This window comes from Electrona antarctica (genome assembly GCF_951216825.1).
Source record: "Electrona antarctica genome assembly, chromosome: 5".
In the NCBI taxonomy this organism is placed as follows: Eukaryota; Metazoa; Chordata; class Actinopteri; order Myctophiformes; family Myctophidae; genus Electrona; species Electrona antarctica.
The window spans coordinates 11,207,428-11,329,323 of NC_136810.1; the positions used below are offsets into that span (position 1 = coordinate 11,207,428).

A 121,896-nucleotide genomic window follows, 5' to 3' on the forward strand; every position below is an offset into this window, starting at 1 on the left:
CACAAAGCTGGAGAACCGGTTCAAGTTCCTGCCCACCATGCTTCCCTTCCTGGAGCTGGAGATGCTGTCCTGCCGCTCCATGAAGGGCTTGCCCCTGTAGTGCACATTGGGGTTGGTGGAGATGGGGCTGCTCTGGGGATGGGCATGCCCGTTGGCTCCCCCGCCGTTACCGTTCCCCCTCCTGTGGTCCTCATCCTCCACCACCGTGGAGCTGTCATCCCAGTCGTCCCAATCGTCATCCTCGTCGTCATAGTAACCTCCACCATGGTGGTAGGGCGTGTTGGGCGCCGACGGGAAGTACGAGGACGACGGGGAGTCGTTTCCCAGAGAGCCGGCGGGGCTTATGGAGCAGTCGGTGAGGTTGGAGTTGGAGCGGGGGCGGATGATCTCCACATAGGATGCCGGGAAGAGACCCCGCTGGCCGCGGCTGTTCTCGCCCTGCAGCCAGCCGTCCACCGAGTGCTCGTCAATGATCACCAGCTCCTCGTTCTCCTGGATGCTGATCTCCTCTTTGTTTTCGCTTTGGAATGTGTAGAGGGCTTTGGCTTTGACCGACATCTTGATTAATTAATAACGCTGTTAATGCTCTCTAATTTCCCCCAAAGCAGCCCTCGCCCTCCCCCCAAAAAAACAATTCTACAACCTATTGTGCGACGCTGTTGTATCTTGATACATTTTGTATCTGTTCATCTCTACCGCTGTCTCTCATTACATGACAGCTGTTTTTTGGGTTCGAGATGGCGTGACAGAGTATTCAAAATTAATGATATGGTAATTATCTGACACAGGAGACAATTAAGAGTCAAATGACAAAAGCAAACTGCCCAAATGCATCAACTATACGTGCAACAGTGACTATATCTCTCAGCCCATTTGGTCTAAAAAAACGCTTACCTTTTCACGCGTATTTTGTTTAAAAGCGTAACGATAACTTTATAGCGGCGTCATAGCGCATGACAATGTGATATTTCCCGTCCTCCGCTCCGTGCACATCCCCAAAAACACACCGCAGGTTAAGAAACAAAAGCCAAGCCTGAGTGATTAAAACAATCCAATGGTCGGTGGTGTAATCCTGGCCCTGGTGATTTGTTTTGCGACCTTGCGCGGTTTCATTCCTCAATCATCGGCTTAGTTTTCACATCGCCGCAGATGGCTAGAAGTGACTCCTTGACGCACATATTCCCAGGACAAAGCGGTCCGTTTTTGCAGCAATAGATGGGTATAATGGTATCCTGTGCTGCTCCACATTCCCTCACAGACAAACTTGTCCTGTTTTTTCTCTTGCAAACAGGTTCTTGCGCATCTTCCCTCGCGGGCCCTTGGCGTGTAAAATATGGAATTTACTTGCCAGATGGTGATGTACGATTCCAAAACATCAACACGCCACCACACAGACCTGTGTTATTTTCTCACAACGTATCCATCATGCGCTCGCTCCGCAACAAAGTAACTCTTTCCATGACGTGAGGCTTCTTGGACACAATTGAAGCAAGTTCCCCCTCTTTTCATCTCCTCCTCATTCTTTGAAAGCAGGGGGGAAACCGTCTCCACACTGCCCCCTATGGGACAAACCGATTGTTGTGCAAATACTACTACTGAATGTATTGATTTATTTAGTAGAGTTTTACTGTGTAGATCCAACCAAATCAATCACAAATAGCCTATTATAATTCATTATCATTATGTGAAGATAATTCTGAACAACTACAGCAGTGAGCAGAAACTCTGGCTGCAGCTGGATGATTGATTCAATTTGGTTGGTTGGTTGGTTGATTGATTGATTGATTGATTGATTGATTGATTGGTTGGTTGGTTGGTTGGTTGGTTGGTTGATTGATTGAATAGGCCTATACTTTATTAAGAGTTTGCATGGACAAGCACAGGAAAGTACAGTCGCCTATAATACAAGGTCTGCTAAAATGATGGAGCCAAGAAAACCTATTGGCTTGTATGCTTGTTTCCATTGGGGTCCAGATTGATTGATTGATTTAAATATGAATTAACAGTTTGCAGAATTACAGTACATTTCGAGCACAAATTCAATACAGTATACATGTACAGTTAATTGAATGTACAGGATAGGACAGGATAGGAAACAAGCCCTTGTGGCTTTTTGTGTTGTCCTTTTTAGCATCATTGTATAATTGTAGCACTGTACTATTTGCAAACTGTTAAAAAGTATTCTATTAATCAATACAAAAAGCGTCATGCATGTCTATGTGAGAGTGACAGCGAAGTCAGTGGACTGACAGTCCCACAGCCACCATAATAACATGTGCCAGTCAGTCAGTGACTTTGATTGATTGATTGAAGAATTTATTAACAGTTTGCAGAATTACAGTACATTTCAAGCACAAACTCAATACAAAGGCTGTTAACTGTGAGTGGACGACCCAATTAAGCATTACACTTGTTTCCAACAGGGTCCACCATGTTCAAATCATCAAAACATTTAGAGACGTACAAATAGACACTTCTATAGACAGAACAGGAATTCATCAAAAAATAATTCATCAAAAAGGAGGTAAAAAGGGAAAAGAAATATATACAGTGAGGGGGAAAAAGGGGGGGGCGGGGGGGGGGATTCAGATTTTACGGGGGCCAGTTTCGAATTGCAGCCATCCGTAGGTGCCCTTTGAGAGCGGTTTTGAAGGAGTCAAGGGATTCGCATGTCTTAATGACTGACTGGCACATGTTATTGTGGTGGTGTGTAGTGGACCGATTATTATGCATGATGATGAAAATAGCACGAGAAGCATGGTTATTATTCAAGATGGAATTATATTAGTCTAATACACACTCCGAGGCAGAAGGTGGCGGTAAAGCACCATAATGTTGGCCGCAAACCTACAGATAAGTGTAAAGCATGATTGAATACACAGGAAAACCACCACAATGGAAATAAATAATAAGTCCTCACTGGACCTCAGGGCTTTTTGTGTTATCCTTTGTGTTATCCTAGCACCATAATCACTGTACTATTTGCAATCTGTTAATTCTGTTAATAAAGTATTCCGTGAATCAAAACGAAAGCCCTGAGCAATGCATGCAACAGCCAGGCAGCAGGGCTGCTGCAGCAGCTGCAAAACCCCGGGTTAACTTCTGTCGCTTTTTATCGGCCAACTAAAAAAGAAAGAACAGTGGTGGGAAATATGACTGCAGCCTGACGTCACTGCGCGCTAGTCTCTGCTCAAACAACGCAAGGTAGCGAACATTAAACTGGATCATAAACTGCTGTTTATCTGAAGATTTAACGAAGGTTTCTGTTTTATACACGCCGGTGCATGTGCATGTAAAAACTAAACATCTAAAATGACCACGTCGTCTGGTCGACTCGAAACGTGGATTTATCTTTTATTCTCTGCACTACTACCTTAGCATTGTGCTAACATCATGTTAGCCACATAAGCAGAGATGTAGCAAAGTGTGCAATAATGTGCATCCAACTCTTCTTGACTAGTAACTAATTTATGTCGCTTGCTGTTTCATGAAGAATAATATAAAGTAATATGGTTGTTAAAGGACAAACTACCGTATCTTATGTAAAAACCCTCAGAACCCTAGTTCAGATTTAGACTATGTATTTGATCGATTCTGATTTTCAATCGATAAAATACATGACAATAATAATAATAATAATAATAGTTATGAGTAGTGAAAAGTAGCCAAGTAATGAAAGTTCAAAGTAATATCACATGATCAGTGTGTTTATAATTTCTGGAAATTACATGGATTAATTATATTGTCCATGGGCATAGATTTGAGTATACAAATGAAATGAAATGAAATGAAATCTATATTTACCCAGGGTATCTGGGCTAAGCTCAAGAACTTGTTTCCAGCCAGGCCCTGCTCATAGAACACATTTCATCGTAGTGGTTCAATGCCTTGTTCAAGGGCACTTCAACGGTGGTAATTTTAACGTGTCGGACGGCTGATTCGAACTAGGAACCTTCCGGTATCAAGACCGCGCCGCTATCCGTTCGGCCACCGCTGCCACAAACAAGAGTACTTTGTTAGTAGTAGTTTCACAGTTCACCTCATCTCTATTAATCTGCTGTGTTGTCCTGCAGACTCCCCCATGGATGAGCTGACCAAGACCCTGTCGGCCAGCTTCGCTGTGTCCAGGGAGCCCAACAGTACGTCTTGTGCCCACCCTCGTCTGGCCCAGTACAAGACCAAGTACAGCGTTCTGGAGCAGAGCGAGAGGCGCCGCCGCTTCCTTGACCTGCAGAAAACGTCAGCAGCACACTTTACACTACCAGTTCTGGACTCACGTCCATCTCTGTTACAATTAGGGATGGGACATTACACAATATGAAAATTACAATGGTCAAGAGCTGCACGCACATCCACAAACTGCAACGGGTGCAGGACCCAAAAAAATAACCAAGAACGGAGAGATCCACACACCGCCCAAAAAGCTCCAGAGGCCAAAACCCAAAACGTTGTATTTTTTTGTCCGTTCTGTCGGTGGATTATTTTGGGAGCTTTTAGGGTGGTGTGCGGATCTCCTCTCCTTTTTTACAATATGAAAATTACACATCACGATTAGTGGCAAAAATAATTGCGATTAACAATATTATCCATCCATCTTAACCGCTTATCCGGAGTCGGGTCACGGGGGCAACAGCTCCAACAGAGAGCTTCAGAGCAACACTAGTAACTTCATCCTGGGGGATCCCAAGGCGTTCCAAGGCCAGTTTGGAGATAATACTCCCATCTGGTCCTTGGTCTGCCCCGGGGTCTCCTTCCAGTGGGACGTGCAGGGAGGCATCCTTACTAGATGCCCGAACAACCTATTGCTGGCTCCTTTCCAAGCGAAGAAGCAGCAGGTCTACTCAGAATCTCTGCACCAAATGCACTCTTTCCAAGTCTGTTTTATCTACTATATACTAGAGGGTTTAAGCCAAGAGGTACTCAATTTCACAAAGGACAATTTCATGATAATTATAAATCTCTAAAATATGATTATTGTGAGTGTTTTTTTCACATGATTATCGTCCCATCCCTAGATTAACATAACATGCCATTCATTGCTGCGGGCAGGGTAATCAAATCAAACTTTATTTATACAGCACATTTACAACAACCGAAATTGACCAAAGTGCTGTACATGGAAGGCAACAGAAAAGGCCTGTGCAACAACATAGTGATTAGTGACCGGTCAAAGCAAACTATAAAAACATGAAACCGAGGTAAACTAAAAAGATTCAATTTCAAACAACATTAAAAGCCTGAGAAAATAAATTATTCTCGAGGAGAGATAGCCCCAATAGACTCAGCACTTCTAGCCTGGGCACCATTTCATTTCGGTATATGATCCGGGCGGGAGCGGATGATATCGTTACGTCATGTTGTAGTATTGTTTTGTACTAGTCGACAGGCAGGAACAACAAACCCGAACTTCCTTTTCCCTCAAACCGATTTTTCTCAATAAAAGCTGCAGGCTACGAGAGCTTTTATTGTTATTCTTCCGGTTTGAGGGAAAAGGAAGTTCGTGTTTGTTGTTCCTGTCTGTCGACTACAAAACAATACTACAACATGACGTAACGATATCATCCGCTCCCGAGCGGATCATATACCGAAATGAAACAGAGACCAGGCTTTCCTCCGAGGTGGTGGAAAGCCTGGTGGGCGAGGTTACAGCACTTCTAATGGCCGAGGGGTAGGCTGTTCCAGACCGTGGGGGCAGCAGCAGCAAAGGCACGGTCACCCCTGTTTTTTTAGTCTCATAATAACGATGATGATGATAATGAATTATCCTTCATTAAGTTTGTTGAAAAATGTCACTCATTCTCTGTAAATGTCAGGAAGCGGTTGAACTATGTGAACCATGCGCGGCACCTGGCTGATGGGGACTGGACAGGAGCAGACAGCGATGGGGAGGATGAAGGGATGGACAAGAAGGAGCAGGGGGAGGAGAAGAACAAGGAGAAGAAGAAGAACGACGAGGAGGAGGATGATGAAGGGATGGATGTTGAGAAGAGGAAGCTGCCAAAGCATTATGCCAACCAGGTGAGGGTTGTATTATTATTATTCTTCCAAATACGTTTTATTAACCCATTTAGGCCTTGAAGCTGATTCTAAAAATGTCTTCTAAAACCTAACCTAAGGTTTTCCCGAAAACCTTCAAATTTGTATTAAAAAAATAAGAAATAAAATTATGTTGCTATATGAGATACAGAGGTAGCTCCCGCCATGAAAGGTATAACAACGTATAGATTACACCAGGTCTAAATGGATAAGAACAGATTGTATATATATTTTTTCATGTAAAACAAAAAACTACAACTACAAAAACTACAAATAAGGCTGACAAAAGGAAACAAGTTCAGTGACATTACATAAAATAGAGTAGTAAGTTTAAATGTTGCCATGGAAAACAAAAATAACAACCATTTCAAGTAAAGTGAGTGTTATGTACATCCACTGCATAATATACGAATAAAGTTCACAGTTTATCTAGTGCTATACCAAAACTTCATAAAGTCATACATTAAGTAGGTTGCGTTGGTGCCTTGTATATTTGCCTCCACTGTAGGCTGTCAGTTATGTGCAAAGGTACATCATTTTACTAGTAGAAGCAAGCAACAGTGTGTCATTGTGGCATTGCTCAGTGTGACGCACTGACCAATGCCGGTCCCGGGGAAAAAACGTTGTTGCTTCTTTTCGTTTCACACTAAACCCAAGCGTTTAGGTTCTAAACACTTATTTGTAACACTTTTTAAATGTGTCACAGTGTTTAGATTATAAACAGAAGAGCATGTTTAAATGCCATGATTGCAGGCTAGTCCTGTCCGCCTCTGCAGGTTCTGTAGAACTGTCGCTGGGATGGTGGAAGGTTTCAACGGCAGGCTGGCATCGCTGTTGCCAGCCACGGTGTTCTTGCTGGTGGTGGTTTCATATTGTGAACAAGTAGCCTAAGCAGAGTACAGTACTGTATGCATGCATATCCATACCTGGCAGGTGAAAACAAGAACCCAGATTAGCATTTCAATGCCTGATCTGCATGTGTACAAGGGACAGGCAACACGGTCCACCCCCCACCACCCACCGCCCTGGACGGTGAGGAAAAAAGAGGTGTTAAGGTGCCAGACTTGGATGGTTAGAGCGGCGTGATTACATACGAAGTCAATGCAAGACGAGAATTGCGCGAACGGGTGCGGCACGACCTGGTGCGGTACAAACGGGACGAACCGAGGCGAATATATATATATATATATATATATATATATATATATTCAGGTCCAATTCCTCATGGGGGCCGAGATCCCTGGTCCAATTCCTCATGGGGGCCCTGGTCCCCCGGCCCCCACAGACTCTACGTCACTGGTGTGATGTGTATCAAAGTGAATTTGAGTGGTTGGAAGACAAAAAAATAATAATTTATATATATGTAGTCAATTTAATTGTCAACGTGTGCTCATAGAACAATAAGCTTCAGACATTTGGCAAAATTGCTAATTTCGCTATATAAACCTAATTGATCCAATGATGGTTTATTGAGTGTGCGTGTTGAACTTGTTTTTCCAACATCATTCAGACATCCGTGTAAGGAGTCTATGATAATTACTAGTTTGGTCATTTTTGGTGGAAGCAATAATTACGCTTGTTTCAGGTACCGGTATGTTTTCTTTACCTAGTGTATGTCTATGAAGGTTCTCTATAGATGTACTTGAATTTGCTGATCAATCAGCACAGTGCATTAAGCTGTGTTGTTGGCTGTTTCAATTGTCTGTCTTGTCCACAAGAGGGCACACGTGTCTTTAGGATGATAGTGTGCTTTTTTTCCTTTTTTTGTCCCTACATTATGTTTGTTTGCGCTGTGAAACTGAATCACAACACAGATTGCCTTGCTCTCATTGCCTTGCTCTCTACAGCGGTGACCTTTTGGGCACTGGCCTACTTGGACCGATGCAAGGCATTGCAAGTTGGAAATGAATGCCCCACCCAGATATTATGTCTGTGTCACTTTTATGCCCATATATGGAGTCCCTTTTTGGGGAGGTCTATGAAGTGATGTCAGCTGTGTCCCCTTTTATGCCCATATATGGAGTTCTTTGTTAGGCATGCCCAATATGGAGTCTGGCCTGGGCAGAGGCCTTTTGTGGTGGTGGTGGGTGGTGGGTGGGTGGGTGGGTGGGTGTGTGTGTGTGTGTGTGTGTGTGTGTGTGTGTGTGTGTGTGTGTGTGTGTGTGTGTGTGTGTGTGTGTGTGTGTGTGTGTGTGTGTGTGTGTGTGTGTGTGAAACCATTCTCCAGAGTTTATTTTACCTTTTTATTATTCATATTATAATAACATTATTGATTTATTCTATGCAATTCTAATTAGCAGCCTATAATAAGATGTAATGTAACTCATTTATCACATCATTAAAACAAACACGTTACTTAGTGCAGCTTTAACATATTAAAACATTGTCATATTTGTTTGTTTTTTTCTCCAGCTGATGTTGTCAGAGTGGTTGGTAGATGTTCCATCAGACCTGAGTTCTGATTGGATGCTGGTGGTCTGTCCTGTCGGGAAACGATCCCTCATTGTCGCCTCCAAGGTATATGGCCAACACTCTCCTGGACCACCTTTTCATGACAAATTAATGTCCCAAATGAATATGTATTTGGACCCCCATCAGAACATATTTTGTGCCTGGGACTCCCATACAATATTTATGTTGTTGTTAAAATGTTTTAAAAAATGTATATCGTAATGACGGTCCTGACATGTATTGAAGGACAAATCACCATCACAATATTTTGAGGAAATATTGCAATATGAATTGTTGTCAGAGCTGTGACAACATTTATAAAAGTAATAGGTCGCATTCAGTGTGGCGCTACCAACGAAGGCTGGATAACTGAAACGTTTGTTCATTTTAGAGACATAGGGAAGCACCGATATATCGGTATTGGCCAAAAAATATAGATATTTTTTGCTGGTTAAAGTTATAGTAGTTTTTACTCTATGGTGTTTCCATCCATCTTCAACCGCTTATCCGTAGTCGGGTCGCGGGGGCAACAGCTCCACCAGAGAGCTCCAGACTTCCCTCTCCAGAGCAACATTAGTAACTTCCTCCTGGGGGATCCCGAGGCGTTCCTAGGCCAGTGAGTCGATGTGATTCCTCCAACTGTGCCTTGGTCTGCCCCGGGGTCTCCTCCCAGTGGGACGTGCCTTAAGGACCTCCCTAGGGAGGAGCCAGAGAAGCATCCCAACCAGATGCCCGAACCACCTAAGCTGGCTCTTTTCCAAGCGAAGAAGCAGCGACTCCACTCCGAGTCTCTCTCGCGTGACTGAACTTCTTACCCTATCTCTAAGGGAGATGCCAGCCACCCGTAGAAGAAAACTCATTTTGTCCGCTTGTATTCGCGACCTTATTCTTTCGGTCATGACCCACACTTCATGACCATAGGTCAGAGTAGGAACGAAGATTGCTCGGTAGACATAGAGCTTTGCCTTCTGGCTCAGCTCTCTTTTCGTCACAACAGATATGATATGATATGAAATGTAAGTTTATCATAATCACAGTAAACATCATGTCATATTCAAGACCGGTTTTATACTAACTCGTCACAACAACTGAGGTGTGTGTGTCACTGACCAGCTGACGCTCGTTGACATTCAGAACAGTTGTTGATGTTACTTGCATCAAGGATTAAGTTTCCCTGGCATAAAAGGGGGAAATAAGAACACCAAAAATTAAATAAACAAATATCTGTATCAGATAATAAGGCTAAATTCTTATTTTAAATAATTGCGAGCCATTACTTTTATAAATATTGTTGATCTAAACAAGGATATTACACCAGAGAAAAAAGTGTATTTATCAGAGCTGTGACAAACCTTCAGAATGGCATGCCAGTGTGAGTGTGCATCATCTTAGCAGATGACAGATGACGCAGTCTGTAATTTAGTCACAAATGTGGCTGCAGTTTTACAAAAGCAGCAAAGATCTCAACCCTGTTGTACGGAATTCCTCAACCACTGAACGCTGACTGAACTCTGGATGAACCCTTGTGACCGACACCTGTGTTTGTGTGTGTGTGTATGTGTGTGTGTGCGTGCGAGTGTGTGTGTGCGCGCGCGTGATGCAGTCATTTCCTGTTTCATAACTCCACAGGGAGTGGAATTCCAAGTTACGGGGCAGACATCTTTCCTGCTTTCGCAAAACTGTAACCACACTGATTGAATTACTATGTGTATTAACTAAACCACTTCCAAACTGACATCCCTATTTTGCGAATGTCATTATAGGTGATAATGTCCCCTCAAAAAAAGACAAATCCATAAAAAAAAATGTTGACCAAAAACAGCTCTTTTCGGCTATTTGCACTATTGGTTGTATGGCAAAGCATAATAGGGATTGCGTTTTTAATGATGACTAGACGGTGGTGAATATCAAGTAGACCTCACTGGCCTGGTAGTCTTTTTAAAATGTCAGCTGTCATATTGATTTGTGGGTCACAGTATCCTGTGTGTCCCTGTGGTCCGTTCATCCCTGTTATGTGGTCCTCCTGTTGTCCAGGGCTCAACGGCAGTGTACACTAAGGGTGGGTACTGTATGAACCGCTTCCCATCTCTGCTTCCTGGAGGAAACCGACACAACTCAGCCATGGGGAAAGGTAGGCGGGGCCACATGAACATGATAACGGACACGGCCATTGACTCGGGGTGTTAAGATTTATAGTAAAGGTGATATGAAGTATATTCTAAGTACATAATTGTAAGTAAGTAAGAATTACTTTAATTGCACCAGTAGTCATGAAATAACATTACATTCGGTTCACATCTCTTAAAGTCTCATATCTTGGTGATAATGAGCTTTCATCACAAACAAGAAAAGAGAATAACACCTACAAATAAAAGCAACAAACGGGAATGAGTGGGATGAGCAAAAAATATATTAAAAGAAACCGACAATATATAAAATCCTATCCTAATAAAAAGAATACTTTATTATTATTAATAATTAATTATATTCTGCTGTTGTATTTATTGTTTTCTAATAGAATGATGTTGTCCTGTGTGTCCCATCTGTACAGACTATACCATCCTGGACTGTATCTTCAGTGAGATGGACAGAACATATTACATTCTGGACGTCATGTGTTGGAGAGGACACCCTGTGTATGACTGCCCTGTAAGACTCACTGGACTGGACACAATTCACTTTATGAAGCTTATATTTCAGTTAACAATACATAATATAATAATACGTAGAATATTTCTTAATGTTGCAACGTATAGTCAAAGGCAAATGTCGCCTTTAAGCATGTTTAGTGTAAAGGCACTTTACTAAGGGGCTGTACAAACCAAGCTACTACCAGTAGATCACAAAGGCTGTGCAGGTAGACCACATGACATGCCCCTAAAAATATATCATTTAAATATAAAAAAGGCATTTTTGGCATCTGCCACTTGAATTTAGGTGACTTGATTGATTGACATCAAAAAGGGCCTTTCAGCTCAAACCCACAATGCAATACTTTAGTTTTCAAGAGTCTTGCGCACATTGCAAGTTATATACAAACAAGAAATTATCACATGGTGATATTTGTCAGGTGAAAGAAGCACTGTCTCCGTTGTCTCCCCCCCCATATTAGTGTATGATTATTATTTTATGTTTGTGTGTAAAACAACCTTGCGTCGTTATTTGCGGCGCTGTCTCCGTTGTGTTCTTTTCTCCGATGAAAAACTAGACCTATATTTAATTGTTTATAGGATCAATACAAGTACATTGATACATGATAACCCTTCCACAGTAGTAGCTTTTTCATATTTTCTATTTTGCATATTTTCCTACATAATGCCTCATTTGCATATTTAAATTTGTAATACAATAAATCATTGTCTTCGTGTAAGTAATCAATTGGGTAAGTGTCATGGTGATAACAATCTAATATAGGTATGGCTGTGCACACTCAATTCATAATTAATTTTGGAGCTCTGGCTCATGGACTAAGAACCAAAAAGAACTGAACCAGTTCCCATTGGGAACCAACCGGTGGAAAAGGGTCCTTTTGAGAACGACTATGGCATCTAACTACTTATAGAGTACATACAACTTACTATGGTAATGGTTGTAACTGTTTTATATAGCATCATTCTTAAAGAACTTCAGTAATATATTAATTATCTATGCCAGGCCAGACCGATTTTTCATATTCCATTCCAGTTGGCTATGATTGACTTCCAAAATGTGGGTAGCCAACCTGGCCTGGTTGTGCTCCAAGTAGCACACATTTCTAATTAAATAATGTTTTGAAATGGAAGGGAATAAATCTATCCTCCTGGAATCTTTTATCTAATTTGGTAGCAACTAGTGGTGTCTGGAGCACATATGTGCCTGTTTATTGCCTTGTTTTCATGGTCTGTAGCTCATGTTGATATTTTCACATCAACAGACAGAGTTCCGGTTCTACTGGCTCCAGTCAAAAGTCGAGGAGGCAGAGGGCCTGACGGAGATAGCCAAACGCAACCCTGTAAGTGTGTGTGTGTGTGTGTGTGTGTGTGTGTGTGTGTGTGTGTGTGTGTGTGTGTGTGTGTGTGTGTGTGTGTGTGTGTGTGTGTGTGTGTGTGTGTGTTGTGCGCGTGCGTGCGTGCGTGCGTGCGTGCGTGTGTGTGTGTGTAATGCCTATCTGTTCTACTGATAACTTGTTTTGTTTTGGACAGTTCCGCTTTGTCAGTCTCCAGAGTTCTGACTGCACCACAGAATCCATCCAGAAAGCCTTGAGCACAGACTACAGCTTCAACGTAAGAAAAGCATGCCACTTTCTCTACCATTCATATCATCACTTAAATGTCAGCTTGAACAGTTCAATCGGAAACGGAATATGTGCCTTGTTTTCATAGGCCACTGTCAGGTATGTTGTCTTATTGGAGCAAACAGCCAAGAGGGAGACAGTGTAGGAGACACAGACCGTATGTAAGCTGAGAGGGAGACACAGACAGTATGTAAGCTGAGAGGGAGACAGTGTAGGAGACACAGACAGTATGTAAACTGAGAGGGAGACACAGACAGTATGTAAGCTGAGAGGGAGACAGTGTAGGAGACACAGACAGTATGTAAGCTGAGAGGGAGACACGGACAGTATGTAAGCTGAGAGGGAGACACAGACATTATGTAAGCTGAGAGGGAGACACAGACAGTATGTAAGCTGAGAGGGAGACACAGACAGTATGTAAGCTGAGAGGGAGACACAGACAGTATGTAAGCTGAGAGGGAGACACAGACAGTATGTAAGCTGAGAGGGAGACAGTGTAGGAGACACAGACAGTATGTAAGCTGAGAGGGAAACACGGACAGTATGTAAGCTGAGAGGGAGACACAGACAGTATGTAAGCTGAGAGGGAGACACAGACAGTATGTAAGCTGAGAGGGAGACACAGACAGTATGTAAGCTGAGGGAGACACAGACAGTATGTAAGCTGAGAGGGAGACAGTGTAGGAGACACAGACAGTATGTAAGCTGAGGGAGACACAGACAGTATGTAAGCTGAGAGGGAGACACAGACAGTATGTAAGCTGAGAGGGAGACACAGACAGTATGTAAGCTGAGAGGGAGACAGTGTAGGAGACACAGACAGTATGTAAACTGAGAGGGAGACACAGACAGTATGTAAGCTGAGAGGGAGACAGTGTAGGAGACAGACAGTATGTAAGCTGAGAGGGAGACACGGACAGTATGTAAGCTGAGAGGGAGACACAGACATTATGTAAGCTGAGAGGGAGACACAGACAGTATGTAAGCTGAGAGGGAGACACAGACAGTATGTAAGCTGAGAGGGAGACACAGACAGTATGTAAGCTGAGAGGGAGACACAGACAGTATGTAAGCTGAGAGGGAGACAGTGTAGGAGACACAGACAGTATGTAAGCTGAGAGGGAAACACGGACAGTATGTAAGCTGAGAGGGAGACACAGACAGTATGTAAGATGAGAGGGAGACACAGACAGTATGTAAGCTGAGAGGGAGACACAGACAGTATGTAAGCTGAGGGAGACACAGACAGTATGTAAGCTGAGAGGGAGACAGTGTAGGAGACACAGACAGTATGTAAGCTGAGGGAGACACACACAGTATGTAAGCTGAGAGGGAGACACAGACAGTATGTAAGCTGAGAGGGAGACACAGACAGTATGTAAGCTGAGAGGGAGACAGTGTAGGAGACACAGACAGTATGTAAGCTGAGAGGGAGACACAGACAGTAGGTAAGCTGAGAGGGAGACACAGAGTCACAGACAGTAGGTAAGATGAGAGGGAGACATTGTAGGAGACAGACAGTAGGTAAACTGAGAGGGAGACACAGACAGTATGTAAGCTGAGAGGTAGACACAGACAGTAGGTAAGCTGAGAGGGAGACAGTGTAGGAGACACAGACAGTAGGTAAGCTGAGAGGGAGACAGTGTAGGAGACACAGACAGTATGTAAGCTGAGAGGCAGATAGTGTAGGAGACACAGACAGTATTTAAGCTGAGAGGGAGACCGTGTAGGAGACACAGACAGTAGGTAAGCTGAGAGGGAGACAGTGTAGGAGACACAGACAGTAGGTAAGCTGAGAGGGAGACAGTGTAGGAGACACAGACAGTATGTAAGCTGAGAGGCAGATAGTGTAGGAGACACAGACAGTATTTAAGCTGAGAGGGAGACCGTGTAGGAGACACAGACAGCATGTAAGCTGAGAGGGAGACACAGACAGTAGGTAAGCTGAGAGGGAGACAGACAGTAGGTAAGCTGAGAGGGAGACACAGACAGTAGGTAAGCTGAGAGGGAGACAGTGTAGGAGACACAGACGGTATGTAAGCTGAGAGGGAGACAGTGTAGGAGACACAGACAGTAGGTAAGCTGAGAGGGAGACAGTGTAGGAGACACAGACGGTATGTAAGCTGAGAGGGAGACACAGACAGTAGGTAAGCTGAGAGGGAGACAGTGTAGGAGACACAGACGGTATGTAAGCTGAGAGGGAGACACAGACAGTAGGTAAGCTGAGAGGGAGACAGTGTAGGAGACACAGACGGTATGTAAGCTGAGAGGGAGACACAGACAGTAGGTACGCTGAGAGGGAGACAGTGTAGGAGAGACAGACAGTAGGAAAGCTGACATGGAGGCATTGTACTGTAGGAGAGACAGACGGTAGGAAAGCTTGATTGATTGATCGATCAATGAACATTTTATTCACAGAATGTAGAATGGGTACATTTCAAATGAAAGCACAAGTCAATACAAAATTGCTACAAGGATGAAACCAGGAAAGGCACTAGGACTTGTTTACATCAGGGTCCTCCCATTTTCAATGCATCAGAACATTTAAAGACGTACAAATATATACTTCTATGAACAGGAAATCATCATATATGCAGTTAAAGAAAGTAAAAAGGGAAAAACATGTACAGCTCTTTGAGAGTGGTTTTGAAGGAGTCTAGGGATTCACATGTCTTAATGGTTTCTTAATAGCTGACAGGGAGACAGTTTAGGAGAGACAGAAAGCCAATCTGAGAACCCATCTGCAAATTCAAAGGAGGAACAGAAGTCAACAGTCTGTCTCGAGAGACAGTTCAATTGGAAACAGAATATGTGCCACTGTCAGGTGTATGTTGTCTTAATGGGGAAAACAGCCAAGAGAGAGATAATGTAGGAGACACAGACAGTAGGTAAGAGACAGACAGTGTAGGAGAGACAGACGTTAGGAAAGCTGACAGGGAGACGGTGTAGGAGAGACAGAAAGCTGACAGGGAGACAATGTGGGAGAGAGAGACAGGACAACTGACAGTGAAGGAGTGACAGGCGGTAGGAAAGCTAAGGTATTAGAAAGACAGTAGGAGAGCTGAGGGGGAAACCGACACTACCAGTTCATAGGCCCTCATTTATCAACCGTGCGTACGCCAAAATATGGGTGTACGCCGAAATTACCGCAATTTTCGGCATTTACCATTTGCGCCAACGTTTGATTTTGAACTTGAGCCAAGACAAAAACCACGTCTGGTCGGGAGCTGTCGTACGCTTTGTCCTCACCTGTTTTTCTGTCGTAGAACAGCGGAGCAGCATTGTTTGACCAGCTGAGAGGCTGTCACAGGCATCGAAACATATGTATTCACTCCTAAAATGTTTATATAGAACTGTATGTATATGGGCTAAATGTAAAAAAGAAAAAAAAGTTAAGGAATACATCAACGATGTGTCTTTGTGTCATATGAAATTAGTAGGAGATTTCCAACTTTACAAGCAAGCAATTAAAATCGCGCATTTAAAAACAATGTTGCAAGTTAGATGCGTAAGCCATTTAAACAGTGTTTTGCATGATGAGCGCATACATGCGAGGATTTGGGCTGAGGATATTTCCATGACGGGACGTTGGAGAGTAGGCTATAGTGCAGCGCTGCAGCTGCGGAGAGTCCCAACATGGGTAGCCTACTGTAGCCGAATCTACAGCAGGCCGATGTCTTTCTGGAGTTACAGTAGCCTATGTGCAATCTCCTCCTCGTTTAATATACCCGACGCGTCGCTCGAATGCCAAAATGTGCCGTGCCGGCGTGCCAGCGCAAAATTGGGGACCGCTGACCGCATCGGAGTTAGGTATAGGCTAAACCACCCAGCCAGGCTGCCAGCCCACCAGTGCCAGTGTGCCACATGAGGCTGGTTTAGGCTGCACATTTATATAATTGTCAGTTGACTACTGCGACTAGCGAGGTAATCTAAATAGATTGTCATGAACGTGCATGGTCGCGGTGTCATGAACGGACCACAGTGATAGAGACAGACAGGACAGGAGAGGAGGAAAACAGCAGCGTGTGTGTGCGCCTATTTGTTATTTAATTCATTGTTCACATGCAGGTTCAGATTTTCGTTCAGTAATATATTGTTGTAGGCTATATTAAATGAATAAATACTTTAATAATTTAATATAGGCTACAACTAACAACACACGGCAGGCGCGTAGCGCGGATCAAATGATTGACTGGGCAAATTAGCATGGGGGGGGGGGGGGGGCGCATCCACGGCCGATAGAGAAGTGTGAACTGTGAACGGTTTGGGGAACCATTTTAAAACAAAGGCGGCTTGCATGCTGTGGTTTACTAACCAGAAAGTTGCATGCACAAGGCTCAGTTGGGCCAGCTCTAAACTGACTGGGCCACGGCCCGTATGTGCGTGTGTGTGTGTGTGTGTGTGTGTGTGGGGGGGGGGGGGGGGGGGCAGCAAGGCAAGCGAGGCGAGAGGAGAAACAGACAGGGTACTTTACAGCTACAGCTTTATTTAATTCATACAGGTGTTCGTTCTTTATTTATTTAAGATAGGCGACAACAAACCAGTTGGACTTGCAAGTTGCGTGTGCGTGCGTGCGTCTGTGTGTGTTGGTGTGTGTATGAGAGTGGGGGTGACTTTTTTATTGACTTTTTTCGTCATGTAACTATGGTTTCCAAGGTCGTACTGCAGTTGTTCATGTCGCAAAAACGAGGGCGAGGCTTGATTTCATAGGGCGTGCCAGATAGATTTCAGCCGTCACATTTATAAACGTCCGAACGAAATTAAGGAAGAAACAGCTGTCTGCGATCACTTTGTAAATGCCGACCCGACGTGGGTGTACTACGAATCCTACACTCGAATTTGGGCCAGATTTTACACTCGATTGATAAATGAGGGCCATAGTGTCTTTGCATGTAGCATATAACATGCATATTGTACCATAAACACATTGTTACCTGACTTTATGTTTATGTTTATTTATTTGATATGGACATAACAATTGCATTGCTCATTGCACAGTTGTACAAATTGTAGATGCATCATTTACAGTGTCTTAGCACATGTGCTAATTTTCACCACTTGTCCACAGGAGACTTTTCTAAAAAATACAATTTAGTTTAAAAAAACACCCAATCAAATACAAAAAATATATACATTCTAATAATATTTACAGCAAAATTACAGTACCTATTACATAATCTCAAATACACAAGTAAACATAATCACTCTAGTACCTCAAGCTACAAGCTGAGGTACTGTTCACAAGCTGTGCTATGTGAACACAGTTGATTTGATTTCAACCATAGTTTGAGTCCTCTGTGGAACACGTTACCATCCGTCTCTAGTTTTAGAACCGTAGGCAAAGAGTTCCATAGGTTTGCTCCCTTTACTGAGAAGGCAGACTGTCCGAATGAGTTGTTACACCTGGGAACAATACAGTTACCACTTGTTGAGGCTCGTGTGGTTGCTCTACCAGAGCTCGGAAGTCTAACTACCAGTCCAGAGAACAAAGGTGAAACATGACCATGTAAACATTTAAAAACCAATTTGATATTAGAAAAAAACACAACATTTTCAAACGTAAAAAGGTTGTGTTTTTCTAAGATACCACAGAGGTGCCATCTCATCGGTTTTTGATCCATGATTTTTATAGCCTGTTTGTATATTGATGTTATTGGTTTTAAGACAGTTCGAGAGGATTGTGACCATGTTGTAATGCTGTATGCTAGGTGTGAGAAAATCATAGCATGCATGTACAGCTTTGCAGTTTTAGCTGATAAGTCCCTTCTAATATGACGAAAACAATTTAGATTTGGTTTAACCTTCTTGCATATATGCTTTACCTGTTTTTCAAATTTTAAGTTTTTATCCAAGATTATTCCTAAGTATTTTACTTCACTTTGACTACAATCTTCTTCTTGTAGTAATGAAGATGTTGAGAAATCTTGACAAACCGTCTCTTAAAGGTGTCCTTGACAAGTGGCGTGAAGCCCATGTTATAACAGACTTATTTCCTCCTTTGTTGTTGTGGTGTTTTTTCCATCAGGTGGATGGCGTTCTCTTCTACCATCGGCAGACCCACTACACCCCCGGCAGCACCCCCCTGGTGGGTTGGCTGCGACCCTACATGGTGGCTGACATCCTAGGTATGGATGTCCCCGTGGGGCCCCTCACCGCCAAGCCAGCCTATGCAGGCCACCAGATCCAGCAGATCCGCGAACACAAGAAACCCTCCAGCGAGGTTCGACCGGGCGACCTGAACGGACGCTACGAGCTGGAGTACTTGTCCACGCCTAGCCAGGACAGCGGAGATGGGGGGCCTACATTCGTACTGCCCCAGAAGCCCATAAAGGAGGCTCAGATGGAGAACTGAACGGAGAAGAGACGGTCAGAGGTGAAAGATACCGGTAGGGTTAACCACTTAAACCCTCTAGAGTTGAGTTGGCTATCTACTTGGACCTCTTTTTTTCCCCATCTACACCAAAACAAGACTATCTACAAGCTTCCAATGCTTGTATATCTGCTATTTTTGGCTAATGTTCCCAACTTCCCGCACCAGAATATCGGATGCCGGGGTTCAAGTGGTTATGGGTGATTTATACTTAGTTGCGCGCCGGTGTCTGCACAGAAAATAACAGATCTACAAACTCGGTGTGAGCTTGTAGCTTGGTTATTTTCAACATGGCACATAACCAAGTCTAACTCAGGCTTTAGCAAGCTGCAGGCTGAGAACATGGTATTTCATGGTGTTGGTTTATATTTTAGTGGTTTGGCTGTTGTTGTCCAGCCAGGGTGATGCAGTATGAAGCAAGGAGGTTGGAAGCCTTTGACAAAACACATAGCTGCAGCAGAGATGAGAACCCGAGGCTAGGAACAGCTCTCTGGCACTTGATTGACAATGTTTAGCAATGCAGGGACGACCGATCGACACAAAAGGTTTGACTTACAGTGAACTCATGGGAAATGGACACGGTTTGTTCCTCGTCTGTTGTGGAGAGAAATCTGAGGAGATTCGTATTGTGCCATTAGTTACTTTGTCATGGTTTGTCATTTCACAATGCTTAACGAAATGAGAGGGGCAGGACGTAAAATGAGAGCTGTTAGAAACAGTTGGAAATGTGAGATGCTCAGTCTGTTTCTCATGATCACTTTGTCACCTTGTAACACTTCAAATCACCTTCATTTTTCCCTTGCTCCCTTGGGCTATTTTCAGAAGTGCAGAATTATGCTTAATTAATTATTCTCCATTGTACAACAGCAGTCCTTCAATCTAACTGTGATGCATTGTTAGCTTGAAGATCTGTTCTTTTCAGAATCTCGGAGACAAGAAATCTTTACGTTTTGAATGGCTGTCAATTCCACATCTATATTTCATAACGCTTTCATTTAAACACAACCTAGGAATGTAGGGAGAAACTATAAAAATGTCTCTTGAAGAGAACAGTTTTCATTATTGAAGAATAATTCACTTCAGACTCATAATGTGAGAGGGAGGAGTGAATGTCTCTGCAGTCTCCACAGGAAAATAAATCCAGTCTGCATGTAGTTGTTTCACTGAGGACTACTCGTGACTTGGGAAATGTTCCCAGGTTGAATGAAAAGTCAGTGTTGATATGGTATGGATGTTTTTCTAATCACGTTTGTTTTTCTAATCATGTTTTTAAAATTTGGATGTGTTGATGTTTGACATTGCTGCTTATGTTGAAGTATTCAAGTGTAATGTTTCTGAATAAAGCTTTTTTACTATGCTGTCATTTGTCAACACTGACATAAATTCTATAGCCAAAGAGCAGTAAAACCTTATTTATACTTAATACAACACACAACATATTTTCAACAGTATAACACGAGAGAGATGAACCACTTTAAAGGGGTATTTCACTATCAAAAAAACCTTTTGGTCATTTCATCATCTAGACATCTACTCAGGCTTATGTGAACACCCCAGACAGTTTGTTGCTTGATTCAATATTTTGATATTTGGTGTTCTTTTTAGCTGCCCCGCCCCCTTCCTATACAAACCCATTGTAACTTCAAACCCAATTTTTACTCCATTGTAAGATGAAAATCTACACTATAGCTGAATATAGGAGGGGCTGGCGCCCCTCAAAAATCACACCCGTGTGAAGTGAGGGGTGCTCTACTGCTCTTATCATACATCATCTCATTCTGGCCACTCACAATTTGCGTCCTCACCTTCGTCTTCAATGTTTGCGTTTACTCAATGTTTGTGTTTACACAAACACTCAAAGCTAGCCATTCATTGTCAATGGCATTATTTAACCTGCCATTACCAACAACGCACTCTGATAGCTTGAGGGGGTGGGGGACAACCGAGTCGCTGGCTTTGTGGCAGACATGTGCCTACCATTTTAACCAGGCACTAACCACTAACCTATCTGTCACAAGTTCATTACCAACACCCATGATAGATTCTGAGAAAGGAGAGAAGAGGATAGAAAGTGAGGGGAGATAAAGAGGAGTAGACAAGAAGAGTGGAGAAGGAACAGTACAAAAGAAAGAAACGGCTGAAAAGAAGAAAAGAGAACAGAGTGAACGGAACAAAGCAAGGTAAAGATAACATATGTGAGAAAAGATAGGAAGGACCTGACAAAGCGATCAGAGACACTCGTGTTTGTGGTAATGACTCGAACCACACACCAATCACTTTCCAGGAACCCGTCTGACAAACTGGACGTGGCTTTCGGCAATGCGCTCGGCGTGCATACATCACATCACCCACAGACGACCACATCCACATGTACAGACAATTTATTCAGGTCTGTCCTAGTTCAAAGGAAATGTTTTAGCACAAGACTTCTAAGAAAGCAGCTCTCGGTCTCGTCTGCAACGTGGCATGTCTGAAATGCATGACACATGATCCACACATCTGAAATTTACCACACTGCTGGATGTAACTAATTCTGTGATAGGTTGGATGTTCACTAATGCAGGGGTTCTCAACCTGTTGGTCGTGACCCCTTTGGGGGTCGCCAAATTAATTTGGGGGGTCCTCAAATTATAAAAATGAAAAATGAATGGCTGGGAAATGGAAATGAAGAGTTTACATAGTACACATAGTACATGCATAAACTTTCCTTATTAATGATTAGATCTGGTTTCAGTATTAATTTATGATATATTTTCTCTATTAAGGGACCAAGAAGTCACAAAGTGACTTTGGTCACTTATTGTTTTTGTGTTTTATTTTTCTTCTTCTCCTCCGTCCGCCAAAAATAGCTGTTCTGGCTGAACCATGCAGTTGGTTTTCGCGAAATGTGGCAACATGGTAGAGGGCCATGCCAAGCGGTGACTATGCGAAGCCCATGACCATTGGCCAAAGGGTGGCGCTATAGCACTGAATTAAAAATGCAAACTTTGAACGTGCATAGCTCATGAACCGTTTGACCGTTGGCAATGACACTGATACACATATGTTTCCTCATGCCGAACAACTTTCGTGTTCTGACTTTTGACCTCTGACCTTTAAATCACCCGCCATTTTGAATGATATGAAAAACAGTTAAAATGTATCTCCTCCCAGGATCTTTGATCAAAATGCACAAAATCGTCTACATGTGAACTTTGGACCTATATACGACAAAAAAAATCGTAGTACTTTAGTAATAAATAAGTTTTTATGAGCCAATGAAAATTGCTGGTTTGTGAAAATTGTTCTTCTGCCTATAATACATACATGCAGTGTCATATGCTTATGTCACTTTACAGTATAGTAGAGGGTCATGCCAAATAGTACTGAAAGCAGTCTTACTCTAATTGGCCAAAGGGGGAGCTATAGCAATTTTTTGAAAATGATACCTTTGAACAGTCATAACTCATGCTTTGTTTGGCCACATGTTCCTTGACTCATCTTGTCACTTTGACAAGTAAGCTCCGCCCTCTTTTTGCCATTTTGAGCAGTTTGAAAAAAGCTTATACCTGATTTTCTGCCTGGATTTTTGAGCAATTTGCGTGAAATGTCCTACACACAATCTATGGACCATTACATGAAATCCCGGTTGAAGAGAAGTTTGTACATGAAAACATGAACATCGAACACACTGTAGAAATGGATAATGACATGCCCAAAATGAGGACACACATACTTGTTACCAAAACACTGAATGATGTAACGAAACAACTGACTGTGTCCAGATTAGCCTGGCTAATAAGCCAGACTAATATCACACAACACTGTCGCGGTATATTAGTCTGGGCTGGCTCCACTTGGATTTAATTTCCCGGGGGGCGGGTTCAAACATTTTCTCTTTGACGCAATTGGTCAGAGCTACTGTCAGTCAAAAGTCTCAAGCATTGAACGTCACTGTACCAAAGCCCGCCCATATTGCATACCGTGTCCCGATTGGTCCGACCTGTTCTCGGTTGTAGGAAAGAGGCGTGCTACTGAGCCTCGCCAGACCGTAATCCGCTGGTAGGCAATTTTTTTTTGCCAACGGCTGATTCGGTCTGGTTTATTAACCAGGCTATGTCCAGATAGCTCAGTTGGTTGAGCTCTTGCCTTCGGACCACAAGGTTGTGTGTTCAAATCCGAGTACTGACAACTTATTTGTGCATATGGTTCTTATTGCGCATTGTCTTCTTTCTTGGTCCCGCCTTATCGCTGCTTGCAGCTATATTTAAGGTTATTTTTTATTATGTTATGTTATGTTTGTATTGGGGGTGGGGGAGGGGGGCAGGGCAGGGGTCACGAAACATGGCCAAAGCATTTCCGGGGGTCCCCAACCAATAATGTAGAGAACCCCTGCACTTAAGTACTGGTATTACTGTATGCTTGTAAATGTAAACATTCACTTATTTTCATTTTAATGTATTATTTATTTATTAAGTTTTCATCCTTGTTGATAGCTAGTATATGTACAATTGTACATGTCATGTGGGCAGCATCACAGTCAATGTTGGCAAGAAGCAACAGACCACCTTGTACAAGCATGAAATCATGCTCTGACACACACAAACGCACGTACACTCTCCCCCTTTCTCTCTCTCTCCCCCTTTCTTTCTTTCTCTCTCTCTCTCTCTCTCTCTCTCTCTCTCTCTCTCTCTCACACACACACACGCACACGCACGTAGACACACACATGTGACTTCTTAGTAACAAGCTCGATGAGGGACTAATTCCATCGCCTCTTCTTAATTCTTCAATTTCCCCTTTACAGCATCAATTACAAAACAATTGTCTAGTCAAGAACTTAATGTAGCAACATCTGTCTCACACACACACACACACACACACTCACACTCACACTCAAACTCACACTCACACTCACTCACGGTATGTCGGAAAAGCGTGCGCACCCCGTCTCTCCTCTCCCTCCCTCTCCCTCCCTCTCTCCAACAGCAGTTTAGTGAGTCAGTGCTTTTCGAGTGGGAGGAGCTTCCCAAGTGACATGACGTCAGCTGTAGAACAGGAAGTCTATTGTTGTTTGCTCCCTCCGGTTTGGTTTGCGAGATTCTTTTTCTGCTTCCACCCCGGACTTCTCACGGCTTGCTCACAAGTTCACAACTCTGCTCAGCTGCACAAACGTTTAATAAGACCTGTTTATTTATTCTGTCACATGCACAATGGTGGCGTTTATAACTTCTGACCATGTTTAGAACAAAAAAACATTGCCTAGGCTGCTGAGCCAACCTGACAGCGTGCCGCGGGTTCGACTCCCGATCCCGACGGCCTTTGCCGTGTGTCTTCCCCTCCCATCTCTCTCCCCATTTCCTGTCAGATTACTTTCAACCTATCAATAAAGGCAGAAAAAGCCATCCAGGGTTCCGAGCCGCCCCGCGTCCGAAACGGTATAGAAATGACAGAGTTACCATGTGGGGGTCCCCGGAACATCCGGCCCAGGGGGCCGGGCCGGTTCTGGCGTACCGCCTCGCGTCCGAAACGGTTGAGAAATGACAGAGTTACCGTGTGGGGGTCCCTCTACTGTACCCTCTACTGTACTGTACTGTCACTGTACTGGCACACCCGAAATCATCATCATATACAGTTAATATGTGCGTGTGTGTTTGTGTGTGTGAAAAACAACCATGCTGTTTTCATGCTCAGACCCAGCCAGCCACCCACCCACACAGTACACACAGAGCTCCGTAAGGGAGTGGTTGCACCACTCAAAAACAAGGAATGATGACATAGTCATATTATTACCAGCTGCTTTTATATTTGCGGTGGTGGTGGTCCACAGTAAAAAATAGCAGATCTGCAAGCTCCCAACATATGAATATGATGCTTTGTGAGCTTGTAGATAGGCTATTTTAACTATTTTATTTATTTATTATTATATATTTAGTAAAGGAATGGTTTTGGTTATACAAGGTTTCCACCTGATAGCAATATATTGTTCTGTATCAGTATCAGTCAGTTTGATCAGATTCCATTCAAATGAGTTACTATGACTGCCTATGAATTCCACAGGCCTGGGTATACAACCTGGCCTGGCGGGGATATGCGGCCCGGGCCGCTCAGCGCTCACAGCAAGTGAGTTGTCTCTGTTGCGCACCGAAAACGGCTTGAACAATGTCAAACTGTCGTGATTCTGTTATGATTGTATACAGCAGAAAACTTCCCAGTTGGATCAATGTTTAAACAAGGATAGGATGATGAAGTTGTACTTGGTAGTAGACTGCTGCTGCTATATTATTATCACGACATGATGTCGATGTAAATGGCGTTATATGAACAAGGATAGGATGATAAACATGAAGCCCTGTCCGTCCATTGTGCATTTGTGACCCCCCCACCCCCCCTATTGTAAATAGCAGACCTAACAAGCCTAACATGTATGATAATGTAATAGACGAACAACACGCATTTGTGTGACCACGTGACAGACTATATCAAATATGAAGAACTGACTATCGTAAACGATACAGACTACAGAGACACCTCCCCAACGTGAGTGACTAATTCTCGTGCCAGTTGCCGTGAGCTGTCCCGCGCCTCCCCGCTCCTCTGGCCTCAGACTGTATCAAATATGGCTGACTGACTATCGTAAACGATACAGACAACACCTCCCAGACAATATTGCCGAGACAGTTTGTTTATTTTTGGACCACAATTGTTATATGAGACTATTTAAGATGACCTCATGTTATTCTCCATAGAGGAAAAACTGACGTGAACTCAACATCATACCCCTCACTCAGGTGACCCAGCCGGGGTGATCAAGTCCCGACTTACGTCCAGAGGCGTATCTACAATAAGGCGAGGGCAGGCGTCCGCCTGTCCAAATCCATTTCTGGCCTGGCCAAAATCCATACAATGAGAAAAAAATAAGACAAAAACAAGACCTGAGAACTATTAATGGACAGCTGATTGGCCGTTGCGGTAGAGCGTGACCCTCAATCACCCATTGGAATGTAAATGCATGCCTTTCAGCCTTTGTATCCTACTCGTCTGGAAGTTATATCTCTTTGAAAACCTTTAGTGCTACGATTGTGCACGGGCAGACGACAATTAACACATGATCTTGCCTGCCCAAAACGTAATTCCTGGATACGCCACTGCTTACGTCCCAGAAGCTACCCTCGATCAGTCCCATTAGGGAAAGACCAGGGCCACACAATCCGTTGCTCCGGAACTTTCAACAGCTTCTTAAAAAGGAAAACAATATCCAAATGCACTCCCATAAGCTGATAAGATGTATGATCTTATCGTGCTGCAGGCTCTGCTTGCGGCTTGAATAGCCCTCCTAAAGGCCTCACGACGCGTGGGTTTGTTGGGCTTCCTCCTCACGGAAGACACAGGCCTGTGCGCCATACTGCTCCCGGGTGCCGTCTACATTCCGGCTGTCACCCGTCTCCGGTGGTCACCAGACTTTATTTGTGCAGCCTTTTTTTCAATCAGTCAGAAATATACATATATATATACAGTATATGTATATAAAAAAGATTAAGAACCACTGGTCTGTTCCTTTGCCATGGTTGCCCTTATTCTGTGCTCTTAACCTTCCATACAGCAGACACATGCGATTGCATGATTATATGGGCATGTTTGATAATAATGGTGACTCAACCAGTCAATCCGCGGTAGGCCTGCACTTTCCCTTGAAATTCCCTTTTCTGTAGAAGTTATTGATATCTGACTTAATTACAACATTGATGCGTCATCGTCATACATCACCAGGTCATTTTGTGCACCAATATAGTGGTCGATAAAAAGAAATCTTCAAATCTTTCCTTACATTAAATGCATGGTCAGAGACCACATGCAATAGAAAACCACTGTTCTATTTGATTGATTGAATACTTAATATGACAAAATCGTGCTGATGGAGCGGAATGCACCGCTCAATAAGCACAGGGAATTTAAGTACAGTTCATTGAGTTCAAGGTCCACTAAGGAAGAAAACCATGGCTTGTTTCCATTGGGACCAACCGGGCTCCATATGTAGCCTACTCAATTCATCAAATTCATGTTGCCTGGCTGCAACCTTGTATGTGTTTTAATAAATAGGCTAAAGTAGAAGATATTCAAATGTCAATATAATAAATACAATATAGCCTACAGGTTTGTTACTGCCTACACTGACTTTTTTTTAAAGGTGAGACTCAAAATGGAGTTTTCCCCTCTGCTGTTTTTATGAATGAAGGAGTAGGCGGGGAGAGGGAGGGGGAGTGGCGAGAGAGAGAGAGAGAGAGAGAGAGAGAGAGCGAGAGAGAGAGTGAGAGAGTGTGTTCTCAAGAGGAACCGACAGGGGGCATAGCAACATTCTGAACCAACCACCTCGGAAATGTTTATGTATGTAGTATAATAGCTTCACTTCACTATAAAGGCGACGACCGCTTGTATTTAAAACTATAGGCATTATTGACGCCAGACAGATGCAACAGTGGAACCCCGAGTGTCGTTACGAAATGTGTTGAGATGAGTTGAGCCATGACGGCTGAAATCCAGGAGGAATTATTCTCGTCCCGTCGTAAAGAGACGTAGAAAACCTCGTCTACACGCACACACACACACACACACACACGATCAACGATTTTCTTTTTGCACTTTTTGTTGGATGGATGTGTGGAAGATCGGGCATTTCATCTCATCTTCAATAAATCTGAAGAATCGTCCGAGCTGTGTTCCGGAAACGTTATTTTTTTCTCTCGCCCCCAAATGCCAGCAGAAACCTGAAAAGACAGATTGAACCCCGTTACGAGCAGTTTTTACACGAAGCGAGAGAGAGGGGGATACAGACATTTTTCTGCATCGTCTTTTCTTTTCAGCAGGAGGATAGGATACATCTGGCTGATAAAGGTGATCTAACAAACTGAACCAAACATGGAAGCAGCCAGTTTATCTGCAGAGGAAGAACAGGTAAAAAGCCCTATATTAGCGTTCATTTGTCTAATTCCTAATTTGAACACAATTTCGCGTGTTTTTTTGCAGTGATGTAAAGTAACTAAGTACATTTACTCAAAACACAGTACTTGAGTACAATTTTGATGGGTTTTTTTTAAACTTTACTGCAGTATTTCCAAATTTATTAAAGTTCTTTTACATCTCACTTCTCACTGTCTCAGAGGCAAATATTACACTTTTACTCCAGGACAATAATTGGACAACTTTAGTTACTTAATTAATTTTGATTGTAAAACATCCATTATCCACTTCGGCTATTTATTTTGAAACTAGCAGATCTACTAGCCCCTCTCGGTACCCCCGTAAAGGTTTCTGACATTTGGATGTTTACATAAACAGCCAAATGTCAGAAACCTTTACGGGGTCCCGAGAGGGGCTACAGATCTACAAGCTCACAACCGTGACTGCGTGAGCTTTTAGATCTGCTATTTTCAAATTAATTCGTACATTTTGAAAATATGAAATGGATGTGTCACTTAAATACATTTGATGCCAAATTGCCAATACTTTTTCTCAAGTAAATTCAGAATACCAGACCTGTACTTAGTATTGATACTTTACTTTTACTTAAGTTTTTAAAAAAAAGAAATCCACTTTTTTTAAACTTTTTTTTTCTTCTTTGATCTGCGAATAAAATCATCTGCAGGTGAGACAAATTAAAAAAATGTAATGGTCATATATAGGCCTCAGTTTGTTTATGCTTGATTTATACTCCTTCGCACGACGGTGTTGTGTCCGTCTCCGAAAACTATGATCGGGCTTAATTTAACCATAGACGAATTTAACGGAGAGCGGAAATGTATCGATTTGTTCCTTTTTTTGGTGTCTTTTTTAATGCACGACTGTAATGCTGCTGCTCTTCCTGCGAAGTTCTTTCCTTGTGCTTGTGTTACGCCGAAATTCGTAACCCATCGAAGTCTGTGACACCCAAATCCCAATGTCACAGACGAGACTTCAATTTCACAATCTGAGAACCCACAGTCAAAAAAATAAGGAATAACAGTCTGTCTCGAGAGACTACAGAGTTCACAACAGTAGTTTTCGCGGCACCATTACATACTAGAAAAGTGTTTTAATTGGTTTGTGTGTTGTTTTTTACTGTCAAGAGGATGCATAAATTCATAATGGCCGATGCTTCCCTCTTCCTTGCCTTAGAAAAAAATCACACCCGTGTGAACTGAGTGGTGTAAGGTCTTATATAGACTGATCAGCTGTGGTCTGACGTAATGTCTGACGTAATGAAATCACACCTGTGTGAACTGGGTGACCATAGCAACCATGCTCATTTTTGAGTGGTGTAAACCACTCCTACAACTGGCTTTTGTGTGCAGAAAAAAATGAGCATGGTTGCTATGTTCAAAATAATTTCTGACGTAATTAAATCACACCCGGGTGAACTGGATGACCGTAGCAACCATGGTCATTTTCTCTGCACAAAAAAAGCCAGTTGTGAAATCACATCCGGGTGTGATTTCATTACGTCAGACATTACGTCAGACCACAGCTGATCATGCTATATAAAACCTTACACCACTCAGTTCACACGGGTGTGATTTTTTTGGTACGGACAGACACGTAAACTAACAAAGCCAGTTGTAGGAGTGGTTTACACCACTCAAAAAAACGTAAACATTTACCACAGCATTTATAATGTGTGTGCGATCAATGCTCATCTAAAATAAGAACCAGGACTGAATAGCCTAGAGAATAGACTAGAGGGTTTTTTTCAGCACAAAAAGATGAACTAAAGTAGAGTTACAACATAGCTCTGGGGTTACAGAATTCACCAGGTCACTATTTTCCGTGTAGTAGAGCGAGGCCAGTTTACCTATCCTCATCCAACCCTGGAATGTTAATTGGATTCTTAATTGGCCTCACACCTAGTCCCACAGAGGGACACCTTATTGGGGAGTGGGGACATCAATGAGTCCCTAGACAAATGTGTCGGTGGCAAAAAAAAAAAATCTTTTACCATGTCCATGACTCCATATACATCTTTGATTAAAAATGTAACAAAATAAAGTTTTTTCCCCCATTGGGGTGACTGTACTGATAAGACCCAATTATTGAAATCCCAAACACGGAATAGAATTGGACCATGGTTTCTGATCCGGTCGGAGCGGAAATAACTTTACGTCGTCAGGCGACCGTAACTTCCGGTGCCATGCATTTCCAAAATTATTCCCCTAGTTTAAAATGTGTTTAGTTTGGTATAATAATTTTGTTTCTCTTATTCTAACTCGTAGCACGACTAGTGAGGCTAAACTAATTGAGTTGCATCATGTGGGGAATCGTCTCACGTTGCCAGACAGTTGCCTCTCGCAATTTTCAAATGCTTCCGTGACGTCATACAGTCTGTAGTAAGCTCTATCATGAGTAAGTGCTGCGTTACTACTTGCCTATTGGGCCATGGCTCTTTAGTCGACTGGTAACATACTGTGCCTTTGGAATGGGGAACCCGGGTTAGCCTCCCGTCCGAGGCTACATTGGTGGCAGCGGTGTGTATGGGTAACCTCTACAAGTATGTTCCTGGGCAGCACAGACCTTAACCTAGGTAGTCGACAGCTCCGTAAGTCTCCCTGGGACGGAGGTCCCCCCAGTCAGTCGAGCCTAGCGCCTGGCTGGACGCGCTTCCAGGTGGGGGACGACGACTGTAGGCTAATCAGTGCTGCGTTACTACTTGCCTATCGGGCCATGGCTCTTTAGTCGACTGGTAATGTACTGTGCCTTTGGAATGGGGAACCCGGGTTCGCCTCCCGGCTGAGGCTACAATATTTCCGTGAACAGAAATGGCAGCTTCCTTACTCTGATTTCGGTGTAGTTCCAGACTACCGGTATATACAGTAGCATTCGAAGATTGTGGAATAGTTGACTGGCTACGTGTAACTATGTGGGGAACAAAAACAATGCCACGCCAACCGAAACCCACCACCGGAACACGATTCTTTTTTCTGAACCCGATCAATTCAATTCAATTCAATTCAAATGAGCTTTATTGGCATAAGAAAACGTTTACATTGCCAAAGCAAGTATCACAATATAATAAAAACGTCATACTTTCCTCTGCAGTGGAAAGGCTCGTGTTTTTGTTTACGTTTTTTTTATATTGGTCTAAAGCAGTGGTTCTCAAACGTTATTTTTTAAATTATTATTTCAAGGACCCCACCTGTAAGGGTCCATTTGGAAGGAACCTTGGCTGACCATCTAAAGAACCACTTGCTATATTAATCCCAGAGAACATTGGATTTGTGGATATAACATAATTATTAATTTGCAGGAGTTTTGAGTAAACCATTTCCCAGTCTGTACTCTTCTCTCTCTCTCTCTCTTTCTCTCTCTCTCTCTCGAAAATACATTTAGGAATGCCAATGAATTTAACTACCGGTATTTACATTTTGTTGTGTGATTTCCCTCACAAAATAGGGATGCAAGGTTGAAACTAAGTGTTTCAACCTATAAAAGTTATATATCTTCATTTCCTGTGTCGGGTTCGTCTTCAGCCCTGTTAGGATACTGGACACACTTATAACCCCCCACCCCCCTTCCATGTTGGGGGTGAGGATGTTAGAATCATTGTGTGTGTGTGTGCGCGTGTGCGTGTGTGCGCGCACATAGTAGTTCTAGCTGGGCACGAGGCACTTATTACATTGTGTGTGTGTGTGTGTGTGTGTGTGTGTGCGCGCATGTGCACGCGCTGCTCTCCTGGGAGCCCCCAACAGCATGGTAGAACTTCATTCTAAAAGCAGCTGTTAAAAGCATTCCCACTAAACTGGGGGAGGGGTGTGCGTGCAAGAGATTGCACACTTTTGTGTGTGTGTGTGTGTGTGTGTGTGTGTGTGTGTGTGTGTGTGTGTGTGTGTGTGTGTGTGTGTGTGTGTGTGTGTGTGTGTGTGTGTGTGTGTGTGTGTGTGTGTGTGTGTGTGTGTGTGTGTGTGTGGGGTACACGCGTGTGCATGCATGCTTGCAGCTCTGAGCTCTCCTGTTTTGTCTACTCCCAGGAAGTGAGTGCGAGCGAAAGTGGGGGAAGAGGCAGGCAAAGAGGTGTGTGTGAGGGGGGGGGGGGGGCTGTATAGAGTGACGTTATGAACTTCCTGTTTTGCTATTGACTGGTGCCAAATAGGACTGAGTGAACTGAGCTCCACTTCAAAGCTGTTTGGCAACAGCAGAGCTATTGTAGTCTATGAAGCAGCATGGCATTGATAATCAAATTGATACACCATAGGCACTAGCAGACCACAGTACAGGGGTGAAATCATTAGACAAATAATTGATTCGTCGATCGTCATCATTCTTCAACTAATAATAATAATTAGTTGTGTTGTGAAGTATCATATCATGTACACAAATATGTATACACGTGATTGTTCCATATAAAATCAATATTTTCATGTTTTGTTTTTCTTCTGCTTGATAAGCATATTACATTATTGCAAGTGAGATAGATGAAGCAGGGACCCCCACTACATCATTTCGATTTATGAAACTATATATATGTATATGCAAACCAGAGAAAAAACTTAGGAAAGGAAGGGACCACACACACTCCAAAAAAGATGCTCGTGGACAAGATGCAATGCTTCATTGTGCTGCTTTATTCGCATGACACATTTCGCCATGTAGGCTTCGTCAGGTGCTATATGTGTATATAGCACCTGGCTTCGTCAGGTGCTATATACGTGTACACATATATAGCACCTGAGCACCTGACAAAGCCTACACGGCTATATATATATATATATATATATATATATATATATATATAGCTTCTCACTTGCACATCCAGGTGGGGGAGGTGCTGGTAGGCAAGGTATAAATGCAGGCCAAAGAGAACTTACCCAGGGAAAAGGAAGGGACCGCACACTCCAGAGACTCAGGACAAGATTCAGTTATGCTTCATTTCTTTATTGCATATATATAATGTGTATATATATATATATATATATGGTCTTCAACACTGAAGATAATGAACTACCTGGTAGTAAACTACCAATAGTGTAGCTCCCCTGGACCACATGGAGAACCACTGCTTGGACCTGGTAGGGAGGGTAACAGGAAGGCTCGCCCCATTCATTCCGTGGACCGCTTGCCCCAGTTGGTTCTTGTATTTGTTTTACTGAGGATAATGTTAGAAATACGTTTAGAGTTGGTTATTTTTACTGAGGTTAAGTCAAGTTTACCTGTTTTAGGAATAAGGTTAGGTTTTGGCACTGTTTTACTGAGGTTACGTTTAGGAATACCTGGTGCCGACCAAGGCCCTAGTGAGGCTCTTCAACGTTGAAGCACTGGGCCCTAGTGGTAAGAGGAGGGACTACAGGCGGACCCGTGGATTCATGACCCGGAAACCCCATGCAGCTGGGCTTTAACATTGAGCGCTCGGTTGCACTTCCGCATTTGCCAACCAAAATTTGGTTGGCAAATGCGGAAGTAGACGGTTCTTCCTGGTGCTTCAAAACACCACTGAGCAACTTCCACTGACATGAATAGAGAGTATGCGCATGCTTAAAGTGAATGGCACATCGAGTGGCAAAGCAACAGGCAAAGTGAGTTTAACATCGTTTAATGTTGTTTAATGCAATCAGATATGACTTTTCTGTGTGGATGTATGGGCTGTCAAGGCCAGAAAGTAGTTTTTTGCCACTCAGTAGGCGTTCCTGCATAACTTCCTGATTTGCTGATGATGTCACGCGCATACCCTCTATAGCGGGGGGTGGGGGGGGGGGGGGGGGGGGGGGAGCTTCGCGCCAGTTCAGTCTCTATCCTTCTTTATACTCTATGGTGCCGACTGGCGAGTGTTCTGGTATTCGTGCTTTCATATGGAGGACTAATGAGTGTAATCAGCTGTTCACCAGATGGGTGTACCAAACTGTATGTTCTGTTTGAAAATCCACAGAAGGTGTTTCTGTAGCTTGCACCACGTGTCTGAGAGCCTGCCCGTTACTCATTTCTGGGCATCAGTGGTGGGCATTACCGTAGGGGCATCATTACTCAGTGTTCTTTTGTTTTGCATTACCGTAACTGACCTAATCAATGCATCAATGAGCCACCGTCGACTCAACAACCATCTAGTAATAATGCCAGGAAACGACTGCAGAATATGATATCGCTGCTGTCGGGAAGAAACCACCCAACTCCAAAATGTTCATTTTTCAGGAAATAAATAATAAAAAATCCTTATGTTTTGAAAACAAAGCAATAGTGCCTCACCAAAGTTGGTGTTGTGAACTTGTGACTTTATATATTGTCAATTACTTGCATGAGATGGGGAGAGGTGGTGGAGTTGGTTGCTTTAGCAGACATTTTGAGGGTCCAATGGAGTTAAGAGGTTTTGTCCAAAGCACTTTTACTACTTTTCTATTTGTGTGTTATTTTTTAAATAACACACAAAGACATAAAAGGTGTTCAATAGCACTGATTTATGCAAAAAAAATCTAAAGCCTCAAAAATGGAGTTAGGAGGTTTCCTCCCCGACAGCAACGATATGTAATTAACTTCAGTGAGTGCATGAGGTGATATCAGTAAGCAAGCGAAGGCAATCTGGAAGGAACACATTAAAGAGTAAAAGAGCCCATCGGCAGTGTCCACAAACTGACTCATCGTTAATTTACAAGAACTTGGGAGTTGCAGTTAGTGAGCATAGTATAGTGGCTGAACGACTTACTGTCTGTAAGACAGGACACATTGACTCACTGTCGCTGAGATTCATCCTGAAAATTGTTGGAAGATCTTTGTAAACACAAACTGTGCACTGCCTATATTTCGGACAGAATCATTTGTTTTTATTGATTGATTGTTAGTGTATGATGGCAGTGGCACAACTTCATGCTTTTAGCACTATGCTTTGCAGAGATTAAAATAGGGTAAATGGTAAATGGTGCATTTATATAGCGCCTTTATCCAAGGCGCTTTACATAGATTGTGCATTACATTCACCCATTCACACACACATTCATACACCGATTGCAGCGGAAGCCATGCAAGGTACCAACCAGCACATCGGGAACAATTTGGGGTTCAGTGTCTTGCCCAAGGACACTTCGACATGTAGACAGGAGGAGCCGGGATTCGAACCGCCGACCCATGGATCATTGGACGACCTGCTCTACCTCCTGAGCACAGCCGCCACAGGGTGCATTTTGCATCCCAAAACGCAGTTTATAGTTAAGGGACGCAATAAAACAACGACCTGTACTACTGTACTGTTCTAGTTTATTTTGCTAGCTTTAGTTATAATAATCATTTCTTCATCTGTTTTCTACATGAATATAACAACATTATAACCATATAAAATTAAATGGGAGTGAAATGCTGCAATTTGTAAAAATGGCAAAATATGACTCCTAACGTCGTTGAAGTGGGACTCATAAAATGTCCCTGGACTCATCTAAAAGACCATCCCTGCATCCCGGGACTCATTACATTGAAAACCTGTAATACATCACTGGCTTTGTTAATCATTCTGCTCGAAACAATGGTTGGAGCTATTGGTTGGTTGATGGCATACTTTATTAACAAGTTCATAAACAGTACAGTGCAGTCAAAAAAGCTATGCTAACAGGATAATCCAAAAAGCCTTGAGGGGCTTGTTTCCAACCATTGTGTTCTATTGTACACAATTCTGCTGCCCAGTATCGCTCTTATGCCACCAAAATGTGGAACGCCCTACCAACGGTCATTAAGACATGCAAATCCCTTGACTCCTTCAAAACCACTCTCAAAGGGCACCTACGGATGGCTGCAATTCGAAACTGGCCCCCTGGCCTGAATCCCCCAGACCCCCACCCACCCCCTTTTCCCCTCACTGTATACGTTTTCTTTTCCCTTTTACCTCCTTTATGATGATGATTTCCTGTTTTTTGGCTATATAGAAGTGTATATTTGTATGTCTCTAAATGTTATGATGAATTGAACAAGGTGGACCCTCTTGTAAACAAGTGTAGTGCTTTATTGGGTCGTCCACTCACAGTTAACAGTTCTTTGTATTTAGTTGTGCTTGAAATGTACTGTAATTCTGCAAACTACATATTTCAATCAATCAATATAGAATATGTACGCTGCCCAATATAGAATATGTACGCTGCCCAGTACAATCCCAGTCTTCTACGGTTGGTTACTAGGAGCTGCCCTGTACAACCCCAGTCTTCTACGGTTCCCACTATCAGTTGGAGTTTACTGCAAGTGCCTTGCTCATGGGGAACGGAAAGTGGCAAAAAATGGCCTCGGCGGTGTGTTCTTGCTAGAGAAAACAGTCAGTATTGAGTCGTGACTCAATCCACGCTTGAATTCCGCCGGGCGGATATCAACCCCACAGAGAAACCAAACAAGACTCAGCCCCTCCAGGAACACAGGGTCATTGGCCGGCACCCATGAGCACTCCTTACAAGGCCCACACACACACACAGTCACGCACGCACACATGCACGCACGCACACGCAGAGAGAGCAGCTGTCATAAGGAGAAAGATCTTGGAAACCCAAGAGTACCTGAAAACACTGTGATGGGAAGTTTTCTTTGGCGATATTGGCAGAGGAATAGGATATGCTCTTCTGTTATGCAAACAAAAACGAGGAACACATTTTGTGTCTTTAAAGTTCACAGGTCATGGCAACTAGAGTTTGGAAGTGATGTCAACAGCAGTTGCACCCATGATGACTGACTGCTAAATTATGTACTTTGTACTTTTGTGCTAATAATGAATGTGGCCATACAGGAAATACACTTTTCTCATTTTCAGCACTCATGCGTTCAATTACTGCATTTACTGCTGGCCTTGTAGGACAGCATGCTGTAGCTAAATGGCTATAACTGCCAGGGTTAAAGGTTCTACGTAGCCCAAGCACAAACACCATTCCTTCTAGTGCCAAAGATGCTAAATCTGCATAACTCATGGTACTGTAGGGCAGTGACTGTGATTCTCAACCTTTTTAATTTCAAGGGCCCTCAGTTTCATGTGTATTATTAGGCCACTGGCCCCCATTTGGTAGAGTGGTAGACCCCAATCTACATTGTAAAATGCTCCGTGTTAGTAAGTGTACAAATGGACCCTCCATTTGTTCACTTGCTCTTCCAGACACATGAAGGGTCCATTTGGTTCCTGCCGGCTATCAATCATCAGTTTTGGACTGGTCTATTTATTTTCCATTAAAGGGAGAGTAAAAACTATTATATTACCAAGATTTGAGAATGCTAATATGGCAATGTGGAGAACCCCACATGACAATGACAATTTAAGGGCTTTTAAGACATTTTTAATACAAAAGAAAAAGTCAGGTTGGGGGGGGGGGGGGTCCCCAGTTCAAATATGTTTATTTTTGGTGGGTCACATTTAGCTGGCAGCCACTAATGCTACCAGCCAGGGTGAGTTTAACAATGTGCACTGCTTTCACCATGATAATCAGCCATAAAATAATGCCGTAATTAATCATTAATTAGCATTTGGGTCAGATTTGAAGGAAGCGGCTTGTCGACCAGAAATCAAAGTCAAATCTCATCAAAAATAAACCAGAAATCTCAACCACAAATGGTAGTGATCTAACCCACATGGCTGCTATAGGCAACCTCATGGTAGTGATCTAACCCTAACCCCTAACCTCTAAATGGTAGTGATCTAACCCACAGGGCTGCTATAGGCAACCTCATGTCAGCCCCTGGTAGTGATCTAACCCACAGGGCTGCTATAGGCAACCTCATGTCAGTGATCTAACCCACAGGGCTGCTATAGGCAACCTCATGTCAGCCCCTGCATGGTAGTGATCTAACCCACAGGGCTGCTATAGGCAACCTCATGTCAGCCCCTATCTAACCCACAGGGCTGCTATAGGCAACCTCATGTCAGCCCCTGATCTAACCCACAGGGCTGCTATAGGCAACCTCATATCAGCCCCTATCTAACCCACAGGGCTGCTATAGGCAACCTCATGTCAGCCCCTGATCTAACCCACAGGGCTGCTATAGGCAACCTCATATCAGCCCCTATCTAACCCACAGGGCTGCTATAGGCAACCTCATGTCAGCCCCTGATCTAACCCACAGGGCTGCTATAGGCAACCTCATGTCAGCCCCTGATCTAACCCACAGGGCTGCTATAGGCAACCTCATGTCAGCCCCTGATCTAACCCACAGGGCTGCTATAGGCAACCTCATGTCAGCCCCTATCTAACCCACAGGGCTGCTATAGGCAACCTCATGTCAGCCCCTATCTAACCCACAGGGCTGCTATAGGCAACCTCATGTCAGCCCCTGATCTAACCCACAGGGCTGCTATAGGCAACCTCATGTCAGCCCCTGATCTAACCCACAGGGCTGCTATAGGCAACCTCATGTCAGCCCCTATCTAACCCACAGGGCTGCTATAGGCAACCTCATGTCAGCCCCTATCTAACCCACAGGGCTGCTATAGGCAACCTCATGTCAGCCCCTGATCTAACCCACAGGGCTGCTATAGGCAACCTCATGTCAGCCCCTGCATGGTAGTGATCTAACCCACAGGGCTGCTATAGGCAACCTCATGTCAGCCCCTGCATGTTAAATCATCTGAAAAGAAACTGCAGCGATAGGAGGACAAATCCCTGCTGTGTTGAACGCTCTCTCTCTCCTGAACCGCAGACACTGACATCCTGTCTTTCAAGCTCGGCTTCATCATCAGCGATCGTTTTAGTATTCCTCAGGAGTCGCGGACTCCCAGTGGCTGACTGACTTCTTCCTGTCTTCCCATGCAGACGCTGCCACTGCTTTTGAAAGCTAATCAATTCTACCACCTCCTCCTCTCAGCGCCGGTGCCTTGTTTGTTCAAGACAGACACCATATCTGCAGTCATATTGTCAGGGTAGTAGGTGGCCACTAGTTGCATGAACTTGAACCATCTATATATACGAATGGTAAAAACAGGCGATCTACAAGCTTGTTTCGATTGAATGATTGGATATTTTATACAGTTTGCAAAAAGTATAGTGGTACGATTATACAATGATGCTAAGAAGATAACGCAAAGAGGCTTGTTTCCATTGTGGTCCAGGTCCTATCGATTCAATTCATCATATCAAGACGAGTTGTGATCTTGTGATCTTAGATATGCAATTATTTGCTATTTCAGACTGTTGCCTATAATAACACATCCACATCTAACATGTTTGTTTTAGTTCAAGTTGAAGTTTATTGTTAAACCCCTCTATATTCTGCTAGTAATATGCTATAGAGTTTACTCAGTAACCATGTCTCTTCATGTGGGTTACAAATTAACTTCCATCAGGAAGAGGAATCCCCCGCCCCCCCAAAACGAGATTGGTATCTCAACCTGAAAATGTATATACTGTTTAAAGAGGTCAGATATATATAGTATCTTTTTTGTTATCATTTATTTTGAGGGTTTTCTGACCGACACAAGGACAACACTAGACAGATAACCTGATAACCTAATCATACAGATAAGATGCTAACAAAATATATAAAAATGAAAATGAAAAACAACGAAAGAAGATAATAATTTCCAAGTGGTAAGGGTTTGTGAAATGTGTGTGCAAGTGAGGGTGGGCTGCTGGACAGATCTATAGTATCTAGATTTAAATGCTGATGTTCCAGTCCAATTGCAATTGCTCTTCATTTTTTGCTGGTGAATGTAATTCGATATTTCTGATGCCCCGTTCAGATATACGAAATGGTGCAGGCAATGTGCTGGTGTATTTGAGACTGTACCACTGACTGCACAGCTGAACTTAATTTTATTTAATTAAAGGACTGTTTAAGAAAAGAACAACCTAGTGGAAATGAGGAGATTTTAGGGTGCAGGAAAAGCAGCACGTCCAGTCGTCTCTGTTAACCCACGCATCCCTGTGATAATGAATGATGTCTGTAAATGGTAGCTTTCATAACTGTTTCCGCAGCAGAAGACCATTCGATCTCATCTTTTTTTTATGTCAACAGATTAAGCTACAGCCGTCTACTATATTGATAATTCTCAGCACCAAATGCCTATAGTCTTGCTTGCTACAGTCATGTCTCACGTGAGTAGCAAGTAGTAGTAGTCTACTTAAGCGATATTACACGAGAGGGTGTTCTTTATCGTCATTAATGCACGCCTGCGGTGCCGTAGGAACTTGCCCGCAGGTCGAGTTCCGAAAGGTATCGCAGAAGTGTAATATTCTAATTAGAGATGTCCCGATACTGTATCGGTATCGGGAAAAGTATCGGATCGGCCCTTATTTGTCATATCGGTATCGGGGTTGACACTATGGCAGGTAAATAAAATGTTGGGACATGTGGAATTTGCTTTGGAGTTGCCCAAACTGCAAGTGCACATTTGAGTGAGGAGTCTGCTATAAACACAACACGAGATATATAGCTAGATAGCTATAAACACAACATGAAATCACGACACTGGTATCGCTATTCGGTATCGGTATCGGCTAACACAGACATTGAGGTATCGGGATCGGATCGGAAGCGAAAAAAGTGTATCGGGACATTCCTAATTCTAATGTATAATATTATAATATAATTGTAATATTGCAATTATACAACAGTTACAACAGCCCTTAAAACTATGATAATCGCCCAATTCTTTAATGACAGATGTAGTCACTACGACCACAAATGTCCCAAGAAACTAGCCTAACCACCGAGTCTGCTGGGCTCTGGGAGAAAAACACAGCTGAAATCTTTGTTTTGAGTAGGTGTTCCTTTGCGCTGGTTTAAGGAACGTCTAGAAGCTGTTTCAACCAATCAGATTGCTTCCTCGAAACGACCTGTTGTATAATAATGGATTAAAGTTCTCAGTCTCCACGACTGATTTCAGTCTTTTGGATTACATACCTGTATAGTACTCACTGTAGGAGCCAGCATGTCTTCTATGGAAGCATGTTGCGCAGCAAAAATAGCCTAGATTTAGCCTAGATCTAGAGCTTGTATTTCTTCACCTGATTGGCAGTATGTAGAACAGGAACAATATTACTAAAACATAATTTTACATATTGTGTTAATAGTTTAGGAAACTGCGCTAGTGTGGGTAGGGCTACTTTCACACTGTTTCACAAATCGCATAATAGGACTTGGCCTTAGATATTTTTTCAGTCATTTTATTTTGCCTTAATCCATGAGCCTACTGTACTTGTCTTGACTATTTCAATAGCTTTAAGTGGCTCAAAGTTGAGGAAAGATCGAGTCACTCAAATTAAAATGTGTATGGTACAGGATTAAACAATGCTGCACTTAAATATCGTCAAGTTTACTTTTCCAAAGTGGATGATCTGCTATTTTGGAAATATTTGAAAATGTATTCATTTATCAGCAGATGAATTTATACAGATATACAAATGATATTGACAATTATGCTAAAATAATTGCGATCAGGTGGTTATGGCAGGCCTAGCCCCTCCACTTTAGCTTGTGTATCGCTCCTATTTCATGTCTCAGCGCTCCTGTGATCCATGATAGAACAATAGCTCTTTGTATGTTCCCACACAGATAGTGGCAGAGAGTAGAGTAAATCCCCCCTCCCCCTCTCCCAGCACCATAATTACATCCTGCGTGGGCAGAGCGGCGACGGTGTGTTGTGTCTGTTGTGTGACTGTGGGTCCATCGACTAGGATACATCTTTAGTTTATTAGGGACCGGACCCTTAGTTTGCATGGTGATAACTCACAGTCAGGTCGACATAAAAACCAGACAAAATAAATGAAAAAAAACTAAGACAGTGGGAATGTGTACAAAAATAATAATCACAACAATGTTCTATGCATTTAGCCTGCCAGTCTGGGATCAGATCCCAGCAAAACCTTCTATCTTGCGGCTCCCATACAGTCTCTCTCAGCTTAATTTCCTTCTGTCTGTTTGAATGAAAATACTGACCCCTCTATCTCTCTCTCTCTCTCCCTCTCTCTCTCTCCCTCTCTCTGTGTGTGTGTGTGTGTGTGTGTCTCTCTTTCAATTCAATGGGTCTTTGGGTATTGGCAATTGGCATGGGAATCATATTACATTGCCAAAGTGGGAAATAAAACAATCAATACTAAGAATTGTATATACAATTAAGATAGAATTAAATCATGTAAATGGAGTTGTATCCCATTGCAACTTTGCAATCAAATATTTGAACTAACTTGGAAACAAAGTATTTTTTGCTGGTGAAAGGAAAATATTACAAGTAATAATTAAAGAGTGCTATATGTACTGAGATCATTACTGTGCAGAGGAATACACACATGATTAGTAGTCTTTAAGGTGGTTGTACAGGTCACAATAATGCTGCTATGTTTGAACATTGCTGTATTCCCTCACTGCAGAGTTTTCAAACTCTTTAGTTGTTTAAATTGTAATCTGTGGAAGTATGTGTTTCTGATGTCTTGGAACAGATGGGAGGTTTAGAAGTGCAGCTCATTTTCCACCTCATCTTGTGTTGTGTGCAGTGGGTGCACATTCTGCAAGTTTTCTCTTCGGACCCAGATCTGTCTGTGGCAGCTTTCTCCATCGCAACACTAAGCTCACAGTCTGTACATATCAAAGTTTTTGGTCGTGTTGGATAAGTTACAGTGCTCACATATTCTGCCACTGTGTATTCCTTATCTAGGGCTAAATAGAATTCCAATTGGCTCTGGTTTTGGGTTGATTCTTTCCTGTGTCATTGTTTTCTTATAATTTGGTTTAGTCCAGTGAGGTTTGGGTCACTCTGCTTGTGTCTGTTTGTTAGTCCCAGAACCAGCTGGCTGAGAGGGCATATCTCTAGAGTTTATATTTATCTGGCTTTTTTCTTTGTTTCTTTCAGGTGTGTATATAAAATGTAAACGCTCTCTTTAGAATGTGTTTATTATTTGATAATAAGTTGGTCAGAAAGGTGGTGGTGATGTGCTTTAATCACATGATATCATGGGGAGAAGTACATTTGACGCACAGATTGGTTCGGTGGTAAAGTAGTTATGCCATGAACACAGAGATTGGATCAGACCATAATATACTCATTACTCACAGGGGCGGGAGTGGCCTTGAGATTGGCTGGCTGGATGGGAACCGTGTGGTTCCCAGTTCGATCCCGGGCTCCCCTCAGAGTTAGTGTCAAAGTGTCCTTGGGCAATGAGCAAGATGCTGAACCCCTAATTGCTCCCAATGTGCAGGTTGGTGCCTTGCATGGTTTCCCTCTGTCTTCCATCTGTGTATGAATGTGTGTGTGAATGGGTGAATGTAATGCACAATCTCTGTAAAGCGTTTTGGATAAAAGCGCTATATAAATGCACCATTGACCACAATGAGAGAAGCTGCATGGGTCATAACCATGCTGTACCCAAACAATTGATAGCAGGCCACGTAAGGCAAACATATGGCAAACGTGAAGGCAAGGGGGGTGGGTGGGGAGATACTAGACAACTCACCCCGGTGCTTGCCTGTTTTTCCTCCCAGAATTTTCCCCAGCTGTTTGTATTATTTTTGGAAAAATATAAAAATATACTCCTATGGAAAGGCCATATAATTTTACTTATATTAACCCTATAAACAATTTAGTATAATTAATTAGTATATGTAAGGTTTTGCCCAATCAAATGGTACCTCATCAGATAATCCCCACATAGCCTACAACAACTTCCGTGAACCGACTTCACTGTAACTTTACATAAATTATATTTGTACTTAGGCTGTCTGCTGTCGTGAAAGTTTATAGTTAGAGAAATTCAAAGTCCAGCTGTCTGCCGTCCAGCCTCTCCCACCCCTCACTGGGGACAATTCCGGGAGGAAACGGAAAAAGGGTGAGTTGTCCTGTTACCTGTGTGTGTGTGTGTGTGTGTGTGTGTGTGTGTGTGTGTGTGTGTGTGTGTGTGTGTGTGTGTGTGTGTGTGTGTGTGTGTGTGTGTGTGTGTGTGTGTGTGTGTGTGTGTGTGTGTGTGTGTGTGTGTGTGTGTGTGTGTTTCGCCATCTCTCTCACTCTCTCACTCACACACCATATGGATAGGGATGTGTATGCTCAGCTCACTGAATGGTGTTTGTCATGGATGTTAAACACACACACACACACACACACACACAGAGGCATGTAGGTCATCCGGTCCCGTGAACACATGAGTGTCAGCTATCGGCAGGTCTTATGTGGCACTTCCTGTCAGGATGGATTGAATTTTGAAGCTGGTTTCACTTCCTCCCTGCCTCCAATGGCCTCATGGGAATACAGTGTGTGTTTGTTTGTATGTTCTTGTGAGTCTGCAACTACACTAGTGTTGTCGTACAATGGTTCCCTAGTTCCCAAACACTGGGTCGGGAGACTCTGGACCCATTTTGATGTGTCACTTTATTTTTTGTTTTCCGGCATCGTGTTTTTAATATTATTTCAAAACATTTTCAAAAAACATTCCCAAAAAAGCAAACATTTTCATGAGAGATTCTATGTTTTCTTCAATTGCTGGCTCTGAGAAAAAGTTTTACAAGACCTGGGGCCCGTTTATGACATTCTACCACAACACACAAACTGCATAGTGTGCCGTGCCTATGCCTCGGCCAACGCCAAACCACAACAGAAACAAAATCTGCTCTGCTATGAAAAATCTGCATTTTATTTTATTATATTTTTATTTTTTGTAATTATGTATGCATGTATTTTTGTGTATGTGTATATAGATATATTTATTTTATTTCCTCCAGACTGTTTTTCCGACTATCCTTGGGATTGTGGGTGGGGGGAGGGTGGGATAGGGGATTGAGTTTTATTTTTATATTTTATATGTCTGTTTAATACTTGCCCCTGGGCTACTGTTACAAAAACCGGAATAAAAAGATTTTGAAAAGAAAGAAATTCTATGTTTTCTTTCTTTTTTCTTCTGTACTTTCATGAAGAAATAAAAGAAAAATCTAAGAAACTGGAAAACAAATGTTTGAGAAGTAGTGTAAATGGCTGATCTCAATGTGGTGCATCCCGGGGTGCATTACCCCGGTATGCACCCCAATGTGGTGCATCCCGGGGTGCATTACCCCGGTATGCACCCCAATGTGGTGCATCCCGGGGTGCACCGGGGTATGAGCTAAAAGTTTGAGAACCACTGGCATATTGTGTATGACACTGCACACTGTGTATATGGTACTAGAGAATGTGTGTTTGTCAGTGTATGTATACAGAGTGGGAGTATAGAGTGTGTTTACTGTACGTAAGGACAACATACTGTGTGTGTGTGTGTGTGTGTGTGTGTGTGTGTGTGTGTGTGTGTGTGTGTGTGTGTGTGTGTGTGTGTGTGTGTGTGTGTGTGTGTGTGTGTGTGTGTGTGTGTGTGTGTGTGTGTGTGTTATTAACCAGGCGTTCCTATTTTGGGCACGTTGTTATAGGTAAAGAAACGTTTAAAAAACGCTTTCAAACACTTTCATATATATATTTTTATTTTCAGAAAAAAGCAGATCTATAAGCTGATGTGGTGCAGTGTAAGCTTTTAAAAACAAAATGGGACTTGTTGCTGGTTAAGTTGAGTACCTAATGTTCTGTCTGTCTGTCTGTCTGTCTGTCTGTCTCAGGCCACAAAACAGTTCCTGGAGGAGATCAACAAGTGGACCAGTCAGCATGGAGTCTCTCCTCTGTCCTGGGATCTCGCTGTCAAGTTCCTCATGGCTCGCAAATTCGATGTCCTGCGAGCCATTGAGCTCTTCCACAGCTACAGGGTACTGTGTGTGTGTGTGTGTGTGTGTGTGTGTGTGTGTGTGTGTGTGTGTGTGTGTGTGTGTGTGTGTGTGTGTGTGTGTGTGTGTGTGTGTGTGTGTGTGTGTGTGTGTGTGTGTGTGTGTGTGTGTGTGTGTGTGTGTGTGTGTGTGCGTGTGTAAGATATCCGTCTTTGTAAATCAAATTTGAGTTCAGGGAAGTAATGAGTAAATAGATAAACCAGGAACAGACAAGGCTCTTACAGGTATCCCAGCATGCATCTCTTTCTCTATCTATCAGTTGGAGAGAAGCCGGTCCAGTTACAGATGACCAAAGCAGATGTAGCACGCACGCACGCACGCACGCAAGCATGCACGGTCCACACACACACACACACACACACACACACACACACACACACACACACACACACTGTGACACACACACACACACACACACTGCCTCAGGCTAATCTCATTGCCATTACTTCACTGAGCCCTATTTAACACTACATGGAATAATTGTCCTGAGTACAGGCCATGTTCACCCTTTTAGTTATACAGTATGTGAGATTGCGTGAGAAGTGATTTCATGTGCGTGAGAAGTGATTTCATGTGAAATGTCCCTTTCTTAAAGGAGCATTCAGTGATTTGGGTGATTTGGAAAAAACCCCGGTCCACCCCGGTAACGAGATGTGCACATGCACGCACTACAGTGGGGGGGACACGCAACAGGCCAACAGAACGCACACCAAGGCCCGCCCCAGCTTGATCATGATTGGCGGAAGGCCCCTCTCTATCCTGATTGGATGAAGGCTGGGCCACCTAGCCAAAAACGAAACCTACGGTTTTTTGACCCCCATGGGTTAACTGGGGACAGGGAGGAACTCCTTATATGGTCAGCACACTCTATAGTAGGGCGGATTATCACAACAAAACAAAAAAAGAAGTGATATTTGAATTAAGTGAAATCACTGAATATACCTTTAACATGGTATTTCTTGATTCAACTTCAATTAAAACTCACAAAGTCAAGCTGAGTTAATTGGTGTAAAACTGTCAATCTAGTATGAACAGACCTTACCTTTCTCTCCGACACTGTTTCCCTTTCAGCTTTCCTAATGTCTGTCTCCTATACACGGGTTTCCAGTGTCCCATGAGGCCTTGCGTAAATTCTGGGCATCACTTCCTGTTCTCAGTCATCCGTGTCAGTCAATAATACTGTGGGAACACAACCTGACATGAATCCAAAAGGGTCATCAGTCTCATCACATTAGTCTGCCTACTTACCCTAAAATATTTCCCTCCTCACAGCCGATTCAAATGAATGATCAATGGCTCTTGAGACTTGCTCTTTAGCAGTAGCCTAACTCCTGACTCCATTCAGTTGAGTCAGCTGTGTGAAGGGATATCTTGTACTGGTAGGCTAGGGTAAGTAGGCAGACTAATATGAATATGATTTTTTTCCTGTCAGGTTGTGTTCCCACATTATTGTTGACTCAAATGAATTGAATGACATCATCATTTTAGTGCACTCGAGATCTGCCACACAAGCCGCTTGTGTCTCTGTAGCTCATTGCCTTGTGTCTCTGTAGCTCATTGCCTTGTGTCTCTGTAGCTCATTGCTTGTGTCTCTGTAGCTCATTGCCTTGTGTCTCTGTAGCTCATTGCCACACAAGTCTATTCACAGTCAGTCCTGTATCCCTACTTGGAACATCTGGAAATGTGAGTGGTCTGCTTCCTCTTGATGGGCAGGGCAGTCTCCACAGAAGAATATCCAAAATGACCTGGTCATTTATTTTGTCCTGCAAAGCATAGTCAGAATTTGTCAGAATCTTCTTTGTGCCACAACAACTGAGATGGAAGGGATGCCACCATAAATCTGAGCTTTAGTGGGATGGTTCCTCCATGAAAGGTTCTGGACAAGCATGAGAAGTCTTGTGTATGTTCCGTCAAGACAATCCCGAATGACAACAGGAAGGGATGCCCATAATTCACACATCGCCTTTTCCCCAGTAAGATCCTTAGGAAACTTGTGCCAGGCCCATCTCTTTCCAGCTGTCTGTTTCCCCTGGCCTACAACACAGTGTCTCAGCCTTCCTACTGGCTGTCTCTCCTACACTGTATCCTGATCAATTGCCCCTGAAAATAAATAACTTGTTGCTGTTATTTTCGCGGAATATTAACAATTGCAATGCAGACACAAATGCAAAGCAGATACGCAATACATTTGTGTAGGTCGCTTTTACAGTGGTTTTTTTTTTCAGTCTTCAGACATTTTTCAAAAGTGAAGGCTGAACATGCACCTCTGGCAACATGTTTGTGACATTATTATTATTTTGAATTTTTTTAAATGTTTTTTTTTTGTGGCTTTCGCCTTTATATTTTTTTAATGGAGGGACAAGACAGTAGGCTGACAGGAAATGGGGAGAGAGATGGGGGGGAGACATGCAGTAAAGGCCGTCGGGATCGGGAGTCGAACCCGCGGCACACTGCCAGACTGGATTGCCAGCCAAGGTGCCTGGACCACTGAGCCATGGCCCAGGCCATTATTATTATTATTTCTGGAACATAGACAGCTGGAACTGGTGAGCTGCATGGGACACGATGCATAACGTACAGGCTGCATTGTTGTGGGTTCAAATCCAGTTCACAACACTGGATACAATGATTCCTCTGTCGTTCTCTCATACTTAATCTCTCTCCCTTGCGCTCCCCTCACTTTCACTCTCTCGTCTTTCCTGTTTTTTACCCTACTTGACCTGCTATCTTGTAAAGGCAAAATGCCACAAGTGTCTTCTTAAATAAGCAACTAGAACAAAGGATCTGGGTTAATTAAAAAAAAAGGAGCCATGAAAATGCAACCATAGCTACATGCGGTATATTATTATCATCTTAACACTATCCTGGAACTGAACATTTAACTTCATATTACCTTTTAGTTAAATCTTAATTCTTAAATAAAAATGTGGACCTTGGGATACTTATGGAAACTGCGTGGCTTCAATGTAGATCTTGGACTTCAAGCAGACTTTCTGGGAGGTCCGAATTCTATGACAGATACTGTATGACCGATATGATATGACTTCGAATTTGGGCAATGTTTCAGCCCCTGTCCCTGAAGTCCCTGAAGACTTCCATTTTGAAATTAAAGTTAAATATTTAAAAAATGATAAATCATATGTGAAAAACATTAGAGGTATTCTGTGGCCTACTGGCACTGATCAGTCCAGCTGTTTGAGAGATTAGCTCCAGACAGACAGAGCAACCTTCTTATAGACAGCTAGCCTCTTTCAGAGCGACACCATAAGAATCTGTGTGTGTGTGTGTGTGTGTGTGTGTGTGTGTGTGTGTGTGTGTGTGTGTGTGTGTGTGTGTGTGTGTGTGTGTGTGTGTGTGTGTGTGTGTGTGTGTGTGTGTGTGTGTGTGTGTGTTCTTTTTTTCAGGAGACTCGTCTAAAGGAGGGCATCGTCAGACTAGAACCACAGGAAGAACCTCTACGATCAGAACTGCTCAGCGGAAAATTTACTGTACTGGTAAGTGCGAGTGTGTTTGAGCGCATCCGCCTTTGTTCTTCTATAACTGTGAAGAACGGAATGCTTATAGAAAGATGAGCAATCTTCTGAGTGGAGACATTTTGCTGGAAGTCTCTTTCAAGAGGGTTAATGACTATTTTTAAGATGAGGGTCTAGCATTAGAATTAGGTTTAGGTTATCAAAGGGGTAATGGTCGGGTATTGGGCTATGAAATGAGTCATTGGAAATCAATGAATGTCAGCTCACAATTTTTAAATTCCAATCCTATGTTGGTGTGCATGTCGTCTGGTGTTTGCCCTTGGTCGGTTTCCCAAATTCCTGTCCTTAGTGGATCATATGAGAAGTCACGAAGTCACGAACCCACTGGTTATCAACCAGTGGGTTCCAGGGACCACCATTGGGTTCCAGGGACCACCAGTGGTCCTTGAGGGGGTTCCAGGTGGTCCCCAGCTAAATGATGACCCTTATTTATAGATATTTCACTCTTAAGATTGTAAAATGAAACGTGTTTAATTTTACACACAAGTTCAATTATTGTTTCCTCATTACTTAATTTACAAGAATTCTACACAATTAGAGAATGTAGAATAATTGTTATTTTGATCAATGTTTGCCTGTTATCTTTCCTATGGTACCACATCAATACACCATGGAATTGTGGCGAAAATATTATCCAACAATAACAAAATAGTCTTGGGTCAGAGAGGTTAAATGTCATCAAATGGTGGACCGTGGCTCAAATGGCAAATAAATAATGGACTGAAAAGGGTTGAAGAGTGGTTTACCTGCATGCTGGTGCTTCCTCTGGCAATGGCATGTTCACACACCTGCAGCAGAATGACACACCGTGGTACCAGTTCTCCTGAATCTCTGCAGTAATCAGTACCTGGTTACCTGGATGGATCATGTTGCAGAGACAATGCCACTTAACCCATTTTGACATGAGATCAGATTCTAAAAATGTCTTCTACATCCTGACAGTTTTCTGAAAAAGCTATGTTTCTATGTCAGTCTTTGATTTTTCAAAAATAGCAGACCTACAAGCGCGCCACGAGCTTGTAGATCTGCTATTATAACACCAAAAGGGGTTCCCGCCCAAAATGGGTTAACCACTTAAACCCTTTATACTTAATTGACCGGAGTCCCCCAGGGGTCTGTACTAGTAGGCCCTCTCCTTTATTCCCTTTACGCCAAATAGCATGCTCACAATGCCTGTTGTGAAGCATTTAGATCTGTCATTGATGAATTGAATGTTCGCCCCATAATAGGGACGCTAGGGTTCATGTGGTTAAACCTTTAAGTGGAATATACGGAACCACACATTTTGATAGATCCATGGAACCTAGTGCTCATTTAAATAACTACTCATTTAAAAATAAATACAATTACATCAGCAGCACTATGTAGGAAACGTATTCCTCTGGAACAGTCTAGTTGTGTATGAGTGAGTGAAGAATTGATTGAATGAATGATCAATTAATTTTATTGACGTAAGTCCCTCAAGTCGAGGGTCCTAAGGGTCCTTCCCTCTGCCAGATCAAATTAGTCTTAGTCAGCCACATTGCATCCAAGTTAACGCACGCACGCACGCACGCACGCACGCACGCACGCACGCACGCACGCACGCACGCACGCACACGCACACGCACACGCACACACACACACACACACACAGGACCAGTGTTCCAAAATGAAAACCACACACACTTGTTGTATTATATGTGTAGCACTATATTGTCTATTGTTGTTTTTGAATCAGAACAGAAATCAGAACCCCATGCCCTTATTTGAAAGTCCACTGTATTAGAAAGTCCACTATAGTAACACCAATAATTGTAAATGTATCACAGTTCTGGAAGATGTATTGGCTTATTTAACGTACGCATGCGCGTGTGCACACACACACACACACACACACACACACACACACACACACACACACACACACATGCAAAGCACACACATGTATGCGCTTGCGTGCAAACACACAAACCCATGCGTCACAATAACCTTCACTTTTAAGTAAAAAGCCAAAGTTCAGCTTCTCTCTCCCTCCCCTCTCGGTGTCCTTGGCTGTCAGACCACAGTGTCATGGATAGTGCTTCCTCTGATGTGACGTTGTTCTTCTCAGACCTCAGCAGCAGGCTTCACATCCTGTCTGAAGTATTTTTAGTCCCTGTGCCAGAGAACAGGGAATTATTTGCTTACAAAGGAAGCTTCCGGAATATCCTCTCTTTGAGGCTTGGCTGCACTTGAATAAACAGTGACATAAGTGCTTCTAATATAGACCCTGTTTATTAACTTACAGGATGGCATTGCAACATGCTGACCACTTAAAGAATCCACATTTATACTTTTGTTGTGCTACTGCTTACGTTGGGCAAGGTACTTTTAAACAGCACAGTATTGTGACTGTCTGATTACATTTCCTCCAAATTCGACTTGGTCCAAAATGGTCTCAACCTCAGGTCAAATTCTTGGCTACGGTGTGTAGAACCAGCATTCAAATCCGAGGGGGGTAAAAATGTCTGGCCTTCTTTGGCCCTTGGTCGTGGAACGACCTACAGTCCAGACTAAAATTGGCTTTGAAAGTTCCCTTGAGAAGTTTCAAAAGGATCATTTTAGATGTACAGTCCAACACCTGCACATGTTTGGAATGGATATGTACTAACCTATGTTCATGCCTATATATTTATTATTTCGGTTTATATTGTGTATTTTGCCCTGCTACTAAAAGGTTAGGATTTTGGTGATTTGTTGTATTTATTTCATAGGTACTTTGAGGTGTATTATGGATGTTTTATTTGCTGTTCCAAAATGTGACGATAATTTACGATGTAGTATTGAAGTGTAATTTTATTTCTGCCTCTTGGCCAGTTCCCGCTCGTAAAAGAGACGCAGTCTCAATGTGTTTTTACAGGTTAAATAAAGGTTAAAACAAAAATAAAAAAATAAACTACTTGTATAATGTTATAGCCTAATACTCACCCATAGATTAATACACTTAAAGGAGTAGTTCACCCAAATAACGACATACTGTACGGTATTTTCTATCAACTACGCATTGATTGATTGAAGCTTTGAATTCATGGAGATTCTTTTGTTTTTGTCGCATTCCTAAGCTAATACTTTAATGATAATGACCTATATGACCTTCTATTGACCGATGACCCGGCAATGCAACAAAAACTATACAATCCATGGATTCAAGGCTTCATGGGGTGTGTGATTGATAGAAAAAGAACACACACACACACATGAGATTTTTTTTGGGTGAACCACTCCTTTTAAGAAGAGAAGAATATTGTGAAGAGGAGAGAGACGAGAGAGACACACACATATATATATATATATATATATATATATATATATATATATATATATATATATATATATATATACACACACACACAGACAGACATATTTGATTATTAAGGTACTGAGACTTGTCCAAATCAACTTGCAATGAGTACAACAATAGACTCAACAACTTAACTCAACAACTCCTAGATTAAGAAACATCTGAAAGAGAAATGCTACAGATGCTTTTGTTAATGTAATGTGTATTTTTATGTAAAATATCACTAGTATATATTCATTTGTTTGTACTTAATTAACTAAAGTGTTACCGTATTCCTGTGGACAGGTGTTAAAAACTAGCACTCGTGCTAATACACTGTAGGATAGCACTCATGCTAATACACTGTAAGCAACGCATCTACAAATTGTACAATTGTGCAATGTGATTGTGATGTCCATATCAAATAGATAAAACATTACAGTTGACAGACATGAATACGGGAAAAGAAATGTAATAGCTTTTCAAATGTAGACCGCCTCAAAGCAATTGTTTCGTTGAAGAGGAAGATGTTGTGAGAGAGGACCTGATTCGGGGTGAGAGAAGGGGATGTGGTCTGTCTCGTGTACTGTTTAAATGCCATAAAATCAATAACAAAACGATAACAGATGTAGCCTAGTCTGTGATATCATAATAACCACACAGATGTGGTAAACATCCCTGGTTCTCTGCTGTGTCATGGAGAGAATGAGCTGGGAAACCTGGCTTGTTTCTGACAGATTTTCTCTTCCTGGTAACTTATAGACAGGCAGCGTGCCAGCATCCTGTCTCTGAACTCATTAGCATGAAGTCTGTTATCTCCTCCGTAGCAGTTCCTTGTCAACATTGTTGTATATACGACCAAGAAACACTTAGTGGAGACGAAATATTAAAGCCTCTTTGGGAACAGACTTTGCTGGGCCCTGACTCGTTTATTAAAATAATTCATGAAGAACTGCGCCCCCCTGTGGTAATTTTACTCCCCCAATGTTGGTGCTGACCCCAATTTTCTTCAGATCAACAACAAACTACTAACCAGCCTCAGACTGTTGCAGCTAAAATTGCTCGTCAATCAATCGGTTACAATTCTTTATATGGAACACATTTAATGCCCGACTAAATCTATGTGGTTTATGCTGAAAGCAGACTGACAACAAACAAATGATTCATAAAATGGAAAAAGTTAACATTATTAGTATTAGACAAGAATAATATGTTGTCTTTGACCACCAGGCTGCTTTCCTGTCCCAAATCTAAACCACTACACATGAACTACCAACTGATACTGAGGGGTTGATCGAATCCAGCACTCTCACAGATCAATAATGTGTTGGTTCACTACACACAGCAACTGACCGAGGAATCCATTTGTCTCCATTAGAGCGAAGGCTGACTGCCTTCTATGTGTTGTAGAACAAAGACAAAACAATGCTTCTTCCGCTAATTTCAACATGTTAAAGAGGTCCCATGTGACTCATTATGTTTGTAACCTATGAATCTTTCTGCATTCACTTCCATTTGGTTTCTGTGGTTCTACTGACTTTAGTAGCTAGCGTGTGATGTGTTTTTGGGCTGCAACTAATGCTTGTTTTTAATCATTTCTCATTTGTAATGAGAAAACTTTAACTTTTCATTTTACATTATATATTTATATAATATGTATTCGTTGTAGCTAAGCAAAATCAAACCGATTCGATCAGTAAAATGTTATGTGGTTATTTTTACGTCAATTAATAGACCAGTGTTTTTTGCTCCTTGAGGGGGTTCCAGGTGGTCCCCAGCTAAATGAGGGGAGAGTTGGTTACCAAATGGACCCTTATTAGATCTTTAAGTCTTGAGAGGGTAAAATGAGACGGGTCCATTTGGTTTCATTTTTGTAAAATTATTGCACATCTGCATTACCGGAAGACTACACAATTAGAGAATGCAGAAGAATTGTTATTTTGATCAACGTTTTCCTGTTATAATACAGCATGGAATTGTGGACACAATCTCATCCAACAATATCAAAATATTCTTTTAGTTTTGGGTCTGAGAGGCTAAATCTCATCAAATTGTGGTCCGTGGCTCAAATGCCGAATAAATATTGAATGAAAAGGGTTGAAAAGTAAACATATTAACCAATGTGTTCATCTCTAATGTGTTGTGTTGCAGGGTGTGAGGGACCCATCGGGGGCTTCCATTGCCCTGTACACAGCAAAGCTCCACCACCCCACCAAGACTGGCAACCACGTGGTCCTCCAGGCTCTCTTCTACCTCCTGGACAGAGCTGTGGAGAGGTGAACAGCACTGGCTGCACTTTTTGGCTATTGATTTTCCAAAACGTGTATAAATATTAGGGATGTCCCGATACACTTTTTTCGTTTTCGTTTACGATCCCGATACCTCAATTTCTGTGTTAGCCGATACCGATACCGATACCAGTGTCGTGATCTCATGTTGTGTTTATAGCTATCTAGCTATATATCTTGTGTTGTGTTTATAGCAGACTCCTCACTCAAATGTGCACTTGCAATTTGGGCAACTCCAAAGCAAACTCCACATGTCCCAACATTTTATTTACCTGCCATAGCTTGTCAACCCCTTACCCCTGTGTTGGATCTGTGGTTCGACTGGCATATTCACCGATACTGATATGACCCGATATGACAAATAAGGGCTGATCCAATACTTTTCCCGATACAGTATCGGGACATCTCTAATAAATATTACACTAAATATGTAATGTGTGAGTTTTTCGGCGAACGGGCTGTGGGATTGCAGCCTAACGTGTACCAGTCCAGACATGACAAAAAATAACAGATCTACAAGCTCTCAACGTGCTGCAGCCTGATCCTGTGCCCAGGGATAGGTGTTGTAGCAAAACATTTTGAATAGAATTATACCATTCTATATTCTATGCTTTATTGTTGCTACACCTGTCTTTGGGCATTGCCCATAGGAGTAAGAGACTCATTATTGCGCTGAATGATTGTTATATAAGCCTAACAATTGGGTTAAATATTCTGGGAGAATAATTGGAAATTCATCGGTAAAAATGTGTGGGCAGACCTTGTATATTGTTTATGTACCGAGCTGTGGGGAGGTGAACAACACTCTCTGAAAACACTTTTATTATGTTGATATCAAGGTTCACTTTATTTGTCATTTCACATGTTTGCACATATAAAACGGAAATCATACTCCGGACCAGCATATATCGTACTCAGGACCAGTGTATATTAAAACCATTAAATATATAGTTTGGTTGACGGGCAGATGTTTGAACCTGCAAGGTATCTCTGCCTGACACATCTTCGCTAGGAGAGGTTTTAAAGGGAAATATGATTCTATCTCATTGCAATTTTTTATCACATGGAGCATTATGGTAGTTCAGACAGGCAGGCAGGCAGGCACAGATTAGATTAAGGGCTCCATTTTCGTCACCGCTAAACCCCTTATCCCTAAACTTCTTTGCCTTTTTTTTTTTTACTATTTTGCAAAACATTTTTTAATAGTTAAAATGGCCAGTCTACAAGCTCACAACATGTCAATGTAGATTGGCTTGAACTATTCAAAAATGTTTTTCAAAATTGTAAAAAGAAAAATGCAAAGAAGTTTAGGGATAAGGGGTTTAGCGGTGACGAAAATGGAGCCCTAAGCCTTTCTTCTTCTTTATATTCCTTTGCATCCGTTAGGAATGTTATGGAAAGAATGTCTTTGTATTAGGCATTTGTTACTATGGAATAAATGTTTTGTCACTCTCTCTTTTACTTGCAGACACTCTTCAGTTGTGTCTTAACCCATTCTGTACGGGAACCCCTTTTGGTGGCATGTTATACTTTAGCTATTGAAAAATAGCAGATCTACAAGCTTGTAGGTCTGCTATTTTTGAAAAAAATGCGGCACAAATCTTTGAAAATATATTCTTTCAGAATACTTAAAAAAATATATTTCGACGTCAGGCCTAAATGGGTTAATAACCACTTGAACCCCAGCATCCATATTCAGGGGAGAACATTAGCCAAAAAATAGAAGATCTACAAGCTCACAACGTGTTACAAGCTTGTAGCTATTTAGCGGTCCAAGTACAGTTACAACTCTTACCCTACCCCCTTAGATAGCATTTCTGTAGACTTAGATATCATTTGATACAGACTTATAGCATGTTATGTAGACAGCACTATAATTGCATTGTATGTAGTCATAGCACATCGAAGTACATATGTATAGCATAGTATAGTATATATGTATAGTTTTATATGTATAGCTTCATCATATAGATATTCCACTGTTACATTCTTAGGTTACGGTACGCATGTTTTATGATAAATGCTTTTTATGTGATGTATTCCCATGCTTTTTTGTTCTTGCTTAATGTAAGTCGCTCTGGATCAAGAGCGTCTGCTAAATGCCTAAATTGTAATTTGTAAATTGTAACTCTATGTTTTACTAAGTAGGCCTATAGAGGGTTTAAGCCAAGGGGTTAAGCCTTGACATCTCTACTCTGTCCTCACAGCTTTGAGACTCAGAGGAATGGCCTGGTGTTCATATACGACATGGCTGGCTCCAACTACACCAACTTTGAGCTGGACCTCAGCAAGAAGATCCTCAACTTACTCAAGGTTCAAAAACCAGGGCAGCATTTCACACGCAAACTGTACACAAAGTACATTAAAACTGCTGGCTTTAGTCCAGGCTCTAATCGGGGGTCTTAATTATCAATTCATCACTTGGAATGGAAACTAGCAGTACACTTCTACACATTATGGGCACATCTTGTATGGTTCAAACGTCAGTAGTTTCAAGGGCATTGTTGTTTATATTCTTAAAAGTATGAGGATCATGATTATGTATAAGAGGATGAACATGCTGAATTAATCTCACTTACCTTTTTATCCCCAGTTGACCATACAAATATTAGATGATCGTCAGTAGTATATCACCAAATACAAAACCATGAAACCAAGTATGAAAACCTGTATGTGTTCTCCGTTTTGTCCACCAGGGGGCGTTCCCAGCCAGGTTGAAGAAGGTTCTGATTGTTGGAGCCCCAGTTTGGTTCAGAGTTCCCTACAACCTCCTCAGTCTGCTGCTCAAAGAGAAACTCAGAGAGCGGGTGAGGAACCGGGTGGGGGGAGGGGGGGGCTAGATGTCTCATGTTTCTATTAACTGCCGTTTCTTATTTCCTGATTGATTGTTTGATTGAATAGTTTATTGGACATGAATGTAAAAACAGCAACAGAGTACAGTCAAACACTTATTCCAAAAGGGATAGCACCAAAAAAAATGACCTTGCGGTCCATTTAGGCCCTATGCAATCAATTCATAGACATGAAAACACTGTACAGAGTGGGAAAAACACATTTAGACCGGGAACCCCTATACGTAACTTAACTAATACCATATATGGCCACATGCAGCCCGACCTTCACTTCGGTTAAGCAAAGCAAAGCAAAGTTACTATATTTACCCAGGGTATCTGGGCTAAGCTCAAGAACTTGTTTCCAGCCAGGCCCTGCTCATAGAACATTTCATGGTAGTGGTTCAATGCCTTGCTCAAGGGCACTTCAGCGGTGGTAATTTTAACGTGTCGGACCGCTGATTCGAACTGGCGACCTTCCAGTATCAAGACCGCTCCGCAATCGGTTCACAGGTTAATATCGAATACTCGTATTTCAGCTGTTACAATTCCAAACATGCAAACATAGCCCGCTTTAATTACTTCAGTCTATATTAGTAGCTTAGCTTTTAATGAATAGTATTAAAATGTTATATATCTTTTTTTATATCCAATGTATTTATATAGTAGTACTTTTGTGTGACATAGAATGACGTATAGTGGCCCTCTCCCTCATTAATGTTCCACACCCCTGAACTATACCGTTCAATCAGGGAACCCGTTTTGGGGTTGTTGTTGCTATGTACAGTATATAGCAACATACCTTTTGAATACATATTTGAAGTTTTTCAAAAAACTTTAGACAGTGTTTTTAGAATCGGCCTCGGGTCTAAATGGGTTAAGCTCAATTATAGGTGGAATTGAGGGAAAAAGAGAGCTCTTCGTCAATATTATACAGTGTGGATTTTACTGCTTCAACTGACTACAGTGACAAACTGTAATGATTGAACATCCATCCATTCTTCTGTAACGTTTTCCTCTCTCTGCCCCTTCCGCTCTCCAGGTCCAGATGGTAAAGACGGCAGACCTGCGTCACCACCTGCCCAGGGACTGTCTCCCCCAACATCTGGGAGGCCTGCTGGTCCTGGACGACCCCGGCAATAGAAACCAGCAGCTCCTGTCCGGGCAGAACGGCCGCACCGTCGACCCCGTGGACGAGTTGGCGGTGGCGCGGGGAATCCCCGCCTCGCTGTCGGATGATGGCACGTCCATACACCCCGCTGGGGGCCCCACGGACGGGGCTTTGAGGCCCCAGGAGATGCTGGCTCAACTGGGCAGGCTCCAGAGGTCCGGGATCCACCAGGAGTATGACGAGATGAGGAGAGAACCTCCGCCGGGAACCTTCCACGCCGCCCTGTGAGTCTCAATGGCAGCACAAACACGGAACACTTCACTGCCATGTTTGGCCTTGTTCTTACCCAGTTATCTTCCTCAGAATTCCCACTGCTCGTTGTAGAGCCACAGAACACTTTAAAAGAAATGTCAAAGCAAAAATAAATAAATAATCTAAAGTGCCACTTGAACACTGTGCCACTTACTATACAGTACATTCAAGACTCACATTAGTGGCACCTTCCATACATAGCATGTCTCTCAGACATTAGAAGCAGCAGCACTTAAGAGACAGGGCCACTGCTGACCATCTGGGTAGGGTACCCTATGCTGCGCATAATATCTTTGTGGTACCCCGAGCGCTGTGTTTCAGCATGCAGATCGGCTACTTTGGCAATTTTATTTGTCCTAATGTTGGTGCTAAATAACACATTAACTCACTGCCAGACCAGGCGGGGAAGAGGGGCCACTTCAGCTCTGTGCAGATCCACATGGGCACGCTTGCAACTCGAGAATGCACGCACGGGCGAAAATTATTATTATTATTATTATGAGGATCGGCTTGGCAGCTTCTGGTGCCCCCTCGGCGTGGTGCCCTACCAGTGGTCATAAGTAACCATGTTAGCTTGTGGTGGAAATTTTTGTGAAAAGTCATTTTTGCCACAGACATTAAAAATGAGCGTACAATACTATTACCAGAAACACCTAAAGAGGTAGCCCTGAATGACCGTAACAGGTCTGTAACTCTGAGAATGTACAGACAGACCTCCCCAACAATATCGCCGAGACGGTTTGTTTATTTGTGGACCATTGTGCGATTTAAGATGACCCCATGTTATGTTGTTCTCCATAGAGAGAAACTTCTGTGAACCAGGGGATGATCGATTGCGTCAGGACTTTGGTGCTTGTTGTGTCGCTTCAGCGTTGCCTGTCGTGCTGCGGATTCATTTTCTTCTCTCTCCGCTCGCAGCTCGCGCTGTCATCCTGTCGAGAACGGGGAGGCGGGTGGGCGCGGGGGAGGGGGCGGGGGCATTGCACAGGAATTAGTCACTCGCGGCCCGGGCCATAAGTGTCATACATATTCTGAAGAAAAAAAAATATCCAAAATTTGCCACGGACACATTTGTAAACAGGAAAAGCAACAATATTAGTTAACAGTGATTATCTGTTAGAAATGTCAATGTTTGCCACACTCTTCTCTGTATCTCAACCTAATAGAATACAACAGAATAGTCTTCATGGTGAGGTCCATTCATCTCAAATCATGTATCATGTCTTAATATTTAACATCATTCACACCAGATGTCAGTTGTGAGTTATAGAGCTGTTCTTCATGCATGATGATGCTGTTCAGACATATTTTTTATAGACCTTCACTGTCTGCTTGTTTGTGTCCAGAGCTGTCTGCAATCAGGATAGGAATCGTTATGGAGACGTACTGTGCCTTGACCAGACAAGGGTTCGCTTGAAAGCCAAAAAGAATGAGGTCAGTTTCCACTTCAAGTCGTTGTATGTACCGTAGGTAGAACTTGAGGTAGGTAGGTAGGTAGAACACACACGTGTGTGTGTGTGTGTGTGTGTGTGTGTGTGTGTGTGTGTGTGTGTGTGTGTGTGTGTGTGTGTGTGTGTGTGTGTGTGTGTGTGTGTGTGTGTGTGTGTGTGTGTGTGTCAAAGATATTAGTGACCTTGTCGCACTAAAGTTACACTTTTGTTGTGGGTAATATAACATGAAAATGGCTATTTCACTTTACCAAAATTAAGTACTAGGAAACGTTTTTAATATGTACAGTATTTTGACAGAATGTGCTTTGTTTTCATTTGTTTATTAGCTAAAAGTGTAATTTGTTTGTTGTTTAATGAGAATGAATAGAACACAGCTCACAGCACAGACCCATGATGAAAGCAGTTTCCCTGAATGTGTTTAGTAAACCAATTTTGATATTCTCGTTGTGTAGAAAACAAAAGAAAAAAAGTGATATTTTATTATTGTTAGTTTGCATGACTCAAGTTCATCTGAATAATGTCTTGCTATGGGCCAACTCTTGCATATCTGCGGGGGGGATTCTGCATAGCGTTCCCTGATTTTGCTAAATTTAGGGAGCATCATTAAGAGCGGAGCCATTTGTTGCAATAAATGGTTAAATGTACTTTGGAATTACTTTGTGAATGGTCCTGACTGAATTACTGTTAAATTGTGTTTACTAGACACATTCAGGGTTGTAATTATTGTTGATTTATATCTTGATGAACAGGTAGCTTTAGAACCAAGGTTCTACCAGTAAAGTTCAACATCACTTTAAAAACACTGAATGTGTTACATAAATATCCTCCATAACACTAAGGACGATGGCTTTTCATTCTGAAGTCCCACATTTCACTCACTAAGGAATACCTGTTCCTTGTGTAGTTCCGACTGCCAGTTCTGCGAAAGCAAGGTGGAACTTGCAGAGTTGAAGGAATGTGGTGTGGTTTCTATCCCAAGATGATCATCTTTCATTGTATTGCACACGCTTTATTGTCGACGAGAAGCAACGTTGAATACCCTGGATGTTAACCCATTTTGGGTGGGAACCCCTTTTGGTGTTAGCATTATGTTATGCTTTAGCTATTGACAAATAGCAGATCTACAAGGTCATAGCGCGCCACCGAGTGGCGCGCTATGAGCTTGTAGGTCTGCTATTTTTGAAAAATCGAAAAACCACTGACATAGAAACATAGCTTTTTCAGAAAACTGTCAGGATGTAAAAGACATTTTTAGAATCTGATCTCAGGTCAAAATGGGTTAAAGCCTTCTCTGTATTTATTATGCAATTGTGTTTTGTTTTTGTGATTTTTCTTTTTTACATTAATCTACTGCTTGCAGTCATTATTGACTAGCCACCCAGCTTTGTGTTTATATAGGTTCTAAATTAAATTGGTATGGAGTCATGCACAGTACTGTATGTGCCATAGACTAGAATTTAGAATATGTAATAGTTCCCTCTAGTGTGCACCTATGGCCGCCTGCTGTAATCGAGTGCATGCAAATGTTTTTTTTAAATTAACGTAACACTGGAAATGAAATGAAATGAAATGATTACTATATTTACCCAGGGTATCTGGGCTAAGCTCAAGAACTTGTTTCCAGCCAGGCCCTGCTCATAGAACATTTCATCGTAGTGGTTCAATGCCTTGTTCAAGGGCACTTCAGCGGTGGTAATTTTAACGTGTCGGACCACTGATTCGAACTGGCGACCTTCCGGTATCAAGACCGCTCCGCAATCCGTTCGGCCACCGCTGCAACACTGGTTAGGCTGGACTTAGTAGCAGCCCCAATAGCTCAACATAATTATGTTGTCATCCACAGAGGTCAGATTATATCAACGCTAGCTTCATGGACGGCTACAAACAGAAGAACGCATACATTGGTACTCAAGGTACGAGATTCAACCTCTACTCTTTCTTTACACTAGGACTGAGAGTAGAGAATTAAATGTAATCACTTTAATCTCAGGTCATCTCAAGAGGACAATAAAATGGATCCTTACAGTATTTTATACATCTTGAAAGAATAGATGACACATAATGGGTAGTTGTACATTATCAGATTAATTGAATATGATGGACCCCAATGGAAACAAGCCATAGGCTTTCTTGGGTTATAAATCCTGTTAATAAAGTATTCAATCACACTTACCACACTTGGGTTTGCAAGAAACCCCTTAAATGCACTAGGACTAGGCAACTCATTTAAAGTAGATTAGATTAGATTAGATGTCTTTATTATCCACAAGGGAAAATTGTTTTGCTCAGGTCAATGCATACATTCAGGACAATACATACAGGACAATAAATAATTATACAAATACAATAAAACACCCAGCAAAGTACTAGTACAATTTTTAAAGCTATTTAAAAGAAAGCAAAGTCTCTCTCCACACCATGAAACACTCATAATGTGTGTGTGTGTGCGTGCGTGCGTGCGTGCGTGCGTGCGTGCGTGCGTGCGTGCGCACGCACGTCCATTATCAGCGATCAGTCCAGTTCATCTGCCTTTGTTTGTGTGTGTGTGTGTGTGTGTGTGTGTGCGTGCGTAACTATTTCCTTCAGGTCCACTGGAGAAGACCTACAATGACTTCTGGCGAATGACCTGGGAACAAAACGTCTTGGTCATTGTCATGACAACCAGGTAAACAGTCTCTGAAAATAAGGACAGTCCCAATTCACTCTTTAGCTCATTACATAATGTAAGTAAAGTAACCACATCAGGTGCTATACAATTCATCCTATACGGTACAAGACAACGGTTACGCCGTTGCTCTGTAGGCCATTCTCTTTCCATGCCGCGTAAATGCGCGTACAACATAGTTGCGTTCTGTGCCCGCCTGCCCCAAAAACGCACTCAAAACGTGACGTGCTGGCATAGAATCCCGATCCGCCATCTTTGAGCCACTCTGGAGCTCCTTCGGTGCTAATAATTATGCTAACCGCAGGGCATCGAAGATTATTCATTGAGGTCCAAATATCGCCTAATTGCCAATCCAGACGTGGGTGGAGAAAAGATTCAGAGAAAAACTGCTAAAGATCGTGGTTATATTAGGAGTGAATGGAGGAGACGTTTTGGATCGCCCACCATTGCGGAATGAAATCGTCTCCTATATGGAAACAACACCCACCTACGGTTAGTGGAAGTGAGGGTCGTCTGTACCCAGAAAATGTAAAAATTGTCAAGACAAGGGCACAAATTGACACTTTGAAAAAGGTTGTCAAAACTGTCATCGGCATGGAAAGAGTGGTTAAATGATGTGAAAACTGCTTAACACTGTGTGTGTGTGTGTGTGTGTGTGTGTGTGTGTGTGTGTGTGTGTGTGTGTGTGTGTGTGTGTGTGTGTGTGTGTGTGTGTGTGTGTGTGTGTGTGTGTGTGTGTGTGTGTGTGTGTTTCAGGACAGATGAAGGTGGCAGAAGGAAGTGTGGTCAGTATTGGCCCCTGGAGGAGGGGGGTCAGGAGGTTTACGGACACATTGCCGTGGTCAACCAGAGGGTAGAGCACCACTCCCATTACAACCACACCAGCCTGGAGCTGCACAACACTGAGGTAGTGTAGCGCTGACCGCCCTGACAATGGATGGATGGGCCACTGTTTGACCGTGAGCATGTGCAACAAGCCGTCCCTAGTTTGATGCTGCAGAACGGTTGAATGGCGAACTTTCATTCATTCAGCTAATCCTAGTCTATACTATACAGTGATTCCCACCAACTTCCCGGCCGGGGGCCTTCTGGTGGGGCGTCGGGCTATTGCAGGTGGACCCCCAAATAATTGCCAAAACAACACATTTTAATTACATTATAGCATCAATATTAAACAATTAATGTAAAAAAGGTTATGGCATTTTTTGTGGGCCCTGATCCAGAAAAGGTTGGGAACCGGCCCAACCGGCTAGAGGCTAGCCCACTGGTTCCCAGAGTGTTAGCCCGCTATTCATTTCAATAGAAGTTGCTCAGTGGCGTTTTGAAGCACCTGGAAGACTGCTGGAAGTACAATTATAACTCGAGCGAGCGGAAGTTTAGCCTAATTTGAGGTCCGGGCTTACGCGCGTGACGTCATGAACGTCCGTCCGTTATAGCACAAACATTCAGACACATTCAGGACACATGGCCTCATTTCCACAGTGCTGTAAGCAATTTGGGAGAGCTGGTTCAAGGAGTTAAAGCTACAATCTGAATAAATCATTATTTTAACATGTATTGTAGAGTGCTGTATTTTAATTATAAGGAGCACATCTATCCTCTCGGTTACTATGCCTCCTGTCTCTTTACCTGTCTGTCAACATGTCTCTCCTTCTCTCTTTTGATCTGTGTGTGCGCGCAGACGTGTGAGCAGAGACAGGTGAGTCACTTCCAGTACCTGAGCTGGCCAGACTACGGCGTTCCATCTTCGGCTATAGCGCTCTTGGACTTCCTTGGAGGCGTTAAGAGACAGCAGAAGAAGGTGGTTAAGAGCCTGGGTCCTCAGTGGACAGGGCACCCCATGGGACCCCCCCTGGTGGTCCACTGCAGCGCAGGAATAGGCAGAACAGGTGAGAGCTTGCTACGGTTAGGAATGGGACTGTTTGTTAACCTATTAAGACCAGAGGCTGATTCTACAAATTTCCGTTCTCTGAATGTTGCTATATCAGTTTTCAAACTTTTGCATGTCCAAAATGCGCCGACCACTATCTTAATCTGTTTTGTTCCAGGGACTTAGAAGAGAAAAATTAGCGCACTCTAAATTATGCAGTTTACCATGACTCACGAAGAATCACTGTAATAGAGAAATAGCCAGCACTCCGAAGTCCTTCTGGGACATTTATTTTATTGTGGAGCATGGACAGACAAATCATGGACGCGTTTCGGTTTCAAGCCTTCCTCAGTGTGTATCAGGTTCCAGGGACTGCCAGAAGCAAAGATTTCAGTTAAAAATGTCTGCTTTACTATATTATATTCAAAGATTCAAAGATTTGCACACATTTTCACGATTTTTCTATAATAGCAGATCTACAAGCTCGTTGTGCAGCACGAAGTGGCGTGCTATAGGCCGGTAAATCTGCTATTTTTCCATATCCATCATATCAAATAATGCTTTTTAGTAAAATCTAAAATGACGCTTTACCAGTCTTTTACTTTACCTAATTCTCTCCCTAATTTTCTCACCAAACCTTGTTTTGTTTTTAAATCTTACAACATACCGCTATCGCAGCCAAGCTGGACTAGGCCGATTCTCATGAAGGTGATGTAAAGTGAAAGTTAAAATGACAGGTTGCTCTCATCACACCTAGAATGGTAAATGTTCTGCATTATTATATAGTGCCTTTATGCAAAGTGCTTCCCAATGTGCGTTAGATTCACCCGCATTCACACACAGATGGCGAAGGCAACATGCATGGGGGTGTCTCCGTCCTCAACCGTTTATCAAGAACAGTTGGGTTTTAGTGTTGCTGTGTCTTGCTCTAAAATCTGAAACAGACAGATGTAATACATTAAACCATTTAAAATCACAACAACTTCTTGTGGGCTTTGATATGGTTAATATATTTCAGAATGTCTGCTGTATGGATGCTGGCTATAACTGATAATCATATTGACAGGAGACCTCTCTATTCATTGTGAGGTCAAACGAATAGCGTAAACATTATTTAATACTTCCACAGACACCTCCGGTGCAGATTTCCATTCATATGAAGAATCTGATGTTTGCACCAAGCCCCTGTTTTGTCTCCTAGGTACCTTCTGTGCGTTGGACATATGTCTGGCCCAGCTGCAGGACAATGGGACACTCAACATATGTCAGACAGTCAGACGCATGCGGACCCAGCGTGCCTTCAGCATCCAGACACCTGACCAGTACTACTTCTGTCATACCGCCATCCTGGAGCACGCCCAGCGGCAGTCACTGCTCGCACCTAATCAGTGAGCTTTTCCACCGCCTCCTGCCATCTTCCTTGGTGAATCCGCGAGCCCTGAAACGTGTTCCCTCATCCCCGTGCCCTCTGTTGTGACCAATCAGCAGTGACCTTTTCCGACCTAGCCAATGCGCGAGTCCAAAGCACAACTTGACCTGTTAACCGTCCCACTCCCAATACAATCCACTCCCCGAGTCCCTTCTGCTATGACCAATCGGCAACGAAACTTGGGAACAGGTGTCGTCGCCTTCTTCAGTCCTCGAGACGGGACACAACAATGAGACAATGCTTCAGAATATTCTGCTCTACAGAGCCTAAGAGAGCAGTCACTTTCTGTACATTTCAACATATGTATGACTTAGGAAACAGAGAGTAGATACGGCTGTTTGCCTTACTAGAGATGTTACACCGTAAAACCTGAGGATGGTACCATGTAGGATACAAAAGTGTCATTCCATTCCATTCTTGTCTGCCAGTGCCAGTGGTGTGAAAGTTCTCCATTTACAGTCTATCTCAGCCAGCCTGTTATTCATGATGGGACAGAGAAGCAGCCTTGATTATTATTTTTTTTTTTTTAAGATTAGGTTATGAATGTAGTGTTCATTAGCTTTTCGTTCAGTACTCTTCTGCTTTCAATTGAGATATTTGGGATCTAAAATGTGTGAATGAGGGAATGTGTTGCTGAGACACCCCCCACCACAACCCACACGCACACTGCAACCATTTTCTGTCATTGGTAATTTGGGACAGAAAATGCCTGATGTTGTCAAGTTAAAGGTTTGTACTTTAATGTGTAGAAAATTAGTAGCTGCATAATTATGGCTGAAAAGGTACACCCGATATGTGGCTGGATAGCATGGTCACAATGACTTTGCTATCATAAGCCTTGAAGTGAAAAGTTCAAATATTGCCAATATGCCAAACTTCTATTGTGAAAAGGTGTCTCATACAGCTCTATTTGAGTAGATGTGCACGCCTATAAAATATTCAGTTTAAAAAGCTGTGCATTTAGCTGTGCTCTAATCTTCGACACTCCAGCACAGATCTCAGACCTGCTTTGAATGCATTAACTGCTCTACGCTCCATCTATAACATTCTGACACAGATCTCAGATCGTATAGATGGAACCTGATCATTTGAAGCTCACAACGATTCCCCTGTCTGTCTTAAGACCTGAAAAGTGCAATAGACTTTATTATGATGATTTCACCCAGTCATGTGTATGCTCTTAGAGACCACCAATCTCACTGTGCTTTTGGGTTTAGTCACCATGGTGAAACTAATGGCATCAAAGCAGTAATTCTTCAGGCCTGTCATGTGATACTGGGATAACTTGTTATCGATTTGTAACACACACAAACACACACCATAGAAAAGTACATAAGTGACAGTTTTGGATTTGAAATTGTGTTTGTTTGAGCAAAGCAGTATGAGTTTGAAGATAAATTAATGTTAATGATAGTGTCTCCACAAGTCTCTTATAATATTCCACCTACTGTATACTAGGCACTTAAAAGTCACAAATAATGTGCAAGGTGTTGTGTTACTTCTATGCTGTACTCTCATCTGTCTCCTATGTATAAAGGGAAGGTTATGTGTGTGTTTGTGTGCGTGCACACGCTCGTGAGTCATTTGTTGTCGCCGGGTGTTCTTTACTACAGAATTCATATTGAATTTTCTAGTGGTGAAGTTTTTTTTTCTTTCTTATTTTTAAGTCTGCCATCCTCTGATTTTATTAGAAATACTGTTTTCAATGACGGACATAAACACAAAAAGTGCCCTATTTTATTTTTCTATTGTATTCAAATTGGCTCTGTTTTCATACTGTTATTATTCAGCCTATACAGCTATCTACATTCATTTTGTAATATTTTGTTCAGTTATAACCTGTTACTTTATCACTAGTAGTTGATTTATTATGATTGAATCAAGCTATACTGAATTAAAGACAAACTTATGTCAATGTATGCGTTTGTAAAGGCTGTAATTTTGTTGACTTATCTGTTTTTGATTTCCAGTTGACTAACATACAGACACAGAAGAGGCAAGGAATTTCTTGTGTACTACAAGTAGTGCAATCCTACACATTACGAATTAGGAAACTATACTGACACAATCCATCTCTCTTAAAGAGTTTGATTTACATTTTACCATAATTGGCAAGAGAGACTGATCTGTTGAGTCTTGTCACATTCAGATAAAAGTGTGATTTATTTAATCTTATTAGAGTTAATTGTTACTCCACATTCAAAATATGAACTGTACAGCATTCTGACTGATGGTGACTAATGCCATTTATTATAATTTAGCAAAAATAATCGCCTCAAAGTTTTCAAACACCTACTCCCCACTAGCAGGTGTATCCCACACAGATACAGTACTATTGACTAACGGTGTTGACTTAGTACAAGAAAGCAGCAAAGAGGGTAACAACATAAGACCCCAGCCAATAAATGAACTGGGGAGGTAGTTCATGCATTCAGTTTCAGTCTCTCTCGTGTGTGTGTTTTAATGTCATATGTCAATGTCGTATACATACATTACATACACTAAGCCTTCTGTTGTCAAGATTCTAACAAAGTTGATGAGCTGCTTCCAAATTCCTCTTGCCAGCCAAATAGATCTTTTTGATAACATGTGGCGTTTCCCCAGCCCTTAGCCTCAATGTAATAGTTGGTTTACCTGCTACAATGGCTGGAGGGGTAGACAGACGTCTAGTCACAGCCAAACAAGAATTCACTGCATGATGTGACCACTCCTGTTTACACGTGTCACTGAAAAGAAAAACTTTTAAAACTGGATCCAAACAGACGTTTTCACTCCTCTTCTTTCAAAGACAGGCTAGAGACAAGTCAAACCCCCTGTTATTTCAAGGGAGACGTATGGACCACAATATAATTCGCTGGTGCAAGCAAATTACTGTTTAGTTACATTGCAACTTCAATTCTGCCACACGCTCATGAAACACAGATACTTTACATAGACTGTGGGACAGACCACCACAGCCTAAATTAATGGTCTTGTGGAGAAAAAAAATGAATACACATTACCACGATCTGAATTGAGCCCACAGTTGGCTGAAACATTGCACCAGTAAAGCTTACTGCAAGACAGTTGGTCTGTTGGCATTCCTTAATGTAGTGCTGCTTGTAACGCAATAGTCAATGCATAAAAGATGACTGATGATGATTATTAAGTTAATTTTGTACTGCAGCCCAGATAAGATAACTCGGACTGTCTTTTGCATATTTAATTATTCAGTTTGATTACATTCATTGGAATTCAAACTTGACCTACCATAGTATTTTTTTTTATTATCATCGGTGTTCACTGTTCAGACAGGATTGACAATAAAATCACAAATCACACACTACAGATGAAAACACCAAACACAATATTATTTAAACTGTACGCTATAATTTCAGTGGGTGAACTGTAACTCATGTATGGGCAGTGTGCACACAATTACATCTAAATAACAGATATTCACCTGAACACAATGTAACAAACACAATAGTACCTCTAATTATTACACCTGCTCACCTGAACACAATGTAACAAACACACACATTACTTCTAAATCCATCTGTACTGAACATGTAATAAACACAAAATGACCTCTATTTTACACCTGTTATATAGGCTATGGCATTCTTGTAGTTTTAAGAGCGAAACACTTGCGAACATTCCAGGGCCAGTGTGTCCTCATGTTGCTTTCTTTAATTGTATTTGACGAACAGGAGGAATGGCTTTTTCTGTTTCTCTCTATCATTTGATGGTGCATTTATTCTGCCATTTTGGCGGCTCATATTTAAAATAAAATGACGTGTATTGTAGTATGCGCCAATGGCAGCGGAGGGGGGCGTCTCCAACTATTTTGTTACAAACGCGAATCCGGTCTGGACTCTGGAGTAATAACGAGTCTTTTTCTTCTTGGGTATGTAACAGCTGCTAAAACAAAACCAATAACTGTATTTCTTAACCACGTTGAGTCACGGGATGCTGGGGGTGAGTTAGGAAGCCTTCAGTTTCCAGTTTAGAGGTTATAATTCCTCAATGGATTTTAGGGGGGGCTTGTTCGTGAAAAGGGAGTAATAGACAAAATAATTCAATAATAACTGGTTAATAGCTATTTAAAAACAAATCTGCATTAACCCAATGTCATTTTTTCCGACTGATTTTTTAAAATAACATGGATATCATATTTGCAGTTAACCCGTTTGTAAAGAAGTAACATTTGCCTGCAGTGTTGCATGTAGGCTTGTTTGCAAATGGATCTTTAAGGGGAGGGAGTTGTGGTGTGTGTGTGTGCGTATGCGTATGTGCAAGGCAGGTTTGGTTAGACATTTTACTCCCGAATTTTGCAAGTAAACAAAGCACATCATGTTGAAAGAACGGGACGGGACTCTCTCTTGTCAAATGTGTGGGTCATGTGTTTTCTATTTTTTAACAAAAACTAAGCCACGGGTTAATGCCGCAAATTGCTGTCTCGTTTGACTTTGGCATTGTTTGGTAAGGGCAACTGGAGGATTATGCTCAGAGAATATGACGAGTTGAATCGTTCTAGGGCAGGCCCATCGATTAATTGCCAAATATTTAAGTGACGAACCAAGAGTTGGCCTTTTAAAACATCGGTGTGTTGTTGTTGTTTGTTTTTAAGCCTAGCGTAGGCTACTGCGAGGAGGACAGCAAGTAGACGGAGAGCAGCCGTACGGGGTTAGTTGGTGCCAGCCTTGAACGACTGCTTCCATAGTATTGTGTCAATCGTCCTACATTCGGTTGCCTCACGTTTTGTTTGCACGAAACTTGGTAGCTACGAGATGGAAAAGGTTGCTCTCTCTCTCTCCATCGCTCGCTGCACTGGGTGGGTGTCGAAGCTGTTCAAAAACAATGCCTCCATTGGTCGCACAATACAAGAGGTGGCGATTAGCCTTCAGTCAATGCGAATGATCCACTGAAAAGAAATGGAATCTTCATGAATTCACTTATGAGGAAAATAGGGAATGTAAAAAATAAAAATACATTTAAAATGCAGCCACGATTTGCAACCGTGTGTGCATTCGCTGCAGCTCCCTGGCTGCTACTGCAGCTTTCGGGGCAGTTTACTGCTGCTTTATTTCTCTTCTCAGCGAGAGAAGGAATCCCGGGTTGTGTTTCTGACCCCGCCTCTCGTGGGCGGGGTCAAATGACTCTACGTCATTACCCCGCCCACTAGTGTCCTCAACCAAGATCGCATGGTTGGGGCGCTGTGATTGTCTACTATACTACTTGGTTGTCAAGGAAACCACGCATCGGCATCAATGACACGTGATTGTCTCTTGCCAGGCCAGGGCCATACTTAACTCTTGTAAAGGTAAACAAAACCAAAAAGAGTTCTTGCAGGATAACCCACTTCGTAGCAACCATGGTAAAAAAAAATATTATATATTATAATAAATTGATGCTCAACCATGTCCCGGGGGGGGGGGGGGGGGGGGGGTACCACAGCAAACCACCTTTACAATTGTGTTAGTTGCCTTAGGTTCAAGATTCATAATTTAACTTTTAATATGCTATTGGCTACACACAGTAACCATAACCGACCAACTAGCCGTAAGCCAATCACAACGGGACCGTACCTCAGGGCTATGGGATGTAAAGTGGGTTATTTTGGAAGTTCCGCCTTTTGTGGAGGCTTAAGAAATCACGAATAGTGATTGGCTGCCACGCAGAGAAAGGGGTGGTACCCTGAGACAGCTCTGGAAGGCAATGTATATAATCTCCACCCACAGGCACGTGTCGCCAAACAAACTCCAGGAAGTCGTTTTTAAAAAGATCATCCATTCCAAACATGTAAAATAATAACAATGGCAAAATCATAATCTACTATCGGGGTAACTAAAATTATAGGGGGGTATGTTTTATAATTTTAGCATAGCTTTTATAACGGTTTGTTTCCAAAACTTGCTATTATTGTATTTAATCAATCACAAGAAAAGTACAGCATCCGAATTATTGTTATTGCAAGGATTGAATGAAAGCCTCGGTGAGGTGAGCTATGTGCAATTTGTGTATTGAACAACAGAAACATCTGACCCAAAATATGAACATAAGCAACAATATCCTTTTATATAATTACATTACCGTATTATTTAATAAACGTGTCTTGTGCCTGTCTGTCAAGCGGTGAATGATCCCTGGGGTTGCTTGTCGCGCTTCAAGTCAAATGGGCGTAGCGGTGTGGCTGCACAGGGCAACATGCCCCTGAATGACATGTGTTAACTTCCAATCAACCCCTGAAAACCCTTCCCATTCGTGGGCGGCGACCAATAGGATTCGACAGAGGGCGGGACAAAGCGGAGTGACCACACCTCCCAACATCCCCTGCTAAACGAACGGAGATTGTTTTCCTCTCGGCGAGATTCTCTAAAGCTTGGATTCTATATATTTTGTTGTAAACAAACAAAAGGGCCATAGACAAGTTAGCGTGGACACATATGGTCTATTTTTAGGCTTCTCCGATTAAGTTTGATCTCTTAAACTACACGAGTGCTTATCAAAAGAATCAACAGCGACAACTTCAGCTGGCCGCTAAAGAAGAGAGTAGAGAGGAGGGGGTGAGTTGAGTCCAGTTGTATTCATTCAGTTTTAAATACCTCGCCAGTTGTTTGCAAACGGTTTTTTGATCATGAACCACAATAAGCGACCAGAGGCAATGCTTCGTTATTTCAGTCATAGCCTAGGATCGCGTTTGCAATCCACGGCGAGTGAAATATAATATTCACATGATCATCGTTGAAAACATAATAAGTCCGTCCGTCCGCTAACGGCTAGCGTAGCTGCTGCATGTCGTGTTGACTCGTGTTGTTTACATTAGCTTTAGATGGCTAACGGGGTTGATTCACTCTTCGTCCGTCCGTGCAACCACTATGGCTCTGCGTGCAACGAGAAAACAAATGGCATTTTCTACACGCACACAAACGACGCGTATAATCTGACAAATCAATCATCAGCAGTGGTGGGGAAAAGATAACTCTCATTTCTTAAAGTAGAAGTATCAATACTGCAATGTAGAAAAATACTCTGTTACAAGTAAAAACTGGAAATACTCAAGTAAAGTAAAAAGAGGGGAAAAAAAGTACGTGATTACTTTTACACCACTGGAAATGGGTCAAAGCGACACCTTTCTTCCTTCGGCTGCAAGAGCGTGCACAGTGCACACACCGTAGCACGAAATGTATTAACTTCTTCGACCGTCACCATATTATGAACAATTGTTTTCAGTTGAAGTTGTGATCATGTATGTTCTCGTGCACACACTCCTTCCTCTCCCACAAAAACAAAAAGTTGTTTTGGGTCACGGCAAGTTTGACGACGGCAAGCGTCTTTGACCGAGTAGGGTTTCTCAGTCAACTAGTAAAAATAGGTTTTAGTTGCTCGTCTGCAGAAATGGATTCTAGTATTTGCTTTTATTTTTTATTTAACTAGAGATCGGGAACGGGGTGCGATTTTCAGGCCACACACTCCCCACTGTCCCCAGCGATCGATGCGTTACATAAAAATCCGCGACCTATCCAATTCTGTGAGCCCGCGGTACTCGGGAGGGTCGATCGACTCGACTGACTGCTAGAGTGGGGTTTTTGTATTGTTTCTTTGATGAACTAGTAGAATTTGTTTTATTTATGCAAACATGCATTTAAAAAAAAGTCAGCGATGTCAAAATGTACAATCCAGTTCGTGTGTCTTTCACAAGTGCCATCATAATAAACACGAAATGATAAATGTGTGATGGGTCACCATTCTCAGTGTAACAGTTATCGTACACTACATGGGGAAAGGCTCTTGTTCGGCTAAAGTTAGCTTGCTAGCAGCAAACCATGATAGCGTGGAAGTGTCGCTCTGCCCTGCAGATATATGCTTTCCACTTTGATTTTGATTTAAAACTGCACGTTGATTTAGTTCACTGCAGATCAGAAAAGGTAAACAAATAAAAAAAGTCAACAAGTAACCAGTACAACAACGTTACCAAGTATACGAGACTTTTACAAATCCATTAACAAATGTGTATTTTGCGTTTTTTGCTCCTTGAAATGTTCAATTTAGTCACTGATGGCTGTTTGGTGTTCACTTGTTTGGCAATACCGTTAACGTGTGTGTGTTTTACAATCAAAATGACAAGAAAGTTACATTATTGGGTGTTTTGGCTAGTAAGTCTGTCATTTGGTGGCTGTTATGTCTTATGATATGATATGAGAACAATGTTTGGCAGCACCCCCATACACTCCATTCATTCCATGGATGTGTAGTGTATTACACTGTAATACTGTACAGGCCTGTAATTACAGCCTTACAGGCACGCTTATCCATGCAAATGGTCCTGGAAATTAAAGCCAGAAAACATACCAGGTGCATGCTTCTTTACAGGCAGGGAAAAGTGTGAATGGCACCTGTTTGTTGCCTCAGTGTGGCTGTGAAGCTTATTTAATTATACAGTGTTTGACCAGTGAGCAACTGACTCCTTTATTTCTTCAAAATAATAGGCTATATTTAGTATAGCTATCAATCTGTATGATAGAATGTTGTTATTATTAACAGCCTGTGTACAGTGTACTTTGTTTTACTGCAACTATGTGTAATATTGTGGATCTCATTCCGTCTCTATTTATAATGGAATCATACCAAATTGGATGGATGTGGATGTTCATTGACATCCTACAATGCTCTCTCAGGTGTCACAGGTCCCGTTGATTATGCGGTCATAATGAAGCGGCGACTGGAGGAACAGGAAACGGTATTTGCGTCCCAGCAGCGGCGTCTCCCCGGCAGCGTAGAGGTGTTCCAGCATCGTATCCTGGCCCCAGCCCTACCCCTTGTCGTGCACGAGGCCGTGTCAGACAACATGCAGCCCACAGCGGGTGTCCAATACTCCGTCCCACAGGGATACCAGGTACATATTACCAATGCCACTATGACTACGATACAATGCTGTTGTACTTCTTGCATCGCAGCACCAGTGCAGAGATCCCAATATACTGGGATGTGAAAGCATCACCATGGATGTGGCGTTCCTTGTGTGGGATTGTCAACAATATTAACTACTAATGACAGCCGACATCCAACGGCAAACAAATAATTACATCCCACTTACATTTTTTTTGTAGGACCACGTAAATTCCATTGGAACGTTTGTGTATCAAATTGGGAACCCTTCAAACACACTGCTAGTAAATATTAACCACCCTCAACCAAGTGGTCAATGAGTTGAAAACTAAGGCAAGTGGAGTCAAGGGACTTGGAAGTTTAGCTTATTTATCTTAGTTGCATACAGCAAGTTGTATCAGCGAGTGTGTACTGTTCATGGTTTGTGAATGTTGTGCAGATTTGACCCATTTGTCTTGTTTCTCACATAAGTCTTTCACAGTGTATAGATCACTCTCAATGAACACGGTGCTTTGCTTTCCTACCTTGAAAAGGTCTCCCGCCTTCTCCTACCAACATCTTCCCAGGTTCCCTTGGTGTCCCAGAACAGTGGAGGTCATGGTCACAGTTCTAGCCCTGCCGTCCATGGAGGGTCACATCACCACGGCCCAGTGGTCCAAGCCCACGGCCCGTCAGTGATGTCTGGACATGGCCACATTGCCGTGCCCCCTGCTCCCTCTCAAGGAACACCACAGTTCCAGAGACTGAAGGTCAGATGATTGTGTTTTTTGACAACTTCTATAAACACTAATAAACACAAATCTTATTCATGAGTGGAATATATATGATGTACTTTAACGTTAATGAATACTGTTTCTGACAAACTTTCTTTCCAAAACAACCTCGGGCATATTCCTTATTAGACAAACGCTAATGAGACAGGGTTTATGACTTGGTGTCACATTAGCTCTGTCTAGAATTACTAGTCCACCTCAAGGCTGGCTAAATCCATTGAGGGAGAAAAATGTGGATATAGTAGGATAATATGTAATTGTACAGCCCCTCTCTAAATAAAGTTACAAAGAGCTTTAGTAAGTAATAAGATGAGAAAATGCATTTAAATGAAACCTTTCTTTGGACCTCCTCTGTGTGAAGGTTGAAGATGCTCTGTCTTACCTGGACCAGGTGAAGCTACAGTTTGGGAATCATCCACAGGTCTACAATGACTTCCTGGACATCATGAAAGAGTTTAAGTCTCAGAGGTAAGACGAGTAATCTCTTAGATGGGTTGCAAATGTAGTCCTACACTTGCCATGTTGAGGACCAAACAGGTGTTGCAAACCAACAGCAAACAAATAATAATATAATAATCCCACGTACATCCCATAGTTGTATGCAAATCAGACTGTTCAGACAAATTGAAACACCTGTGTTGGTCCTCAACATGGCCGGCATAGGACTACATTTGCAACCCATTGATAAATTCCAATCCTTTAGCAAGTAATTGTGTACTCATTTGGTAGCTTCTTTTCCCTTTGCCCCCGCCACGTAATTCTTACATGCACTGTTTATTTGAAACTCCTTGCAAACTGTTCATCTCAGTAGCAGAGCAGTGAGTAAAGAGCTATTGTCTGCTGTTGAAAATTCAAAGTATGTAATCCTTTAAATTGTCAATTTGAACACATTATTTAACATGTCTGCTTAAAGCCCTGTCTAGACAGCAAGCATATCAGATGTCTTTTTTACTCATATCTAAGAGTGCAATCATGATTTCACACTCCAGCATGACGCGTGCACTGCAGCCCTTCTGGCCAATCTCTTCTTTTCTCTACCCTCTCCACTGGAATGTCCCATAAAGCAGAAAGATCTTAAATAAAATAATGATAATTACTTTTACTATTGTTGGGGGAGGGGGGATTATTTAAAACGATGAATGGGCATTGGGCACTCATCTGTGCACAAGTCTTTGCCAGGCCGGGTGGCCTTACACAGTACTGTGTCAGTCATGGGTTGCAGCCAGTAGGACAGGAAATAGTGTTTCCATGACATACCTCCCTGACACTTGTCACATGGCACACAAGACCACTTTATCCCTAATTTCGTGGGAAACCCTATGGGTTTAAGTGAAATCAATGTTGTCTCTGTGTTGTTGATTGATCAGAACGGCGATGTTCTGTCCTAATTTCTGACTTTATCGTGCATCTCGTTTAGAACATTAACGCTTCTAAAGATATCAGACTTATTAGTGCGAGGTAATAATGGAAGATTTCACCTCCCGGTTTTGGGGGGAAATGGAAGGAAGGGGCTTTTCTAAAGTGTCTTCCTGGGCCTACTGGTGGTGTGCACGCAAAGTTTCACGCTGATTGGTCGGCCGGTGTCTAAGATTAGCTATACATGCCGGCCGCACAGACAGGAGCCTCATGGCCTGTTGAAAATAATAATTATTACTGGGCTGGATAGATGTCTAGCTATAAGTTAAATGAATACCTGGGCCTTAGATAATGGTCATGTCTCGCAATAGAAACCATGGGTGGTGTTGTGTCTACATGTAGATAGATCCCTATTATGAATTACCACTCTGTTGTCAGTTGTTTTGAGTTTTGTATTCCAACAGAATACAAAACTCAGCCAGATCGTTCTGGCCAGTAATATTATACAATGGTCACTGGAAATATCCGTTCTACAAGCTCACAATGTGTTGCATTGTTGTGCCGTGTGTTTTTTTGTTTTACGTAAAACAACACTTTAAACTGTACTTAAGTCATTACATCTCAACTACACATCTCTTTCCTGTTTTTCACCAGTTAGAAGGTTCTTTGAAGCTTTCTTGGAAGTTGTAAGCAGAACCATTGTACCGGTAACCAAGGTTCCACAATGGAGGGCATTGATGCCTGAACATTCAGTCATCAATGGCAGTTATAGTTTCCTGAAATAAACAATCAATCAACAAACAATCGATATGTAACAAATATCTAATGTGGATATGAGGCTGATTTGTGTGTTCGAGATACTCTCAGATGGATGTTCATTGTTCAATCGTTTCTATCGTCCTCTCCTTCCAGCATCGACACCCCAGGTGTGATCAGCAGAGTGTCTCAACTCTTCAAAGGCCACCCTGACCTCATCATGGGCTTCAACACCTTTCTGCCTCCGGGCTACAAGATTGAGGTTCAACACGCTGACCTAGTGAATGTGACCACACCGGGCCAGATTCACCACATCACACCACACGGCATCTCCGTGTCCATTCTGCCCTTGCCCTCCCAGCAACAAACCCAGCCACCAGCCTCTGCAGCCCCCACTGCTGCTGCGGCCATCACCACCACAGCCACCACCACCAGTGCACCACCGACTGTTCTCACCCAGCCAACGCCTGCCAAGATAAGCAAGGTGAGGAGGAAAGTGTTAGTTGGTGTTGTATTGGGTTGGATGTCATTGTGTTCCATCTCAGACAAAGAAACGCAAGATGAGGTATTGATTGATTGACTTCTTTATTGACATATTCGCATATGAAAAAAAACATTTGCATACAATGGTCAAAAGGAAGAAACTTATTTCCATTAAGGTCCTTTCAAAGATGGTTCAATACACGACAGTAATATATCAAAGTGATACATCTAGATGATGCTTCAAAAAGGGCATAGTTATGAAAAAGTCCTGTTATCATTCAGCCATCTTTTGTGTGCAGATTAAAAATTGTCCTTTGAGACCATGGATTTAAGACTTTTAGGAAGCCCATTCCACATGACCGCTGTCTTGCCATTACAACTGGTAAATGTTCATGGTACAAAGTGTGTAGAGCTCCCTCTGCTGACATTCACAAAATACTTGGGTACCTCACTGTGCACAATCCTGTGAACCATACACATTTATTTTCATGTGAGATACTCTCTCCTCGACTTGAAGACACTTTAGGCTAAGAAATGGGCAGGAAGAAAATGGAGGATACGGCAGAAAATGAAAAATGTAATATTAATCTGTAAAACTGATTTAAAAAATAATCAGTTTTATTTGAGGAGCTGGGGTTGGAGAAGTCGATGTCTGACCAGAAGGTTGCCAATTTGAATCCCTGGAGCACTGACTGTTGTCACACAGCCAAAAATAGTTAATTTAATTCATGACCCTGTCCAGTGACCAGCAGTAGAAGACTCTGATAATAAGAATCCATTCCCAGCAGTGCTCATTTTGATTTAGTTTTAGTCATAGTGTTTTGGATAAAATTCCATTTAGTTTCCAAGCATTAGTTCTACTGGATCTCGTCTACCTTAGTACTTGTCAGACATGTCTTTATTTGTTGACGAACTGTGTCAGTATACTTAGTCTTAGTCATCATAGCTTCGTTTGTATTTCGTTTTCATCAGTGAAAAAATGGTAGTTAACGAACATTTTTCGTCATAGTTTTAGTCCACAAAATTAACCCAGATTCCCAGTGTGTATTTGTGTGAATTTGAAGGTGAATGTTGCTCAGATCAATTCTCAGTCAAACTTGTCCCTGGGAAAACAAATCTCCCTTTGTTTCCCCTCCTCGTTGCTCTCTTTCAATGTACCCCACTCTCTCCTCAGCCCCTCCAGTCTCCGGCCCTGACCCCCATCAGCCAGAGTAATCCATCCATCCCATCGTACACCTCTCCGCGCTCTCCACCCCTCCAGCTCCACCCCCCGCTGAGCTCCACCCCGGTGTCGACAGGACCGCCCCTCCAGAACAACCAGCCAGTGGAGTTCAACCATGCCATCAACTACGTCAACAAGATAAAGAACCGCTTCCAGGGACAGCCAGACATCTACAAAGCCTTCCTGGAAATTCTGCATACATACCAGGTATGGGCTGAGGCAGTTATCATATCAATATAATGTGTTCTCTCTAAAGGTAGTGTACCTTTAAACAGACAGTAGGTGGGTTTACAAGAGCAAAGATTCGGTTATACCATTACATTTTCTTATTTACTTACAGGAGTAGTTCACCCAAGAAACTACTTATTTTCTATCAATTACAAACCCCATGAAGCATTGAATTTATAGATTTTTAATCACCAGTGGTCTCTCAAAGGAGACTCTTTTGAGTCTCTTACCGGAGGTCTCCAGTCATCAATTTATTGGCTTAGGAATGTGACAATACCAAAAATATCTCCATGAATCCAACACTTAATGGGGTGTGTAATTGATAGAAAATAAGTCACTTGGGTGAACTACTCCGTTGATGTTTTATCACCCTGATGAAATGAATGTAACCACGTCCTCCGCCCTCTTCACAGAAGGAGCAACGGAATGCCAAGGAGGCGGGGGGGAACTACACCCCAGCTCTGACGGAGCAGGAGGTGTACGCCCAGGTGGCACGTCTTTTTAAGAACCAGGAAGACCTTCTGTCCGAGTTCGGACAGTTCCTGCCCGATGCCAACAGCTCTGTGGTGAGCCTCGCCTCTTCTTCCTCTAGTCTAAAGGTAACCTTTATTTAAACACGGTCAAAATAACCCTGATGTGAGCAACACCAACATAGTGGAAGATGGACAACAGCAGACATTTTAGGCCATCTCAGTATCAGTCGGTTTACTTTACCTTTCTTTGGTATGCAGTCAGGTTTAGGCCATGGATAGTCCACCATGGGCACCGTTGGAGATGCGACAGTCCTTGCAGGAAGACCATCCTTCTGTATGAAATAATAGTCACTCCAAGCTAGATAAATGCTTAAATGTAATTTCTGGAATATGACCCTAACCAACACGCATGTCTTTGAAACCATCTGGTAGGATAGAAAACCAGCAGTACCAGAGTGATGTTGACCACTGGTCCACCGTCTGTCCAGATAGCCTTCTTATACTAGTGTCTTGTGTTCCATGCAGCTCCTGAGTAAGGCCACGGCAGAGAAGGTGGAGTCGGTTCGTAACGACCACGGGGGAACGGCCAAGAAGCTGCAGCTCGGCAAACAGCGACCCAGTCAAAATGGCTGTCCAATCAGACGCCACCCACCCGCTGGGCCCACACCGCCTGTGAAGGTACAATAACCATATATACACATACACATTTTTTTAAATCCATATTCAACCACTTATCTCGAATCGGGTTGCAGGGGTAACCGTTCCAAAAGAGATTTCCAGACTTCCCTTTCCAGTAACTAGCAACTTCCTTCTGGGGGATCCCGAGGTGTTCCAAGGCCAGTGTGGAGATATAATCCATCTGGTCCTTGGTCTGCCCCAGGGTCTCTTCCCAGTGGGACATGCAGCGAGGACCTCCCTATGGGAGTGCCTTGGGAGGCATTCGTACTCTACTAAGTCTCTCACTGATGACTTCTCACCCTATCTCTAAGGGAGATGCCGGCCTCATTCAGTTGCTTGTATCCGCAATCTTATTCTTTTGGTCATGACCCGCACTTCATGACCAGTAGGAACGAAGATTGCTCGGTATATACGTTAAAAGAATATATAAAACGTTGTCTTCCCTTCCTTTTCCCATGGTTCCTTGCTGCAGAAGAAGCCTAAGTTACTGAACATGAAAGATTCCTCTGTGGCAGAAAGCAGCAAACATGGACTCGGAACAGAAACCCTCTTCTTTGAGAAGGTGAGTTTGAGTTTAAAAAATAAATCATTTAAATTTGTATTGTATTGTTAATAATATTTCATCTAAATTCAACACAAAGCTTTATTCTGAGGCCGGTTCACTCCTCTTCATTATTTCACCATCTCCTACAGGGGCAGTAGAGGCACAGTCACTGTACCTCTACTGAATACAGTGAGTGAATGTGTTAAATGTTAACCAGTGAGCACCACATTATAACTATGTTGACTAAATATAAAACAATAACTAGAACTGCACTCTGTCTAGTGCCTACTTGCTTGTTGCACACAAGTAGGCCATAAATGGCCTACTAGTGCGCAAGCAGAGCGCACAAGTACTGTCAAATTCATTATTTTGTTACGTAATTAACAACAATCAATTACGTAATGTTGTAATTAATACGGTTGACGTATTAAAACAGTGACGGCTTTCGATGGTGACGTATACATGTCGATCAGTGTCGGGTGGATTAAAGGAAATGCCTCTATGTATATGTAATTTGTAAATTGATTAGCGGTATACTGTGGTTACTTTGCGTATGCCCCGTTTGATGCGTATGTATCGTAGCAGCATATGACGTCAGGGTATAACTGGTACAACTAGCTCTCAATGATGACGTAATAAAGTTGTGGATTAAAAGACCCAATGCCAGGGTGTAATTGGTTTTCGATGGTGACGTAATGACGATATGTTTTAGTGTCGGGAGGATTAAAGGTAATGCCCCTATGTATACATGTATGTAATCTGACACCACTGCCATATCAAGCACAAGTAGTCATTACGTCATACGCTGGCACGGCGCATACACATCAAACGGCGACATGCACATCAAAGCACTGGACTCTGGACGCTCTGCTTGCACAAGTAATAATAATATAAATGTATTATTGCCCCAATACGAAGTAAGTTATTATTTTTGCACACTATAAAACCTTGGAAGGACTCTCAACATCTCAACATCCCTGGGCTAGATCGAGTCGCCTCCTGTGCTGTTTTCTAAATTAAGCAATACTATTTGAAATATGACTCTGTTGTTGAGCATATTAGTTTGTGTTGCAGGTGCGTAAAGCATTACGGAGCACTGAGGCCTATGACAACTTCCTGCGGTGTTTGATGATCTTCAACCAGGAAGTAATCTCCAGAGCTGAACTGGTGCAGCTGATGCTGCCCTTCCTGGGGTGAGTACTGAGTAGTAATACTCTTACACATTACTGTTAATCTCGGCGAAAAATGCAGTTGCTGCCGGCGTTAATTGGGCCGCCTCAGCATTACGTTCTCACTCACATGGTTCACTCAGCCAATCACACACTCACTCCATCTTCATACCGGCTATTTAACCCATTCTGACCTGAGATCAGATTCTAAAAATGTCTTGACAGTTTTCTGAAAAAGCTATGTTTCTATGTCAGTCGTTCTTCGATTATAGCAGACCTACAAGCTCGTAGCGCGCCACTCGGCGCTATGAGCTTGTAGATCTGCTATTTTTCAATAGCTAAAGCATAACATAATGCTAACACCAAAAGGGGTTAAACTGGAAGGGTTTGCACTCCTCCTGCCTGCTTGCTTGCTTGCTGCTGCTGATACTGTTGCGCCGCCTTATGCTAAAGTTTTGCTGCTCACCCTCCTCCACCCCAGCTACCACCTGTCGTTTTGGATCTGCTGTTTAGTTACGGGGGATTCGGAGTCCCTATGGTTGGGACTGATGCGCTTGATCTGAGTACCTAAAAAGCAGATCCAATTCATCGCCAAACCATAATAAATATATTGCTCATTATATATATTCAATAAATATATATTCCATCCATTCTTGAGTTGTCCTGACTGAAATATATTTTTTCATAAATCAATGCTATTGAACACCCTTTATGTCTGTGTGTTGGTTAAGATATATTTGAGCCAATGAAAAGTATTAAAAAGCGCTTCGGACAAAACCGCTTAATTGGACCCTCAACTGTCTGCTAAAGGAGCTAACTCCACAACCTCCCTCTCTCATGCAAGTAATGAACAATATATAAATTCACGATACCAACTTTGATGAGGCAGTATTGCATTGTTTTAAATATATAATTTTTTCTTTTCCTGAAAAACATTTTAGAGTTCTTCCCGACAGCGGAGATATGCATTATTGAACTTGCAATAAGTTTACACAATTAGAGAATGTAGAAGAATTGTACCACATGAATACAGCATGGAACTGTGGACAAAATCTTATGCGACAACAATATATTATTGAAATTTGGGATCTGACTCTGAGAGGCTAAATCTCATCAAATGGGAAAATTAATAATGGACCTTTTTATATGAAAAAGTTAAAAAAAAGAAATGTAAAACTTGCATAGAAACCTTATGTTCCAGCTTGATATATTTTTGGTGTTCACTTGGCAGCAGTGTACATTTTGACAGCAAATACTGATTTAGTCTTAGTCTTTTTAATAAGTCGTATTAAATTTAGTAATCTGAAATGGTTTAGTCTTAGTCTAGTCCTAGTCCAGTAAATACCAAAACCTTAGTCTTTTTGTATTTTTGTCTTCGTCAACAAAATGATCACGGCTTGGCAGGCACATCAGAAGGTGATAATATCAGTGTATCACTCATACTGTGTATCCCTTCATCCCACTCCTAGAAAATTCCCCGAGCTGTTTAACTGGTTTAAGAACTTCCTGGGTTATCGAGAGATGTTGTCGTCCCACATCGAGGCGTACCCCAAGGAGCGGGCAACCGAGGGCATCGCCATGGAGATCGACTATGCGTCCTGCAAGAGGCTAGGCTCCAGCTACAGAGCTCTGCCCAAGAGTTACCAGCAGCCCAAATGTACCGGCAGAACACCTCTGTGCAAGGAGGTGAGACCAGCAATCACTTCATTACGATAGTGCGCCATACAGTTCAAGAGTTGAAATGCCAAAACATGAAATGGCCTGTTATAGTGCCACCAAGAGGCTGGTTTGAGGAATTTGAGACGGAGGCGGTTCTTCCTTGGCCTACTATACTGGGAGTGTACAAAGTTTCATGCTTATTGGTCCAGCAGTGCCTGAGATTAGCTGCTCACAGACTCACAGTCTCACAGGAGTGAAAACATAATCCCTCGCCTTCGGCCATTCCGGCCTGGCAAGGATACACAAATAATCATTGAAAAGAAAATACAAACAAGTTGTCAGACATTTTCAATTGTCTTCATGTTCCTTTTGTATTCCAGGTTCTTAACGACACCTGGGTCTCCTTTCCTTCCTGGTCTGAGGACTCTACCTTCGTCAGCTCCAAGAAGACCCAGTATGAGGAGCACATCTACAGGTGTGAGGATGAGCGCTTCGAGGTGAGACAGTCACACCACTGCTGCTTTTATAAAGGAGACTGGGCTCTAATTTCTAGGAAAGCTGAGAGCGAGACTAATAGAGACAGACATACAGACAGACAACAATCGCTGTACCATGAAGCAGGATTTGGGGTTAGTCAAGTAACTTCAGGTTTAACTCTAGGTTTTCAGAGTTACGACATAATTTCACTTCATCCCAGGGTACATTGGCATGGTAACTTCTGACTGGCAGCCCAAATTAGATTTCCTATCCAGATTGGAGTCAGTTTGGTTGTATGCAGTGACTTGTTGTCTGAACAAGGCTAAGGGTTGAAATTTGATTTGTACAAATAACTTTCCATGCAATTTTATGCTGTTCAGACTTCACAGACAGACAATCTGAATACAATCTGGATAGGACAAAATCCTGATTTGGGCTGACAGTGTGAACATAACCTTATGTTGCACATTTAACCTACTTGTATAAATGCAACCACCTACTGACTAGATTCCTGTGGAGCTCGGTGCTTGGATCATGGTAAAACCCTTTGACTTTCCCTGGCAAATGTCTTATTGAGACTTAGATTAGAGACATAGATTCTCATCAGAGGGAGTGTGTTATCTCCCAGCTTCTGAACTGTTGGCTGCATGTCATGCAACATCAAAGCCATTTCAATGTGCTTTTCTACCCAATATCATCCTACAAGAGAGACTGACTGAAGCCTTGTACCTGTTGTACTTACTACTTACCGTTTGAGATGAGAAAGTAAGCCTACTTAGCGCTTTGAATGATGTTTTTTACATGAATTTCTTAGTTGCTCCATTCTACACTGCCAGGGTTGCAGCTGCTGAAAGAATGAAAGACTAAAATCAGAGTTCAAGATGTAATTTGAGTTTTATGGGGGTCTTCACTGCAGCTCATTATGTGGTCCAATACTTTCTCACAAAACACATACACAACACAGAGAGCAGTTGTCCTGTTTTGCCTATTGTCCTTTGTGTATTTGGCTGCTGCAACCACGTTTCTTTTAGTCTGGAATATGTATTTGAATTGTTCATATTTGTCAAAAATTATAGTTTGTATGTTGCTCTGCGGCCACTAGATTTGACCACATTGCAAACACTGTCCCTTTTATGTGAACTCATACCTAATTAGCGCGGTTGAGGATGTTCGTGTCAGTGAAGCCACAAATCGGAAGCAATATCCTGGCCCTGTTGAACCTGCTTCGTAGTGCAGGCCAGGCCACACTTCCCCAGGCCACACTCTATATCCCTGTCTACATTATAACAATAACAAATTGTGTATTTAACTCCCATGCAGTTGGATGTGGTTCTGGAGACAAACCTGGCCACGATCCGTGTCTTGGAGACAGTCCAGAGAAAGTTGTCTCGTATGTCTGCAGAAGAACAGGCCAAGTTCAGGCTGGACAACAACATGGGGGGTACGTCTGAGGTCATCCACCGCAAAGCCATCCAGAGGATATACGGAGACAAGGCCCCTGACATCATAGATGGACTGAAGAAGAATCCATATTTGTCTGTACCCATCGTGCTGAAAAGGTAAAAGTTAATGACGGTGTTTAACCGTTTCTGAAGTTCACAAGGGTTCACAAGACTGTGCATGTTCATCTGCCACATCTGTGATGTGTGATTGTGTAAGAGTCTGGAGTTTAAAACTCTTCCTTCTCCTTCCTGTCAGGTTGAAGACAAAGGAGGAGGAGTGGCGAGAAGCACAGCGCGGCTTCAATAAGATCTGGAGAGACCAGAATGAGAAGTATTACCTCAAGTCTCTGGACCACCAAGGCATCAACTTCAAACAGAATGACACCAAAGTGCTTCGTTCCAAGACGCTGCTCAATGAGATCGAGAGCATCTATGATGAAGTGAGTGTTTGTGTGTTCACCACAGCAGCGTATTATCAGCATTTATTTATTTTTATTTCATTTCTATTTATTTATTGACCAGAAACCTTGTGAAAATATTGCTATACTGTTTTGGATTGATTTGAAAGAATCATCCTGTGCTTCCTGATAATGTCCTTGTGGTATTGGGTACAAAGAAATTGTGACAATATTTCTATCACTAATATATTCCTAATTAATTGAGCCAAGCTCCTCCCCTAATAAAAAGATTAAAATGCAACATAAATCAATGTGCCGAATATGGTCAATTGAATGTACTTTTTCCCCCTCTTCCCCATCAGCGACAGGAGCAGGCATCAGAGGAGAACCTCACAGGCCCATTGGCGCCCCCGCCTGGCGGGCCCCACCTGACGCAAACCTACGACGACCCTCAGATCCTGGAGGACGCGGCGTCGCTGATCATCCACCACGTCAAGCGACAGACGGGCATCCAGAAAGACGACAAGTACAAGATCAAACAGATCATGCATCACTTCATCCCAGACATGCTGTTCGCCCAGCGGGGAGAGCTGTCCGACGTGGAGGACGACGGAGCAGATGACGACGACGACGCAGACGAAGACGAGGAAGAGACGAACCTCGAAGGTGGCAGTGGCGGCGCGCCATTGTCCAAGAAGCCCCATAACGGTGTGGCGAGTGGAGGTGTGTAATGGATGGAATGCTAGTCAGCCACATTCCTCACCGATGCAATTATAATTCTAACTTGACGGCAGCTGTTAAATTCAACATCTGATTGCCCCCATGGACTCTTGTGTCAGCATACTTATAATCTGTACTTCTGTAAACTATTTGTGCATCTCCCTTATCTTTAGTACATATCCTTACGTATATGAGCATTTAGACTAGCATTTCTGTTGGAGTAGAGTATAAGAACTGTCTGAGAATTGGGGGGAGGAAAGTCTTCTGCCCTGTGAGGTCTGGCTGGGAGGCCAGAGTTTTGATCAGGGCCGTGTTAACATCCGAATGGGTGTTCCTCCTGCGCACGGAAAGCGCACATTTTATGGCGGCGGTGTGCGAAGCAATTCTTTTTCAAGCACATAAACACGGCCCTGGCTCTGATGCTGCGGATGCTGTTTCTGTTCCTGAATCCGCCTAATAAATTCTCAACCTTCACCCTGACTGGATATTAATATTTTTTCCAATTATAGGCGGAGGCCGCAGCCCGTCCAAGGCGTCCAAGCTGCTGTTCGGCAACTCTGCGGCGCAGAAGCTCCGTGGCTGCGAGGACGCCTACAACCTGTTCTACGTCAACAACAACTGGTACATCTTCCTGCGCCTCCACCAGACGCTGTGCGCGCGCCTCCTACGGCTGTACTCGCAGGCGGAGCGACAGATGGAGGAGGACGCACGGGAGCGCACCTGGGAGAAGGAGGTGCTGGGGTTGAAGCGGGAGAAGAACGACAATCCGGCCGTCCAACTGAGACTCAAAGAACCCAGTGAGTTTACAACATGGTCCTCCCTCTGTCTGTGGCAAAACGTGTCCTCGTCCGTGGCAAATTCTAGATTTTGTTTTTACACACTGAATGTCAGTCTCCAGGTTTTCTTCAGAATATGTATGAGACTGATTTACTACGACACTATGGAATCCATTTGTACCCTTTCAGAGCTCTTTGTTTGTCTACTCATTTTGTATGTCTGTGGCAAGAATATTGATGAGGAAAATGAATGAATGATGAATAGATTAACATTACCATCAATGAGGAACCGCTCCATTGTACGAAATGGTAGACCCTTCGGGACAGTTTATGGAAGGAGCTCGCGGCTGGCCTTAACGCCGTGTTGGTATTAGGGCTGTCACGATTACTAATTTAAATGAACGATTAATTGTCTCACAAATAATTATGATTAAATATCGAATTGTGTTTTTGGCATTGAACATATATATATATATATATATATATATATATATATATATATATATATATATATATTGAACGCTCTTGAACACATGACTATTAGAGATACTGTGTAACGATTTGCGGGATTGTTGGACAGAATCTGGAGGAGTAATATCAAAAAATGTGTTTTACAAAAGTCGGCCTCCTGGTGGCACTATAACAGGCCATTCTCTGGCCTGCTCTGTGTTTGCTCTGCCCTGATGTTGGTCTTCTCCCTCTAGTGGACATTGAGGTGGAGGACTACTACTCGGCGTTCCTGGAGATGGTTCGTAACCTGTTGGATGGGAACATGGAGACGCCGCAGTACGAAGACTCTCTCAGGGAAATGTTCACCATCCACGCCTACATCGCCTTCACCATGGACAAACTGATCCAGAGCATCGTCAGGCAGGTGAGCATCCAGCCTTGAAAGTTTGTTTGTTTATTTCTTTCTATTTTTTTATGGTGTGGCTATTGGCCAAGCCATCTGGAACAGGATTTGTCTTTATGTATGTCTGTCCTGTCGAAAGTAGATCAATCACAACTCATGCCACTACGTACATGAGGTCACGACTTGCGTTCTTCTTGTCAAGTTTTGGGGCAATTGGCGAAGTATAAATATCACTATTTACATGATTTGGCCAAATGAGGCGTAGACCGTCACCACACTAGGACATACACACAAGCAGCCATGCTAGAGTGCGGCTTCACCACTGGACCCTCCATTGTGGTTTGTGCAGCTTCATTCATTCAGAAAATGCTGTATACGTTTCCCATGTAATGCTTCTCACATCCTTTCCCTCCCTCGTTCGCACTCTTCCTCTCTCCCGCTCTCTCCAGCTGCAACACATGGTGAGTGATGAGGTCTGCGTCCAGGTGACAGACCTCTACCTATCAGAGAGCAGCAGTGGGGCCACGTGCGGGCCTCTGTCCACACAGCCATCCAGGAGCCCAGCAGAGAGCCTCTATCAGCGGAGGGCAGAGCAGGTTATGTCTGACGAAAACTGCTTCAAGGTAGGACAAGTCAAATGTACCAATACATTCAGTGTTGCCAGATGTAAGAATGTAAGAATATATGTTCAAAGATTAGCGCCACATTTTCACGATTTCTCAACAATAGCAGATCTACAAGCTCATAGCGCGGCACCGAGTGCTGTGCTACGAGCTTGTAGATCTGCTATTTTTCAATAGCTAAAGCATAACACAATGCTTTAAACACCAAACATCCAGAATGGGTTAAGCCTCCGGTACGATAACTATCTGGCAATACTGATCAGCAGATCATTCTTTATAAACTTTCAGAGGAGACATTTAATATCAAGACATCAAACCTGCTGTTCCAAATATTTCTCTGGCTCTTTCTCTCCTTGGCTCCTCTAGTTGATGTTTCTGAAGAACAGAGGTCAGGTCCAGTTGACCGTGGAGCTGTTGGACACAGAGGAGGAGAACTCAGTGGAGCCGATGGAGTCTGAGGTGAGAGGTCAAACCAACAGGGAGAGAGTTCTGTCCAATCCCAGTTCTGTGACTGTAATCAACCGCTACATTCAGAGCACCGTCATCCATCCAACATACACTGGTCTGGTGTGTGTTGACTTGTAATCTGCAGCAGTGGCGTTTCCAGGAATTACATTTTGGGCAGGCAAGAATTATATTTTGGACAGGCAAGATGTGTTAATTGTCGTCTCCCCGCGCACAATTGTAGCACTAAAGGTTTTCAAAGAGATATACCTGCCAGACGAGTAGGATACAAAGGCTGAAAGGCTTGCATTTACATTCCAATGGGCGATTGAGGGTCGCGCTCTACCGCAACGGCTAATCAGCCGTCCATTAATAGTTCTCAGGTCTTGTTTTTGTCTTTTTTTCTCATTGTATGGATTTTGGCCAGGCCAGAAATGGACTTGGACAGGCGGACGCCTGCCCTCGCCTTATTGTAGATACGCCTCTGATCTGCAGGTCTCATGTTTAGCATTGACTCGGTTGGTTCGCGGCACAAAAACAAATCAAGACAGTGCTGACGGGTCGGGTCAAAAATAAATGACTATTATGTTAACTTACTTTACATTATTGCAAGTCTACAAAAACAGACAAACTACAACCCATCTAGGGTCACAGAATTTGCTACAATAGGTTACCAGTTAGACTGTAACAAATGTCTTGTTATGCAGTCCTTCTGGACTCTGGAGCATTAAAGAGGCCAAAGATATCGGTTCATCTCCCTCATGGGGCTTAGACATTTCCTTTTGTCCGAAATTTTATTAGGACAAATAAATATTGCCCTGCCTCACCGGTTTATGCCTTAAAAACATTACAGTCCCTATACTGAAGTGAGCCACTGCTAAATATTTCCCCAAACGCCGAAGGTAGGATGCACTGTATCGGTAAATATTTATCATCATCATACTATAATTCAGTCAATGTCTGTCTGTCTGTCTGTCTGAATGTGTGTCTGTCTGTCAGAAACACCGCCGTATCTCCTCAACACCTGCACCAATCGCTCCCACTTTTCACACAGGCATTGACCATAATAATATGGAGGTCTTAACGAAGCCCTTTTTCCAATTTAACAAATTATGAATTAATAATGAATTTATTAGTGAATTAAAAATTAGAAAACGCACCCAGGGCGCAGCAACCCCTGCGACCACAAGGGGGGGCAATATCTCACAACGGGTAAGGGCGAGTATTGGTAATTTAGTCGTTCTTGGTACTTAGCAAGACAACGATTATAATATGTAAAAGAGAGAGATGGTGACACGATACAGGAAATCAGGAATGATGGTTTTATGAGGTGCAGATTTCCAAATCGGATAGAATGAATGGGTCAGGACGGTTGGAAGGTGGATAATTGACGTGTGCGGACTGATTTCAGAACTGACCCATGCATTACTGCTGCACACACACAAACCCTAGCCTGATTATCAGACTGTAGCTTTCTTGAAGCTTCAGTCTGACATTGTCTCCTGTCTGAGCGATTTCAAGGGGGAGGGGATTAGAATTTCCCTCAACCAATAGCCATTGGTGTTGTTTTTCCCTCCTTCCTCTGTGTTCTTGCGCTGTGTGATGACGCTGAAAACGGGACTCGGCACTGATTGGTTGTTCGTTAGACCCCCCCCCCCCCCCCCCCCCCCCCCCCCCCACGATTCTCATTGGATAATACATTTTTATACCGAAGAAATTATAGGTTCACAGTGCAACACCAGACCAAGAGACTCAGTCCACTCAGAGAGTGGGCGGGGTCTTTGGGCTGCATCCAGGCTACACAAACCCTGCCAAGTCTGTTTTGAACACCCAGTGACAACAGAACAGATTCCAGTACATGCTCCAGTACATGCTCCAGTACATGCTCCAGTACATGCCCCAGTTCATATTTACAAAACATATATACCAAATACAAACCTTATAGTTTGGGACATTTTATATAGGAACTCACGTTTGCTATTTTTCTGTATCATCTGCTGTATGTGAGGTTTGTGGTAAAGCTGGTAGATTATTATGGAATGATTGTTGTCTTATGAGAGATTGTTTTGTGTGTTTATTTTTTGCAGCGTTGGTCTGATTATGTGGACCGCTACCTAAACTCTGACTCTACGTCTCAAGAGGTCAGGGACCACCTGGCCCAGAAACCTGTCTTTCTACCCAGGTAATATTACGTTCTTATCGTAGTAGTGGAGAAAGCGGTGTTCCAGTGTTCTGCATATCAAACCACTTTTCGTCTAAGTTTTTCTTTGTCATCTATGTTTGTTGGGTAGAATAATATAATTGGCCAATATTATACTGCCATGCTTTACTAATATCTCTGCTAAACTTTTCTTATATTAATTTAGACCTACACATAAGAGCAATACTTACATTTCATAAACGTTCAGCTTGAATGGTGCAGAATTCCCATTTCTTTCTACCTTTTGTAGAACCAAGAAATCGGCTGTGTATTTAACAGCAAAATATTATTGCCACAAAAATGTAAAAGTACAATGGACTTCATCGACAACACAGAGGTTTATTTATTTGAAAAGGATCCCCATTAGCTGATGCCATGGCAGTCAGCTAGTCCTCCTGGGGTCCACACAAAACATATTACAAAATACACTACAAACTACATGAATTGCATTGATTCACAATTACATCAATATAAAACACAATTCAATTGCATTAATTTAAATAACATACTTCAAATCACAATATTATAAAACAGATTAAAACAAACACTGGAACAGAATAACTTAAGTAAATTAATTTAGCCTAAAATAGTTCTCTCAACTATGGTCGTCTATATTCAAGTAAATAACTCTTTACCTTTTTCTTAAAGGCTGATTTATTTATTTTGTTAGACGGATGTCAAGTGCTAAATTATTCCAGTAATCTATAGCTCTATAAATTACTGTTTTTTTTCATTGAGTTTGTCTTTGAACTAGGTACAGCAATATGACTATTAACAGCAAGTCTTGTATTGTGAGTATGTACGTATATCTTGACAATATTAATCTATTTGGTCAAACAGAAACAAGGGCATCTTTAAATTAATAACGCAAAAGAAAAAATGTAGCCAAGCGTGAGGAAATCCTCTGCTCAATAGTGAGCCATGATAGGCTTGAGTGCATATTTACAACTAGTCCTTACCCATTCTGAATATATGAACAGCAAATGATGTTCAGTGTGGTTAACATGCCTCCGAGTTGTTTTCCTCGTGTGGGTGGGTTACGCGGAATTTCCCCATGTGGGTCTGTTACGCGGAAAAGTGTGTCCCAGTATTAATCTGTGTCCGTGTGACCCGGAAGCCGTCCCAACATGCATTAATGACCCGGAATAGTACAGACACACACACAGCGATCGGTGAATTTAGTAATGATATTAGTTCTTATAGAAGGTATTATACAGATAAACAAAATGGCTCATAGCTATCGTAAAAATAGCACATTATTCTATTAACCACATGAACCCTAGAATTCCTATTGTGGGTGAACGTTGTGGGTCGAAGTAGAACGCAAACAATTGATCTAAAGTTTTGATGGTCAGCCCTAGTTAGCTAACCTGACTCCGCCAGATGGGGGCAGCAGAGAGTACACTGGTTACTAGTTAGCAGCCCTACTTCTAAATGTCTCGTGAACAAATCCTGGAAGTACAGCCGCCTGAGTCGTGTTTGTCTCCAGGAACCTGCGTCGGATCAGGAAACACCAGAAAGGCAGAGAGCAGCTGGACAAGGAGAGCGGAGATGGAGGGAAGAAAGGCCTGGACAAGGAGAAGATGGAATGCATGTTTAAGCTCAACTCATACAAGATGGTGTATGTCTTCAAGTCTGAGGACTACATGTACCGACGCACCGCCCTGCTCAGAGCACAGCAGGTACACCCAGCGCACACACCTTTTACTAAACATTCTGGATCATTTGGAAATAAACATCCTGATCCTGATCCCTTTTTCCAATCTGGGAACCCAACGGCAAAAAAAAGGAAAAAGGGCGTGCCCTGCTGTTTGTTTCCTTTGAATTTGCCTCTGGGGGCTCCTATATACATATATACATACATATATATGAAATGAAATGAAATGAAATGAAATGATTACTATATTTACCCAGGGTATCTGGGCTAAGCTCAAGAACTTGTTTCCAGCCAGGCCCTGCTCATAGAACACATTTCATCGTAGTGGTTCAATGCCTTGTTCAAGGGCACTTCAGCGGTGGTAATTTTAACGTGTCGGACAGCTGATTCGAACTGGCGACCTTCCGGTATCAAGACCGCTCGGCTATCCGTTCGGCCACCGCTGCCACATATACATATAACCAGACAGTGGCCTTGTGGTTAGAGTGTCCACCCTGAAACTGAGAGGTCGGGGTTTGATCCCCGGCCGGGTCATACCATAGACTGTAAAAATGGGACCCAATGCCTCCCTGCTTGGCACTCCGCATCAAGGGTTGGATTGGGGGGTCAAATCTACTAATCAAATGATTCCCGAGCGCGGCACGGCTGCAGCTCACCGCTCCAAGAGATGGGTCAAATGCGGTAACGTGTGTGACAAATCGTACGACTTTGACTTTGACTTTGACTATATAAACAAACATTGAAAACGCCATTGACATGGACAGAGTTTAATGTTTGTTTTGTCTGATAATTACGTCATAAAAGATGTGTATGTATATATATATAGCGCCCCTCACTTCACACTGGTGGGACTTTTTTCAACCCATTTAGATGACCTTAAGGGAAAAGTAACGTGGCCGAGGCAGCGTTACTTTACCTCAAGTCTGTGAAGTTTCTCAGAAAAACCTCAGGTTTTTTGTCTTTCATAAAGCTTCCTTAGGTTTTAGAAGGCCTTTTCAAAATCGGCCTCAGGTCCAACCTGAACCTCTAGAAACTAGAGGTTTTTGGCTAGCGTTTTGGCTCGTTCATGGCAGCCATCTTCATACTAATTGGTCATAGTTAGATCCCTGGGCACCTTGGTTTGTTCGGCGGTTCTGGACAACTGGATATCTTCCTTAGCCTCAGCTTCATCTCCCAAATACAAATAATTACAATTAAAAACAAGCACAACCAAAAAGTTAAAGCTGCAATGCGATTCCTGATGTTTGTTTTCGTCTCTCTCCCAATCTCTCTCTCTCTCTTCTTTCCAGTCCCATGAGAGAGTAAGCACGCGCCTGCACCGTCGCTTCCAGAACTGGGTGGACGAATGGGCAAAGGATCACGTGACCCACAGCATGGCCGCCACCACGTCCAAGTGGCTGATGGGAGAGGGCCGGGAGGGCCTGGTGCCCTGCGTCACCACGCTCCACCCGGAGATCCTTAATTTTGTGAGCATCAACAAGTTCCGTGTCAAGTACGCCCCCCCGGCCAGCAAATCTCCGTAGTACACAGCCCACCACAACACAAACACCGCATGGGGGCGACTGAACCTTTTTTAAAGAATTTGGGGGCTGGAGGCGGGTGATTGAACCCAGAATCTACAAAGCACCACATTCTGGTGACCAGGAAACCCCCAGCGAGGAGAAATGTAGACACATGAGGGTGAAATAGTCGTCTTTTGAGGGGGGATCTCTGGAGGACCTCTGGAGGAAAACACACAGTTGGGAATTGTCCCATGTGGGGTGGGAAGGTTCTCCAGATGTTTTTTTGTTATCATGACCAACACGGAAGCACAAACATTAAGCTAGCTACCGTGTATGTTTATTCATTTTGTTTGTTTGTGTTCTACTCCAGGGCGGCAGGATGTCTTGGTTTTTTATACCAGCATTTGGTTGTGTCTTGTTCTCTTTCAACTGGGCCATTCGGTGCCAAAACCCTAGGAACCGTCACAATACCAGTCACTAAAGCTCCTCCCCAGCACACACAACAGCACATATAGACGGAACCTTACGCTACACTATGAAATGTCTTTATAGGAAACTGTGGCCCAGCTGTCCTGTTTAGAAGCTGTTTATAGGAATTCTTTTATGTGTTTTTATCTTTACGTTCCAATTGCAAAGCCATGAATGTTCCAGAACAGGGTTCCTCACACTCAACCCTAGTACTGCTGGTTTTCTACCCTATCAGGACGCTGGTACTCCTGGTTTTTGAACTTACCAGGGCCTCTAGTACTGCTAGTTTTCTATCATACCAGGACCACTAGTACTGCTGGTTTTCTATCCTATCAGGACCCATTGCACAAACTTTGCAACGTTCGACAAGGCAACTGAACTTGCTCGCTTTAGCTCGCTTGGTGGTGTCTCATGGCTCAAGTTTGCTTGAAACGGCGCCCCTCCGTCACAGTCTAAAACAAAAGCCCTCCCTTCGTGGGGCAGAAAACTGTCGTGGCTGGGACACCAGATGAATGCAGTTATCTTCCCTTTAGTATAGGAAGCCAGCAGTAACGGGCTAGAGACACACGTCATGGATGTTTTTACTCAGCCAGATTAAAACAAGTCTTAACACCGATAATTCAGAACAAAATTGCTATTCAAGCAAAGACCCAGGATTAATTTCCTACAGTATAGTGTTTTATCACAGTATATATGGTTATACTGCATTGTGTTATACTACATAAGCGATCATAGAATCAATTTTGACGAAGTGCACTTAACCTGAAAGGAAGTTGTACCTTATTTCATAGTTTTCGTTGTTTTCCAAAGTGCTGGTGGGGAGATCAAACGAGGCTGGTCAGAGGTTTTTCGTTTTGTGTGTTTTTTCAAGACGGTGCTTGTGTTGAGACTAGACACAAACAACTTGCATCACGATAATTAACCAGAATCCTTTCTGGAACAATCTAAAGTGGCAGCATTATGATGACAGAAACAGAAACACGCCTGAGTGCCAAACAGTGTTGTGGGTATGGAGGATACCAGGGAAACAAAGCACTGTTGCATTGTATGTCTAAATATATATATATATACTGTATATATATATTTGTTTTCTGACGCTGCCTCTCCCTTCTCAAGACGGCTGTTTCCACTCGGACTGTAAAATTGTACAGTTCTTATGAATAATGTCATGGCATTCTATAGTATGATTTGTATTTTGTTGTGTGTATATATTATATATAGATCTATAAACACACACACGCTGCCCTGGTGTCTAACCTGTTTTTAAAAGGTTACTGGCAAATAATGTTTTGTGACTGTCAATACACCAGCTTGTACATACAAATCCCATTCGGAGATATTGTACACAGTCGCACGCAATCGCTTTCTGGATTGTCCTTCACTCATGCACAAACGCGCGCGCACACACACTGTACATAATGTGTACATAGGGTCAGACTTTATGACAGTTACGTGTTGTGATAGTTCTAGACTTGTGGAACTTTAGTCATGAACTCAACTGAAGTTTAGAACGACAATGTATGTATATGGAAAACGACAAAAGACGACGCAAGATTTACTACCGTTTTTACCAAAGGGAGTTGAACATTAAGGAATTTAAATGACGCATAACTGTTACCCCCCCCCCCCCCCTATACCCACCGTGTGCGTGTGTTCCTTTTTAAATCTCTGTACTAAAAAAGAAAATGTAAATGTTTTTTTTCCTTTCTTTTTCTCCATTTTTTTCTTTTTGAAATGTAGAAATGAATTCAGGTTCCGTTACATTTTTATATGAGAAGAAAACTGATGATTTGTTTTTATGTGGCCGACGTGTTGATGGAATCACTGTCCCCAGCTCATTTCACCTGGTTTCATGGACACCAGTTGTCTGATGTAAAGTTAAAGTCTCTCTTTCTTTCTTTCTTTCGCTCTGTCTCTCTACCTCCGTCACTCCTTTTTGCCTTTCTCTACCACCACCACCACCATCACCTCTTCTTACCTGGATAGATTCCTGCTGTAAATTGGATCACCATATTTTTGATAATGGACAACAGTCACATGAGCATGTGTTTAGCCCCTCCTTCCTTTTATTTAGACTTTATTTAAAGTAATAATAAAAAGACATTTGTAGCCTACGTGTTTTGTTTTATGTTTTTTTTATATTCCTTTTTTTTTAACATGCATTTTGTGACAATTGAATGAAGTATACTAATTATGCTGCTGTGTGCGCAAATGTGCGTCTTGGGACCTCGGGCTCCATTTTCGTCACCACTAAACCCCTTATCCCTAAACTTCTTTGCCTTTTTTGAGTGGTGTAAACCACTCCTACAACTGGCTTTGTTAGTTTACGTGTCTGTTCGTACCAAAAAATGAGCATGGTTGCTATGGTCACCCAGTTCACACGGGTGTGATTTCATTACGTCAGACCACAGCTGATCAGTCTATATAAGACCTTACACCACTCAGTTCACACGGGTGTGATTTTTTACTATTTTGCTAAACATTTTTCAATAGTTCAAATGGCCAGTCTACAAGCTCACAGTGTGTCAATGTAGATTGGCTAGTTGAACTATTCAAAAATGTTTTTCAAAATAGTAAAAAAAATGCAAAGAATTTTAGGGATAAGGGGTTTAGCGGTGACGAAAATGGAGCCCCAAATGTGCAAACCTTTGAGTTGCACTTTTATTATTTTAGACATTCGCTACACCACACTCACCACTAGATGGAGTCCACAGCCACAATTCTTTCAATTGCAGTGAAAAATGCAAGATCATTTTCTTTTTCCATCAGCATTCAACAAGTTCCCTACAAATTATAAGGTAGAATTATGCATAGAACCCACAAGTGCAACAAACCATCACTTAGTCTGTCTGTGGTTGTACCGGATGGGGGAAATGGACAGAGAGATTGTTCCAACTAAAGTGTCACTGGTTCTAATTTTTGGCAATGTTTTTGATATTACCTTTTATTATTTAATCAAATATGCAACTATATATTGTCCAGCCAAAGAGACAACAGAGGATTATTAATATGTTTGGCAAATAAGAAATAGCTTGGATTACCCATCGATGATGTCACTGGTATTTTAATGAGCATTATTGAGGACTGATTATATGAAGATTGGTTGAAAATTGGTGGAGTCGTCCTTTAAAACTACACATCCAAGTGTGTGTGTGTGTGGGGGGGAGGGGGGTCACAAAGCCCTTCTGCATGTGAGGTCCCACTCATTTGAGGTCCCACTCTCCTAATAATGTCAACACTTCCACAGTGAGGCCACTGACTCTGAAAGCATCTCTTATTGTCCACACAACAGAGCCTACATTGTCCCAGAGATGTTTGAGGTCTTTTGGTCGGCACTTAGTTGGGTCGTTTTCAACATTGTCGTAGAACCTTCATATTAGGCTCAAATGAAAGCTCTGCTCAAGCTGATGCCAGTACAACTAAAATGAAGTACTCGGAGGTCAAAAGGTCAAACATATATACATCGTTGAAGATAAAGTAACTGCGCTGCGTCCTACTCTGGAGAGACTCTTATCCACCAACGACTGACAAAGATTCTTGATGAACTAACATAAAAACATAAAACATAAAAAAGAACCTCAATACTCTCAGCGACACAGGATGCTCTACAAGAAGCTCACACCAATCTTGAGTATAATGGTGATATGAAGGTTATAATCAGCAGAATGTATGAGGAACCTGGGGGGCTTCTGGCTCTCATTTTTAGAAATGTCTGACCCTCTTGTCCAAAATATTGATGCATGTCATGCAAGAAATGCCCCAAAGTACCTATATCCTCAACATACAACATGCTGGCTGGACTGATGGCATATGACAACCATGACTACGGGAGGTGGTTGCCAGATTATTGGCAACCTCGACTACCAGGATCATCGCCACAGGAAGCATGTTGAATGCCAGCCAGAAAGGATGAAAGGGGATGAGCAGGCATGCAGTTCAGGACCTTCTGGCGTGCATGAAAGATTTCAATGCTGAGCCCTTTGACATGTCTTTACCTACACTGAGGTCTGGCTTGGTCGCCTCACCAGAGGTAGTGCATGACTTCAAGAGTTTTAGTTGGCCAAAATCAGGTTGAAACATTCATTGAAACATTAATTCAAGTGTTCACCAAGATTAACCCTCTCACTGCAACTATCCACATGAATAAAAGACGGAATTTCAATAGCGAAATTATCTGTACACCCTCTGGTGCAATTGTGAAGGTGGAGATCAGGACTGGGGGCCCTGGTGGACCTTGCTGAGGGATCAGGATTGAGTCAGCCCTTGAGGGGAGAGTGACAGATGAGTGCCTTTCACTCTACAATGTAGATCGGTCAATGCGCAAGACTGTTAAGAGCAGTTAGAGTTGTTCAACCTAGACCCAGTTACAGAGAAACCAAAAGACCACGTTACCCTTGTGGACATGGGGCTGATCTGGAGGCTAGCGACCCCCACTCTAGAGCAGGGGTTCTCAACCTGGGTGTCGCGACCCGTCGGGCCCGTCGGGGGATCCCGAAATTATTTTTTGAGGGGTCCCCAAATTATTTTCAAATGTTTTTTTGCAACTGAATGGCTGGAAAAATTGATATTTAGAGTTTACATAGTGTACACAGTGCATGCATAAACTTTCCTTAATGATTATATCTGGTTTCAGTATTAATTTATGATGTATTTTCTCTATTATTAAGGTTATTGTAGCGGCCAATTTGTATTGGAGGGGGGAGGGGGGGGGGGGTCGCGAGACATGGCCAAAGCATTTTCCTAGAGGACCGTGAGGCTTCATCTTCTCACGTCATGCTGATGCACGTCTCATCATTCTCGTCAATGACAAATATGACCTCTTCAGCATCAAGGATGATGAGCATGATCGTTGAGCAGTAAAACATCCACATCCACAAGTCCGAAGACAAGTTCCCAGGAGAGCCACCATGCTCTCTGAAAAACATCAGCTTTCCATCTCTTTCCAGTGTTCTTCTGGATGTTATTCTCCAAAATATGCTGCAGAGGTAAAGTAGGAGGAACTCAGCTGGATTTGATCTGGCTCACATGGACGTCGTCTTAACAAGGGTGCCACTGAGCTCTCTGTGATTTTATGTTTTAAGTTGTTCTTCTTGGTGTGGGGCCTTGGGAATTTGGGATCATGTACATAGCATTTTAATGGTGTTTGCTGTGCATCAAAGGTGTCTTTAATGCTTTAAGTGTTATCGTGGATGTTAATCAGATAATACAGAGGAGAAACTATGACAGAACACATAGCCTGGGAGCTCAATGTGTTAAGTGGCTGTTCACATGATCCAGATGTTGTGAGTTCAAATCCCACTCTGGTCTTTACTCTGAAACTACTTTGGAGAAAGAAGAAGATAAAAGCGCCCAGAAATCTCACTCAAGTCAAAAAATCACTTTCACCTAGAAACTCCATTCACACTTTTTATAATTCAGCTTACTGTGGAGAGTGGAGACACATGCTGGAACTTTTTACTTTGAAATGTTTTGTAGTTTCTGAGTTATCTAACTTAAACGCCCAATGCATTCTCAATGGCAATAGCACAAACTTTGGCATGCTACTAGTCCTACATACTTACACCTAGAAACCCCATTCAAACCTATTTAGGTTCATCTTACGGTGGACACGTTTGCCTGAAAAGGAATCTTTGAAATGTTTCATAGTTTTAGAAATATAGTGCTTTCAAATTTGAGAAATTTATAATGGGGTTCAATGGCAGCTTATGGCCCGTCAAAAAATCACTTTCACCTAGAAACTCCATTCACACTTTGTATAATTCAGCTTACTGTTCAGACAAATGCTGGAACTTTTTACTTTGAAATGTTTTGTAGTTTCTGAGTTATTTAACTTAAACTCCCAATGCATTCTCAATGGCAATAGCACAAACTTTGGCATGCTACTAGTCCTACATACTTACACCTAGAAACCCCATTCAAACCTATTTAGGTTCATCTTATGGTGGACATGTTTGCCTGAAAAGGAATCTTTGAAATGTTTCATAGTTTTAGCATGCCGTTTTTCATCATTTTTGAGGATTTGAAAAAAAGACGAAAACGAGGATTTGAAAAAAAGACGAAAATCACTCCGAGACGATGGGCTATAGCCCATGGTCTCGAACGGCATACTATAGCATGCTGTTTTCCATCATTTGTGAGGATTTGAAAAAAAGACGAAAATCACTCCGAGACGATGGGCTATAGCCCATCGTCTCGGAGGGATTTTCGTCTTTTTTTCAAATCCTCGTTTTTCATCATTTATGACCATGGGCTATAGCCCATATCGGACGGCATACTATAGCATGCCGTTTTTCATCATTTTTGAGGATTTGAAAAAAAGACGAAAATCACTCCGAGACAATGGGCTATAGCCCATGGTCTCGAACGGCATACTATAGCATGCCGTTTTCCATCATTTTTGAGGCTTTGAAAAAAAGACGAAAATCACCCCGAGACCATGGGCTATAGCCCATCGTCTCGGAGGGATTTTCGTCCTTTTTTCAAATCCTCGTTTTTCATCATTTATGACCATGGGCTATAGCCCATATCGGACGGCATACTATAGCATGCCGTTTTTCATCATTTTTGAGGATTTGAAAAAAAGACGAAAATCACTCCGAGACGATGGGCTATAGCCCATGGTCTCGAACGGCATACTATAGCATGCCGTTTTGCATCTATTTTGAGGATTTGACAAAAAGACAAATATCACTCCGAGACCATGGGCTATAGCCCATCGTCTCGGAGTCATTTTTGTCTTTTTTTCAAATCCTCAAAAATGATGAAAAATGGCATGCTTTAGTATGCCATCTGAGGCCTTGGGCTGAACTTGAACCCACGACCTGTGGCTCAAATAGACAGTAGTTTATCACAGAGTGCCACCATGCTCTCTGAGAATCTCCTCAGCTTTCCATCTCTTTCCAGTTCTCTTCTGGATGTTATTCTCCAAAACATGCTGCAGAGTGAAAGTAGGAGGAACTCAGCTGGATTTGAACTTACAACCTCTGGCTCACATGGACGTCAAGGGTGCCACTGAGCGCTCAGTGATTTTTAGGTTGAAAGTTGTTCTTCTTGGTGTCACTTTTCAAATGGGGCCTTGGGATCATGTACAGAGCATTTGAATGGTGCTGTGCATCAAAGGTGTCTTTAGTGCTTTTAAGTGTTATCGTGGATGTTAATCAGATAATACAGAGGAGAAACCATGACAGGAGACAGACAGCCTCCCCATTGGTGTATGTGATCCTGGCAGCCAGCCCAGGTGTGTTCTGGTCCTGTTGATTGAGCTGAGAAGGACCTACAGTATAAACCTTCAAGGTTTATAGGTCCTGCTCTGCTCAATCAACAGGACCAGAACACACACTCGTTACTTTTCTTCCAGTTTATTATACTCGTCGTCACGCTACTAGTCCTACATACTTACACCTAGAAACGCCATTCAAACCTACTTAGGTTCATCTTACGGTGGACATGTTTGCCTGAAAAGGAATCTTTGAAATGTTTCATAGTTTTAGAAATATAGTGGTTTCAGAAATCTACAATGGGGCTCAATGGCAGATATTGGCACGTCAAAAAAGCACTTTCACCTAGAAACTGCATTCACACTGTTTCAAATTCAGCTTACTGTGGAGACACATGCTGGAACTTTTTACTTTGAAATGTTTTGTAGTTTCTGAGTTATTTAACTTAAACGCCCAATGCATTCTCAATGGCAATAGCACAAACTTTGGCATGCTACTAGTCCTACATACTTACACCTAGAAAGCCCATTCAAACCTATTTAGGTTCATCTTACGGTGGACATGTTTGCCTGAAAAGGAATCTTTGAAATGTTTCATAGTTTTAGCATGCCGTTTTTCTTCATTTTTGAGGATTTGAAAAAAAGACGAAAACGAGGATTTGAAAAAAAGACAAACGAGGATTTGAAAAAAAGACGAAAATCACTCCGAGACGATGGGCTATAGCCCATGGTCTCGAACGGCATACTATAGCATGCTGTTTTCCATCATTTGTGAGGATTTGAAAAAAAGACGAAAATCACTCCGAGACCATGGGCTATAGCCCATCGCCTCGGAGTGATTTTCGTCTTTTTTTCAAATCCTCGTTTTTCATCATTTATGACCATGGGCTATATCCCATGGTCTCGAACGGCATACTATAGCATGCCGTTTTCCATCATTTTTGAGGATTTGAAAAAAAGACGAAAATCACTCCGAGACCATGGGCTATAGCCCATCGTCTCGGAGGGATTTTCGTCTTTTTTTCAAATCTTCGTTTTTCATCATTTATGACCATGGGCTATAGCCCATATCGGACGGCATACTATAGCATGCCGTTTTTCATCATTTTTGAGGATTTGAAAAAAAGACGAAAATCACTCCGAGACGATGGGCTATAGCCCATAGTCTCGAACGGCATACTATAGCATGCCGTTTTGCATCTATTTTGAGGATTTGACAAAAAGACAAAAATCACTCCGAGACCATGGGCTATAGCCCATCGTCTCGGAGTCATTTTTGTCTTTTTTTCAAATCCTCAAAAATGATGAAAAATGGCATGCTTTAGTATGCCATCTGAGGCCTTGGGCTGAACTTGAACCCACGACCTGTGGCTCAAATAGACAGCTGTTTATCACAGAGTGCCACCATGCTCTCTGAGAATATCCTCAGTTTTCCATCTCTTTCCAGTTCTCTTCTGGATGTTATTCTCCAAAACATGCTGCAGAGTGAAAGTAGGAGGAACTCAGCTGGATTTGAACTTACAACCTCTGGCTCACATGGACGTCAAGGGTGCCACTGAGCGCTCAGTGATTTTTAGGTTGAAAGTTGTTCTTCTTGGTGTCACTTTTCAAATGGGGCCTTGGGATCATGTACAGAGCATTTGAATGGTGCTGTGCATCAAAGGTGTCTTTAGTGCTTTTAAGTGTTATCGTGGATGTTAATCAGATAATACAGAGGAGAAACCATGACAGGACACAGACAGCCTCCCCATTGGTGTATGTGATCCTGGCAGCCAGCCCAGGTGTGTTCTGGTCCTGTTGATACCATGGGCTATATAGCCCATCGTCTCGGAGTGATTTTCGTATTTTTTTCAAATCCTCGTTTTTCATCATTTATGACCATGGGCTATAGCCCATATCGGACGGCATACCTATAGCATGCCGTTTTTCATCATTTTTGAGGATTTGAAAAAAAGACGAAAATCACTCCGAGACAATGGGCTATAGCCCATGGTCTCGAACGGCATACTATAGCATGCCGTTTTCCATCATTTTTGAGGATTTGAAAAAAAGACGAAAATCACTCCGAGACCATGGGCTATAGCCCATCGTCTCGGAGGGATTTTCGTCTTTTTTTCAAATCCTCGTTTTTCATCATTTATGACCATGGGCTATAGCCCATATCGGACGGCATACTATAGCATGCCGTTTTTCATCATTTTTGAGGATTTGAAAAAAAGACGAAAATCACTCCGAGACGATGGGCTATAGCCCATGGTCTCGAACGGCATACTATAGCATGCCGTTTTGCATCTATTTTGAGGATTTGACAAAAAGACAAAAATCACTCCGAGACCATGGGCTATAGCCCATCGTCTCGGAGTCATTTTTGTCTTTTTTTCAAATCCTCAAAAATGATGAAAAATGGCATGCTTTAGTATGCCATCTGAGGCCTTGGGCTGAACTTGAACCCACGACCTGTGGCTCAAATAGACAGTAGTTTATCACAGAGTGCCACCATGCTCTCTGAGAATCTCCTCAGCTTTCCATCTCTTTCCAGTTCTCTTCTGGATGTTATTCTCCAAAACATGCTGCAGAGTGAAAGTAGGAGGAACTCAGCTGGATTTGAACTTACAACCTCTGGCTCACATGGACGTCAAGGGTGCCACTGAGCGCTCAGTGATTTTTAGGTTGAAAGTTGTTCTTCTTGGTGTCACTTTTCAAATGGGGCCTTGGGATCATGTACAGAGCATTTGAATGGTGCTGTGCATCAAAGGTGTCTTTAGTGCTTTTAAGTGTTATCGTGGATGTTAATCAGATAATACAGAGGAGAAACCATGACAGGACACAGACAGCCTCCCCATTGGTGTATGTGATCCTGGCAGCCAGCCCAGGTGTGTTCTGGTCCTGTTGATTGAGCTGAGAAGGACCTACAGTATAAACCTTCAAGGTTTATAGGTCCTGCTCTGCTCAATCAACAGGACCAGAACACACACTCGTTACTTTTCTTCCAGTTTATTATACTCGTCGTCACGCTACTAGTCCTACATACTTACACCTAGAAACGCCATTCAAACCTACTTAGGTTCATCTTACGGTGGACATGTTTGCCTGAAAAGGAATCTTTGAAATGTTTCATAGTTTTAGAAATATAGTGGTTTCAGAAATCTACAATGGGGCTCAATGGCAGACATTGGCACGTCAAAAAAGCACTTTCACCTAGAAACTGCATTCACACTGTTTCAAATTCAGCTTACTGTGGAGACACATGCTGGAACTTTTTACTTTGAAATGTTTTGTAGTTTCTGAGTTATTTAACTTAAACGCCCAATGCATTCTCAATGGCAATAGCACAAACTTTGGCATGCTACTAGTCCTACATACTTACACCTAGAAAGCCCATTCAAACCTATTTAGGTTCATCTTACGGTGGACATGTTTGCCTGAAAAGGAATCTTTGAAATGTTTCATAGTTTTAGCATGCCGTTTTTCTTCATTTTTGAGGATTTGAAAAAAAGACGAAAACGAGGATTTGAAAAAAGGACAAACGAGGATTTGAAAAAAAGACGAAAATCACTCCGAGACGATGGGCTATAGCCCATGGTCTCGAACGGCATACTATAGCATGCTGTTTTCCATCATTTGTGAGGATTTGAAAAAAAGACGAAAATCACTCCGAGACCATGGGCTATAGCCCATCGTCTCGGAGGGATTTTCGTCTTTTTTTCAAATCTTCGTTTTTCATCATTTATGACCATGGGCTATAGCCCATATCGGACGGCATACTATAGCATGCCGTTTTTCATCATTTTTGAGGATTTGAAAAAAAGACGAAAATCACTCCGAGACGATGGGCTATAGCCCATGGTCTCGAACGGCATACTATAGCATGCCGTTTTGCATCTATTTTGAGGATTTGACAAAAAGACAAAAATCACTCCGAGACCATGGGCTATAGCCCATCGTCTCGGAGTCATTTTTGTCTTTTTTTCAAATCCTCAAAAATGATGAAAAATGGCATGCTTTAGTATGCCATCTGAGGCCTTGGGCTGAACTTGAACCCACGACCTGTACGTGGCTCAAATAGACAGCTGTTTATCACAGAGTGCCACCATGCTCTCTGAGAATCTCCTCAGCTTTCCATCTCTTTCCAGTTCTCTTCTGGATGTTATTCTCCAAAACATGCTGCAGAGTGAAAGTAGGAGGAACTCAGCTGGATTTGAACTTACAACCTCTGGCTCACATGGACGTCAAGGGTGCCACTGAGCGCTCAGTGATTTTTAGGTTGAAAGTTGTTCTTCTTGGTGTCACTTTTCAAATGGGGCCTTGGGATCATGTACAGAGCATTTGAATGGTGCTGTGCATCAAAGGTGTCTTTAGTGCTTTTAAGTGTTATCGTGGATGTTAATCAGATATTACAGAGGAGAAACCATGACAGGACACAGACAGCCTCCCCATTGGTGTATGTGATCCTGGCAGCCAGCCCAGGTGTGTTCTGGTCCTGTTGATTGAGCTGAGAAGGACCTACAGTATAAACCTTCAAGGTTTATAGGTCCTGCTCTGCTCAATCAACAGGACCAGAACACACACTTGTTACTTTTCTTCCAGTTTATTATACTCGTCGTCACGCTACTAGTCCTACATACTTACACCTAGAAACGCCATTCAAACCTACTTAGGTTCATCTTACGGTGGACATGTTTGCCTGAAAAGGAATCTTTGAAATGTTTCATAGTTTTAGAAATATAGTGGTTTCAGAAATCTACAATGGGGCTCAATGGCAGATATTGGCATGTCAAAAAAGCACTTTCACCTAGAAACTGCATTCACACTGTTTCAAATTCAGCTTACTGTGGAGACACATGCTGGAACTTTTTACTTTGAAATGTTTTGTAGTTTCTGAGTTATTTAACTTAAACGCCCAATGCATTCTCAATGGCAATAGCACAAACTTTGGCATGCTACTAGTCCTACATACTTACACCTAGAAAGCCCATTCAAACCTATTTAGGTTCATCTTACGGTGGACATGTTTGCCTGAAAAGGAATCTTTGAAATGTTTCATAGTTTTAGCATGCCGTTTTTCATCATTTTTGAGGATTTGAAAAAAAGACGAAAACGAGGATTTGAAAAAAAGATGAAAATCACTCCGAGACGATGGGCTATAGCCCATGGTCTCGAACGGCATACTATAGCATGCCGTTTTGCATCAATTTTGAGGATTTGAAAAAAAGACAAAAATCACTCCGAGACCATGGGCTATATAGCCCATCGTCTCGGAGTGATTTTCGTCTTTTTTTCAAATCCTCGTTTTTCATCATTTATGACCATGGGCTATAGCCCATATCGGACGGCATACCTATAGCATGCCGTTTTTCATCATTTTTGAGGATTTGAAAAAAAGACGAAAATCACTCCGAGACAATGGGCTATAGCCCATGGTCTCGAACGGCATACTATAGCATGCCGTTTTCCATCATTTTTGAGGATTTGAAAAAAAGACGAAAATCACTCCGAGACCATGGGCTATAGCCCATCGTCTCGGAGGGATTTTCGTCTTTTTTTCAAATCCTCGTTTTTCATCATTTATGACCATGGGCTATAGCCCATATCGGACGGCATACTATAGCATGCCGTTTTTCATCATTTTTGAGGATTTGAAAAAAAGACGAAAATCACTCCGAGACGATGGGCTATAGCCCATGGTCTCGAACGGCATACTATAGCATGCCGTTTTGCATCAATTTTGAGGATTTGACAAAAAGACAAAAATCACTCCGAGACCATGGGCTATAGCCCATCGTCTCGGAGTCATTTTTGTCTTTTTTTCAAATCCTCAAAAATGATGAAAAATGGCATGCTTTAGTATGCCATCTGAGGCCTTGGGCTGAACTTGAACCCACGACCTGTGGCTCAAATAGACAGCAGTTTATCACAGAGTGCCACCATGCTCTCTGAGAATCTCCTCAGCTTTCCATCTCTTTCCAGTTCTCTTCTGGATGTTATTCTCCAAAACATGCTGCAGAGTGAAAGTAGGAGGAACTCAGCTGGATTTGAACTTACAACCTCTGGCTCACATGGACGTCAAGGGTGCCACTGAGCGCTCAGTGATTTTTAGGTTGAAAGTTGTTCTTCTTGGTGTCAGTTTTCAAATGGGGCATTGGGATCATGTACAGAGCATTTGAATGGTGCTGTGCATCAAAGGTGTCTTTAGTGCTTTTAAGTGTTATTGTGGATGTTAATCAGATAATACAGAGGAGAAACCATGACAGGACACAGACAGCCTCCCCATTGGTGGATGTGATCCTGGCAGCCAGCCCAGGAGTGTTCTGGTCCTGTTGATTGAGCTGAGAAGGACCTATAAACCTTCAAGGTTTATAGGTCCTGCTCTGCTCAATCAACAGGACCAGAACACACACTCGTTACTTTTCTTCCAGTTTATTATACTCGTCGTCACGCTACTAGTCCTACATACTTACACCTAGAAACCCCATTCAAACCTACTTAGGTTCATCTTACGGTGGACATGTTTGCCTGAAAAGGAATCTTTGAAATGTTTCATAGTTTTAGAAATATAGTGTTTTCAAATTTGAGAAATCTACAATGGGGCTCAATGGCAGATATTGGCACGTCAAAAAAGCACTTTCACCTAGAAACTGCATTCACACTGTTTCAAATTCAGCTTACTGTGGAGACACATGCTGGAACTTTTTACTTTGAAATGTTTTGTAGTTTCTGAGTTATTTAACTTAAACGCCCAATGCATTCTCAATGGCAATAGCACAAACTTTGGCATGCTACTAGTCCTACATACTTACACCTAGAAAGCCCATTCAAACCTATTTAGGTTCATCTTACGGTGGACATGTTTGCCTGAAAAGGAATCTTTGAAATGTTTCATAGTTTTAGCATGCCGTTTTTCATCATTTTTGCGGATTTGAAAAAAAGACGAAAACGAGGATTTGAAAAAAAGACGAAATTCACTCCGAGACGATGGGCTATAGCCCATGGTCTCGAACGGCATACTATAGCATGCCGTTTCCATCATTTTTGAGGATTTGAAAAAAAATACGAAAATCACTCCAAGACCATGGGCTATAGCCCATCGTCTCGGAGTCATTTTCGTCTTTTTTTCAAATCCTCGTTTTTCATCATTTATGACCATGGGCTATAGCCCATATCGGACGGCATACTATAGCATGCTGTTTTTCATCATTTTTGAGGATTTGAAAAAAAGACGAAAATCACTCCGAGACGATGGGCTATAGCCCATGGTCTCGAACGGCATACTATAGCATGCCGTTTTTCATCATTTTTGAGGATTTGAAAAAAAGACGAAAATCACTCCGAGACGATGGGCTATAGCCCATGGTCTCGAACGGCATACTATAGCATGCCGTTTTGCATCAATTTTGAGGATTTGACAAAAAGACAAAAATCACTCCGAGACCATGGGCTATAGCCCATCGTCTCGGAGTCATTTTTGTCTTTTTTTCAAATCCTCAAAAATGATGAAAAATGGCATGCTTTAGTATGCCATCTGAGGCCTTGGGCTGAACTTGAACCCACGACCTGTGGCTCAAATAGACAGCAGTTTATCACAGAGTGCCACCATGCTCTCTGAGAATCTCCTCAGCTTTCCATCTCTTTCCAGTTCTCTTCTGGATGTTATTCTCCAAAACATGCTGCAGAGTGAAAGTAGGAGGAACTCAGCTGGATTTGAACTTACAACCTCTGGCTCACATGGACGTCAAGGGTGCCACTGAGCGCTCAGTGATTTTTAGGTTGAAAGTTGTTCTTCTTGGTGTCAGTTTTCAAATGGGGCATTGGGATCATGTACAGAGCATTTGAATGGTGCTGTGCATCAAAGGTGTCTTTAGTGCTTTTAAGTGTTATTGTGGATGTTAATCAGATAATACAGAGGAGAAACCATGACAGGACACAGACAGCCTCCCCATTGGTGGATGTGATCCTGGCAGCCAGCCCAGGAGTGTTCTGGTCCTGTTGATTGAGCTGAGAAGGACCTATAAACCTTCAAGGTTTATAGGTCCTGCTCTGCTCAATCAACAGGACCAGAACACACACTCGTTACTTTTCTTCCAGTTTATTATACTCGTCGTCACGCTACTAGTCCTACATACTTACACCTAGAAACCCCATTCAAACCTACTTAGGTTCATCTTACGGTGGACATGTTTGCCTGAAAAGGAATCTTTGAAATGTTTCATAGTTTTAGAAATATAGTGCTTTCAAATTTGAGAAATCTACAATGGGGCTCAATGGCAGATATTGGCACGTCAAAAAAGCACTTTCACCTAGAAACTGCATTCACACTGTTTCAAATTCAGCTTACTGTGGAGACACATGCTGTACCTTTTTACTTTGAAATGTTTTGTAGTTTCTGAGTTATTTAACTTAAACGCCCAATGCATTCTCAATGGCAATAGCACAAACTTTGGCATGCTACTAGTCCTACATACTTACACCTAGAAACCCCATTCAAACCTATTTAGGTTCATCTTAAGGTGGACATGTTTGCCTGAAAAGGAATCTTTGAAATGTTTCATAGTTTTAGCATGCCGTTTTTCATCATTTTTGCGGATTTGAAAAAAAGACGAAAACGAGGATTTGAAAAAAAGACGAAATTCACTCCGAGACGATGGGCTATAGCCCATGGTCTCGAACGGCATACTATAGCATGCCGTTTCCATCATTTTTGAGGATTTGAAAAAAAAATACGAAAATCACTCCAAGCCCATCGTCTCGGAGTCATTTTCGTCTTTTTTTCAAATCCTCGTTTTTCATCATTTATGACCATGGGCTATAGCCCATATCGGACGGCATACTATAGCATGCTGTTTTTCATCATTTTTGAGGATTTGAAAAAAAGACGAAAATCACTCCGAGACGATGGGCTATAGCCCATGGTCTCGAACGGCATACTATAGCATGCCGTTTTTCATCATTTTTGAGGATTTGAAAAAAAGACGAAAATCACTCCGAGACGATGGGCTATAGCCCATGGTCTCGAACGGCATACTATAGCATGCCGTTTTTCATCATTTTTGAGGATTTGAAAAAAAGACGAAAACGAGGATTTGAAAAAAAGACGAAAATGACTCCGAGACGATGGGATATAGCCCATGGTCTCGAACGGCATACATATTTCATCATTTATGACCATGGGCTATAGCCCATATCGGACGGCATACTATAGCATGCTGTTTTTCATACTTTTTGAGGATTTGAAAAAAAGACGAAAATCACTCCGAGACGATGGGCTATAGCCCATGGTCTCGAACGGCATACTATAGCATGCCGTTTTGCAACATTTTTGAGGATTTGAAAAAAAGACGGAAATGACTCCGAGACGATGGGCCCATGGTCTCGGAGTGATTTTTGTCTTTTTTTCAAAAAAAGTCTGAGGCCCTGGGCTGAACTTGAACCCACGACCTGTGGGTCACATAGACAGCAGCTTATCACAGAGTGCCACCATGCTCTCTGAGAATCTCCTCAGCTTTCCATCTCTTTCCAGTTCTCTTCTGGATGTTATTCTCCAAAACATGCTGCAGAGTGAAAGTAGAAGGAACTCAGCTGGATTTGAACTCACAACCTCTGGCTCACATGGACGTCTTCTTAACAAGGGTGCCACTGAGCTCTCAGTGATTTTTAGGTTGTAAGTTGTTCTTCTTGGTGTCACTTTTCAAATGGGGCCTTGGGATCATGTACAGAGCATTTGAATGGTGCTGTGCATCAAAGGTGCTTTTAAGTGTTATCGTGGATGTTAATCAGATAATACAGAGGAGAAACCATGACAGGACACAGACAGCCTCCCCATTGGTGGATGTGATCCTGGCAGCCAGCCCAGGTGTGTTCTGGTCCTGTTGATTGAGCTGAGAAGGACGTCCTGCTCTGCTCAATCAACAGGACCAGAACACACACTCGTTACTTTTCTTCCAGTTTATTATACTCGTCGTCACGCTACTAGTCGTACATACTTACACCTAGAAACCCCATTCAAACCTACTTAGGTTCATCTTACGGTGGACATGTTTGCCTGAAAAGGAATCTTTGAAATGTTTCATAGTTTTAGAAATATAGTGCTTTCAAATTTGAGAAATGTATAATGGGGCTCAATGGCAGCTTATGGCACGTAAAAAAACACTTTCACCTAGAAACTCCATTCACACTTTGTATAATTCAGCTTACTGTGCAGACACATGCTGGAACTTTTTACTTTGAAATGTATAGTTTCTGAGTTATTTTTGTCTTTTTTTCAAATCCTCAAAAATGATGAAAAGCGCTGTCCGAGACCATGAGCTATAGTATAGCCCATTGTGTCCCTGAAAGCTGTCCTCGATGTCCTGAGTGAGTAGCGTTACCCGATGCACTGTTGAACTGCCTCGGCAGAAGCCAGCTTGTGAATCAGCTGTGAATCAGCCTCTTCAATTTAGGCATTTAGCAGACGCTCTTAATCCAGAGCGACTTACATTAGGCAAGAACAAAAGCATGGGAATACATCATATATATAAAATGCATTTATCATGAAACATGCGTAAGCTAAGAACGTAACTAGAACATATCTATATAATGACACTATGCATATAACCTATTCATATATACTATACTATGCAGTACATATGTACTATGATGTGCTATGACTACATACAATGCAATTATTGTGCTGTCTACATGACATGCTAAGTCTGTTTCAAATGCTATCTAAGTCTCTGTCTCTTCTATGGAACACTGAGCAGAGAGATGGGCCTGTAGGACTTCGGGTCTTCAGCGGGTTTGTTCGGCTTTGGCAAGGCTATGACGGAAGCATGGCGCCAGGTCTTTTGGATCTTGGACCTCCGGAAGCATGATGAGAAGAACGAGCATAGCCAGTGAGATGTTCTTTCACTTTAGTGTATGACAGACTCTATGGGTGGGTATTGTCTCGACCTGGTGACTTGCCCGGCTTCACTTTTTTGATTGCTTCCCTTAGTTCGGCATGCTGTGAAGTCTCCCGAAAGGTTAGCATTGGCACTGGCTGCCCTGGAGAGAGATGATACCTCACATGATGTCAGTCGTGTGAAGTTTTTGTCAGCGCCAGGGACCATCTTTCAGGAGCTGGGAAGCAATGGCATCTGCCGTCACGGGACACCTGCGGGATGTTGTTTTTCTCCCTGAGAGCAGGTTGATGGTCGGCCACGCCTTCCGGCTACAGTGGGTGAAGTCGATAGATTCCACTTCTTCAGTCCACCTAGCCTTTCGGGTGTCGTCCAGTTTCTGCAGTAGGGTTGTTGCTGTTGCGTCCATTTCTTCTCTGGAGCTCGCCTGCTGTAGCTGCACTCCTCATCCTTCTTGTTCTTGTTGTAGCCACGTGGGATGTTGTGCTTTGCTGCCCTCAGGAGGACTTCACTGTAGGCGGCGTATGCAGCATCAGTTGCTTCCCAACCTGTCTGTCTGTCTGTCTGTCTGTCTGTCTGTCTGTCTGTCTGTCTCTCTCTCTCTCTCTCTCTCTCTCTCTCTCTCTCTCACGATGGAGCTAAAATGAGACTAGTGCCAGAGGAAGAGGAAGATTAGGCTATATAGGCCCATAATACTCCTCTCCTCTCTTCTCCTCCTCCATAATATCATTGTGTGATACTCTTACGTAACCACTGCAGTGAGTGCAGTCAGACAACACAATGAGGTTATTACCCGATGAATGAGGCCTTGTGAATCTGTAATAGCCTATCTCTTAACCTTTTTAATAATAAAGTTGTTGTTGTTGTTGTTGTTGTTATGGTTGTTGTTGTTTTTCGGGGTCACTATATCACTGTCAGGGACAGTGGGGTTCCAGGATTGGACACATCCAATCTCAAAATCACCACTGTAAATTTAAGTGCACAAAATTATGACCAAATTTATACAATTAATGTGCATTCTCTGAGTTATTAATGTATCACTTAAATACTGAAGATTTTACACTTACACATTTGGCCAATGTTTCTGTACCAATGTGCCTGGAGGGAGGTGAAGGCTGGATTGAGCCCTAGAAATATGTCTATTTGAAGGAAGTCTGTCTGATTATGCTCTCCTTCTCTTCTCCTCTGAGATTACAGTTTTATTTGGACATTTAGTGACTAAATATATCACAGAGAGGAAGTCATCCGGGACGTCAGAGGCACAAAGCACTCTGGGTAATTTAGTGTGACAACTCTGAGCTCTCTCCTACACTTGGCTGAACTTGACCCTTTACCATACTGCTTCAGGCCTGTTTTTGAATTTAATCTGATATTTTACACTAGGATTATGTTGGACCTAATTAGATGATGGTTTTTTTTTCATTCTTCCAATCATGTAACCACTCACAGCACGTCACTGTATTATTTGAAAATATTTGGAAGATTTTGAATCATTTTGATATATTTTTGAACACAATTCTTATCTTCTGGGGGTCCAATAGCAGAGCACAAATGTTATTTCATCTCCTCCTCTAATAGAGGAGCACTGGAAGGTTCTTTCAACTCCAGGTCCAATAGCATAAGCGGAGCACTGGAAGGTTTGATTGATTAGTCAATTGAGTGAAGTAACAGTTTGCAGAATTACAGTGCATTTCTAGCACAACTCAAGGTTCTTTTACTTTATTTTTGAGTGGTGCAACCACTCCAAGGAACAGCAATGTCTGTGACTCTGTGACTCGTGTTAACCTATGTTTGTGTGTGACTCGTGTGACTCATGAGTACCAGTAGGGCGCTGTTGTGGCAGAAACAGAGACAGAGAGATAGTATTGCACTGTTGCCTGCTATAAGGAGAAAGAGAGAGAGAGGGGGGGGGGGGGGGGGGGATTTGCACCACTCAGTTCACACAGGTGTGATTTTTTATAAGCTTAAGAGAGTTCCATGTATTCTTCTACATAAATGTAAAATATAAATATACCTGTTGTGTGAGCACTGAGCTGCACGTCTCTCCAATGGCAAAGGATACAGTTGTCCGGGCACCTATAGCCTACAATGTAGCCCATGGGTTTAACCCATTTTGGGCGGGAACCCCTTTTGGTGTTAGCATTATGTTATGCTTTAGCTATTGAAAAATAGCAGATCTACAAGCTCATAGCGCGCCACCGAGTGGCGCGCTACGAGCTTGTAGGTCTGCTATTTTTGAAAAATCGAAGAACGACCGACATAGAAACATAGCTTTTTCAGAAAACTGTCAGGATGTAGAAGACATTTTTAGAATCTGATCTCAGGTCAAAATAAGACGTGTCCCGAGCCCGATGGGCTTTGCTGCGTGTCACTCTGCATCTCTCTCTTCCCGTTTCCTGTCTGACTTCATTCACTTCACAATCAATACAGGCATAAAAAAGCCCCCCAAAAAATAGGGATAAGGATAAACAATATTGTCTTTGCTATACAGAGCTTAGTTTCTGATACGTACTGTATTATCCTAAATTCTATTGGAAATCTGTTGGATTTCCAACGAAGGAGGTAACTTCCACGCTGGTCTAAAAAGACAACAAAATTCTATAGATGTGACAATGACAAACAACACTGTGTGTCCTCAGAATGGTCAGGAGTTTAACATACAAATATGAATCTAGAATGTTACCTATAGCCGATTAATCTTCTTCTTCATTAATGTACCTTAGAGCTGTTGTGTGGAAATAATAAAAACGTTCCCCCATTCTGTGTTTCCTAGAACTAGAGGTCTGAAAAAAAATCATTTTTTTCATAATTACAGTTCTAGGAAACACAGAATGGGGGGACTTTTTTATTATTTCCACACAACAGCTCTAAGGTATATTAATGACATAGTAAAATGTTGAAAATGGGTGGTTTTCCCCTTTAAGGGATTTATGTTGGTCTATTGTCATATTCTACTTACAGAGTGTTTCATGCACATGTGCATTATGGTGAACTTAATATCTTGAGAAGTTCTGCATCCTTTGTCAGAACCAATCAGCATGATGGAAACAACTAGGAAAATAGGGCCCATGCCAGAAAACAAGCAGAAGAGTTCTCTTCCGATGCAGAATTCCAAGCACAGACATCACTAAGGGGTGTGTTTGGTTCCAGAGGCCAGAGTGTGTTCAGCACTACATGAGAGATGTGGGACGGGTATTTCCCTACTTTCTGTTACTTATTGTGCATGTGTTTATGCTTGAGCTTGACAGGAAAATGTGTCACTGTACACACAGTGAAATCCTCAGAGTTAATTTAACCGTGCACAATTATACCGCGTAAAATCAATTTTCAGCTTCACCCAGCTGAGTGCTTCTCGAGTGAGCACGGAGGAAACAGTTAGGGGTTAAAGGGATATTTCACTTTCAAAAAAAACTTTTGGTCATTTCATCATCTACTCAGGCTTATGTGAACAGCCCAGTCAGTTTTTAAGTTGCTTCAGTCATTTCGATATTTGATATTCATTTTAGCTGCCCCGCCCCCTTCCTATACAAACCCGCATTATAACTTAAAATTCCATTTTAACCATGATAGCTTCATCGAAAACACTAGAGATGTCCCGAGACTGTATCAGTATCTGGAAAAGTATCGGATCGGCCCTTATTTGTCATATCGGGCCATATCGGTATCGGTGAATATGCCAGTCTAAGCACAGATCCGACGCAGGGGTAAGGGGTTGACACTATGGCAGGTAAATAAAATGTTGGGGCATGTGGAGTTTGCTTTGGAGTTGACCAAACTAGAAGTGCACATTTGAGTGAGGAGTCTGCTTTAAACACAACACAAGATATATAGCTAGATAGCTATAAACACAACACGAGATCACAACACTGGTATCGGTATTCGGTATCGGTATCGGCTAACACAGAAATTGAGGTATCGGGATCGGATCGGAAAGCGAAAAAAGTGTATCGTGACATCCCTAGAAAACACCCCACCTATTTTCTGTGAGGGGGCCGTGGTTTTACATTTACTGTTTTAATTTATTTTTTAATATATATATTTTTATTTTGTGAGGAGGAGCTGCATGCAGCCGGAGGAGCAGCTGGAGCTGCAGGGCAGCAGGAGGTTCTTTTCCAAAATAATTATTAAAAATAAATGAAAACAGTAACAAACCACGGCCCCATCACGCATTAGAGGGACATTATCAGTCAACAGAAAAAAGTTTAGGTGTTTTTGATGAATCTATCATGGTTAAAATGGAGTTTTAACCCCTTTTGGGCGGGAAGTTACCCTTTTGGTGTTTTAAACATTGTTATAATTTAGCTATTGAAAAATAGCAGATCTACAAGCTTGTAGCGCGCCACCGAGTGGCGCGCTACGAGCTTGTAGGTCTGCTATTTGTGAAAATATTTATTTCAGAAAACTGGAGGATTTAGAAGATTTTTTTTTAATTTTGAGGTCAGGCCTAAATGGGTTAATTTATAATGGGTTTGTATAGGAAGGGCGTGGGGCAGTTACAATGAATATCAAATATCTAATTACTGAATCGAGCAACTTAAGAACTGCCCTGGGTGTTCACATAAGCCTGAGTAGACGTTAAAATGACCAAAAGTTTTTTTGAAAGTGCCTTGCTCAGAGACCTTCTTCTTCTTCCCAGACATAATAATTATGTATAGCTGACACGAGTCTTTCTCAAGGCTCTATGCTTTGTCTGCTCCTATTTTCCATTATCAAATCTCTTCGCCGAAAATAGCTAATAGCCTAAAGTTCTATACTCTCTGAGTTGAATTAGGATTTTACTATGTTTACTATGTCAGTCTGGTAATGTACTGTATGCAAACAGCATTCACAGCCCAGTGAACCCTTTGCAGCAGTGTGGGACCCCCCCGCCCCCCCCCCCCCCCCCCCCCCCCCCCCCTACCCATCCAGGTACTTGAAACCCCTCTTTATAGGCCGGAGAGAAGGAAAGGTCTCATTGGGACAAGTCTCTCTGAGCGGATGGGAAACGTCAGGAAACATTTAAGAAGCATACCGTTGTACTCAAGTGTATACTCACAGAGACTGCTCTGTTTTGGATGCCCACCACACACACACACACACACACACACACACACACACACACACACACACACACACACACACACACACACACACACACACACACACACACACACACACACACACACACACACACACACACACACACACACACACACACACACACACACACACCGCCACCCAACCTCACCTCCGTCCTGTCCGCCTCTCACCCATCACCCGCCTTCCGCTCTCAACAGACTGGAAGTGAAAAAATGCAACAATACCTTCATTATTGAGCTGTTTGGCATCGCTTCTCTAAGTAGCACAAGCTACGTCATTAAATTAACATCACAGCATGGCTTCTCGCCAATCCCTGGCCCCCAACACACACACACACACACACACACACACACACACACACACACACACACACACTCCCCGCCCGGCCCAGAGCATTGAGGTGCACTCAGGAGGAAACTCATTCATTCAGGCGGATACCAGGTCAAAAAGCAGAGAGTGGGGGTAGAGGGAAAGAAGTTTGGGGGGGGGGGGGGGGGGGGGGGATGTTACTTGTACCGGCAACCCCTTGACGTTGAAGAATGGCGGCCCTCCACACCGCCATGCCGTTTTGGTTGGTTGTTCTTTCATGAGGCCGGGCGTAGGAAAGACGAAGCCTTTCTATTCCCCTGGCAGCCATGGAGGACAGAGACAGATTGGCTTTTTGTTTTGATGTCGTGCCATCCCTCTGCCCTGCCGCCGACGCTGAGGACGAGAGGACGGCTTCTGGTGCCAAGGCCCTCTGACCAGCGTTTATGGTGTAACAGATCTCCCAACCATCTCTCCCATGTGACTGTGTGTGTGTGTGTGTGTGTGTGTGTGTGTGTGTGTGTGTGTGTGTGCGCGCACATACTGCGTGTGGTGTGCACCTGCTCAGCAATGGCCCTCTATTAGGAAGATTTGTACAGTCATACATTACTTGTTACATTACTTGGCTCAAAAAGGCACCTCGCTGTTGATCAGAACCTATGTGTGGTTTTCCAACACGGCATGGAAAAGAAGAAACTCGCGCAAAATGTGAGTTAAAGATGATCCTAAAAATGTCCCCATGCAAGTGAAGTGACGTAGGGGTAAAGTTCCTGCCCACCTCCATAGACTGGGGTACGATTCCTCTGCAGTGCCTCTTGGTCCTGTAAATGTCAAACACAACTGGGCATTTCCACGGGTTGGGAAGCCAGCAGGGCCTGTCGCTCTCCTAGCAACTCCTACAGGTTGGCGTGTTCAGAATGGAGAGAAACTGGGACGGACACCGTTTTGCTCCACATGCGTTACGGCCTTCCCAGTGACAGTGTCTCCATAGTGACATATCCATGAGTGTATCAGAGGAGACAGATGGTTGTCTACTACACACCTAGCCTGGCATTAGCCAGGATAGAGTATGAGAAATCAGAAAATGATGTCTGCTTTTCGCTGTTGTAGTGAGTGAATCCTTATCCACGTTAGCCCTCTGGCTAATGCCAGGCTACTACACACCATCCAGGGACCAACACGGTTGGCAGTGACATGGACTACAGGGCGTAGCCGTGCAGGCTGCCATTTTGTGGTTCCACTCGAAAATAGGCCATGCATTTGTCCCATAGACATAGAGACTTCCAAAAATATCAATTATTTCAATTATTCAATTATTTTAAGCCTATATAATCAAGCCACCCAGGATCCTGGTGAATCATGAACATAAAAGCTTTGAATCTTAAAAAAATAAATAATAATAATATATATATATATATATATATATATATATAATTATATATATATATATATACCGTATATATATATATATATATATATATATTATAGCCTATTTAACCAGTAAGACGCCCTGACATGACAGCATTGTGTGGGGTGGGGAGATTGGCATAAAGACTAAATTGGGGCGAAATTTTAAAAGATCAAAAGATTTGATTTGATCTTTGAAAAGATCTAAATATTCTCCTCCCAAGTTTCCCGTCAGGAGGAATAATAATCTTATCTTTAATCAAATGGGGGAATCAACAAGTCACCAGTATGATTGTTTTCTGAGAGTTCAGCCAAACAAACTGGGATGAAAAACATATGGTTTCAGTTTAGTTTAGTTTAGTACGACCTCATGCCAGACATGAATTGAAAACAGGACTCCATAGATGATCTCTTATTTATATGTGTGTTCATAATCATAACTGATATCAGCATCATTATAAGTGCTATTGATGTGTGAACATAGAAGTGGTGTATTGGGACACAGTTGATAATGGATTCAGTCAAGAAACTGAAGAAAGTGTGGTTGGTATTAATGTGCTCTGCATGTGGTTTGTACAATAGGAATAGGGGTATGGCTTGACTCATGTGTTTTGAATGAAGACAGTGAGTTTTATCACTGTACTGCAGTGGTTCTCCTTTTCAGGCCGTGACCCCCCAAAAATAATCATATTGGACTGTCTTTTTGCCTCTATAGCT

General features: G+C 42.4%; 4 protein-coding genes across 9 annotated transcripts in view; 3 read left to right on the top strand and 1 right to left on the bottom strand.

Annotated features, from left to right (window-relative positions):
• Nucleotides 1–1,435, bottom strand: part of snx33 (sorting nexin 33) — a 31,723-nt gene extending 30,288 nt beyond the window's left edge. Inside the window, exon 1 of the mRNA XM_079501165.1 lies at nucleotides 1–1,435. This exon is cut by the window's left edge and continues 901 nt beyond it. Within this exon, the coding sequence (XP_079357291.1) occupies nucleotides 1–558 (558 nt within the window). The 5' untranslated portion in view covers nucleotides 559–1,435.
• Nucleotides 1,436–3,065: 1,630 nt separating this feature from the next.
• On the top strand, nucleotides 3,066–20,493 carry snupn (snurportin 1). Of its 2 annotated transcripts, none has more exons than XM_079500925.1 (9): nucleotides 3,066–3,204; nucleotides 4,074–4,239; nucleotides 5,814–6,018; nucleotides 8,449–8,553; nucleotides 10,522–10,618; nucleotides 11,039–11,136; nucleotides 12,401–12,478; nucleotides 12,669–12,749; nucleotides 18,786–20,493. In XM_079500925.1, the coding sequence occupies exons 2-9, from the start codon at nucleotides 4,082–4,084 to the stop codon at nucleotides 19,110–19,112; spliced, it is 1,149 nt and encodes a 382-aa protein (XP_079357051.1). In that variant the 5' UTR covers nucleotides 3,066–3,204; nucleotides 4,074–4,081; the 3' UTR covers nucleotides 19,113–20,493. The 2 variants fall into 2 exon arrangements, with proteins under 2 accessions (XP_079357051.1, XP_079357052.1); XM_079500926.1 differs by having other exon boundaries at nucleotides 3,169–3,259.
• Nucleotides 20,494–27,524: 7,031 nt separating this feature from the next.
• On the top strand, nucleotides 27,525–68,444 carry ptpn9a (protein tyrosine phosphatase non-receptor type 9a). Its single transcript, XM_079501162.1, has 13 exons — nucleotides 27,525–28,061; nucleotides 45,573–45,716; nucleotides 49,139–49,228; nucleotides 54,720–54,844; nucleotides 57,064–57,169; nucleotides 57,553–57,663; nucleotides 58,730–59,082; nucleotides 60,457–60,544; nucleotides 62,405–62,474; nucleotides 63,148–63,226; nucleotides 63,983–64,133; nucleotides 64,908–65,115; nucleotides 66,298–68,444. Exons 1-13 carry the CDS (start codon nucleotides 28,026–28,028, stop codon nucleotides 66,486–66,488), a joined length of 1,752 nt encoding a protein of 583 aa, XP_079357288.1. The 5' UTR covers nucleotides 27,525–28,025; the 3' UTR covers nucleotides 66,489–68,444.
• Nucleotides 68,445–72,866: 4,422 nt separating this feature from the next.
• Nucleotides 72,867–98,406, top strand: sin3aa (SIN3 transcription regulator family member Aa). 5 transcript variants are annotated; one of them, XM_079500806.1, is made up of 22 exons: nucleotides 72,867–73,073; nucleotides 75,186–75,403; nucleotides 75,930–76,145; nucleotides 76,531–76,637; nucleotides 78,438–78,765; nucleotides 79,939–80,193; nucleotides 80,628–80,813; nucleotides 81,213–81,365; nucleotides 81,838–81,927; nucleotides 82,984–83,102; nucleotides 84,548–84,764; nucleotides 85,118–85,234; nucleotides 86,535–86,773; nucleotides 86,913–87,096; nucleotides 87,417–87,777; nucleotides 88,284–88,571; nucleotides 89,255–89,424; nucleotides 89,853–90,026; nucleotides 90,393–90,485; nucleotides 92,558–92,652; nucleotides 94,160–94,352; nucleotides 95,617–98,406. In XM_079500806.1, the coding sequence occupies exons 2-22, from the start codon at nucleotides 75,218–75,220 to the stop codon at nucleotides 95,848–95,850; spliced, it is 4,005 nt and encodes a 1,334-aa protein (XP_079356932.1). In that variant the 5' UTR covers nucleotides 72,867–73,073; nucleotides 75,186–75,217; the 3' UTR covers nucleotides 95,851–98,406. The 5 variants fall into 5 exon arrangements, with proteins under 5 accessions (XP_079356932.1, XP_079356934.1, XP_079356935.1 ...); XM_079500808.1 differs by having other exon boundaries at nucleotides 80,628–80,780; XM_079500809.1 differs by having other exon boundaries at nucleotides 75,963–76,145.
• Nucleotides 98,407–121,896: the final 23,490 nt, after the last annotated feature.

Coding starts and splice junctions, on each gene's coding strand:
- sin3aa (XM_079500806.1), top strand. CDS start 75,218: ATGAAGCGGCGACTGGAGGAACAGGAAACGGTATTTGCGTCCCAGCAG. Junction 83,103..84,547: donor CTGATGCTGCCCTTCCTGGG/GTGAGTACTGAG, acceptor TCCCACTCCTAG/AAAATTCCCCGAGCTGTTTA. Junction 90,027..90,392: donor CTGACGAAAACTGCTTCAAG/GTAGGACAAGTC, acceptor TGGCTCCTCTAG/TTGATGTTTCTGAAGAACAG.
- ptpn9a (XM_079501162.1), top strand. CDS start 28,026: ATGGAAGCAGCCAGTTTATCTGCAGAGGAAGAACAG. Junction 54,845..57,063: donor CTGGACAGAGCTGTGGAGAG/GTGAACAGCACT, acceptor CTGTCCTCACAG/CTTTGAGACTCAGAGGAATG. Junction 59,083..60,456: donor GGAACCTTCCACGCCGCCCT/GTGAGTCTCAAT, acceptor GTTTGTGTCCAG/AGCTGTCTGCAATCAGGATA.
- snupn (XM_079500925.1), top strand. CDS start 4,082: ATGGATGAGCTGACCAAGACCCTGTCGGCCAGCTTCGCTGTGTCCAGG. Junction 4,240..5,813: donor TTCCTTGACCTGCAGAAAAC/GTCAGCAGCACA, acceptor TGTAAATGTCAG/GAAGCGGTTGAACTATGTGA. Junction 10,619..11,038: donor CAACTCAGCCATGGGGAAAG/GTAGGCGGGGCC, acceptor CCATCTGTACAG/ACTATACCATCCTGGACTGT.